The following is a 140,481-nucleotide window of genomic DNA, read 5'->3' as shown; positions in this document are numbered from 1 at the left end:
TATGGTCCCACCCCATGTGCGTCTCCTATATTTGCTTATACAAGATCATCTCATAAGGCAATGGCTCCAATATAATTGACACAAATGAAGATGGCACATTACTTGTTTTAGAGGAGCTGGCGGCAACAAATTTTAAAAATATTAACTGAAATGACTTCAAACTTCAATTTGACCAAAAGAACAAAAACTAAAGACTTCAAACTGCAAAGGCAAGGTGGTTGTATAAAAACCTACATTAATGAGTTTCATACCACGAGAGTCTGACACTCTTCTCTTGAAACAATTTAAACTCTTAATTTTTATGATATGAACAATAAGTTCATTGTCCACCACTAGTATTTGTTTGTACATGAATACTATATAAATAATGAGTTAAATAATGTTATTGTGTTTAATATTCAATAAATTAAATAAATTTTAAATTTATTAAGATTTTAAATTATTAGGAAAGTAGAAATGAAGCCAAAAATGTCATGGGCCATATAAGCACGGCCTATAAGCATGGAAATTTTTAGCCCCTGAGTTGGGCTTAGGCTTACCATACTTAAGATATGGTTGGCCCGTTCAATCCTTAATGCCGAAAAAGCTCGTCACTAGATAGGGCTTGGGCTCACACCTCTTAGGGCCAGACTAGCCTTGCTCGGCCCATTTTACAGCCCTACAAAAGATTAATTAAAAAAATAAAACAAATATATATATCAATAATATTATGTTAATGATGCAATAAGTATGTTTTAGTGTTGACGTCATTTCGAGAAACATTATATGCAATTTTACATGTGGTTATTTTTTATTATGTTTTTAGCAATTTTCATCTACAACCAAAATTAGACATTTGAAACCTCTCCACTTAATTTCATCATTTTTTTTTTTTGTTGTGATTATTGTTTTTCTACGTTACCTAATGAGTAATGACTAGGATCCAACATGCTAGTTACCCAAAGGTGGATATTACCCTCTGTACGAGCTTCTCCCTTTCCTTTGGTAAAGAATGTCCTTCAAGTGGTAATTGGAAACGTTTGTACTGTATTTATGTAAGGAACAACTTGTGTTGCCTATTAAACGACTTGGGTTCATTTATGTGGTAAGATGTCACGTTCTACAGGTACTTACCCATTAAACGTGAATATTACCCTATGAAACGATGTTCCTCCTGTATTTACCCAATGAACAACTTGATTTACCCATTAAACAAAGTTTATATGGTAAAGTACCACATTTTGTAGGTACTTACCCATTAAAGGTGATATTACCCTCTGAACGAGCTTCACTCGTTCCTTGGGTAAAGAACGTCATTCAAGTGTAATTTGAACATTCATATTGTATTTACCCAAGGAACAATTTGCTTTACCCACTAAACAAGGGCAATGGGGCAAAGTACCACGTTATGTGGGTAATTACCCATTAAATGTGGATATTACCCTTTGAACGAGTTTCCTCGTTTCATGAGTAAAGAACGTCGTTCAAGTGGTAATTAGAGCTTTCATCTTGTACTTACCCAAGAAACCACATGTTTTACCCACTAAACGACAAATGGGTCATTCATGTGGTAAACTTCCACATTCTATGTGTAATTACCCATGAAACATTGGTTTGTATTTCAAAACCAAAAATTGTGAAGTCTCAGATAATACAAATGGTGGTCACATAATAAAAACTGTGAAGAACATAACATAAGGGTTTAGAAACCCATATTAACTACCCTAAACCATAATACAATACCGAAATATGAGATGGTGAACAAAGAAAATAACTTCACAAAACAAGCAAGGTGATAACTACTCATGAGTGGATTACTTCACAATAACCATGAGCCCCTCATCCCATCGCCCATCCCCCAACAATTGATAAATGCTCCTTATAGAACAACACTCTTAGCCCACATATTTCACCTTCAAGAGCAACACTTTAAAAAAAAGAATGATGTCTAGCCTAACTGATCTTTAACAAACTAACAACTGCAACTAAGATCCAGATGACATTTAAGTCTCAATCAAATGGCTCAATTGGTTTAATTGATTTTGGAGTTTGATATTATTAGTTAGAAATTATATCCAACATCAATGAACAATTGAGTTTGTAGGATCTTGCGGGGTATGGATGAATGGGTTTTATGGAGAGTGAGGGGAGAGTTGCATATTGCTGGGTCATGGGAGGGTTGGGTTGTTGTCAAACTTTTTTATTAGGAATTTTCAATTTTGTAATGTTAATACATGTAAGAGTTAAAAGGGAGAACAAGTTAGCCGGTCACTCATTTTGAGCCATATGATTGAAATGTTCAAATCTAGCCGTTTAAAAATCTGATGTATCAGTACATCACATGGATATTAAAATTTTAGGAGATTGGATGTCATGCGCACATTACACTACATAGTTCAAAATCCCAAAACTTATGTTAATGGGAAAACTTGTCAATGTGGTAATGTTTCATATTTGTAAGATATTTTGTGTGAATATTACACTTATTGTGTGCAAAGCTTAGAACCTTGGTTGGTGTTGTGCTTAAATGAACAGTTTCAGCAGTATTTGCTTGTTTAACTAACAACCTCCTTCCTTTTCATACTCTTCTTTGCTCTTCAGTGTGATCTTTTATACTCTTCTTTGCTCTTTACTGTGATATTTCATATTCTACTTAGCTCTTAATCTCACTTTTCATCCTAGTTATGGCCCTAGCAACCTCTTCAAAAAGCTATTGTTCTCTATCTCATTTCTATTACATGTATCTAGGCATTCTGATATGTGATAATTGTTAGAAATGTGCCCTAAGAGCCAATACATTTGATGTAATCTCCTTAGAATACATTTCGTATATGATAATAAATGACAAACTTAATTTGTTATCTTTTACATCGATTAAAGGAACAAAGTCCGGGAATACTAAATAGGAGATAAAGTAATCTAAAGAATATTAGATTCAAGAGACCTTTGCTCTCTAACTATAGTATCCCAAAATGTTTCTAATCATAATTTTATCAAATGGGCATTAATAAACCGTCAAGATTAGCACATATTATGTATGCTCAATAAGGAGGATGGTTAGTCTCAAACCATTTGTGTAGTTGACACTAATACAAGTATGTGGGTGCTCATTAGTGAATGAGTACACTGAATGCAATTAACCATAGTTCTCGTATGGAGTTTTATCTACATGTCAAACGAGAACTCATAGCTGTAATAATGCAAATTAGTCATTAGACCTGAGGCATCATGGTTGTCCTGTGATGCATTATTGATCTTTAATAGCTCTCAAAGGCAAGCTGTAAAATATTTGTCTTAAGTGTTGTTGGGGTCTCTTAATTCATCACATGGGCATGTGAATTTACAATAAGGAATCTCTACTTTCGATAAAGAAGGAGAATGTTTCGATATGTGATTCAGCAAATCTTTGGCCAAAGTATTTTGAGCTTGATTTAGAATGTTGTTCTTAATTTTGGTCTTTTGAATCACATGAGGTTATAAATCATATTAGGGGTTTGACATAATCAATACGTACCCTAATAATATGATTTGAAATATTGTATAAGAGAAGGACTGTATTGCATTGCAATTCCAACTAAATAGGTTCTTCATCTATTCTTGTTAGCTTGGGTAGCCTTGATATATTGTTAGATGTCACTCTTGGCTTGTGGAAGTCTTAGGATTGATTGTGATCGATCCATATAAAGGAAGAATTAAAAAGGGGTTTTAATTTCAGTTGATTAGAAAGAGTTCTAATATTTTTTCACTGCCTTGCTAATTAGAACATAATGGATCGCACACCTTAAATGGTTAACTTTAAGTAATACAAATGAGAATGAGGAAATCAATTTGATTGATTTGATGTGGATGATTTACTACGTATAAAAACGTATTTGGGCCTCGGTAAAAATTAACGGGAAGCCCAAATGGTTGGGTATCAAGCCCAAGGGCTTAAGACACCTAAATATTATGATAAGTGACACAAGGCCCAAAATTGGAAGGCCATTGGGGTTTGCCCAAAAATTGTTAAAGGAAAAGCAATTACACCATCTGATTGAGAGTGATTGTAGCTTCTGAAATTGTCAACTCTTGGGATAGAGTAATTATAGGATGTAAATGTAATTAGCTTTATTCTAGGATCTGTTTACTTAGAATAACACATAGGTTATGTATAAAATCTTACCTTGTGTACCAATATTCATATCAATGCAATATACAAATTCTCAATTCAAGTTGGTATCAGAGCACTAATCTTGGTGACTCTATCACGCTTCCGCCACCATAACCACCATAGCCCTCTCATAACCACCACAGATCTCTCACAAACACCATGACAGAACCAACCAAAAACACGAAACTAGATGAGAATACCATGGAATTCTCAGATCCATACGCCATACACCACTCAAATCATACTGGACTTATCCTAGCTGAAGTTGGTTTCAAGAGTTCTCTTCGGCAATACGTACCATCGTTTTCTGCCAATCTAAGGTAAATTACTCTTTGTTCACTCAAGTCAAAGGTACTTCACTCACTATTGTATTGTTATATGTTGACAACATGGTAATTACAGGCAACAATGAGGCAGAAATTAAGAACATAAAGGCTTTCCTTAGCAGTTAATTTCGAATCAAATATCTCAGACCTCTAAAGTATTTCCTTGGAGTCGAGGTAGCACATTTGAAAGCTGGAATCACAATTTGCCAACGAAAATATACACTGGACATATTGGAGGAGGCTGGATTGATGGTGCTAAACCCACGAAGGTTCCAATTGAGGCAAATTTGGTACTAACACCTGTAAGAGGTATAGACGCTTAGTTAGGAAATTGATCTATTTGACCATCACAAGACCAGAAATAGCATATACTGTCAACACTTTGAGTCAGTTCACGCAAGATCCACAACGACATCATCTTGATGCAGCGTATTGACTTCTTCGATACCTCAAAGGAGCTCATGGGCAAGGTTTGATGTTTTCTTCCCAAAGTGAATTACATTTAATTGGTTACTGTGACGCAGATTAGGCTCGTTGTCCTATTACACGTCGATCAGTGATTGGTTATTGTATCTTCCTTGGAAACTCGTTGGTGTCCTAGAAAAGCAAGAAGCAAGTTATAGTAGCTCGTTCATCCGCAGAAGTGGAGTATCGATCTGTGGCCGCAGCTACTTGTGAGTTAAGTTGGTTGCGATATTTATTGGAAGATTTGCGTGTTAAGCATCTCCAACCAGCAAGATTATTTTGTGACAACCAAGCCGCCTTGCACATAGCCGCAAATCATGTGTATCACGAACGTACGAAGCATATTGAGATCGATTGCCACACTATTCGTGAGAGGGTTCAAAAGGAAGAAATCAAAACTTCCTATGTCAGAACAAGGAAGCAAGTCGCAGACTTATTTACTAAGCCACTAAGTGCGCCAACTTTTCATACACATCTAGGCAAGTTGGGCATCGTTGACATCCACACTCCAACTTGAGGGGAAGTATTAAGGGAAAAGCAATTACATGATCTGATTGAAAGTGATTGTAGCTTCTGAAATTGTCAACTCTTGGGATAGAGTAATTATAGGATGTAATTGTAATTAGCTTTATTCTAGGATCTGTTTACTTAGAATAGCACATAGGTTATGTATAAAATCTTACCTTGTGCACTAATATTCATATCAATGCAATATACAAATTTTCAATTCAAGGAAAATGCTTAAGTAAATGTGTATGAGAATTGTTTCCATAAGCTAATTGACACATAAACACAATCCAACATCAACCAAATAGGTTTGGGAGATCAAAGAGAGATAAAAGAGAGTTTCAAGAGTGAAACACTTCCAATTTTATCGAAGGGTTTAGATTGAAATCAATCTTGAGAATCTTGCACTAGCATCCCTGTATTCTCAAGATACTTCCTCTCATCTCAAGGTTTCATTGGTGTGGAGACTTAGAGGACATATACTTTTGTGGCTCACAAGGAGGAGAAAGATCAAGGAGCAAAGATCAAAGAGGGATCAAGAAAGAGGAAATCATCAAGAGAAGACCAAACACAAATTGGTTCATATAATTACTTCAAGGGTAATTAGATATTATCCTTTCTCTTGAACTTTCCATTTATGAAAAACATATCTTTTCTTCTTTGTTCTTCAGCCGTTGTATTCTTGTAGGAATATCAGGTGTTTGAGCATCTTACTTCTCTTCTTTGTCTTCTTCTTGCTTCTTCTATTATTCTTTCTCTTCTTCTTGTTTCTTCTTGTCTTCTTCTTGTTTCTCTTCAACTGGTTATGTTGGTTATGTTGTAGGCACATCCCGCTCTATTTCAAAGATTGTTGGGTTTAAGAACATACTTTCAATTTCTGCCTTGTACTTTTCTTGAATCTTCATTTTCTTAGCACTCGGCTCCGGGTCAATATGAGGTTCTTTGCCTTCCAATTGTGCAATCCTCTTTTTTAGATTTTGTATTTCTTGAAGATGAATTGTAGATTCCACTGTCATAGTGGCAGACACATATTCTTCATCATTTAATTTCTCTTTGTGTGTTGCCAACTCCTCTTCCAGCTTGTTTGATCTCTTTTTTGCTTAGATAAATATATCACACAATTCCATCATTTTCTTCTCACTGTCTTTATTGATTTCATCCTTCCATAGTTTTAAGCTTTTTAGGCAAACAAAGCAAGGATTTTGGTGTTGGCGGTAGTTGATTTGGGCTGTCATAGACTTCACCAAGAGGTCTTGAATTCCAACAAATTCTTTTCCAACCAAAATCTCAAACTTTTTTTTTTTTTTTTCTAATCTCTTTTAATTTTGGACTCTTATCATCATCATCATGTTTTCCTTGTCTTGCTTCTTCATATGCTTCTCCTTATTCTCCTTCATTATCTTTGTTATCCTTTTTCTGCAAATTGAACAGAAACTAATTAGAAATTGCATTGGATAAAACGGAACCTACAATGCAAAAGCCACTGTTTACAGATTCTAATTACCTTGTCAACAGGGTCACCCTCTTCTCTTATAGTTTTTTGCTTTTTAGAAGTTTTGAAAATATCTTGTATAATGAAAATGATTTAGAATAGATTCACATTCAAGATACATTAAAATAGAACGTGCGATAAATTGCATACCTCTGTCATTTCAGTCCTTAATTTGATTGAATCTTGTGTGGAGTTCAACAAGACTCCATTGAAGAATTGCAAGAGTTTCTTTCTCTTTGCCAATGATATGGTTGTATAATATTTGTCCTCTCACACAGTAAAAACTGCACAGCTCCAAAGCAAAATATAGATATTAGGTTAGAAATTGCATTGGATAAAACAAAAACTGTATTGCAAGAAACTGAAATTGCATTGCATAAGCCACTGTTTACTTACTAATATTAGGAGAGTGCAACATGCAACAACTCCTATAGAGGCTTCTCCTTCCTTCTTTGTTTTTGTCTTTGTGAGCAAGGAGGCATTTATGTAGGTTGAAACAGCTCTTGCCCACGAATAGCTTGATAGTGTGTCTAGATTCACACAGTGCTCAGCAATTGTCTAGTGCAAAGTGTATGAAGAGTTGGCGAAGAGCAATGTCATGCAGAGCTGAATCAAGATTAAGCTGACCACATCCTTGTCGTAGTCAACAACCTCCTCTTTCTCTTTCTCTTTCTCTTATTCTTATTCTTTAGCTTCTTTTGTTTTGTGTTGGCCTTTTCTTGCTTTGGTTTGTTTGCCAAGGTAATTGCCTTGTGTAATTCTTCTTCTACAAGGTCTTTTGATGGTTTTGAATTTCCTCCAAAGTGCCTTGTTCTGAAGGTTGATGTGTATCTTTCATTATCAAGTTTGACATATTTTCCTTCGTTTGGCAGTCCTAGAATTTCAATTACTACATTTGCTATGATCTTGAATGATTTGGTGCTGAATTTGAAGGATTTCGTAGCTAGATCAAACTGCTTGAGCAGTTTTACTAAGTCGATGTCCGACTTATTCATGTTCTTCATGTCAACTTTTTTGTTGTAAAACAACTCAATCAAGTTCCAAAAAGGTGTTTTCTGTAATGATGTTGTTAAATATACATGTGGCAACAACAACCAACTTTACCTCCGAATATATTAACATACAAAAGTATATATTTGTGAGGATATGTACACTCTTATTTTCAGGGAACTTGTTATTACCCTTCAAAATTGGGTTTATCATAATCAACTGGTGAATCCATATTATAATTCATTGACTGACACGTTTAGAATAATTTTGAAGTAAGTTATCTTCCATTTAACTATATTTCTACTTTGAAGTAAGCTAGATTTCTTGTTAATCTTTTAATTTTGTTTTCGTAGAAAAAACATGAGATTAATCATTTCATATAATGTATATTATAATATTTCTTTAAGAAACATCTACATCGTAGATGATCATGCAAACTTTTCCAATATGTGCCCAATAACCTTTGATATTCTTGAATTTGTCTCAATAGTCCACTAATTTTTCCTTTCAAAGATGATCCATTGGAAATTGTACATGTTAAGATGTAGAAATGAACTCTCAGAAATCATAAACAAAAGCCTATTTCTTTTTAACTTATTATTATAATAGTTCATATGTGTAACTCTCTTATCTTTTTATATAAAACAACGGAGCACTTCACCAATCAATAAACCACCAAATTGTTAATAGTGCAGAAGAAAGATTGTTGTATTTATTAGATGTTGGAAATTAATAAAAAGTCAACATGTTTTCATCCAAACTCACATTGGAAACACGATTGGTTGTTACAGTTCATAATATCACAAACTAGATAAATCAAGTTACACAATGCACACAAGGTCATCAAAGGTGGAACATACGGATCAATCAAATCTATACTATATGTACAAGGATCCAAATGGGTTTAAGAGGTTTAGGGGAATGATAATGCAACATACGCGTATGTAGGCACATTATCATATGTTCTTAACAAATGAAGAAAATACAACTACTAACTTGTTAAATACAACACGTGGAACCAACATCCAACTATTGTTCCGAATATATGGGCATACCAAAATACAGATTCGTGATGGTATATTCAATGTCACTGGAATTGACGATTTAATCAATGAGGTTAAATTGGTTGAATGTGGACTTTCCTATGTCGTTGTCTCCATTATAGGCTCACAAAATAGTGGTACACATTTATAATATTCATCACCTCAAACATTATTAGTGTTCTGAACCCATGTTTTCATCCAATTCCTTGTGGAAACACAGTTGATGGCTATAGTTCATAATATCGCAAATTGGATAAATCAGGTTGCACAATGCACACAAGGTCATCAAAGGTGGAACATACGGATCAATCAAATCTATATTATACAGACGAGGATCCAATTGGACCTAAGTGTCACTGAAATTGACAATTTAATCAAGGAGGTTAAATTGGTTGAATGCAGACTTTCCTTTGTCTCCATTATAGGCCCACAAAGTAGTGGTACACATTTATAATATTCCCCACCTCAAGCATTATTAATGTTCCGAACTCATGTTTCCACTCAAACTCATGTGGAAACACGATTGGTGGTTACATATCATAATATTTAAAATTGGATAAATCAGGTGCACAACGCGCACAAGGTTATCAAGGGTGGAACATACAGATCAATCAAATCTATACTATACATATGAGGATCCAATTGGCTAGACGGACAAGGCGCCGTTGTGTATTCTCCAAGCTGTTGCGCAAGGAAGAAGAAGAGTTCACTTGATCTTTTTTTTAGGGTTGTAATGAAACGACGTTGTTTTACTTTCAGCATTTTAAAAAATGAGGTTACTTAACCTCAAATGAAACGCACGTTCAATATTTTTTTCATGTCTTTTTTCTAATAAAATTAATATGTTAACACAGACCTATTGATATTAAGTAACAAACTTCCACTGAAACACGCTCACTATTGATATATTAACACAATAGGTCTGCCTTTTTTCAAGTTTGTTTCTTGCCTTTTTTTTCAAAGTTGCGGCATATATATATATTGTATAGTACAACCCTAATTTCTACCCTTACCCGATAATCCCCATCAATTTTAAGAATTCTCTTAATCTTTAGACTGTAAGTAAGCCATTCTATTTTTCTATCTAATTCTTCACAACTGTAATTCGAAGTTCCACATAAGTTGAAGCGTTTCTCTCCTTCGGTATGTAATTCTTCACAGCTATAATTTGAAGTTATGTATAAGTTTAAGCCATAATACATGCATGTTAGATGTTATTTTTTAATTTTTTTTCAATATATTACTTATCTTATTCGTTTATGTGATATAGTTGAAATTTGTCGTATGATGGGCATATTTTATATTATATATTTAGCCCCATTCTTAATATATTTTGGTTAATATTTTGGAAGAATTTTGATACTTTGAATTATATTTTCAATATAGGACTTTTGACTTCCTCTGGAGCAAAACATAATCAAATGGACGAATTTTGGAGTAATTCCAGTTGGAGGACGTTCGTGAGTCACTTGGCTTGATCGTATCAAAATTTCAGACTTTTCTACCAAGCGGTTATTTTCTGGCGATAAAATAAAGGAGCAGTGTGCAGTACTGGAATAGTGACGTTTTGGGCCTTTATTGCGTTTTTGGAGCCCAAGATGACCTCGGATGGGTTCGTGGCCTTCTGGAGAAGTGTTCAGCATGTTTTTATCTTTAAAACGAGCTGTCTTGGGCCGGATTTGGAGCAGATTTGAGGCCAAAACGTGGCTGGGCAGATTGGGGGCAGATTCTCCTAATCCAATTTGGACTTTATATCCTAGTATTATTTTATTTTAACCTAGTTTCCTTGTGGGGATTGGGCAGCTGGTTTTTAGGAGGTATTTAAGTTCTATTTCACAGAATTTTTAGTCAACTTCTATTTTGGCTTTTGAACGCGACTTTGCTAGGGTTTTAGAAAAACTTCTACTTCAAGGTGTTTTCGATCTTTATTATTTTGATGAAGAACTTGATTATTTTTATTATGAACATGCGTAACTAACTTTCTTTTGCTAGGGTGAGGCCACGAGCCTTAGCAAGCATATGTAGTTTCTATCCAATTTGCTTATGATTATATGCATGCAGGTTTTCGAATTATTCATCACTGGGTTAAACTATCTAAGTGTCTTGATGCTTGATCACCATTAGGATGTTTAGAAAAGTAATTTGATGCAGTTTTGGTCGGAGGTCGGTCCCTGAAATTGACGAAGGCTTCTTGTGATTAATAAGTGCAAGTTCACTTAGGATGAATACCACGTCTTAAGGGTTGCATGGTTTTTCAAAAGGTTTCACAAAACTTAATGAGTCATGTATGTTTAGATTTGATCTGAATACCACAGACGGATTGCATGTGTGATATACGCTCTATGTTGGGGGTCCAAGTAGGCATATATTAGGAATACCTAACCTTCGAAATACGCATGTATAGGTCATAAGTAATTGGGAGAATGTTGTGTAGATACAGCTTCACCAAAATGGATTCAGTTGCATCCTCAACTTGTGATACTCGCAAGTGCACGAACCGTTCGGTAGTATAGCGTATGTAAGTGCGAGGTCGATCCCACGAGGATTGGTGATTGAATGATTCAATTCATTTTCCCTACACAAAACAGAAATGAAAAAGAAGGGAAATAAATAAAACAAGGAAGAAAGAAAATAACTAACTCAAGCAGATAAGTTCCCAAGTTCAATTAGATTAACGGATTGATTCTAGCTAATGTATGATTAAGCCATGGTGTGTGGTCATAACCTTGTGTTCCTAATTCCCTAATTTGATCATTTGTTGTCTAACCTAAAATTAAGCATTAGGAACCCATTAAGCGTAGAAGAACAATTTAAACAACCAAGCATGTATCTAATCCCTGTTGTCGAATGTCCATACATACTCTTCCTATTCATAGTTCAATTCGAATTAAAGTATGGTGTCTACTCTTAATTCAAACCAAGATAGCTAACATGCAAGCCTAAATGGTGATCAATCATTCAAACTAGCATATTAACTTATAAGCATAATGAATAAGAACAAAAATCATAATTGAAACTTGGAAACTAATCAAACTTGAAACTAAAGAAAAGAATTTACATAACAATGAAAATTAAAGTAGAACTTGGAAAGACTTAAAGGAAAATTTCAGCACAAAGATCTCATTATAACAATTGAAAACTAGAAAGAGAAACTAAGAGAATTTGAGGGAGAGAAGGGAAGGGAGCTCTAGAGAAGTGTTTGAGAGCTCCCCCCCTTGGGGTGTGTTTACAAGCTTGGGAAACCTCACTATATATAGGCCTAAGGAAGCTGAAAATCTGAATTAAGTATGGCTAATGCATACAACACTTTGTTTTATAAAATCTGAAATGGTTGATGCACTTCACTAATGCATACAACACTTCCATTATAAAATCTGAAATGGTTGATGCACTTCACTAATAAATCCCACCAGCAGCCCTAGCTCATCTTCATGTCACCATGACCAAGCTTCCAACCAGAAATAATAGCTCATCCTGAGGTCAGCATGACCAGCAACTTCAAGGGCTTACGAATTGGGCTTCCCTTAAGCAAATTAAGACTTTAAGCACTCAAACTTGAAGTTCAGAATGTCTTCTTTCCAGCCATATATCATTTGGGCCAATCCAAGGTCGGAGGAGGAAGTTAAGGCCAAAACAAATTGCTAACTCATTTTGCGCGCTGATAAAATCCATCCTGAGCATGGCTCTGTGTTTGCTAGGTAACAGACTCCACAATTATCCAATGGGGCTGAATTTCGGATATGTTATAGTATACACCCATTGGAACAACCTTCATGAAGAATGTGGCCTCATCCGAGCTATGTAGGTTGCTGAAACAAAGCTTGCAATATGACCTACGAAACTGGGCTGGCAGGGGACTGTAGCCAAAATTGAGTTTGTCTTTAAGCTCTTCATCCATTCATCCAAATTAGGCCCTAACATGCATGGATTGCATCATTTACTATCCAAAGCCCTCATTATTACCTAAAGCTCAATGAACTGAAAGATAAACACAAAAAGGATTAAAAGCACAAGTTTAACTCAAAAACATAACCAAATCATAAGCTAGAAGGGTACAAAATGATATACAATTATGAACCGATCAAATACCCCCAAACCTAGATTTTGCTAGTCCTCGAGCAAAACAACACAAAACAAAGTTAAAAACAAAACAAGAAGTTAACTAGACCACTTTCGTAGGTAACTCGATTGCATTGAGCGAATGCAACAAGCCTTTAAACCTCTAGGCATCCCTAGTAGGAGGAGTTGTGTCTCCTGAGGGTTTAACAGTTACGATACCCACAAACGTTTTTCTAACTCTACAAAACAAAATGGTTAGAAAACTTATTAGATTTGTTAGTTCTTAAGCAAAACCAAAACCAAAAACAAACATAAAAATAAAAACAAAACACAAAACACAAAAAACAAAAAAAACAAAATCAAAATCAAAACTCAAAACAATCTTTCCGAACATTTTGTGAAGAGAAATGACTCATGCACATGACTTAAACGTTTTGACAATAAAAGCTCCATTTTAGACATTATTCACAAAGCGGCAAAGTTCAAAACATAATATGCTCAAAGTGTAGTAGTGTGATAGCCAAATGCAACAAATTCCCCAATCTTAGTTTCCACACAATTTCAAAAATCATACCAAGCACAAATGCAACTTCAAATCTCACCAAAGTTGTCCTCTCACAAATGAATCACTCGGAAGAGGGCTACAATGCAATACTCAGTTATAAACATGAGGTTAGAGTTAAACCATAAGGACTTAACTCGAAATAAAAAGATGAAGGACTTGCATTAATATGATCTCAAGAAGGATGCCAAACACTTAAAAGTAGAAAAATGAATGCAATTCAACCACATGACATTTAAGATCAATTTAGGTCTTTAGCATAGGTTGTAATGGGGCCAAGGGTGTAAGTTGAGTAAGAAATGAAGGGTATGGATAAAACAAAGTCCAAGAAACTCAAAATATAAGAGCATAAAACAATTGTTTACAAGACTTCGAATCATCACGATTAGATTTTTTCTTTTACGCGATCAAAACTCCTTATACCTTCATTTACAATGATTCATACTCCTTTCCTTAAACACCAATTTATTTTGAAGGCCCAAAAATGAAACCCAAAAATGAAATTTCATTCAACCACCACTTAATCACAACTTTTCTCTTTTCTTTCACCAATGGTGTGATTTTTTTTTTCCTTCAAAATGTAACACCAATTCCTAAACTTAGTATGAAAAACACATCCCAATTAAAGCTCATGAGTTCCTTAGAAAGGTAAATATTTGTTTTTCAGGCTAAGGCGAGGAAATATAATTGGTAAATGAAAGAAAAGGTTTACATGTAGGCTCAAAATGGTTAACAATGGAAAATCATGCTTAAGCATGCATAAGGTTAGCTTGAAAGGTACAAACGATCCAAAGAGGGCCTAATATCATTTCTTAAATGTCATGAAATCGAATTGCAAAAGAATGAATGACTTTTAAGTATTCAACCAAATCAATGAATAATGAGATCAAACAACAACTTTGATGACAAGAAAATAAGAGTATGTGTATAACACTCATGAAATGAAGCACAAGGCTCAAAAGCTCACATTTATGGTTATATAAGTCTAATTTATGCTTGATACAATTCTTTGGGTTATGCAAATCCTTTAATTGGAGAATTATGAAACAAATGGCAAGTGCAAAGAAGGTTTCGAACATATCATGCTAGAACGATGCCAAATTAATCAATTAATTAAATTTTTTTTTTTTTTACAATAAAAATTTACAAGGAAAAAAAATAAATAATAAATAAAATTCAATTTTCATTTAAGTCATGCAAACATTTATCACAATCTCATCAAATGTGTTCGGAAAGTGAATAAAATCAAAATCAAAATCAAAATCAAAATCAAAATTAAAGCAAGACTTAACAAAATAAAATAAAAATAAAAACAAGCAAATAAAAAAAAATTTAAATTAAATTAAGGAAAAACCAATTTTACATGCTAAACTCCAATACCCCCAAACCTAGAAATGAACATTGTCCTCAATGTTTAAAAATTAGCCACAAACAATGTCATAACAACAAATGAAAGGTATTAAAGCAAATAAAAAAAAATCACAAAATCACAAAAGAAAACAAAAACAAAATAATTATAAAATAAAAATTACAAAACAAACAAACAAACAAACAAAAAAATGAAACAGTAAACCCTAATCACACAATTCCGAAACCCAAAAAAATTTTGAAGCCCAAAGCCCACAATTAAATTAACCCACCTTGAAACCCAAACAAGGTGAAAAACCGACCCAAAATGAAATCTGAAGCCCACACGTTTCAATTTTAATTTTTTAATTTTTTAATTTTTGAAATTTTTTTGAAATTTTATTTGAAACGTGAATTGGGAGCGCAAATGCGGGATTTCTGAAAAGAGAGAATGTGGTCCCTGATGCCTTGGTTCCTGGGAAGTCACGGGTGAAAGGGGTGAGGGACGTGTCGACGCATAGAGGCGCCGCAGATCCACAAGCGAAAATTACGGGCTCATGGAAAGGCGCGACAACTTTGCTGAACGCGTCCGTTCAGACAAAGCAAGTCGTGACAAATGTGTTGGAAACGGTTGGAAAGTGAGAAGGTTGTGGGACTCGAGGAACGCTGGATATTCAGAAAACGCTTAGACGCTGCAACGGCTAGGGTTTGTTTGTCAAAGACTACATCTATAAGAAGGAAAAAGAAGGGAAAAAAAACAAAAAACAAAAAAACACACAAACTCAGAAACACAAAAGAGAAAAGAAGCAAGAAAAAGAAAAAAAAAGTGAGAAATCAAATGGCTTCTTCCTACCCCTTTTCGTTAGATCTCAACCTAGCTCCACCGACTCAGACACGAGGCCAAGCAGTAGCACCAGTATGGATGCCCTACTTTGCCTCCGCACGGGGGCCTGTGACTGTCAATGACTCAATACTCCTGGACAACGATGTTGCCATTGGAGTTTGCAGAAATTTAGTGACTCCCAAAGATATACGTGTGTTCGGGACAAGGGATGACAACCGGGTCACGAGTGATGCCCTGGCACTGAGCGTGCAGAGTACAGCATGTGTCGCAAGTTTGGGTCATCGCCTACTTGCGAAGTCCCATGAGGTAGAGGTGCTTAAAGCTCAGTTGGCGGCGGAGCGAAGTTTGGTTGAAGACTGTCAGAGTGCTATAAAAAGCTTGAAAAGGGAGAGGTCAAGGATTGTGGAGGTGAATCGACACCAGCTAGAAGTATTGCGAGACGAGAATAAAAATCTATCAAAGATGGTAGAGTTGTACTCTCGCGACATGAGAAAGCAACTGGAGGACCTAGACCGACCGGGTAAACGCAAGCAAGCGGATCGCGAGAGTAGTTACGCTCAAGCTAAGATTGCGATCTTTGGGAGCTCAAGTGATGAGCCCCAAGAAGCTGTGCGTGAAGCCCCGGAAGAGGACAGCCAGAGGGCCAAACTCAAAGCTCCAATGGTCGAGACACCAAGCACCGAGAAGAAATGATTTCCTACTGCATTATTGTTGTTTTTATTTTATTTTGTTGTTTTTGTATTTTCGTTATTTTGTTTCGGAAATAAAATAGTAAAGTTGCAGAAGAAAAAAAAAAAAAAAAAAAAAAAAAAAAAAAAAAAAACGGAAAAGAAAGCACACTTCCCAAACTTAAATAAAATAAAGACGACAAACGGAAAAGAAAACACATTTCCCTAACTAAAATAAGATAAAGATGATAGCCGAAAGGGAAAAGCAAAAACACAAAGCTCTAGAAAATGAAAGTAACGGGCAAAAACATTAAACACCAGAAAACACGGAAAAAAGAAAAGTAAAGTAAAAGTAAAGGTGCTCCCCCTTGAAGCGATTAGGTCGAGCATGCCCGGGAAATCCGAAATGGTGTTGGCACCTTCATCAGCATATGTCTATTTAAAGCACGCCTCTACAAGCGGATGATACCCAGCATTTCTTCCTTGATGATCTCGACCTTGAGCTGTCCCTTGCACCTCCGAATGCCCAGATAAGGGCTCCTCCAAACCGTGTCTTCCCAAACTCCACATATCATCATGGTACGGCCTCAAACTTTGCTGAGGCAATACCGAACTTTTCTGAGGCACGGCCGAACAGAGCAGTGCTGCTAGGAGGCATGATTAGCAGCAAGCTCACTCCGACAGATCATCTGCATGTGGCACAGAGGTCTGACAAGGCAGCGGTGGAGGAGTCCCACAATTTAACTGTGCTCCACGCGGTCTCCGCTACCAATTTGGGCATGCGCCTACTAGCGAGGACAAGGGAGTGTGCCGCGATGAGCGAGGAAATAGCTTCCTTGAAGGCTATGGTGGCGGACTTGCAGAAGCGGCTCTACTGTGCCAATCAGCACGTGGAAGCACTGCAGAAGAAAAATGAGGACCATGTCGAGCTGCTGCAGATTCTGCAAGTAAGAGAAAATAGAGGCAAGCCATGATGATGATGAAGATGAAGAAGAAGAAGAAGTTTTTTTTGTTTTTTTTTTGTTTTTTGTTTTTAATGCAGCGTTTGAAATAAAAATGTGTTTTAACACTCAGAAATAAACTAACTAACCATACCACGTAAATAAATAAATAAACTAACTTAACAAAACAAAAACAAAGACTATACAGAAAAGAAAACAAAGAAAATAAATAAATAAATAAAACTTAATTTAAAAACACACGAATATACAAGCAACTCACGGATGACCAGTTAAGGGCCTCAGAAAACACAGCCAGGGGATCCGGGAAGGTTGGAGGGGTCACAATGGTCCCGCTTAAAACCCAAACTTCTTAGACACCGAAGGTGTCGCCTAAAGAACTCCTAGACACTGTATTGACGGAAGTGCTTACTGGAGTTACCAAAAGTTAGCTCATATGAAAAATAATTTTTTTTTTTTAAATAAATTTTTTAAAGATATTCTCGTAAGAAAAAGAAACAAAAACAAATTAAGATAAATGAAACAACAAACCATAAACGAAAATGAACTAAGTACTCTAAACAAACTCAAACAAACGAAATAAATTGTTGTACTAAAAGAAACAAACCAAGAAACCAAAGAAAAAAAAACAAACAGCACTTTCTATCACCTATTTATCACCATTTGGACAGATTCGTTTCTATGTTTTTCAGCTTCGACCTCTGTTCAGTTTTTAGGCTATAACTTTCCAACCGTAAGTCCAAATTTTACGTTCTTTATATGGTTGGATTCAGCATAGAAAAACAAAGAACTCAACGCGAACCAAAAGGTAAAAACAATGACGGAAATAAACATAATTCAAAGAAGAGAAAGGATTGAAATGCTCCCCCTTGAAGCGATTAGGTCGAATGTGATGCACTTGGAGGTCGCGACTTCTCCCACTACTCCACACTTCCCATCTTTGAAATTGCCTTCTTTCTCCCTCTTTATTAACCTGTCATAAATTTCTAAAACAAACACACAAACTTGAAATGGAATTAAAAGGATTAGGAAATAAAAACTAAATTGAAAAGGAATATCAACACACATCCAATTCCATGCTTCAAAGCAACAAGCATCAATGGGTTGTGTAAGCTGGGACTTAAACCCAGTTCTCTTGCTTGTTGGGCAATTGTCCTTTTCTGTTGGACTACAAACACAACTGGTCCATTAACATCATTAACTTTAAAACTTGAAATTGTTTAGAAGAACATGAAAATGAAAAATAAAAATAAAACAAGTAGGGAAAAGAAATAGAACCAAACTATGTTGCCAATCCCCGGCAACGGCGCCAAAAACTTGTTGTGTAGATACAGCTTCACCAAAATGGATTCAGTTGCATCCTCAACTTGTGATACTCGCAAGTGCACGAACCGTTCGGTAGTATAGCGTATGTAAGTGCGAGGTCGATCCCACGAGGATTGGTGATTGAATGATTCAATTCATTTTCCCTACACAAAACAGAAATGAAAAAGAAGGGAAATAAATAAAACAAGGAAGAAAGAAAATAACTAACTCAAGCAGATAATTTCCCAAGTTCAATTAGATTAACGGATTGATTCTAGCTAATGTATGATTAAGCCATGGTGTGTGGTCATAACCTTGTGTTCCTAATTCCCTAATTTGATCATTTGTTGTCTAACCTAAAATTAAGCATTAGGAACCCATTAAGCGTAGAAGAACAATTTAAACAACCAAGCATGTATCTAATCCCTGTTGTCGAATGTCCATACATACTCTTCCTATTCATAGTTCAATTCGAATTAAAGTATGGTGTCTACTCTTAATTCAAACCAAGATAGCTAACATGCAAGCCTAAATGGTGATCAATCATTCAAACTAGCATATTAACTTATAAGCATAATGAATAAGAACAAAAATCATAATTGAAACTTGGAAACTAATCAAACTTGAAACTAAAGAAAAGAATTTACATAACAATGAAAATTAAAGTAGAACTTGGAAAGACTTAAAGGAAAATTTCAGCACAAAGATCTCATTATAACAATTGAAAACTAGAAAGAGAAACTAAGAGAATTTGAGGGAGAGAAGGGAAGGGAGCTCTAGAGAAGTGTTTGAGAGCTCCCCCCCTTGGGGTGTGTTTACAAGCTTGGGAAACCTCACTATATATAGGCCTAAGGAAGCTGAAAATCTGAATTAAGTATGGCTAATGCATACAACACTTTGTTTTATAAAATCTGAAATGGTTGATGCACTTCACTAATGCATACAACACTTCCATTATAAAATCTGAAATGGTTGATGCACTTCACTAATAAATCCCACCAGCAGCCCTAGCTCATCTTCATGTCACCATGACCAAGCTTCCAACCAGAAATAATAGCTCATCCTGAGGTCAGCATGACCAGCAACTTCAAGGGCTTACGAATTGGGCTTCCCTTAAGCAAATTAAGACTTTAAGCACTCAAACTTGAAGTTCAGAATGTCTTCTTTCCAGCCATATATCATTTGGGCCAATCCAAGGTCGGAGGAGGAAGTTAAGGCCAAAACAAATTGCTAACTCATTTTGCGCGCTGATAAAATCCATCCTGAGCATGGCTCTGTGTTTGCTAGGTAACAGACTCCACAATTATCCAATGGGGCTGAATTTCGGATATGTTATAGTATACACCCATTGGAACAACCTTCATGAAGAATGTGGCCTCATCCGAGCTATGTAGGTTGCTGAAACAAAGCTTGCAATATGACCTACGAAACTGGGCTGGCAGGGGACTGTAGCCAAAATTGAGTTTGTCTTTAAGCTCTTCATCCATTCATCCAAATTAGGCCCTAACATGCATGGATTGCATCATTTACTATCCAAAGCCCTCATTATTACCTAAAGCTCAATGAACTGAAAGATAAACACAAAAAGGATTAAAAGCACAAGTTTAACTCAAAAACATAACCAAATCATAAGCTAGAAGGGTACAAAATGATATACAATTATGAACCGATCAGAGAACTATATAGAATTGTTGAGGTGACGGCGGATCCCTAGTGCTTTCTTAATTTGATTTCTAAAAACACAATTGTTTCTCTTGCCCTTAGTTTTAAGCTTGCATATTGCTTTATTTTTATTAGTTAAATTCGTTTTAATTTAAGATCTTCAAATCAAATATCTCAAATTTCTCTTTTACAATAATTAATTAGAATTTGGTTTGATTCGAGTTATTTAATAATCCCTGCGGAGAACGACCTTGCGAGAATCATTTATACTACAATAACCTTGTCATTCTTGCAAGTTTTGTAGGAGTTTTAACCCTGTTTGCGCAGGTACTAAAAAGCCTATCATCGTACATGCATCATACTTGTATCTTAGAAATATTAATGGTGTTGTTTTATAGCTATGAATCGAAAAAATCCTACATGGAAGTATGCAAAAGAAATAGAGGGGTAAAAATACTTAAGATGCGCATTTTGTGATCAAAGATGCAATGGAGGAATTTCTAGACTTAAACATCATTTGGGTCAAACTCATCAAGGTATGCAACAATGTAAGAAAGTTCATGAGCATGTTAAAAAAGAGTGTGCCACAACTTTGAAAAATTTTCAGCTTGAAAAAAGAAAGAAAAATGAAATGCTTAGAGAGATTGGGGATGGTCCAGGAGGAAGGACTCAGAGTATGGAATCTCCATTGGATGAAGAATATGGAATCCCCGATACTAGGAGTGCTCCAATTGATGAGGCTCGTAGAGCTCAACCTAAATCAAAAGGACCAATGGATTAGATTTGTCATTTTAAAAGCTCGACAAAGTACATTAAATTCAGCATACAAGAAGAAAGAAGGGAAGTTTGTCGAAAGATTGGCTGTTTTTTTTTTCTCTAGAGCACTCCCATATAATATTGTAAGTGATCCATTTTGGCTACTTATGGTAGAAGGGATTGCCACATATGGTGTAGGATTTAAGCCTCCATCAATGCATGAACTGAGGACTTGGATCCTTAAGGAAGAAGTTGGCGACATTAATACGATGATAGAAGAACATAAGAAAGAGATAATTCGCCCTGCAATCACACAGTTGGCCACTTCTTATCTTACTTTTCAAAGCATCTATATGAAAAAGCAACCTCTTCAGGCTATGTTTTCTTTTAGAGAATGGCACAATGGACCATTTGTCCAACATAATGCAGGTATTAGGGCTCACTCAACTATACTTTATGATGTTAATTTTTGGTCCAATGTTGCTTTTTGCATCAAAAGTGTTATTCCATTAGTATCTATTTTGAGAGAAGTTGATTTAGAGGAGAGACCCGACATTAGATTTATTTATGAGTTAATGGATGTTGCAAAAGAGAAGATTGCTCTTAATTGTGGAAGAGTTGAAAGAAAGTATAAACCAATTTGGAGAAGAATAGACGAAAGATGGGGCCCACAACTTCATCAACCTTTACATGCTACTGGTTATTATTTGAACCCTTAATTGCGTTATAAAGAAACCTTTTCTAATGTTGATGAAGTGAGGAAGGAATTGGAAGATTACATGACTAGGATGTTGTCTTTTGAAGATCGTATGGCTGCTGATATCCAGTTGGACTTGTATGATGAGGAAGAAGGAGAGTTTGGAGGTTGGCTTGTTGTGAATTCAAGGAAACTATGAACTCCAGGTTATAATCTTTACTTTTTTATTTTAATTTGAGTCTAATGAACACTTGAAAAAAATGTTAAACTTAATTAGATGGATTTGTTTTGTTTTGTTTTTAGCAAATTGGTGGAAGCGTTTTGGAAGGGACACACCTGAGTTGACGAAGTTTGCTATTCGGGTCCTTAGCCTCACTTGTAGTGCATCTGGGTGTGAGAGGAATTGAGCACATTTGAGTAGGTAAAGTTCAAAAGGCTTACACTTCACCGCTTCAAGGCTTACACCTCGCATAGCTTGACTAAAACGTCTCGCATCAATGCCTTACCTTTCAAAACATTTATAAATATATATATAGGCTTTTTATCACAAATGGTCCTTGACGTTTACGAAATTATCACGAATGGTCCTTGAGGTTTTTTTGTGACACTAATAGTCCTCAACGTTTGGACTTTTTATCACAAATGGTCCTTGCCGTCAAAAATTCTGTTAAGTGTATGATGTGGAAGATAAGTGGAGCCCACATGTACAATCACATCGTGACATGTGGATTAAATAAATAAATAAATATATTTTTTTTTATGAAAATCCATTAAAAAAACCATTTAGAGAGTAGAGAGAGAGAGAGAGAGAGAGAGAGAGAGAGAGAGAGAGAGAGGCTAAATGGTTTTTTAATGGATTTTCATTAAAAAAAAATATTTATTTATTTATTTAATCCACATGTCACGATGTGATTGTACATGTGGGCTCCACTTATCTTCCACATCATACACTTAACAGAATTTTTGACGGCAAAGACCATTTGTGATAAAAAGTCCAAACGTTGAGGACTATTAGTGTCACAAAAAAACCTCAAGGACCATTCGTGATAATTTCGTAAATGTCAATGACCATTTATGATAAAAAGCCTATATATATAATAGATGTATTGCACTTCCAGAAATGTCTTATGTAAGTGCAATACACCTTATGTAATGACGTTCCGAATCTCATTTCACTACTATATAATGTTTTAGGTGTTCAGACTTTAGTTCTACAAGATGAATTACTTTGCGCTGCTAGTAAAAGAATTCATTAGCTTTTGGTGGAAAGGGATTCAAAACTCTTGATTGATTGCTTATTAGGGGCTTGTTCCATTCCTTGGCGAGTGTGGATGATCATTCGAGACATCAAGTTCATTTGTTGACGTTATGATGTTGTGCAGTTTCGGTATATTTTCACAAAGGCTAACTTTGTTGCTAATGCTTTCGCCTATTTGGGTCATTTCATTTCTAATTGTCATAATTGGTATTGCATTCTCCCTACCCGTGCAATGCCTGCTTGTTTATTTTAATAAATGGAGTACAGGTTGTCGTAGGGATTATGTATTGTAATTTTTTTAGTAGAAAAAAACACATTAACGGTTGGCTTAGCATATCACTAGATATGGACAGGAGTTATCTAAATACAAATTGGGATGTATTCAATCCATACTTTCATGGAATTTTAAAGACTTTGATGGAATTAAAAAGTCTAGAGGTATCCAATTCGTATTTTTAAAGACTTTAAGTATTCAATTATGAATTTTAAACTCTCTAAAAGTTTGGTGGTATCCAAAAAGTTAATGACTTTAAGATTAAAGTCTTAAAGTTTGAAATTTTGCATGGGTTTGAGTGGAGAATAATTAGTTGGGTTTAAATTTTGTTGATTATTCAAATGAAGTACCATTGGAGGGAAAAAAAAAACACTAGTGGATCGTGGATCTTTCTTGAGCGATTTCTCATTCTGCACTGGGTACCATGGAGTTTTTTTGTGAAGAAATGAGGAGAAAGAACGGAGAACTGATCATGACAACTCTATGAAAATTTGTCATTTTAATTGCATAAAGTCTATGAAAATCGTTAATAATTTGTGAGGTCTGTAAAAGTCACTCGCTTAAAAAAGTATACAAAATTATTTATACTTTTGTATCAATATTATGAAGATATCCCAATTCAACAACTTGTCATTTATTTAATTATATTTTATATATGAATTTTTTATTATCCTTTTGTATGAATTTGAGAGATAGAAAGCCCACATCTACTAGTTGGGTTAATTTTAGAGGAAAAAGCCAACCAACTGGGTTCGATTTAGAAAAAAAAGCCCAACAATGATTTATAAGTATGAATTGAGTAAGAGGATACAATGAGGAGTTTAAAGTGAGGAGGTTATTTGAGGAGGTCAATTCCAGCATCAAAACATTTAAAATATTTAAGTCCCATGAGTTTTTTAACATTTATTGATTATGAGATTGACCTCCTCAAATAGTCTCCTCACTTTAAACTCCTTATTATAGCCTCTTGAATAGGCTCGACTGGTTGGGTGTATTCGTATTTTCCCTAACCACTTTTCTCATTGGTTGTTCAACTAAAATAACTAGTTGGGTGAAGAGTCAAGCAACAATTATTCACGAGGTGACACTGTTCCATGTATGATTAACGTACTTCGCCACTTCACAAAATGGATTCATCTCGGGTCCGTCCAGATTCTGAGGAAAACAATTGGTTATGAAACTGCCATGTCAGCATCACTACCTTCCACGCCAAAATTTCTTCCACCTCAGGATTTTCAAAGATTCCATTAAAAAAAATCCAATTTTTTTTTTTTTACTCTGACTTCCTTTTCCTCTGTTTCATATTAGCCCAAAGCAAAGCTGAGTTGCATTGCATTGCATGTTCAATGGCTCAAATTCAGTTACTGTCCCCTGGGTTCTCTGAAGCTCTCAAATTCCAAAACCCATTACCAAATGGGTGCTCAAGAAGCCCATGGCGCACGTTAGTTAAGACCAGCAGCAGTCTATCTTTGATGGGTCATGGCGGGAGGAGGCGAAGAGGCTTTGGCAGGGTCAGAGTGGCAACCGAGGGCTCACCTTCAACTGACGCAGTGGCTGATGACTATTACTCGGTCTTGGGATTGGTATTTCTCTTAATTTGATCTGGGTTTTGTTTAAACATGCAAAATATTATACTTGGCCAGGCTTATATTATATGTCTGTTTAATTTGATTTTGAAGTTTATGATATTTTTACACTTCACATTATTTTGATTTTTCTGGGAAAATTTTATTTCTTTTATGATTATAATGGTTGTGTTGAATTTTTAAAAATTTGGGTTTTGTGCAATGCTTTGCTTTTGTATTTATCATGTCTGATCATTGATTGGTATGTGTTACTAGCTTCCAGATGCCACACCTGCACAAATAAAAAAGGCCTATTATAATTGTATGAAAGCTTGCCATCCGGATTTGAGTGGTGATGATCCAGAGACCACAAATTTCTGCATGTTCATTAATGAGGTCTACGAGGTGGGTTTCCGTTTGAACTTGAATGCTTCGAACTCTGATCAATTATGTTGTTTTGTTTGGATATTTTGTGTGCTTTCAAAGCATTGCAGTGCAGGTGCTCAGTGACCCCGTGCAACGAATGGTTTACGACGAAATTCATGGTTATGCATTGACGGCAGTCAATCCCTTCCTGGATGACTCAACAACAAGGGATCATGCATTTGTTGATGAGTTCAGCTGCATAGGTAAGTTCAGATGCTGAGATATCATCCCATTCCCATGCATAGAGATAATTGGATCTTTCTTTTCTTGAACATTAATTATATCTGGTAAATGAATGCTTGAACATTATTGCCTACTGTGAAATGGGGCTAGATGTACGACTCCTTGCAATCTTTGAGTACTGATATTGGTAAGAACTTTATAACGTATGTTTCTTTGCAGGCTGCAAAAATTGTGCCAATGTGGCCCCGGATGTCTTTGGAATCGAAGAAGACTTCGGAAGAGCCAGAGTATACAGTCAGTGTGGGAACCCAGACCTAGTTCAACAAGCAATTGATAGTTGGTAAGTCCTCCTTCGTAGGTCCTGCTAATATGATGAACATTTGTGATAAAAACCAGCAAGTTCTACTTCCATTCTTGTCTATTATATTGTGTCTTCAACTTTAATATGCTGTTAATAATTTAAAGAGATATGTGATGTGGTATAAAGAGAATAAACCTTAAACCACATTGCAATATTACAAATCAGGCATCTTTATATTTTAATGGTTCACTTGTTGAAAGGTAGAAACAGGATGAACTTCCAAGATGATTGATAATTAGCTTCAATTCACTTAAGAGAGTTACTTTTCTCTAACTCTTGTGAACAACCAATTGATGTTGCAGCTTTTGTTATGTTCAGTTCCAATGCTGAAAAGTGTTCTCGCAAGTCTTCATAAGCCAATTAGAGTGTCTCTATTTTCTGACAATCAATCAAATCATTATTCTATAATACTTCAAATCTTTCTGTGGCATCAACTCCTTGCCTTTTATGCATGCTTGTACTTCTCTTGTCAACTTGAAGTTTAGAAGTTTCATCTAGTTGGGTAGTTATGAATTGGACTGTGAGATGCCTGGATATTACTAGATTAACAACTTTTAAGTTTAACTGTTAGTTGACAAAATCTTCTTTGTTTCAGTCCTGTTGATTGCATTCATTGGACTTCTGCTGCACAACTATCATTGCTGGAAGATGAAATGCGCAGAGTAGAAAGAGTAAATGTAATCAATTTGAAATCCATAATTCTGAACAGTTTGAAATCCATAATTCTGAACAGTTTTAGTAGCTCCTTGGGCGTACTAATCAATTTGAAGTCTGTCTATCTAGCTATCTAAAACTTCTTTAACCAATAGAACTACATTCTCTACCTTTTGTTTCATTTGGAACTTCAGTGGCTAAAAGTGTTTTGTAAATTTGTCAGGTCGCACTGATGCTTGCGGGTATGGGCTCATCAGCGGATGTTTTCAGAATGGTATGCTACTTTTTCTTTGTAATACAAACTGTCTATTATCTCAATATTAGCAATATTCACTTAATGACTTGCTTCAGTTCACTTAGCTTATGTGCGTTGATTGAACTACACACTTTGTGTGATATAAATATCAAAAAGACTAACAATTGGAGAAGTGTATTCCTTTGAAGCTCTTGAAACACTTTCAGATGTAATCAAGAGTCAAATTGCAACAAGAATGTAGAAATATTTGTTACACTTGGTTCTCAAACTCATCTGCTTAGGTGATCTTAGGATGAAAGTTATTTATAGCCCAGCTTCATTGTCGCCATAACTAGCTTTAGCAGTTTATTCATTTATACTTATTAATGTGGCAGGCAAGTGCTCGGTGGCAAAAGAGGCAATCAAAAGTCTTGGTAGGAACTCATATTTTTCTTCACCCTCAACTAATCTAATCTTTCATGAATAATTTTTCTGTCTACTACTTGTTTTTCTGATATCGTCCTTTCCATCACCTACATTGTAAAGGCACATGAAGTCACGAAATAGAAAAATTCAAATTTCAACAACAAAAGAAAAAATAAATAGATAATTCAAATGTCAACTGGAAAATTTTATTGCTTCTGGGATATTTCCTTCAAGTCATCTTGGCGGTTCAAATATGATAGAAAACAACAATAATATCACATACTTTTGAGATCTATGATTTGAAGATCTTCAGCTAGAAAACTTCAATAATATGACATACTTTTGAGACCTATGATTTACTCTAAGATACCTTTTATTACAGCCTTTTGAGTTCTAAAACTTTTTCGAGACCAAATTTATCATTTTTTATATATATTAAGATTGCAGATATAGAATTGAAACAAACACATGAACTTAACAAATTTGGTGACCTAAGCAACAACTAAGTATATTGCTCCCAAAATACTAATATGAGAAGTAAAAGATACAAGGCTTTACATCTCAATAACATGCCAGGATTGATGAATGTTTTTAAAAAAAAGTCAAATTTGAGTGGGAAGGGAGATGTAGGGAAAAAGGGAAGGGGACTGTAAAGTGTGTCAGTTGTAGAACCAAAGATGCATCCCTTGATATTCTGATATTCTAACATTTCACAAACCCATGGTTTTATTGCAGGAACAAGCTAAAATGAGGATGATGAATCAGAAGGATTCAGATCAAACGGAATCATACTGGGACAACATTTGGGGCAACACCAAGGACTACCAAAATTCAGGTATAAAAAACCTAGCTACCGACGCCCCAATTTTTTATATAAAAAAAACATAATAGAACGTACCTGATGTGAGTCTCATCCATCCTTAATTCATGTCTGACCATTTTACCCTTAATTCATTCATTTCTCACCATTATATTCCTTCTTGAGGGGATTTGAGTTTCTCTCAAAAAGTTCCTCTCTTTCCTTGTTAGCCTCTGCAGTGAATGCTAGTTGAAAACTTTTCCCGAAAAAAGGGAAAATAAAACTACTTCCAAAGCTTCTTAGGGCTCGAATTAGATCTGAACCAGCCTTGATTTCTTTCATTGATTGCTACACTTCTTGAATTTGTAATTGTCTAGGGTTGTGTCTTTTCCTGTCCTTGGTCCAATGAACTAGAATCATCCCCTTTGGATTGCCAGCTGATAACAAAAAGATTACTCTTTTGTTTTTTTTTTGTTTTGCTGCTGTGCTCATATTCCTGCCTGGCTACGTCAGTATCACCGCGTCCAATTAGATGTTTCTTTTTAAAGGGGCAATGCCTCAAACTTAGAAAGGCTTTCAATGTTCATCTCCCGATTCTCTCCATCCCGACATGCTATCTTCCACGAGCATATGTTCTTATCCCCCTTATTTTTTTACGTGCCTACTCGATTGGCATCCTCTGAATCTTCTTCACTAGTGGTTCCCCCCGCCTCAGCTCATAAGAGGCTTTCAGCATAAAATTATGATAATTTGAACTCACTTTGAACTATCTCATCAAAATATCTATAGTAGATGCATGGTTACAATGATCAGGAGCACTTTATAGTTAAAGCCCCTGCACAACATGTCTGCTCCTTCAATAACATTAGTGTAAAACATGTTCGATGCTTCAACTTGTAACATATTTCTCATGGTTTCAGATGTTTTTATAAAAATCAAAGTTTTTAAAATGTGCTTATTTGCAGAGGAGGAAGTGAAAGAAAGAGCAAAGAGAACTGCGGCAGCGGCTCGTAGATGGAGAGAGTACTCAAGGAGGGGTGCTGATAAGCCTCCTAGCTATAAACTTCCGGAGGCAATCTCCAACACGGATAAGTGACCATTAATCTTTTAACACCATTAATATTTTTACCATAAAATACATTAATTTTAAAGCCTATACGTCATGTATGTACAATCATGTAAAATTTGAAGTTACCTTAGATCTGTATAATCAGTATATATATAGATGCTATCATTTACAATAAATTGATCTATAAGTTAAAAAGAAAAAGAAGAGAGAGAGAGAGAGAGAGAGAGAGAAGCATGCAAAGAGTGGTTTTGTTGCATCAAGCTCCATACTTGAGGTTGAGTTCACAGGTTTTCTTTCTTTTTCCTAAGTACTATACTACAACCAAAGTCGAAACTTATTAGTTATATCCTATTCATCAATATGCCATAAGAGTTATATAAAGAGAAACAAGAAAAGTAAAAGGCTTTAATTTTTTTTTTTTTTGGGTGAAAACCAAGGTATCCCCCACGCGATTGCGGGGACTAACCCTCGAGGTACTGTCGGGCGTAAAGCGGGGACCTCTCCCAACAAAGTCTGCTCTATTCACAATAGAGGTCACACGGGGGTTATGTTTTCACCGGAACAATGCTTACAAGATGATCACGTGGTATAATTAATTTAAGTGTTACAATATGGGTCGGTAACGAGTTTATTTATATGTTATAACATGAACGGATTAGTTTTACTTGTGGCAGTACTTCAATACCACACCTTACAAGTTGAAATAAGTAAATCAATCATAATTTGACATCTATCTACTTACCAAGAAAAATAACTTCTTAAAATTGTGATTTTCCATCTCAACTTACAAAGCAATTGTATGTAATTTAATTGTAAGTAGATTAGCAATCATTACAGTTGTGTCACATGTCAAAATGGTTATGCCATGTGGGTGCGCGATATCTTATAATTCCATGGATGTGCAAGAATGGTAGTTTATTCTGAGGATCAATACATTATACATAGTTTAGAAGTCAACCGTTAGACTGTTGGATCTTAAAAGGTTAGACAGTCTAAACTCATACTACAAAACTAAACTCTCATCTGCAAGTCGAGATACTTTTCCACTGGGCTAAAACCCGTGGCTACTATAAAACTAAACTTAAACCAAACCTTTGTTTTCCTTATGTTTTCTGTTGTTTTAAATAGCTAATTAAAGTAGATATTTAAAAAGTTAAGTTTGAAAGTTACTACAAGAATCAAGATCAACATATATTGTGTAGATATTAGAAGGAAAAACTATTGTGCACAAGGGTAATACTTCTTGAATGCCACATAGTGTTATATAAGTCAAAAATTATAACTCGTGCACTGAGTTTATATAAGAGCTTAGATATTAATAAATGTACACGTATCATGATTTAAGTGAACTCGTAATATCATATCGGTATATCACATACTATTACGTACCATCGACGAGGTTTCGACTTTCCATCAAAGTGAGGGTATCTATGAGAGAAGTTTATCAGAGATTAACAATCCTGAAATTGATTCTTCCAGATTCCATAATTAAGAATTAATCAGAAGTATCTATAATTACTTACTTCTCTGTAGGCTCTAGGACAAGTACTGTATATTACTGTTTACCTTTAAATTATTGATATACACATCACATGCATCTGTTTGTTTGGTGAGAAATTTAATCTGTCAAGGCTGAAAGTTGACTAAAAGGACAATATATATTTTGTATTACATTAGACTGACGTAGAATAATAATAAGATACTTGTTGTCTGTGTTACATCAGATCTTTAATAAAAGACGTACACATAAAATAGTTTAATAAGTGATGCTCTGGTCCACCATCTCATAAAATAAGAGTTTATGCAAACCCCGCTATATACGGATTGGGATCAAAATTTAAGAACGTGCATAATTTTAGATTAATCCGACTGAACCACTCAACCCGATAATAAAAGTATTAAGTTGAATTGGATTGACTTAATAATAAGCGAATCTTAGACCCAAAAGATTATATACTTATGAGTTGAGTGACGAATTGAGACCAAAACCGACCCGACCCAACTTATACCCACCCCCTACTTTGCTTCTTTCTTTCATTTTCTTTAACATATGATAGCCGCACAACTAGCCCAAAAAATAAATCTACACGTGCACAAATCACATGTGACTTGATGCAAGAAAAAACTTCCAGTTGGCTAACTTGTGTTCTTCTTTTAAATTTTACAGGTGCATAGATCTATATAAACTGCAGTTGTATTTCGTCAAAACGTGCTTTAGAATTCAGAAAGGAGAAATAGCAGTGAGTACCACGTGACAAGATATACTTTTCTTTTTAAGTGAAAAAAAACCCAAAAAGTTTGAATGATCTCATGATCTCCCACAATTACTTTAAATTTAAAGTAATGGTGCCACTTTCCTGAAGCGACAATTATATCATTCTCCACATCATGTAAGCTAATGGACCAAATTTGAATTAAAAAATAGGACATTTATTGATCCCTTTTTATAAATAGACCCATTTTAACATGATATTAAAGAGCTTATTTAGAAAGAAAAAAAAACCCTCAATTAGTCATTTGTTATTTTGTAATTAGTTCTTAGTGTGTTACAATTTTTTCGCTTCAACGTAAACATGGAGTTTTTATTTTTTATTTTTTATAGAAGTATTGGACTTTTAAGGATTTTTAAAAAAATAAAATGTCATGTTAAAATAGGTCTATTTGTTAAAAACTTTTTTTTTATCGGTCCATGAGCATTAATCCAAATGAATTAGTGGTAGGTAGAATATCCTCACCAAATATAGCACAGCTATGATACATTATCTCTTTATTTCATTTTCAACAAAATTTCCAACAAAACCCACAAACTTAACAAAGAGAAATTTAGAAAGAAAAAATTAGCACAAAGAAGGGGCATCCTACCCACTTATAATTACATATGTAAACCAAAAAAAAAGGAAAACAAAATTTACATTTACAAATTTTGTAATGCTAACGGCAAAATATATCCGATAATAAGTAATTTTTCGGTGTGACAGTAACAAAATACAACCTAGCTAATGAACAAGATTTATTCCAAGGAATCTAAGTAGAAAAAGGCACAAGAAAAGAGTAGTGTTGTTATCTCACAGTTGATGCAACAGTATGAGCCCAAAACCTGAGATTATGCTTCATGTCCTTACCTAAATTAGCTGGTATTCTCCAATTCACCAGTTTGTTCTCTTTCTTTCTTTGATCCAAAGCATCCCAAGCCTCAGAGAGATAGGGCCTTGAAACCACATGATGACTACTTGGATCAGTATTATTATTATTATTATTATTATTTCTCTGATCCTCTTCATCTCTATCTTGTTCCCCAATACTTCCAAGCCTTTGCAAACCAGGAATTATGGAAACCAATTTTGAATCCTTGTCTTCCTCAGTGAACACAAAACCCAAATCCATAAAACCCTTGAGCTCATCAAACTCCAGGTCAGACAAGCTCTTGCTGGGCCCTATTCTTCTTCTTCTTCTTCTGTTTCTTTCACCATGACCATGTACCCTTCTTGTCTGAGCTGCTGGCACTTGTTCTTGTTTCACACTTCGTTTGGAGAACTCTATGACTTGTTTACCAGAGAAAATTGTATGGAGTTTTGGTGTGGTGGTGCTCATGAGGATTGAGTGTGGGGAGAGAGAATCAGAAGAGAAGAGGCTCCCTTTGGTGTTTGAAAATTGGTCATCACTCAGAGACCTTGGCAAGCATGAAAGGCTGGGGAAATCTGGTACTTGTTGTTGGGTTGCTTCTTGGGCTGATTGGTCAACTTGGAGACTTGGGTTTGTGGCTTCTTGGGGTTGTGAAGGGGATTTCTTGCTCAAAATTTCATGTTCAAACCAGTATGAATCAAAGAGGCTGAGAAGCACCTCTTCTTCTTCTTCTTCTTCTTCTGTGGCCATTTTGAGAGCTAGAAGGTTCAAGATGTTTTGCTAATTGTAGGTGTTTTGCCAATTGTAGATAAGTACGGGGTTGACGTACATATATTGGCAACCTTGTTGCCCCTCATTACTGGCTCATATTGAATATTTATTGGCAACGTGTAATATATTATCTACAAGTTGCTCCTTTCTTTTTAATTAAATTAAAATTTTATATACATCTAGTGGGTCACTCCTACCAGAAATCCGGATATATATTCGATTGCAATTCCTAGAGCTGGGGATTTAGATAGCCAAAACAAGAAAACTGGCCGAATTGGACTAACTAATTTGATTTTGTGCGGTTTTTGCTTTAATTTGAAAAAAAAAATTGGTTTGGAAGTCTAATTAGACCGGCTGCAGTGGTCCGGTTCATGGTTTCTAAAATCAAAACTGGTGGTTTACCCAATCGAACTAGTATATTCTAAAAAATTTAATTTTAAATTTTTATAAATCGTTACACGTGGCATAACACATTGGTTGGACACAACATTTACCCTACTACTCTTCACATCATATCAAACCTCACCTAAAACGCTAACATCTCCTTTATTTCTTTCCACTACTCACCAATCTCCACCCAATTTCTCCATGCACAGCAATGCCACCACCTCCACCTCTCTTTCTTGTCGAATTCGGAAGATCGACACACAGGCCTTGATATGGATAGCTCCTTCGATTCGCACAACCATTCTCAACCTTGACCTCTCTTTGTCGTTGGATTTGGCAGATCTATCCTTGATCCTCATCATAGCTCCTTCAATCTACACAACCATCACCACCTCAACCTCAGCCTCTCTTTCTCTCTCTTCTTGCTCTCTCCTATTTCCCTCTATCCATTTTTCGAAACCAGCCCAAGTTACTAAAAACATTACCATACACGCCCTAAGTTATTAATTACCTCATAACAATACTCTCATTAATTCATATAAATTTTTTTTAAAAATCTTAAATGCCTTGTTTTCTAGTGTACTTAAAAATCTGTACAAAAAAAAAAAGAGGGGTATAGGTCACATATCTCCATGTTGATTTCTTTTTTTGATTTCATTGAAATATTAGAGGGAATCGAACCTTAAACCTATTATAATCCTACCTCATTTTCCTACTTCCTCATCTCCATATTGAATTAGCCACAGTAGAAAATAGACATTTTTCAGGAGCTTCAAACCGTGGAAGTGCTGGTAAAAAAAGATTTAGTTTAGGAGGATATAGTATGATAGAGGTTTCAAGAGTGCATGGGAAAAAAAAAAGGTATATCATCGTTTCTATGAGTTGCCACGGTAAAAAGACTAGACAAATTATACTAGGCAAAACCCCAAGGTGGACTTGTCTTCAGAAGTTTAGCTTGTTCGGATTGTATTTCTTGGATACATAAAACTTTGGTTGAATGTGTTCTTTGTATAGAACATTCAACATGTTATCCAGAAATCATTGCAACTGATGGTATAAAAATTAGAGATATTTAGTTACGGGAGATTCACTATTATACTCAATATAGGAGTCCAAATTATTTTAAAAAAATCATATATGAAATGGACTTTAGAAACACACCCAAAGCCCATTTGCAACAAAACAAAAAGGCTTTTAACTTCTTATAAATTACAAAATTGTCATCGATTTCTTAAAATAAGCCCAACCCCAAAACCTCTTTTTTTTTTTTTTTATAATAATTTTAATTTTTTATAAATAAAAACACTCAATAGGGCATTAAAGTAATTTAATAATCAAAATTAAATTCAATAGGGCCAGCTATCATTTTTTTGGGTTTATTTATAGAAATTAAATGGTATAGGATTTATCTATATCCTTAGTGCTAAGAATGGGTATATGACTAAATATCTCTAAATGTCTATAAACAAACCCAAAAAATAACAGCTGGCCCTAATGAATTTAATTTTGATTATTAAATTACTTTAATGTCCTATTGAGTGTTTTTGGTTTTTTTTATGAGGTTTTGAGGTTGGGCCTTGTTTTAAGAAATCAATGAAAGTTTTGTAATTTATAGGAAATTCGAAGTCTCTTTGTTATGTTGTAAATGAGCTTTGGATGTGTTTCTAAAGTTCATTTCATATAAGGTATTTTTATAATTTGGGCTCCTAAATTAGGTATAATAGTGAATCTCCCTAAAAAGTATATATTTTTTTATTTTAGAATTATAGTTAATCTACTTTCTTTTTTAAGGAGAAACAAGTATTTGTCTTTCCAATATTTCTGGAAGATGCTCCAGTAGTCTTGCTTGGTTTTGTTTGTACCATATCTGACCCTCCACTCACACCATGACACGTGGACTCGCTTGCAAGGAGAAGATCAATCTTGCGGCTTGCATTGATAGGTCACCTGAGCAAGAATCGGTGTCCAACGCCGATTCTACCTTCAAAAACCCTAAGAGTGGTATGTTCATCGAGTGGCCTCTATGAAGAACGATCGGCATTACCTACCGATCGATGTTCACAACCCTCAATCGGCACATGCTGACGATTCCACGGATCAACCTCGAAGGCCCCGCCCAAAATATCTACAGACTCGTGTCAACCTTGGAGGACCCTCCCACGAGTCCCACATCGAAATTAAGCACCAAGAGCATAACAAATGCCCTCTATAAATAGGTCACTTTACTACAATACAAGGGGTAAGACTTTTCAGCTTGACTTTTATGCTAAATACATTGTCAGTAGCAAAAGCTCTTAAAAATAAACTTACTTTTGTATCGGAGGGTCTTAGACTGGTTCCACACCGGTTCCATAGACCTCACGGGCCTCAGCTTCTCCTTAGTTCAGGATCGACATCCCAGGACAGGAAGAATCTACATCAAGCACTCAATCGATCTCTAGATCGTCCACATCACTTGTAAGTTGCACTCATCTCTATCTGTTCAGTTTCAGTGCCAACAAGTTTTTTCTTTTTTGTGTATGTATTTTGAGGTTGAATAATAGTTTTTCTTTGGATATAAGTTCATGGTTTAACATAGAGCTTGAGTACTCCTATCATACTTAGTAAAATACTAGATTAGTATAATACAATATAAAATACATATGTGTATTATTCAGAAAATTTATTTAAAACAAACGATGAAAAATTCGGCCATTATATAAAAATTTAAAACTATCTATACAATTTTTATTGTTTGTAGTCTTTTTTTCACTATGTGAAATATACAGATAAAATATGCTAATAATATGTGTATTATTGTAAAAGATTTGAAAAATGTTTATTATTCATGAAAAATATGTATGTGTGTGTATGACAAACGAATAATACGTTTGCATTCAAACACAACATATTTTTTCGCACAATTAAGAAGTGTGTGTGAAAAAAATATTGTTTTAAAATATGTACATATGTGTATAATACATAAATATACTAATTTAGACTTGTATATATATATATAGATACATAAGTGTATTAATACACAAATTTACTAATTCGAGCTCATATATATACATACGTGGAGCGAGGAATAACAAGAAAGAGTAGAGGAGGCACTTAAGAATTTAAGAGGAGTTTTGCAATTACTTGTGCAAGATTCATAAGTTGTTTTGACAATAACAGTGGAGCGACGAATAGCAAGAAAGGGTAGAGGAGGCACTTAAGAATTTAAGAGGAGTTTTGCAATTACTTGTACAAGATTCATAAGTTGTTTTGACAATAACAAAAGAGAGAAGGGGCATGTGCCCCTCTTAGCAGAAAAACTTACTTATAACGGGAATAACACTATTTTACTATTCGCGGCCAATAATAAAATGATATATGGAAAAGTTATCTCACGTGTCATTGCGTTCAATGGCAGACCTAGGAATATTTATAGAGGTGGACTATATTTTTTTTTGTTGGGATCAATTATAAGCCCAATTTTTAAACATATATATATATATCAAAAGCAATATTTCCTTCAGATTAATGAAAATGGTATACTTTTTGACTAAATCAGTATATTTCCTTCATATTAAAAACTATTTTCAGAATTCATTAAAAGAAATTTATTTTCAGAGAGATATCTAAACAAAGAAACCTGCAACAAACAAAGAAAACCTAGAAAAAAAAATTCAGAGGCTTAGACGAAGAACAATTTGAAGCTTGAGGACTTTGGGTCAGCAGTGTGGTTTAGTTAGGGAGAGTCCATATTTTAATATTTCCAAAAGAAGCAACATCAATAAATTCGAAAAAACAAAATTAGAGAGACATATAAACATTATTTGAGCCAAATCAAAAGCTGAATAAACCAAAGAAGAGAGAGAAAAAAAAATTAGTAATTGAAGTATTAAAGTATTTGGCTGTAAATATGGGTTGCTTTCTAGAAAAAAGTGGTGGGCTATTATTTAATTTTTCTAGATTGAGCTTACACAACTAAAGCCTAATTCGTCTCTCTCCAAAGTCAACACTGTGCTAAAGCCCACTCTAACCCAAACATAGATCCATCCTTGATTGTGTTATTGACTGAGGATAGCGAAAAGTGTTATCCTTATTGCATGAGAGTGTTTCCCCCCTCTTAGGTCTATGCTCCCTTTGCCATTGTAACAAAGAATATATACAGTTATATATGTGGAGAATCTACCCTAATCCCACTTTCTCAATGTATCATGCCTTTAAGAAAGATGAGACGTCATAAAGTGCCATTTAATTCAGGGCAATGTATTATATTGTAATAATGTGAACCATCAAATTCGTAGACCTTAAAGATCTTCTACGCTAGCAAGGGGCTTGTTTGTAGATTAAGTGGATAAGAGCAATATTAATGCACCTGAGTTGAGGTCTTGAGTTCAAATATCCCCTTTTCAATATCACTTGTATTTTTTTTTTAAAAAAAAAAACCAAAAGTGAAAAACATGTATTCAATTTATTAAATGGTAGTTATTTTATTGTTTTGCTTTTGGAAACATCGTCGTGTATTCACTTCATCGTAATTAGATGTCTTATTAGTTTATGATTTATCTAATGTTTTAATTTTTTTTTTTTTATATATCAAAACTGGCCCAGGAATCAAGATTTAAAAAATAAACAATTGAGATTATTAAAATATAAAATGATGAAACTAAGATGTCTCTCAAATAAACTTATTTATTTTTTTAGTGGTAATGATTTGGCAATTCCAAGATGCCACTATTGCCACAATCCATTCACATGAAACAAAGTCACTTTATTTATTAAAAACATGTTTTATCCATTTTCTTGAAAGAATCCAAGTATATAAAAATATTAATGTAACTCCCTCTCCACTTGATCATTCTTCCACCTTTTTATTTCTCCTTTCCATATCTCCCCCACTTGATTTTGGGACCGTTTGTTGTCCCATCCCAATCCCATCTAATCCAATCTAACCCAATCATTTCATGATCCCACAGCATCTTACGATGAACTCAGCCTCACCCAATCATCCAACTTTATAGTTTTATACACACATTTTGTGTATTTTAGTGCTTATTTGCTTGCACGTCCCTAATAAACTACTTAGCTGCCCATCTGTCAACATGACGATATTAAACAGCCCCCCAACCCCAACCCCAACCCCATTTTATTTTCCTCTCAACACTCTCTACCCCTTCCCCAACCTCAGCCCCAACTTTCTCTTCTGCCAAACACTTCTTAATTTTCTCTCTATTTTCCGGGAAAATCCATGTTCATCTTTGCCACCCAAAAACCCTAGAATAATATAGCCAACAAAGCTGCTCTTGAGCCTCTTGACCCTATGGACCCTAAATTCTACAGAATTTCCCCATTTGGGACTGACCCAGCAGACCCTGATCAGCCCATGACGTCAGAGAATGGTCCGGGCTCGCCCTCCTCAGGGGAGGAGACAAAGGTGGCCACTGCCCCATCACCCAAGAAAAGGTAATTAATTAAGTAGGCTTTTTTTCTTTCTTTCTTATTTTGGGTTTTTTCTTTTGCAAAAAAAAGAAAAGAAATTTGTAGGGTTGTTTATAATTTTGGAAATTAAATTGACCGTTATAATGGTTGGTTCTGTTGGTTTCTGTTTTAGGAGGGGAGTGCAGAAGAGGGTGGTGACAGTACCGATCGGTGACGTGGAGGGATCCAAGAGCAAAGGGGAGGGCCATCCACCGTCGGATTCTTGGGCTTGGAGGAAGTACGGCCAAAAGCCCATCAAAGGGTCTCCATATCCCAGGTATTTATTCAATTATTCTTCTTTATATTTTCTCAGTACAATTTTTTATAAAATTCAATAACTGTTGTTCATGAGATTTGAATTCGGAATTTTTCGAGATAAAAATATATTACAGATGCAGTAATTTTAATCATTTAGTATGTGAATATAATATATTATATGGTTTAAATTCAAGAGATTATATTTTTATAGTATTTTGAAAATCCTAAAATATCCACTCAATTATTTATTTTTTGTGGAAAATGAAGAAAAATAAAATAATTGATGCATTGAGCTTCTTAAGTTTTCTTGTATTCGCCGCCGGATGTTGTATTGATTATTATTATTATTATTAGTTTTTTTTAAATCAATGATGTATTGATTATTTGTTGTCTTTCATTTGTTACACTGCGTATTTTAGTCCATGAAGGCGGCTCTATTAAAATGCGCCTGCTGTCGTAGTAAGGAACACCATCCACGCTCTCGCATCTCGTGAGAAGCACGCTCTAGGATCCAGTTCAAAAATGACAAAATCTTGAGAAAAGGTTAATTGAACCACAATATATCATCGGCTTTTCATGAATAGATCCATTCTACAAATATCCATATAGAGCCCACTTAAAAGAGAAAAACTTAAAACAAGCCACGTGTTATTTTATAATTGGTTCGTATATAATTTTGGAGTGCTGTTATTTCTACCCACCTGTCCTATTTTCCTACCCACCTTATTTTCAAAATTTTACTGATAAATTTACTTCTTTGCAAAATAACTTTTAAAGACAAATTTAAAACCCTCTTTGTTCATTAATATAAGCTTGACACATCATTAAAATTCAATATAAGGGTTTAAAAAAATGACACATCACCGCTTCTTTCTTCAGAAAGGATGAACATAACTCACCCAAACTTCATTTTTATTGAAATCCAATCCCTTTTCTTTTCCTTGCGCACTAGAATTAGAATCTTTAGTTTTTTCTACATGGCTAATTTGTTTTCAAATCGGACCTAATATACTTCCGTCTTCCAGAAACAATAGAACCTTCAACCATGTCTAGGCGTCAGAAAGAGACAAAAAGGAATTCCTGATTGACATAAATAATTGGAAATAAGATAAAATTATTAGTTTATTTGAATATGAGAGAGAGAGAGAGAGAGAGAGAGAGAGAGAGAGAGAGAGATAAAAGCAAAGGAACCATTCATGATCATGGGAATCAAAATACAATGGGTTCTATTTGGGTTTTGAGGATTTATATTTTTTAACGAAGAGGTTTGGGTTGGGGGTTAAACACATTAAGAACCAATTAAAAAAAGACAAGTGGCTAGTTTTGGATTTTTCTCTTCAAATAGGCTCTATATGGGTATTTGTATAATATGTCATGCAAAAATGGACTTTTTACTAAAATCCTAATATATAATTGTTGTGGACTCTCATTTGGCAATAATTTACAGGAATGTTGCTATCTGTACCACATTTACTGATCACATTACTGACTACCTCTCTAATATAAGTGAGTCCGACATACAATGGTGTTGTCCACCTCTATTAGAGATGAGGTCGTCAATAAATGTGGTACAAATAGTAATATTGAACTCAGAGATGTAAAAAGATATTTTATATGAACAAAAAAGTAGGAATATGAAATTTTACTTTTATGCCAAGGGGATCTAGCCTTTTGGCAAATAGCCTTAATTTGTAGACAAATAGTCTCTGGTTTGAACTCTCATGACAACATGATAATGTGTGTGTGAGAAAATATGAAGTTTGAGAAAGATCAATTGATTTCTGAATACTTTCTAAGTTTTAGAAGAATTTTAGTGACCTATATTGACAAAATTTAGAAGAATTTTCTGAAAATATGAAGTAGAATGCATCTTCCGTATAGCTTTTACATGTTTACATGTAAAGCGACCTCATTTTGAGATTTAAAAGTTAAATTTTCGATTTAGGGTTTAGTATGTATATTGAAAATTTTGTGAACGTAATTTTTGGCACCACCGATATCTTTTGCTACCCACCCACATGAGGGTTTGAGACCAACTTGTAATGATGAACAGATTAAGACCACCTTGCTTACTTGGTTTAGCTCATTATACTAGCAACTTAGTTACAAGCCCACTTTACAAGACCTAGTAAATGACATTATTTTTAACACGAACGCCCTCATTTGAAAATAATATACGCTTCTTTCTTAATAAAAAAAAAATAGTTTGCACTCTTTCAAATGTGTTAAATGTGACACAAATTTTTATATAAGCTTTTGATTTATATATTGATTTATGATATGAATGCAAATTTTTTATTGATGGCGTTTGTTTTAACTACTTGTTTGTTAATAATTTTATTTAATCTACATTTGGTATCTTTTGCAGGGGATATTATCGATGTAGTAGCTCCAAGGGTTGCCCGGCAAGAAAACAAGTGGAGAGAAGTCGTGTGGACCCCACAATGCTCTTGATCACCTATGCTTGTGAACACAACCACCCCAAGCCCACTACCAAACCACACCAACCCTCCACCGCCACGTCACCCAACACCGAACCCGAACTTCCCGCCAAAACTGTCACACCCAATGATGAGGAGCTCACAATTTTTGCGAGCCAAGTCGACCTTGACCTTAGTGACGACTCGGCCACGTTGCTTAGCGACTTCGGTTGGTTCAGTGACGTGGCATCGACAGCTGTTCTAGAAAGTCCGATTTGTGCGGGAAATAGTAGTTGCGCTGATTATGATGTGGCAACGAGGTTGGGAGATGAGGAGGACGAGTATTTGTTCGCCGATCTGGGCGAGTTACCAGAGGGTTCAGTGTTTTTCCGACACAGGATGGTGGAATCGGACGAGCAGAATCGGAGATGTAGTTTAAGTGTAGTTCCTTGTTGCGATAGTAGAGGATAAAAACCGCAGACGTTGAATCAAATGGTTGAGAGTAGGAACCACATTTTCTAATCACAAAGTGGGTAAGACAGTTGTTAGTTTACACATTAACTGTCGTATCCCGTGGTAAAAAAATGTGGTAACTCTAATATTACTAAGTGTTGAATATCATTATTTGTTGATTGAATGAACCCTAAGAAGCTACAAATTTTCTTGTATAAAATATGCTTCATAATATTTTTTTTTTTTGGGGTATTGTTTTGTACAAATTTTTCTTGGACAAACGCAAAGAATAAAGAAGAGGAAAAAAAATCGGGACATCATTTTCCTTCTGCCATGTTTATGATTATTAATTCACCTTGTACTTGTAGTAGTTTTGATATTATTGCCGACCGGATCCAAAGATAACGTTCTTAAAATTTGATTGACATCATATAATAACACGAAAAACCTTGGACATTTGGAGTATGGCCTTTATTATTATTATTATTTTTTTTCAAATATATTTTTTCGTTTCCTCAAGATTTTGCAAGAAAACAAATGGGGTGAATTTGCTAAAATACTATAACAAGCAAACAAATATCACCTGGGGGCTACAATTTACGTATACAGACCCTTGCCTAGTAGGCAATTTTTGCAAACAATATATCTGACATACTAGTTTCAACTTTCACTGCCGGTGATAATATACAAAGAGAAGGGAGAAAAACAAAAAATATAAAAATAAAAAGAGTATAAAAACACCAGCAGAAAGAATTACCAAGTCTAGTTTGAGCAGCATCCAATTCTCTTAAAAACAGAACTATCATCTTTGACATTTATGGTCTGTCCTTTGGACGGAACAGCAGTAGCACTGCCGTTGTTGCCTGCCTCAACTGCCCTCTTGCTTACGACCCGGTATATTTGAGTCAAGACTTCAGTAAATGCACTTTCTACATTGGTTGCTTCCAATGCAGAAGTTTCCATGAAGTAGAGGGACTCTCTTTCAGCAAAAGATTTACCATCCTCTTTTGAGACGGCCACCAGATGGCGAAGATCTGATTTGTTGCCAATGAGCATGACTACAATGTTGGGGTCGGTATGGTCCCTCAGCTCCTTCAACCACCTTGCTACATTCTCAAATGTGGCTCCCCGAGTTACATCATACACTAGCAAAGCACCCACGGCTCCTCGGTAATATGCACTTGTAATGGCTCGATATCTATAAGAATAAGGAAATTAGTGGAAACTACAAAACAGCTGTTAATTTGACACAAATCATTAATGTTAGAATTTTAAATACCAACTTGCAACTATAGCAGTATTCTCTAGCGGGGAATTGACCAGACAATTGATTTGATATAATTTCCAGTTGGACATGACACTCAATTTAGGTAGATTCCAACGGAGACAAAATATGGGCCTTTATGCAGATGAAAATATAGCAGTCCAACTATTTGCAGCTTTGCAGGCAGAATGAGACTGGGGATGAAAATCAAGCATTTATGCCATCTGATAACATTTTAGATACCAATACAACATCATGAATTGGTGAAAATAAAATGCCCTGATAACAGTTAGCTCCACTGAAAATTGAACATTCATGCAACTCATGTTCAAATGCCCTATGGTTTAGTTATTGGCACAACAAATCATGGTAATCAGCATATATTGAACCACGAATTAGACAAAACATGCTAAAGTCCCAGGCAGCATCAACAATAAGGCGGCCAGCTGGTTTATCTGTCCCTCAGTGAACCTGGTGTTACCAAATGCAGATAGTGTTGTTAGCCGTTCATGCTTTTCCTAAAAATTATATTCTCCACCAGGACTCAATAGGAATCAATCGCTTACAGGCAGCTAACAAAAATAACATACATACATATGAAATGAACTAAAGCAGTAACTTGTGTATTTTGAGTACGGATATATGAAAGTCAAAAGCATTTGCGAATGCTAATCAGGTAAACTATTGTTCTAACATGACAATTAACTCATAGGAGAGGAGTGGTGTCACAATGAAAGCTAGAAATACAGTGGGATAAAAAACAAAAAGTTTTCCCAAAGCCAAACATCAAAGTACGGTTTCATACTACAGCAGATGGAAAATACAAGTATTTCCATGAACTAAACAGAAATAAATGGCTGTTAAGAGCACTGCAGAGGTTCATTACACTTTACCAACAAAACTCAAAATTGAAAGTTTTCAAAATTCCTTCTTTTCCTCTGAGGATTGTTTGTAGGTAATGACTGAAAGTGCACTTTAGCATATAACTTCAAATTCATTTCTAAATACATTCAATATAAAGACAACATCAAGCCAGATGGTCATTTTTCTATCAAATCAACAACTTGGATGCAAATGAGGGGACAGAGGAACACACCCCAGAGCACCTCCTCTAAAAAATATCTGGAACCTGAACATATTGCAAAAAATCAAATTCTTCAGGTGCATCTTTCTACAAAGAAGGCTCAAAACGAAACCGTATTGCAATATTTAATCCAAATATAGACCAGGCATGCCTCTTTTGTAGAGAGGTGGTGGAAAACATTGACCACTAGTTGACATAATGTCCTGTTCTGAAAAGTGTCTAGATGCGTGTTGGCATGGTCTGCCAATACCCTAACACAAAATTACCCTTTCTCGATTGGGTTGAAGATACAGAGAACAAACAGATGACAAGCAGGGAATAACACTAGTAATTTGTGGGAAAAACCGTCGGCCTTGTGCTGGGAGCTCCGGGAACATGGTGTGCAATGTTATTCAAGAACCACAAGCCTAACCCTATTCAGGCCATTACTATTGCTACTAAATGTCTCACAAACTTCGCCCTGAGATACAACATCTTACAAAAAGAACCCAAATAATCCCCTCCCACAAAGAGGATCAAATGGAAACCCCCAGAGGAGCACTTCATTAAACACAACTTGGATGCTCCGGTAAAGAATAGCAATCAAGTAAAATCTAGCTTTATCATCAAAAACTCTGATAAAACCCACTCTTTGCAGACAATAGAGACCTAGACTTTGGTACTGTTCCAATGGCAGAATGCAAAGCCCTAAAGTGACTCCAAACTAGTAATTGACAGCACCACGAGCCAAAAAATTAACAAGCCATAGCAGTTGCTGGTCATGAGAGATATACACTCAGCTTCCACATGGAGCACATAGAACTCCAACATGTTATCAAAGAGGCAAATGTGGTGGCAGACGTACTTGCTGAGTCTGCATACATCATGTTTCATGTACTGGACTCCCCTCTTCATCATCAACAGAGCCAGCTTGGATCTTGTAGGCTGTGGGCACTATTCAGGTGAGTCTATTAATAACCCAAAAAAAAAAGTTTTTCTACTACGCTATGAATATTCTTTTTTTAGAACAGGGTAAATTAAGAACAGCCCCTACATTCAAATCTCCTTTCTCTGATCAGTTTTTCTTTTGTCAAGCAATATCTGCCTATTTTCTTTCTCCATTAATAACGATATTGCGATGGTGATCTGATCACCTTATCAAATTTTTACTCACCCTAGGACTTAATACTTTCCAGCCATAAAGTTGGCAAATTAAAGCTTTTAAGACTGGCTTAATAACAAATTACAATTAAGTAGCCATAATGGAGTCAAATAAATGCTTCAATGATTCTTGAAAATTGAGATCAAACAATGAATAATTGAAAAACCTCCCCTCCATACACTGCCAACAAGCCAAGTAATAAAAAAGAACAAAGAATAGTCCATGTTAGGGATACACTTCCAAAGGACCAACTACTCTGAGTCCCAAATTTCCAAGTAATGAAATGAGAAACAAATAAGAAAAGTGTCTTACAGCTTCTCACATCAAGAAAGTTGTATAGTGAACAGACAATCTATGTTTCCTATGTATTACATCCAAAGCATGTTGAGACTTCAGGCCCTATTAAATGCATGCTTCTCTGATCTTTAGTTCTACAATGATCATCTATTACCTATCTACATAATAATTGCCTAAGATTTAGGAAGACAAAGAAAAAAACATCAAAACCCCATGATATTTCAGAAACTATGGAAAAACCCTTTTGACAAAACCGAATGTTGTATTCGTCCTGTTTACCTCTGATTCATTACTAACATATACAAACCAATCTGCCTAAGGCTTCATATGCCTAAATATTTCAGCAGAAAGAAAGAACAGCTATCATAAATCATCAGAAGAATTTGAAAAGCCACAAACCTATGATATCTGATCTTCAGAAAGAATAAGCCTCTAGAGCATACAATCCAACTCGAACCCCAAATAGTAAAAATCAAAGTTTTTCCAATACTCTAGAGAAAACCCATGTCTAATCAGATAAAACGATCAAACCCCACATCACAAAAGCCAAAAAAATTTGGCAATAAACAAAGGAAAAAGAAAATCCACACCTCTCTTGGCCAGCAGTGTCCCAAATCTGAGCCTTAATGGTTTTTCCATCAACGTTCATAGTCTTGGTAGCAAACTCCACCCCAATAGTAGACTTGGACTCCAGATTAAACTCGTTCCTCGTGAACCTGGAAAGCAGGTTTGATTTTCCTACACCAGAATCACCAATCAAAACCAGCTTGAACAAGTAATCATAGTCGTCATCAGCTTTGTACCCAGCCATATATGATATATACTTCTTACTGAGAGAGATAAGAGAAATAGAGAGAAGGAATTAGAGAAAGAAAGAGCAAAGAGCAAAGAGCAACGAGCATAAAGGACACAGCTTTTTTCTTGGTTTGGTCTAAAGTCTAACAAGTGTTGAAATTGGCGTAAGAGCAAATGGGGATATGGTGGTCTTTAAATTTTTCTTTTTTAGAAAAAGGCAAAGATTTGGTTTTTAATATATTGAAGGATTTTGTAGGTAAAGATTTTGAAATGGGAAATGATAGAGACTATTTTACTGGTCTGGCTGAAATCCAGGAAGAGAATAATAGCCGCAGACACGAGAATACGATAATGGTGCCACACAACTTTTCTAGTACAGAGACACACACACACACAAAAACATTCTTAACTTTCTTACGCGGAAGCTACACCAAAAATCCAAAATGTTGCAATTGCAAATGAAAGAAGGCGGGAACATGTGTTACGGTTACTTGTTAAAATCAAATTGGGGTTTTGCAGTGGTGAAATTAGGATTTTATCTGTGGATAGAGGGGGTATCACAAAAGAGGGTTGGGATCACATATCCTTAAAATTGGGGAAATTTAAGTGTTTGGGTTTTTTTTTGGTGAGGAAATTTTAAGTGTTTTAGGATTTCATTTGTTTTGAGTGTTTTGAGTGTTTTTTTTTTTGGGTGAGGTTTTCAGGTTGGGCTTGTTTTAAGAAAACCAGTGTCAGTTTTTTAAATTATAGGAAGTTCAAAGCCTCTTTGTTATGTTGTAAATGAGCTTTAGGTATGTTTTTAAAGTCCATTTCATATAGAATTTTTTTAAAAAAATAATTTGAGCTCTTATCTTGGGCATAATAATAAAACACCCAAATTTTAATGCCTAGCCTCAATTATTGAATAGCCAGCTCCCATATAACAAAATTTGCAGGTAGCTAGCTAGGGTAAATATGTGAGTGAGATCGATAGATTTATCATATTTCTCCATCATATTGATTGCCTTCCCATATAGGTAGCTAGCTAGGGTTCCCAAAATAGCAAAATAGAAAATGAAAGGTGCAAAATCTATAAAAATAAAATGAATTGTAAAAGATAGTTTATGAATAAATGAAAAGAAAAGGGAGAGAGAAGCTTCAAATCAAGAGGATTGAAAAAATGACTCAGAGAGTTGTTTCTCTTCATCTTTCAATCTTGGGCCTTAAAAGGTCCACTGGCTAACTACATGTATGAGAAGGTAATCAATATGATGGAGAAATAGTATGAATCCTTCGCTCTCACTAACATATATATCTCAAGATATAATTACATGGATGAACCAAAATAAAAGTAAGGAGAAAATTAAAAGAGAAAGATAAGGAGCAACATAAATAGAAAGTTTTGTCACTCTAAGGTTATCTTACCAGAATTTTGTTATTGTCAGGTATTCTGATTAGAACTTTAATCACTGTCAGGTTATCTAATTAGAGTCACATACATTCATATCAAGCTAAATATATTGAGCATAACAAAACATTTTGTTCATCAGAATAATTGTATTTTATTTATTTGGATTGAGTTATTAATAAATTGAATTTTGTTATATTTAATTAGGGTATACTAGTGATTTGCCCCTTGAACTTGTACTTTAGTTTCAATTGACCCCTTTTTTTTTTTTTTTTATATTTAGAAAATTAAGGATATGAACTTTTTTTTTTCCGCCAATTTCCCCCTTACCATCTAAATCATCAACATTTCATCCAATTTTCAGTTAAATCATTAAAAATAAATTTATTTATTTTAGATAAAATTAAAGAAAAAGGAACAAAACAAAAACTATCCTACCCACAGACCCCCCTTCTCCTCTCTCTTTTAATTCCCCAACTTGACTACCCATTTCCCACCAACAACTCACCCCAAGACTAATTGGCAACCCATCCCCTCTCCCAACCGTCGTTGCCTCCCCTTTCGCAACACACCCCCAAACCCACGACCACCCCTTTACCATCGCAGCCTCCCTCTCTCTCTCTTTCTCTCTCTCTCTCTCTCTCTCTCTCTCTCTCAACAACTCACCCTCCCACAGCCTCCACCCCACAACCATCACACACTCTCTCTTTCTTCCCCCAAACCCCAAGTCCATCCCCGACACCCACAAAATCACCCACCTCACCACAACCCCTCTACCTCTTGTGTTATTTTTTATCAAGTGGATCTGGGTTTTTTTTTTTTTTTTTTTTTTTTCTGTGTTCAAATAAGTGTATATGGGTTTTTTTGTTCAAATATATGGTGGAGGTTTTGGTGTTGTTGTATGAGATGTGTTCGATTTTGGGGAAGAAGGGGGTTGGTATGAGGCTTATAGGAAGTGTTGGTAAGCAGAAATTCAAAGGCTAATAGGAAGTCTGAGGATGACATTTTCTCTACTCTTTTTTTTTTTAAAATAATAAAAATTTTATTTCTATCATTATTGATTATTATTTCAAATTTCAAATTATTTTATTTCATTTTTATTTATTTTTAACGTACAAAATGACCACTTTGCCCTCATATTTAACGGCAAATTGGATGAAATGTTGTGGATTTAGACTGTAGGGGGGAAATTGGCGAAAAAAAAAAGAGTTCATATCCTTAATTTTCTAAAAAAAAAGGATATGGGGCAAATCGAAAATTAGGTACAAATTTAGGGGGTAAATCACTAGTATACCCTATTTAATTATTATAAATATGTTATTATTCAATAGAGGATAAAAATGAATAGAAGGAAAATAAGATAGACAAAAAAAATTTCTTTGATTTGAACTCACCCAATAAAAAATCCTTCAATTCTCCAAAAAATAAAAAAGGCTTATTTATACTAATGCCCCTTGAAACTATGGTCAAATCTTACATTGCCCCCCTCAAACTTAAAGTGGCCTACTTACCCCACTTAACCGTGGTTTGGTGACTCACTTTGCCCCTTGCCATCAACTTCGTCCAAAAGTATGTTAACTATGATGATGTGGCAAGAGTATTTGTGTAATCTCATATACATGGATCATTATCCACCAATTGAGTAAGTGATATAGCAAGTGGAGCCCACTTCCACATAGATTAAAACAAAATTAAATATTCTAATAATTAAAATTTAAAAAAAACATTAAAAAAACAAAGGAAAATGAATCAAACCCATAAGTTTCTTCAAAAAATAAAAACCAGAAAAGCAAAACCCCCACACCCAGACATTAATCACAACCCAGGCATTTCTTCTTCAATTAAATTTCCAGAAAAACTGACCCACCTCCCAGCCAACCCGACCCACACCCACCCCCTTTCCACCGCCCAACACCTCTCCCATTATCTCTCTCTTTCCCTCTCTCTTCTCCCTTCATGAACCAAATCCGTAGGCCCCCTCCTTAATCTAGAGCCGCTACCCCTCTTCCTCGATCCCAGATTCGCACCAGACCTCCCTAACCCAAAACCACCCTCCCTTCCTCGACCATAGATTGGCAACAGCGAGATTCAACGGGTTGGCTGAGAGGAGAGAGAGTTTTCACACTTCATATATTTGTCATCTCTTCTCATTACAACATTCATCACCCAAATCATCTTCATCACCCATCTCCCCTTAACCCCATTCCCTTAAAAAGCTTTCACCTTTGAGCCTTCTTTCATTCTTTTACAGAGAAAAACCAAAAGGGTTTTCTCCTTCATCTAAACAAAACCCTAAGGGCCTGTCTGGTAACGTTTTCAAAGAATGTTTTCTGAGAATATTTTCAGGAAATGAAAATGCGTCTGGTAGATTAATTAGAAAACATCTTTAGAAAACAAAAACAATGAAAACATGTCTGGTAGTACAATTGTTTTTCAGGTGTATTTTTGTTAATTTCAGTTCTAATTTATTTTAATTATGATATTTTTAGAGGCTAAAATTATTATAAACAATGAAAAAAAAATTAAAGCTCAAAAACTATCTTATCTCCTTTCTTTTTTCTTTCTTTTTTTTCTTCTTCTTCTTTTTCTCCTTTTCTCTCTTTCCTCCTCTTTTCTTCTTCTTTTCCTTCGCACTCTGTTTCTTTTTTCTCTTTTTTCATCCTCTTTCCTTCTTTCTTCCCCTTTTCTTCTTCCTTTACTTCCCAAGGCCGTTTATCTTCTTTCTCCTTTTCTTCCTCTTTTCTTCTTCCTTTCCTTCCCAGGCCGTACCTACTCCTCCTTCCTTCCATGGCATGAATCCCATACACCCTCTCTCTCTCTCTCTCTCTCTCTCTCTCTCTCTCTCTCTCTCTCTCCACTAATTAATGGTTGTGGTGGTGGTTGAGCTGGGTATGTGGGTCGGAGAAGATGGGTGTTGTTCTTTTCTTTTCTCTTCCTTTGTATATGTTTTTCTTTTCTTTTCTTCTTCCTATGTATTTTTTTTTCTGAGTTTGTTGGGTTGGAGAAGATGGGTGTTGTTCATGTTGGTGGGTTTATCGGTTGTCAAGAGAGAGAGCTAGAGTTGTTGATGGGATGCATTCTCGTGTCTTCAGAAAACACTGAAAATGAAATTACTGAAAACAACTTTTTTTCATTTTCAACTTTTGTTCACAAAGTTAGATTTGTTTTCAGAAAACGTTTTGTGAGGGAAAACGAAAACAATGCACCGAACGTACCTTATATGCCTCAAAGCCATGAACTTTTCCAGCGCTAATCACCTCACCCCCATAGCCACCACCATAAAAACCCCAAACACAGACACGAGTTGACTGAGAGGAGAGAATTCTTTTATATAAAAAAAAGTATTTAATTTTTTTAGTTTTTCCAATTTTTTTAATTGTTAATTGATAATTTAATTTGTTATCTTTTATATTTTATTTTTATAGAAATTTAGTGAAATACCCATTCCTAGACATAAAACTATAAATATACCCTATACCATTCATTATATATAAACATACCCAAAATAAACCCAAAAATCAACAATTGTATATTTTTTAATTTAATTAATAAGATGAAATATCTTTATTACCCTTTTTTGCATTAAATTAGTTTTGGATCTCGTTTGAAGCCTCAAGCCCCTTTCCTGCTTCAAACCACCATCTCCCCTCTGTTCTCTCCCTTCTTCCCTCTCTCTGCCTTCAAAGTAAACCAAACAGTCTCAAAGCCATGGACCAACACAAGACTGACGACAATCTCCATTACACCGGTGGCCTCACACATGTTCTCGCCACCGATGTTTCCATTTCCTTTGCAGGTTTGTTCCATCTGCTTCAATTCGTTATTTCCCTTTTGATTTTTGCTTAATTAACTTGAATTTTGACTTGATTTCAGTTTCTTCGTTGAATTTGGTGCTAATTTCTATTTTTTCGATATGAACAGAGCTAATGGTTAAGCTTGCTAAGTTCTGTGGCTACTCTGTAGATTTGAGGTGTCAATTGCCGGATGAAGGTGTTCAGAATGCCGACGCTGATGGTGGTTGCAAGAAGAAAGAAGATGAAGACGATTTCTCTTTCGCATGCTCCAACCCCGACGGATCGCCGATTTCCATCGACGATATATTCCAAAATGGCCAGATCCGTCTTGTGTTCTCGATTTTCAACCCGGATCTCTTGTTTGCAGATGCGACGACGATTTTTCCAGAGCCAGAGGGGTTGCCGCTTCCTCTTCCTCTCTACGGCCGCCATTTCAGAAGCTCATCAGTGACGCCTCTGATGTACGTATTTTCACCGTTTATTCTTATGTTGATTGCTCATTTCAATATTTTCTAGTGTTTATTGTATGAATTGTTGTGTTTTCTGTTTGTGTTTGGCTTGTGAACATTTTAAATTCAACGACTTAGTTTGTATGGCTTAGGTTAGAGATTTGAACACGTTAACTTTTATGTTGTAGTTTATGATCGTTTCAACAACTTATTTTAAACATTAGCTTATTTGACCAAGAAATCTGTTTTAATGAGTTATGTAAGCATGACATGACAAGTTGCTAGTGAGTTTGTTTCTTCACTTCAAGTGCGTATTAATTTGTGTGGAAGGAAGGTTTCAATTTTTCATGTTGAAGAATGACATGACAGAGATCAAAAAGAATTATTTCTGTAATTAATTTGTTGCCTTGCTACTTTTTTAATTCTCACAGCGGAACAAAAAAGGTCCAGACTTTAAACACAAAGAAACTGGTGAAGCACTATGGCTCAGCAGTTCACCGGCATGGGTGCTACCTAAGCTGCCACCTTTAAGAACTAAGCAAGCTGTGACGATTGGCAATACGCCTCCCACATGAAACACGCAAGCATCTGTTAGTTGTGTTTGAGCAAATTTTGGAAAATGGATTTTGGCTGTCCTGATATTCCAATTATTCTGATGTTTTGCTGCTTATTGCGCCTGTTTATAGTAGCGTCGGAGACCACATGGATGATTTATTTAATTCTTCCATCTTGCCCTGCACATGCTTAATATATTTCTGAAATGTACCATACTATATAGAAAATACATCTTCAGGGAATGCATATTTTATTGCATGCTGGCTGGGTTTGTACTGGCTTTAAATCTTGTCAGTCAAGCAAGTCAAGCCTCTACACTATTGAAGTTATGGTATTTTCAAGTATAGCAGGAAGGCTTTTGTTGTTCAGATTTGGTGAACAACCTTGGTACCATTGCAAGGTCTGGCACCAAGGAATTTATGCAAGCCTTGGCTGCTGGTGCTTCTCTTGTTGCAGATAAGGTCATTGTTACTGCCAAGCACAATGATGATGAGCAGTATGTGTGGGAGCCACTCCGATTCAATATTTATGGTATGTGGAGTAATGAAGGATAAATTAATTATGCAAATGAAATGATGTAGTTGATTTTGAGTGGTATGGAGTTGTAAACTTTTATCGTACCTATTATACAAATGAAATGATGTAGTTGTTAACTTCCAGTAAGTGGTATGAACAGTTGTGATACTGTTCATACCCTGCAACTGAGTTGATTTCTATGACATAGTATTAACAGTGTACTTCTATGAGATAGTATTAACAGATTTTCAGTAACAAAGCATGCTCTATATTTTGCTCTATATATAGCTATGCACTTGAAGTTTATGATATGTAGAATGTGATTTTTACTAGGAATATAGTTCTATGACATAGTATTAACAGTGTACTTTTTTTTTCTTGTAGAGGTTTTTCCTTTTGCCTTTACGATTGTATCTGGTGAAACTATAGACAATTGGAGGTGGTTTCTGCAAAGGATATCGGATGTCTTGCTAGGTTTTTTTGGGTTTTTTGTATGAAATAGTATTAACAGTGTTTTTTGTATCAAATGGTATTAACAATGTTTTTCGTATGAAATGGTATTAACAATGTTTTTTGTATGAAATGGTATTAACAATGTTTTTATTTGTATGAAATTGTATTAACAATGTTTTTTTTTGAATGAAATGGTACTAACAATGTTTTTCTATGAAATGGTATTAACAATGTACTTCTATAGCATGATATTAACAATGCACTTCTATAGCATGGTATTAACAATGCACTTTTATGACATGGTATTAACAATGTACATTTATGACATGGTATTAACAATGCACTTCTATGACATGGTTTGTGGAGGTTTGATGGAGAATGAAGGGTCGTGGGGACAAACCCTTGGTTTTGTTATTTTTTAATTTTTTTATATTTTAAGTTTGGGTTTTTGCAAAAAAATTTGATATGGGCTCATTGGGCTTGTTTTGGGTTTTTTTGGGAATTTTGTTTTGGGCTTTTTTTAAGTTAATCAATGGCAGAGATGTAATTTATAGGAACTTCAATACTAATTTCATATGCTCCCTTATTTTTATTAGCTGATGTGGCACAATAAGTCTGAGTTTAGGTGGGCCAGTAATTGATGATGTACGAAATTACCAAAACACTCCTGCCACATCATCAAAGTTAACAGACTTTTGGACGAAGTTAATGGCACGGGGCAAAATAGGTCACCAAATCACGATCAAGTGGGATAAGTGGGCCACTTTAAGTTTGGGAGGGCAATGTGAGATTTGACCGTAGTTTCAGAGGGCATTGGTACATAAGCCAAAAAGGAATAAATCATACTTTCATACAATGTCTTGTCTTTTCCAATGTAGAAGTGAGTCTAAATTATTACATGTGGATGGTTTGAAAAACTGTTGTATAGAGAATTTCTCATTATTGATTAATTTGATTTTATGTTTATCAAAAGGCTGAAACTTTCATTGTGTACCACTCTTATAAAATTAGATTGTCAAGATGTTGCAGACATGGGCTTAGCCAAGTTGGTTAAAACAGATGCTCCCCACTCTGCACCCGAGTTCGAACCCCCCTCCTCGTAGTGTAGATTAAATTAAAGTAGGTTATCGCTTGTATTAAAAGATTGTCAAGATATAATGTTGAATAATAAAGTTTAATAAGAGATTAACATGTCCAAAAAAAAAAATCGTATAAAAGAAATTGTATGGATAAATCTAAAGAGAAAACAAGGATGGTGAGCTAATGCATGATGTTTGTTTGTGCCGAACCTTTGATTCTATGCTCACTCTGAATGTTCATGTGAGTTAACTGCCCGACCATCCCCATCTCGAGTTGGAGCCTCGAGGCCAATAATGCAACCAACTAATTAGTAATTGTAGGGCATGTTTGGTGGGCTGGACTGGATTGGATATATCCAATTAAAATCAACATGGGTCTAGTCCGTTGTTTGATGGATTTAAATGCACCTGGGACTGGTTTGGATGAAAATATTTACGTCGGCTACAAATCCAGCAGACGAGGGATTAGGAAACCCAAGCAAAGACGTGGGTTTACAACGACGCCTCCGCCTCCTTCTTCTCGTCTTCTCTTTATTAGATTTTCTTCTCTGATGCTACAATCTTATCACTTATCCCACGTATTTCAAGCAATCTTATCATTTACTCTCTCTCTCTCTCTCTCTAAAATAGGAACAAGAAAGAAAAAGTACTTTGAATAGAAGGTTGGTGGATTTGAAGAGAAGGATAAATCATAAAAGAAAAGGATCTTTTCACCATAATTCTTTTTTTCATTTTCTAGTTATTCCTTAAACTCGAATTCTTTTTTTCTTTTTTTTTTGTCTCTGTCTCTCTGTTTGTTTTTGTTCTTGGTAAGAATCCCTTATTTTCTCCATTTATCTATCCAATTCCCTTTTTTTGTTGTGAATTTTGTTGATGAGTTGATCTAATTTAGGCCCCGTTGCTTTTTTTTGCCAAAAACCTGCTTCATTTTAAAGTTAAGCAGTTTAAGGTGTTTGGTAAAAAGAAAATATCCCGATTATTTTAAAAGCAATGACCTTTTGACAGCAGCTTTTAAAAGCAGGTTGCTTTCAAAAGAAGCAGAGATGAACATTTAATGAATTTTTTTAATTCCCAAAATACCATCATTCATTTTAAAAAAATGACACCACCTCCACTTTCACATCCAACTCCACCACTTGCACCACCACATTCACTACCTCCACAACCACCGCCACCACATCCTTTGCCTCCTCATCCTCCACCACCACCACCACAACCACCACCTCCTCCTTCACCTCCACCTCCACCTCCACCTCCACAACGACCACCACCACCACCACCACCACAACCACCACCTCCTCCAAAACCTCCAAATCCACCACCACCTCCACAACCAACATCACCACCACCTCCACCACCACCACCACCACATCCTCCTCCTCATCCTCCGCCACTACCACCTCATCCACCACCTCCACCCCCACCTCCTCCTCCACCACCACCACCACCACCACCACCACCACCACCTCCTCCTCCAAAACCTCCAAATCCACCACCACCTCCACAACCAACATCACCACCACCACATCTTCCTCCTCATCCTCCGCCACCACCACCACCAACTCCACCTTCATCACCACCACCACCTCCACTCCATCACCACAACTACCACCACGCTGCCACTACCACCACCACCACCACCTCCACAACCGCCATCCCCACAACCACCAACTCCACCTTCATTACTACCACCACCTCCACTCCATCACTACAACTACCACCACATGATTAGTACATAACACTTTTAACATTATGTCTATTTTAGTCATTATTCACAGTTATAACAATTTTATATTAAAATTTACCAAACGCTTTTACACTGCTTTTTGTACTAACAGCACTTTAAAAATATTGTTTACCAAACATGGAGCTGCTTTACTTTACAGCTAATTATTTTCAAATCACAGTAGAAGCAACTTTTTTTAAAAGTGACAGCAATCCCAAACTAGGCCTTAATCTCAGTTGTTCTGGGTTAATGAATAATATCAAATGTTCGATGTAAGTCCCAATCTAAATAATTGATTCTTTAATTTGATGCTTTTTAATTTTAATTTTGTGTCTATTTTAGTAATTGTTTACGATATCAAATAATGAAATAAACACTAAAATTTAATTAAAAAATCGAAATCCAAGAGTCCTGTCTGGTCTAGCAAATTGATGTACCAAACAACTGATAGGACTTAAAGTCCAAGCCAATCCAAACTAGCCCAATCCAACACTCAAAGTCGAATCCTAACCAATCCAGTCCAGCTCACCAAACGGGCCATAGAGACTCCAGTGAGAGTCTGAGAGACCTTGTCCCTGGTTGAGCTTTCAGGCTTCAGAACTTACCTTCAGAATTTATCAGGGTTTTTATATCTTGGGAATGAAAAAGCACTGGACGATCATGCAAATTCTTGGCCTTTTCACTTTGGTTAATTTTTTCTTTCTGAATTGTAAAGGGTTGTGGGAATTTTGATCAGAGTTGCCATATCAATTACAATGAAGCTTTTGTTTTCCTTCATGCCTGCCTTCCCTTCTGTTGATTCTCTTGCGGCTGCTGGTTTTTATCAGGTTTCTGAATTTCTAAAATGGAATTCGTTTTTAGCTTCCATCTTTGTCTCTAATGTTGGTCTTGGTACATAACTCACTGTTGTCTACATTCAACATGGTAAGGTAAGGCATGACGGAAAAAGTGAAGTGACATCAAGTGTTTACATATAGAATGTCATGTTTGGTGTCGATCATCATGCAGATGATTGGGTGTGAAGATGGTTGGTGGATTGAACTCACGAGACGACATATATATATATATATTTCCTGGAGTGCTCCTCCTCTCGGATGTGAAGGAGGAAACAATTCATTACCAGGAAATTAATAATAAAAATAAATGTATAATGATCGGTACTCAAAACCTCAAAATACAGCATTGACACATGCATGCGTTTTTTGTCCTTTTTGTATGACTAAAAATTTGGATGGACTATTTCATAAGGTACCTCGAGAGTTGATTAGAAAACATGATAAGAGCTACATCAACATCACAAAGAATAGAGAGTTCATAGGCTTTCTTCATAAGTCCGTTTCTTCTTTTGCAGAAAGTGACTAGTCTATTGGTCGTATTCTCAATCCTCTTGATCTGAATTTTCACTCTTCCCATTCATTTAATTTATTCCTAAACTAGCTTTCACAATTCCTTTTAACTCTTGCAGCTTTCCTTTTCTATTTTGCTATTTAATCCTGTGTTACTTGTTGCAGGTAAGGAGATGAGCTTGAACATCTGTTGGAGATGATGACGATGATATGCATGTGGGGGTGTTTGAGATAATTAAGCACCTGTCATGTCAACCAAAGTGTCAAATATTGCCTTTTGTTAGATCGAGAGGCTGTGAAGGCTGGAGATTGGTTGAGAATCTCATGGCACAGAGGTTCTTGATGATATTATCATCAACTAATCCGATGGGCTTAATTGAGTTTTGTAGTTGGTCCTTCCAGTAAAGCCAGCCTTGCTCCTCCATCACTACTTGAAACTTCCTAGTACCGACCTTTCTCTATCTAATACATATAGCACACAAAGCAGTTATAAAGAATCTGAAGAAGAAATTAAGAGGAAGAAGAAATGTAGAAGAATATAGAAGATATCCCTGAAAGAATGTTCTAAAAGCCACCATGGAATTGAAAAAAATAGAGGTCATCCAACTTGAGTTTTTGTCACTATCAAGTGTTAGAGTTTTGTTACTGTCATGGACCAGAGTTTTATGTTTATCACGTATCTGATTGAGGATATAGTTTTTTTTATATATATTATATTATTATAAATATTTTATTATCCATAAAGAGAAAAATGAATATTTAAAAAAAAAAGGCCAAAAAACTTTCTAACATAATAAGGGTATTTGTGGAATTGTGAAAATTTCATTAAATGGAGCGTGCTGCTTCAACTGAAAGCAGCTTTAAAAAGCAACTGTCAAAAGACCATTGCTTTTAAAATAAGCAGGATATTTTTTCTTCACTGACAAGATGGGAAAATGAGGCTAAAAAAATGAGTTTTACAAACACTAGCCCAAAAAGTTCATGCAAAAGGTCAAGCATGTACTTGGAGTCAGCTCAATCAGGGAAAATTTTATGGTAAATTTAGCTTACCCTCTCTAAATTGAATTTTTCTTAACTGCAATTCATCACTTTTTATTCCTATTAATAAAACCCATTTTTTACAAGTAAAAACTCATGACTAGGATCCACCTCATCAAATTACCTTATCAAGCTCAAGATTTGATTTATTGTGCTGATTCCCAAAATACCCCTACATATTTGCAATTGTTTTCTACATATCTGAAGATAAGTACTGCTGACAATTTTAACTCTGCAATTGTCTGATCAAAATGAGAACATCACATTATATGATATAATAATGGTTGAAGAGATGTGTTAAAATATGTGGTTTTTTGTGTGTTCCCTGATCCATATATATATATATTTACGTACTTAGTGCTAGCTTCTTACCTCTTGATTATGCAGACTTTATAATAGTAAAGAAAGAAACCAAGAACAATAAGCATCGAACAAGAGAAGGAAAAGAAAAACCATTAGCACAAACACCATATTGATGATGACAGGTTCAATACATAATCAGATGATGATCTCCTTACTGTCCTCGTTCATGCCTAGGAAGATTAACATTGTAACATCTAGACCCAAATATAAAGAATTCTATACTTTGATTAATTTAATAAATTATGAAATTACAATTTTGCCCCTGAGGTAGGGTAATTTGGTCATTTTTTAAATCTGGAAGGATTTGGGGGAAATGAATGGTACTATTGCGTAGATCGTACCGAGATGAGTCTGTAAGCACGTAGTGGGCTGGAATCGGAGTTGTAATGAAGAAGTTACGATCTACGGAAGTGCAGTGGCACAACCGTAAATATTTCGAAGTCCAAATTTTAACTCAGATTTCCTTCTCTCTCTCTCTCTCTCTCTCTCTCTCTCTCTCTCTCTCGTGCGACCCCCCTTGGTGTTGTACAGCAGCGACGGTTTCACTATCGCCACCGCCACGGCCCTCCATCGGAGCTGGGACCGGTCCCAAAACGACCGGCCAGTTTCCCCTGTCCTACCCCACTCGATCCCAACCACTACCGCCGCCGGTTCTAGCCGGAATTTGCAGAAATCCGGCTGATTTTCTACCCGTATTTCTTTTCGCTGGTTCGGACGTTTTCGGCTACCAAATCTTGCGATCTAAATATGCTTTTTATCCTCTCGATGTGCTCTAACTGCTGGTTGGGTTATTTAGGATTAATTTCTGCGTTTTGGAATGAATTTAAGCGATAGAAGTTTTGGCCAATTTTGGCCCTTGATTCCAGCCACCTCTGACCACTTTTTGGGGTTGGTCCAAGAACAAAAGTTGCTTCACTCAATGTCCTGATCATGTAGGTATAAGTCTTGAGCGGCAATTTGGAGATTTTCATATCGCCAAAATGACTTTGGACACGCACGTGCTACTGGCGTGTGTGGCGGTGCGTGTGCATTGTTTGGGTGTCCCTCTTGGTCCTTAAATGATCCCCATGTCGTACCGAGCATGACGGTATACTCAGATTTGAATTTGGTTATCGTTTGATAGTCGATCGAATATTGCATATTAGGCGTTATCCGGGTTCGATATGTTTGGACCGTTGGATCGACTTCATTTTAATATATGTTGATCTAGACATCCTCAGGATCCTGTAGGAATTCGCGGATCGTGAATCGGAGTCTCGGATGCTCCGATTCAATAACTTAAAGTTTGCGTAAAATGATAACAAGTTTGGTGTAGTGGTTTGTGAATGGGCCCTCCTCCTTTGAGAGTTAAGGTTCAAGTCCCTTCAATGACACAAAATCTTCTATTTTTTTAAGGTGAATAAAGGGCAACAAAGTTAGCAAGTGATGGCTAGCCGACGATGGGCAACGAGTGGTGGGTGGCGGGTGGCAACTGGTCGGCGGTGGTGGATGGCTGGCCGGCGGTGACAGTTGGCCGGAAGGAGATTGCCAGAGGTGGACCTGTGGCATAGTGTACTTGCCTTAGAAGGAGTGGCATTGTGTGTAATTTTGAATTTTTTATATTATATTATTGTAAAATTAGGTACTACTTTTTAGTCTTTGGCCTTATGCTAATTAGATGAAATTGTATTTCTATCTTCCAAATTAGTAAACTATATTGTGTTTTAAAACTAAAATTCCCTATTTTCTATAAGTTTAACTGGTCTCTTTGTGCCTTGTTTTCGTTTACATTCCATCAACTTGGCCTTGGTTTAAGTTTGTAAGTGATAACTATGGGATTTATGGATTTAATTGATCTCGTTTGTTGACTTACTTTGTAAAGTTTAATTGGATGGACCCATAATGAACAATCAATTCAAACTTTACTGCCTTAGAATTCATTGTTCTTATTTTATTTGCATGAATTTCTTGTTTTCTTAGTTACCCTTTGTTAAACTGTGCTTGATTTTTATCATGTTTATATTACATAATGCTACATGATTGTGTTTTTGTCATGGCCCCAAGTAAAAGTTTATCAATTTTGTTTCACTTACTTATATGTATATGTAGATGTCAGTATCTACATTTATATTCTTTTTGGCATTTCACAACATCTTGATCGTCCAAATAATTCAATGCTTACAGATTGACCACATAAGCAAAGACAAATTTTTTTTGTTTATTCCAAATAGTTTAATTTCATTGCTTATAGCAATTTCACTACCTTGGGGGCAGATTGGTGATTGCCATGGTCTATATGCCCTCACATCCGCCACTTGGACTGTTTTAAGGGAAAGATGCTCATGCTTTTGGAGCAGAATAAGTATAGTTTTTTTTCTTTTTTTAATCAATGGGGTTGGGGATTCGAATTTAAGGACGTCTTCTAACATTAAAAAGGGAAGTACCATTAGATAAAGAGATAGTTAGTTTCTATTCCAACATGACTAGATCAATTATTAGTGTTTGGTTGCTTCTGAAAGCAAATTTCCATCATAACTTATTCTCCCACATCGAAAGAGTGCAGAAATAAAAGCTCACATGTGTGTATAAAATGCAGCCAAAACACAATGGGTAACCTATCTTTGCGCTTGGGGCAATGACGCAGCTAATGAGGTTCTAACCGAGGCGCGTCTATTGCTGGTTGAAAACTATTTCCAAACCCCCTCTTAGGCCTTGGCTCAGCCTTGTGCCTTCGAGAATTTCTGCAAGGGCTCCCTTCGGGGTAAAGCCCTACAAATTCTAGTTTGAAGTTTTTATAGCCCTAATTTACCCTCTAATTCCAATTGTTGATGTTTAATTTAATTGGGTTCAATTTCTTTATGGATGATCAAAATTTCCTGGAAGATAATTCTTGTGTGCCTTGGGATATTAAACCTAGAAATCAAATGCAATATGGTAATTGTATATTATCATCCAAAAGGCTTTTTATCACAAAATGTCCCTGACGTTTGCGAAACTATCAGATTGCATCCTTAAAGTTTTTTTCTATTACTTGTGGTCCCTAACGTTAATATGGGTGCTCTTAAATAGTCCATCCGTAAGAAAAAAATCGTTAAATCCCCATTTTATGAGGGATATAATCATCAAAATCAATCCCTTTTGACCTCTTCAACACCTAGACCCATTTGCCACCACTTTGGAACCATTTCCCTCCATTTCTTATTGGAATTGGAGGGCGACTAAAGCTGCAGTTCCATTTTCACATGCTAAAAGAATGTCTTACTTTGGACGAAGAACAAGCGATGAAAATGGAAGGGAAGAACATGACCAAATTGCACTATAAACAACACACGTTGAACAAATTGAATAAACTAAACTACGAACCACTGTGAACAAATTGAACCACTACATACATCAAAAACCACTTCCATACATAAAAAATCACTTTCAATTACATCATCAACCACATTCAGTTCCATCACATTAACCCCTACAAGACTTCCATAAAAAATCACTTCCATGCATACAAAAATCCTAGACCACTTCCATCAAAAACCACTTTCAGTTTCATCACTTTAAAGCCTAGAAAGCTTCCATAAAAAAACAATATCATACATCAAAAACCTTAGACCACTTTCCAATTACAGTTCCATAAAACATCATCTCAAACTCTCCACGGCCTTCCTTTCTTTGCTAGAGACTTTAATTTCCTTCTTTGGACAGTTTGTGATGTTGAGGCTTGCTGGGATGAAGAATTGTGTGCAGTAGGAGGTTGTGATCCCACTTGAGGTGCTGGAGAGGGTTGTGAAAACCTGACAACTGCTAGAGAAGGTGAGAAGGTAAAAGGGAGTTGATCTGACGATTATATCCCTCATAAAATTGGGGATTTAACGATTTTTTTTTATGGAGGGACTATTTGAGAACACCCAAATTAACGTTAAGGACCACGAGTGATAAAAAAAACTTTAAGGATGCAATATGATAGTTTCGCAAACATCAGGAACGTTTTGTGATAAAAAGCCTATCATCCAAATATACCTTGTCACATTTTCTTTTTATCAATACAGTAGGAGGAATTTTGAACTTCGAACTTTGTCAGTAATAAGAAGAAAAATATCAATAAATTAAGACCTAATTGGTTACTCTATCGCGTTTCGACAACTACACTGGATCAATTTTAGCCATATTTAAAGCCGAAAGGCCTACAAATTTAGCATTAAGGGGGACCATGTAGCAAGGTTCTAAGTTATACAAATGGTTGTTAAAGTATCCAAATCAATATTTATTTTTTTATATTTTATGAATATCCTAGTTAATATTACACGTGCCACTAACCATTACTAGTTCTGAAAGGAACCTAGTTAAAATTACATTCTCCAGAAACAAAAATTTGTCAAACTTTCACCTTGAAAATTCCAAGTACTTAAAATGAACCATATTTTGCACTAGTGTTTTCACTAAAGTAAGTATTCACCTGCTGTCCCTTTGGCCTTTTTCCCAAAAATAAAAAATTCACTGCTGTCCCACATCGGTGAAGTCTAAGTTACTCTTTCTACATCAAAGGGTTTTGTTGAACCAAAAAAAACAATTTCACTATTAGAGCACCTATAATGAGCTCTCTAAATTAGATTTTTAGACAAATTTTAGGGTGGATTTGAAAAAATACAACTCCAGGAGCTTCTAAATTTGAGGAAATAGAAAAAAATCCTAGTTGCTCATAATTTAATGCGGCTTTATTTTATGAGTATTTTAAACCTTTAATTAACACTAACTATTTCTATATATATATATATATATATATATATATATATATATATATATTAATAGAAGTGGACTAATTAAAAAAGTTATAGCTTTTAGTACTCGCTAATCTAGAGAGTATGATTGGATTGTGACAAAAAAAAAGGTATGATTAGATTAAAAAATTTATAGAGAGATCTTAAAATAGCTTTTATGTGTTCATTGATAAATTTGAACTTTTTTTTTTTTTACAACCTTTTCTATTGAGTGGGGCGATAGCATACTAAACTCACACACACTACACTGATGCTAGGATTCGAACTCAGAACCTTGCCTGAGAGAGTAAATACTCTAAACCACTACACTAGTGGGTCATTTGCAATAAATTTGAACTTTAAAAATAAAGAACACAATCATTTCAATAATTTCTTTTTTTCTTTTTTTAATTTTTCGGTTTACAACAATCATTTTTAGTTTTCACAGCTCATTTCCAATGACGTCAAGCTGTCCCTGCCAAAAGTCGCCACTTAAAGCAGCGCCATCTACGCAAACCTGTCTTCCACTTGCCACGTGTCGCATCCAAGTGCCAAGCGTCCGATCTGTCAATCCAAGTCAGCACCTAAATTGCGCCCCTGATTGGTCAGTCCGTACGCACCAAAGCCCGAGGCGTTTTCACGCGCTTAGACTCTCCTACTCTCTTCGTCTTACTTGTCCAGTTCTCACAGCTCACGTGTTGAACGTGTGTCTAGTCGCCGCGTGAGGCCAGCTGGCTGACCTTATCCAATTTGTTATAAAGCGCTGATAAACTCACCAGCAGAGCACACCATACCATCACTGGCGTCGTGTTTTATTGGCTCAGTTCAACGCTTTCACGTGCTAGTCTCCACTCTCATTGGCTCTTGGCGTGGGCTGCCGGGTGTCCTTATAATTTCCCTTGGATTTGTTCCACGTTTACATGAAAGGCAAGTTAATTTTTTCATTAAGTTTTTGCCTAATTAATCCCTAACACACCATTCCGTGAATAATGATAGCCCTAATTTGCCCAATTCAATTTGGGAAAGAAAATTGTAGATGTCAAACAATGATATATGTAAATGCATTGAAACCCTAGAGAAAACTTGTGAGTTTGGCTTCCAACATCAAACTGCACCAAAATAAAGCGTCATTTCTTATTGCTTTTTAACACACAGGTCAGTTTCAATCTTCTTCTATAATCATGATCTCTTTATCATTTCTCAAGATTAGGGTTTTTGAAGAATTGGGTTATTGTTTTTGTACCCTTGCAGTATCTGGGTATGGTTTATATTTCATATTTTTCATGGTTGAGTGTCAATAGATACCATTTTGGTTTTTATTTTGGGGGTGTGCTCTGTTTTTTGTGTTCATGAGAATTTTGTACAATGTGGCTCTGGTTGCCGCAGATCTGAATGTGGTATCTAAGTGTACCTGTTTTTGGTTGCTCTGTTACATTTTGTGGAAAAGCTGGGTTCTTGACAACATTCTGTGGTATAAGTTAACCCACTTAGAGGGAAAAAGAATCTTGGGCTTTTTGCATCTGTAAGATTAGAATATGTGTTGGATATGTCAGTAGTTTCTGTTGTTTTCAGAATGAGAATCTTTGTTCTTTCGGTTTCTTTAGTTCTGTGTTTGATTTCACTGCATTGAACCATGTATGGCTCTGGCTGATTCTTGTTTTTATATTATGTTTTTTATGGAACGTTTTACCTTTCGTTTTTCTGTGTGTTATTTATAATATGTAGGAGTGGATTAGGATTGTTGTTTTTTTTGTTACTGATGTGAAATTGATGGGCTATATGCAGATTGTGTGATTTTGCTATTTTGAGTGGAAAAGAGTCTTGTGAGATTATCCATTTATAAAGGTTGTGAAATAATGTCGAAGTCATACGTAAATCTTTTAGATTTGGCATCAGGGAACTTCCCTATAATGGAGGGGAAAAGGAGACGGTTTCCGAGGGTGAATACAGCTCCGGGCAATTTGTCAGATCTTGATGATGATCAAGCACGTAGTGTGTCATCTGATCAGCCATCATCAATTGCTTCAGATCGGATGATTATTGTAGCAAACCAACTTCCTGTGAAAGCAAAGAGGAGAGAGGATAATAAAGGTTGGAGTTTCAGTTGGAATGAGGATGCTTTGCTATTGCACCTTAAGGATGGGCTACCAGAAGACATGGAGGTTCTTTATGTAGGGTCATTGAAGGTCTCTGTTGATCCTAGAGAGCAGGATGATGTGTCCCAGGTCTTATTGGATAAATTTAGATGTGTTCCTACTTTTCTACCTCCTGATATTCTGTCAAAATTCTATGACGGTTTCTGCAAGAGGCATTTGTGGCCACTGTTTCATTACATGTTGCCATTTTCAGCTGATCAAGGAGGCCGATTTGATCGATCTTTGTGGGAAGCTTATATTTCAGCTAATAAGTTGTTTTTTCAAAAGGTAGTTGAGCTTATAAACCCGGATGAAGATTATGTCTGGATTCATGATTACCATTTGATGGTGCTGCCAACCTTTTTAAGGAGGCGTTTTAATCGGATTAGGATGGGATTTTTCCTTCACAGCCCATTTCCCTCATCTGAGATCTATAGAACTCTTCCTGTAAGAGAAGAAATACTTAAGGCTTTACTCAACTCCGATATTATTGGATTCCATACCTTTGACTATGCTCGTCATTTCCTCACTTGTTGCAGTCGGATGTTGGGCTTGGCATATCAGTCAAAGAGAGGTTACTTAGGATTGGAATTTTATGGAAGGACCATTAGGATCAAGATTATGCCAGTTGGGGTTCATATGGGTTGGATAGAGTCGGTGATGAAAGGGGCGGATGAGGAGAGTAAAATGAGGGAGCTTAAACAAAAATTTCAAGGGAAAACAATGTTGCTTGGTGTAGATGATACTGACATTTTTAAAGGTATTAATTTGAAACTTCTAGCAATGGAACAAATGCTGAAGCAGCATCCCAGGTGGCAGGGAAAGGCTGTGCTGGTCCAGATTCTAAACCCTGCTAGAGGTAAGGGGATAGATTTAGAGGAAATACTTGCAGAAATACAAGAAAGCTGCCGGAGGATCAATGAACAATTTGGGAGACCAGGCTACGAGCCAATAATCCTTATTGACAGGGCAGTTTCCATTAACGAGAGGATTTGCTATTACAACATTGCTGAGTGTGTTGTTGTGACAGCTGTTAGAGATGGGATGAACCTTACTCCGTATGAATATGTTGTCTGTAGACAGGGAATAACTGGTTCTAAATCTTGTCTAAATTTCGATGGCCCAAAGAAGAGCATGTTAGTGGTGTCAGAATTTATTGGATGTTCTCCATCACTTAGTGGGGCAATCCGTATCAACCCATGGAATGTTGAAACAACTGGGGAGGCAATGAATGTCGCCATTTCAATGCTTGATTCAGAGAAAGAATTAAGACACGAGAAGCATTATCGGTATGTAAGTACACATGATGTTTCTTATTGGTCCCGCAGTTTCTTGCAAGACATGCAGAGAGCTTGTGCAGACCATTTTAAGAGAAGATGCTGGGGAATTGGTTTTGGCTTCGGATTCAGAGTTGTGGCCCTTGATCCTAATTTCAGAAAGCTGTCACTTGATGCTATTGTATCGGCTTATAGGAGGGCACAAACTAGGGCCATTCTGTTGGACTACGATGGTACTGTAATGCCCCAGAACTCAATTGACAAGTACCCTAGTCAGAAGGTAATCTCAATTATGAACACACTTTGTATGGACCCAAAAAATACAGTTTTCATTGTCACTGGAAGAGGGAGGGAGAGCTTAAGCAAGTGGTTTTCTCCCTGTCAGAGGCTTGGAATTGCAGCAGAACATGGGTACTTCTTGAGGTGTGCTTCTCTCTCTCTCTCTCTCTCTCTCTCTCTCAGCTCACTTGTATTTCAAATGTCAGAATTTATGGTACAATTTTCTTGATAGCATAGCTTGTGCTTTTGCCAAGGATGGGAAAATATGAAAGAAAAGATGTGGGAGCTATAGTAAACTTATTGTTTGCAGTTTATTGATCTTAATTTATTTTCAAGAAGTGTTGAATAAGTTGTGCTAGGAGAGTGCTTAAAAAAGAACTTTTACTTTCACGAAATTTTAACACCAATTTATGAAACTTCTCAGATGGTCGCAAAATCAGGAGTGGGAAATCTGTCGTCAGGGTTTTGAGTTTGGCTGGATGAAAATTGTTGAACCAGTGATGCAATTGTATACTGAGTCTACTGATGGTTCTTCTATTGAAACTAAGGAAAGTGCTTTGGTTTGGCAATATCGTGATGCAGACCCAGGTTTTGGGTCCTCCCAGGCAAAGGAGATGTTAGACCATCTAGAGAGTGTCTTAGCAAATGAACCTGTTGCTGTCAAGAGGGGTCAGTTCATTGTAGAAGTAAAGCCTCAGGTATATATCCATGAATCTCAACTTCTGCAATTCCAATAAACTTCTTCTACGCTTCCCCTCATTTTTCTTTTCTTTTGTGGTAATTCAGAGATATCTCTGTTCTTTTTGACACGATACATTTTCCCCCTATATGGTCCTTGTTACTTCCTCGTTTTTCTTTTCTTGTTTCAATTCAAATATACATTTAGGACATGTATTTGTTTGTTACTCTGACTTTTAACTGCCAGATAAGGGTCTCATTATTGATAGAAAACTTTGCTTTGATCTACTACCCTGCTGTCATTTCCATTGCTGGCACGGACCATCATTAGTGTGTCTCATAAATTTTTCTTTGTAGACTTTGTTTTATTTCATGTATAAAGTTGAACAGTTATATCAATCTAGAGTCCAGAGAAAGATTTTTTTTTTTTCACTTCTATTTGTTTGTTGATGGTTCTAGGAAGTTAGTAAAGGGCACGTAGCAGAGAAGATTTTCTCATCAATGGCTGAGAATGGAAAACATGCAGACTTTGTGCTCTGTATTGGTGATGACAGATCTGATGAGGACATGTTTGAGATATTTGATAATGCTATGCTGAGAAGTATTCTCTCTCCCAATCCTTCAGTTTTCGCTTGCACGGTTGGACAAAAGCCTAGCAAGGCTACTTATTATTTGGACGATACAACGGAAGTGATAAACATGCTTGAATGTCTTCCTGAAGCCTTTGATTCTTTGCCACCCGTTGAAGAAGGATATGAAAGCTCTCCATGAAAAACTGAGTCAAATTTTGTTGTTTTTTCAATAACAGAGTTAGTATTTTTGAGACAGAAGTACAGATTAGGCAGGAGGCATCTTTACCATATTTAGGGTATGGATAGTGTATAAAGTTGGTAGTTTTTCCTATATTGCTTCCCCTTGTTTGTTTGTATATAGTTTTCTCAGCAGACGGATAACAGCAAATGATTGTTTGATCATTAAGTTGGAATGAAAATGGAAGCAAGAGGTAGCAATCTTGGGAGATTCTACTATTCAGAGTCTCATCATGGTAATCATCTTCATAAAACTATCACATTAAGCTTTGCAATCTTGAAGAAGAATCCAATCTTTTACTTTTTTATTTGTGCACTCTGGCAACTGGAAAGTTCAGAGTTTTGAAAGTGTTATACTATAGAGTATGCTTAGACTTGTCAGGAACTTAGGACATGCATCAAATTTTTGAAAGTGTTATACTATAGCATAACATCCCCAATTTAATAACTATATCATAAAATGACTTAGATTTGGAGGGTATAACACAACAAACAGACCAAAATTAGTTATTCTAAACTAAAACGTTTTAGTAAATATAAGTATGGTCACAACAACTCCGTAAACAAATAATATCCTTCGACCAAAAAAAAAAAGAAAAAGCAAACAAATAATATCCCTGTTCTCAAACAATAGAATAAAGTAGCAAATAAACTTTTTTGAGAGAACATAAGTCTGTTTCTCTAGAACTAGCCTCTCCGCACGCGCTTCAGCGCCTGCGAGAGGCTTTTTTTAGAAAATTTTAAATTTATTTTAGAATTAAAAAAGATAATGGGTAGTTGTGTTTCATAAAAATAGGATCCATTATCTAATTTTTGTTTTAATTTTAAATTTTTTAATATGAAAAAGTGTGAATTTACCATATTATCCTCATTTAATTAATAATTTCAATTCTTAATGTTTGCATTAACCAAGGGCATTTTTTGGTATTTTGAATGTTTCACCATTCTCTGCCTTTTGCTTTATATATATAGATAGATTAAACCATTTATATATTCCAGAGAATTAAAAGTTACGAACAAATATATAAATAAAAACAACAAATTCAAAAAATTTTGATCCTCTAATTCTATTATTGGTAACAGAATTCTGTTATGGTATCAGAGCCAGGTTATCAATATGAGCAACACATAAGTATAAATAAAAACAACAAATTCAAAAAATTTTGATCCTCTAATTCTATTATTGGTAACAGAATTCTGTTATGGTATCAGAGCCAGGTTATCAATATGAGCAACACATAAGTGGTGGCAACATGCAAATAACATGACTCTGATACCACGATAGAATTGAAGGAAGCCACAATTAGTTGACCATAGGCAAAAAAGTTATATCTTTTAAACTCTTATGCAAAACATCAATTTTTCCAATGTGGGACAAAAACATCACAACTACAAATCCTCAAGAGGCCAGCACAGGTATAAGACGGTGGATGATATGCAAATAAAAACAATCATCAAAATCCACCAGAACCTACTATCAAAACGTCTACTTAATTTGGTTAAAAGTTTGAGGGTTCGATCTTTTGGCCTTAGCTAATGGTTTGATCAGAGGTTCTAGTTATTTTTTCAAGAAGAATTTCATGAGCTATAGCTGCCATGTTTAGAACAACACCTTGTTGTTGCGCAAAGTGTATTTTCAGATTGCAGTCAAATTCCAATTGCTGGGCAGGCTCATCAACCTTCTAAATTCAACTCAAGCTTGGTCCACATAATAACTGAAATGAAAAAAAAAAAAAAAAAATTCCCCTTTACTTCTTGCTCGTCAAGATTATTGCCTTCCTCTTCCTTCAATTGGTTTTTCTCAACCCCACAAAGTATATAATATATAATTTCAAAAGTAATATTAAAATAAAATAAAATAAATAAATAAAGGTTTCATATCCCACATCGGCTGCAGAGGAGAAGTGCGTTGGGGAAGTGGTGTATAAAACGGGAAACCAAGCAAGAGAAAAAGCATACCTTTCTCGGCCTTTTGGCTAAGATCAAGTGTAGTATCTGTTCTTATCAGTTTAATATCTGATACGTGAGTCAATGACTCACACGATATTAAATTAATTTCTTTAAGGGGAGGGCCCACTACAGTAGCTTGCTATTGGGGCTCTCGAGCGTCGCCCAAGTGTTGCACTATTGCTTGGGCCTGGCGCACCCTATCAAATCTAGTTCCAACTTTTTATTATTTTTACACTCAAATTTGTGTGCTACACTGCCGGGAGCTTCTATAATGAGGATGCTATTTGAGGAGTTTATTTGAGGAGGCCCATCTCACCATCAAAAGGGGTGTGGATCCCCCAATGCACCCCTCCCATGTGCTTTGTTTTTTGTTGTTGGTGAGATTTCACCTCCTCACTCAACCTCCTCATTCTAGCATTTTCGCTACACTGCCTAAGAAATTAGAAGGCCAAGTTCTCCAAGGGAGAACGAAGAGCATGAAAGGGACCATCTGTTCTTGATGGAGAGCGATGGGTCTGGAGGAGGAAACGAGTTGGAGAAGAAGGAAGAAGAACAAGAGGTTGATGGTCAGTCTGGCAAGGAGAAAGTTTCTATGGTTACCACACAACATTATATGTTTTACGTAGAAAAGCGACTTGCATTGCTTTCAAGAGGATTCGACATTGCACCTCTAAGCAGAAAGAGGACTTGAATTGCGTTCAAGAGGATTCGATATTGCAAGCAGAAGGGGGATGCGAATTTAAGTGCAACTATGGTCAGAACTTCATTGGACAATAAAGTATTTAACATATTAAAGATAATGACGTATTTACAAAACACCGTCTCAATTCATCCTAACCGGCCTACATTATGGAAACATTTGTCAACTGATTACATTACTTTGTGACCCATTTACATTAAAAACTATAACCAACTTTAAAAGAGTTCACAATATTTTTCCTAGTTTAGTTCAACTGATACTATATATATTCTCTCTCATCCTTTGCAAGAGAGAACAGCAATAAGCTTCATTGATTCGTGAAACTATACTTTTCCAACTGCTTCCTCTATATATCACATGACAAACAGAAAATTAAAACTCACAACTGTTAGAGCATCCACAGTTTGGGGGGGGGGGGGGGTTTTGTAAATTCGGGGGTGTAGCCGTGAGTCCCAGCCTTTTATGTTGACTTTTCTTCATTTTTCTTCTCTTTTTTCGGATGGGTCCCGCCTGCAAGGGATGTAAAAATGGATGTAAATATACATTTTATTTTACATCCCCATGGTGGTGATGTATACTTACATCCATTTACATCTCACCATTGGAGACGATTCCGGTGACTCGGGGTGTATATTTAACATACACCCCCATATACACCCCCCACTGTGGATGCTCTTAAGAAAAGAAGAAAAGCACATGTCTGTTTTCCTGGCCAACAACATAAATGATTCAAAAGCAAATAAATAACTAAGGCTGCAAGGCAAGCTATCTAAAAGCCTTAAGGACATCCAGTTAGTGGCACAAAGTTGCATCTGCGATGTCTGGTATGGATCCATTAAAGAAGCAGAAACATAACGAACAATAGCATTCACCCTTCATCTTCTTCCTCAACTCATCCTCCAGTCGAGTTCAGATAAGTCACAAATTCACAATGTTAGTAATAGTACATTCTTAGGGAGTTGAAGGTAGCATGGTCATCCATCTATCCACAACACCCAAATTTCAACATATTTCATCAGAGATATGTAGAAAGCAAAATAGTCTGAACAAAGAATATTCTACTTTAACATCCAGAGAAAAGTAACCAAAAAATAACTTAGACAGAAGCCAATAAGAAGTACATATTGAAACTGAAAATACGGGAGCAGAATAGAGCTAAAGCATATTTCCATACCCATTTGCTTAGGTATTCAAATATACGTAGCTGATTTATGTGCTCAACGAATAGAAGAAAACTATACAGATCTGAACAAAGAAACAACTATTAGGCATATCACCTTGATTAATAAATGAAGATCATAGAAAGTTTAGAAACCAACAATGACAGCTAAAGAACCAATTTGTGATATCTTACTTAGAGTTAGGGTATTCATAACTTTCATTCAAGTCTTTAAGCTCTCCGAATAAGTTCGTACTTTCAAATATCTTGCCCTCCTTACAGAAACTTCGGATTACAGTGTTGTATGTTATCAAATCACAAACAAAACCGTTCTGGTGCATTTCTTGGACCAATTTATATGCCACGTCGGTTCTTCCATGTAAACACAGCCCTGTCAGTCATCCTTGCGTTGTAACTGACTGGTTTCTTTATGACCTTTATGTATTGTATGTATACTCATTTGGATGATATCCCTTCTCAATCATCTCAAACCACAGCTTCGTAGCTTCCCCAATCCAACTCATTGTACAACCTCTATCCTTAAGATCATTAAAAACCCGTAAACCCTCGAACCCCTTTCCTTTCTTATACAGCCAATTGATTATACCTCATGACACATATAATTATCTGGGACACGGTTCTTTGCAATCAGGGTGTGGAGGAGTTTGGATACTCTAGTATACTGCTTCTCTTTACAAAACGCAGAAATCAATTTATTGAATGCAGCATTTTCAGGGACCAATCCATCTATCAAAGCCTGTCGAAGAAGTTCGTAACCTTCCAAAACCCTGTTATCAGCACAAAAAGCTTGAATGAGATACCCAAGAGTCTCAACTCAACATCAGCTACAACACCACATTCTATCATTTCTTGATACAATTTCCAAATAATCAGTCCTCCCAACCTTAAGGCAACCCAACAAAGCCACCTTCCAAGTCATTATAGCCGGGCACACTCCAGCCTCTTTCAACCTATAAAACACATCAATCGCATACCCTCACAAAGACACCGAATATAACTTTCTAATGAGGCAAGCTCTGGGCTAAAACTGGTATGTTCAAGAAAAGATTTTGCAGGATTGCAGACCTTAGTCTCCATGAAGGCACTGACAAGTGTTTTACACGAAATGGGGTCCGGTGAAAACCCATTATGAGAGCTCAACCAGAAGAAACATCCCAGCGATAAAAACACATTCTTTTAGAGCTTCAGAAGCTCGGTGACAAACTGGGGATCAGAGAAATTGAAGAAGGGTACTCAGAGGGCAGAGTCTGCTCCCATGGGTTTTGTTCAAATGATCTCACAAATGAGTTGGGCAACTTCAGTAAAGTCACATTCTTTGGTTTCTGTTGTATGGTATCATTTTTTTTTCAGAGGTATTCAAATATACATAGCTGCCTTATGTGCCCAAGGAAAAGAAGAAAACTATACAGATCTGACCAAAGAAACATCCATTAGGCTTACCAACTTGATTAATAAACGAATATCGTGGAAAGTTTAGAAACCAACGACGACAGCTAAAGAATTTAGAGAGAGCACGAAAGCGTTTGACAATGGCTGGTGAGAGGGGAGTGGAGTGGATTCCAGGTTGATAACCGCATCAGGAATAAACTGCATTCGGCTTACCATCTATTCAACTTAAATTGGTTAAAAAAGAATTAAAAACCCTTTAATCCCTATAAGCATAGTTAATATTAACTCAACAAACCTGCAACATTGCATATCAAAGACAGACCATACCATCATGTACTAAATAATCCAACACCAAAAGCCTCACTTTCAAACAGATATTTGCAATCAGAATCCAATACATACATACATAATTGCATACATACATACATATATATTAATAAAACTATGCATTTAAATAAAAAATTTCAGTGCATACCGCATGCTTCCACAGTATTTAAGAGTATCGGGACCACTGTGGAACCTCTTCATAAAATGGCTATGCACTGTGCCATTGTTTCTATCTCTGATCCCAAAACAAAGCCCTAAAGTCCGTGCCCTCCCTCGCCAGAGTTATGAAGAAAGACACGGATGGGGCATTGGCCTCGACGCTCTTGCCATCTGGGTAGAAATATGTAGCCCGTGTATAGCCACCGGCCACAAATGAATAGGACCCAATGTACTTGACGATTCCCATACCCTTGACGAGTGAGTACCCACTGATCTTAAACTTGTGGCACCCATTTGTGATATCTTACTCAGACTTAGGGTTTTTGTAACTTTCATGGGATTGGACCTTTACTCATAACAAATTTCATAGGATTGGACCTTTACTCATAACACAATAAATAATCATACAAAGCACGCTGAAAAATGATCACTAGCTGTAAAATAATTGAAAGGAAGCGAAAAATCATTTATGCATTTCTAATTATTAGTAACTTACAGAAGTTTCCTGTAAAAAAGAAGTAACTTACACAAGTTACAAGGAACATCTCAAAAACAGTTGAAACATCACTTTCCTTCTAAGATCTCCCACAGACATTTTTCAACAAAATGGTTATCCTCCCAGCAAAGCTTATTGACCAGGGAATGACATATGCCTTTTTCCAGGGCATAACCTGTCCTAAACATAAATTCTAAAACAAGTAAAGAATCATCCAACCTATCTCTTTGTGTGAGGCATTCAACCAGTCTTCCCAATGTTTCCTGCTTTGGTTTAAGTTTACTATTTAACATTTCTATGAACCATTCCATTCCCTCTGCAGCATCTCCTTGATCACACAACCCAATGATGATATAATCATGAGTACCGACAATTGGTTCCAAACCTATATTCTTCATATCATTCCACAAACCTTTTGCTTCTTGTACAGCTCCAACCTGACAAAGCTTTTCAATAAGTGGGGTGTATGAGTAAGCTGATGGCTGTAAACCTTGAGCCAGGAGCTCTCGGAATAAGTTCATACTTTCTACTATCTTGCCCTCCTTACAGAAACCTTGGATTACAGTGTTGTATGTTATCAAATCACGAACAATACCCTTCTGGTGCATTTCTTGGAACAATCTATATGCCTCGTCGGTTCTTCCATGTAAACACAGCCCTGTCATCATTGCGTTGTAACTGACTGTGGTTTCTTTATGACCTTTATTACACATCTCCTTGTACAAGGTCTTGGCCTCTTCAAAATTATCAATCTTACAAAACCCATGAATCATTGTATTGTATGTGTACTCATTTGGACGATATCCCTTCTCAATCATCTCAAACCACAGCTTCCTAGCTTCCCCAAGCCAACCCATTGTACAAAGACCATGAATCATAGTCGTATACATGGCAATATCTGGAGCATAGCCTCTATCCTTGAGATCATTAAAAACACGTAAACCCTCAAGCCCCTTTCCTTTCTTACACAGCCAATTGATTACCTCCTGATACGTATAATTATCTGGGACACGGTTCTTTGCAATCATGGTATGGAGGAGTTCAGATACTCTAGTATATTGCTTCTCCTTACAAAACCCAGATATCAATGTATTGAAAGCAGCATTTTCAGGGACTAGTCCGTTTACCAAAACCTGTCTAAGAAGTTCATAACCTTCTGAAACCCTATTATCAGCACAAAAAGCTTGAATGAGATACCCAACAGTCTCAACGTCAACATCTGCTACAACACCACATTCTATCATTTCTTGATACAATTTCCAAATAATATCAGTCCTCCTAACCTTAAGGCAACCCGACAAAGCCGCATTCCAAGTCATTATAGCCGGGCACACTCCAGCCTCTTTCAACCTATAAAACACATCAATCGCATCCTGAATATATCCACCCTCACAAAGACACTGAATATAACTTTCTAATGAGGCAGGCTCAGGGCTAAAACTGGTATGTTCAAGAAAAGATTTTGCAGCATTGCATGCCTTAGCCTCTACGAGGGCACTGAAAAGTGCTTTACACGAAATGGGGTCGGGTGAAAACCCATTATGAGACCTCAACCAGAAGAAAAATCGAAGCGATAAAAGCACGTTCTTTTGGAGCTTCAAAAGCTCGGTGAAAAACTGGGGATCAGAGAAATTGAAAGAAGGGTACTCAGAGGGCAGAGTCTGCTCCCATCTGGGTTTTGTTCTAATAATCTTACAAATATGTTGGGCAACTTCTGTAAAGTCACATTCTTTGGTTTCTGTTGTATGGTATCTGATTTGGGTATTTGGGTTTTGGCGGGCACGAGGGTTTTGGCGGAGGAAGATTAAGATTGAAAATGGAGCTCTGGCCATGAACCTTTTGCTCTTTCTAGCTATGAATTGAATATTCTGTGTCGATGTTGAAAATGATGCTCAAAATCACTGAACAAATGTTGGGAAAAAAAAGGTTCAAGTAGGAACTTTTACATACAATTAGATGGGCTTTGCTTTGAAGCAGAGCTGTGCAGACTGTGGAGGGAATCCATGGCGTCAATAAGCGAACCAACCAGTTGGAGCAGGATTTTTCGGAATCTATCGTCTCTGTCTACTACCCAGGACAGCGGCAGGCAGACGGCAGTATACGCCAAACCCTTTTAGCAAAAACGACACGTAGTATATCAAGAGATGGAGCGGGGGAGGATGACAGGACCCAATCATTATCATTTTCAATGGTTCAAGTTTCAATTTTCGGATTAAGGAAAATTCATGGCGATTTTGACAATTTAGCCATAAAAGTAAGTAATGCTAATCATATGTAACAACAAATGCTTAAAACATACAAAGAAATCAGATAAAAAGTGAGAACCAACCAACTGAGCTCAACAACAAAGCGAAGATGCCAGAGGACCAAATAAAATGCAAAAGAACCAACAAGTTAAAAGCTCATAAGGCATTAAGCCCACACAAGCCCAAACCAAAGCCAAGAAAGCTAACAAACCTTAACCAAAATTCAACTAAGCCGCCGCCGCCGGCTGAGACAACATCACCGAGACAAGTTGAGGGGAAGAGCTGCCACACCCAAGGGGCACAAAATGAAAAAATCGCACTACCCACATATCCACCCAAATACCTTAAAATCCCACATATTGCAAAGGCACAGACAAGAAAAAAGAAGCCAGCCACAAGATGATCATCACCTCCCAAATCAAACTTGACAAAGCATAAGAACAAACACAAAAATCAAACAAACATCAACATAGTAGAAGGAGGTGGTGTAGGCACCCGAGAAAGATAAAAAGCTCGAACTCTACACATCTTCAGAGTTGTGCGCGAGAAATTGCATTTTCGGCTAGCCGAAGCAGCCAGAAGGTGAAGCCAGATCAATAAGGAGGAGAAAATTTCGGTGGGAAGGGACGATACCAAGACCATAGAGAAGGGATTTGAATGGAGTGTGTTAGGGAGATAAGAGGAAATGGATGGAGGAGGGGACATCTGAATACAAGGGATGAGACATAAAGGGGGATTTGAGTAAATGAAGGAAGCCGAAGGCATAAAGCCTCAGAGTTCAAGCATAGCTTGAGCAAAACACCCACAAAGGGGAGAACAAAACACCCACAAAAGGGAAAAGTAGAACACCCACAAAAGGGGAGAGCAGAAACACCGACAAAGAAGGGGAGAAAAGGGGCCGACAGGTCTCCACAAGGAGATCCACAAGCAGCAGGGAGTAGGCTAGAGAAGAGAAACCAAAGGAAAGGGGAGGAGGAGAGGACCTCCTTCCCCCTAGGTCGTGTGGTGCAGAAGGTTTTTTTCTCACAGAGCATAGGGTTTTCAAAGCTTCTTAACTTTTTAGTCGAAAAGTTGAAGTAGTAATGGGTTTACTTAAGTTTCATACTTAGTCAAATTTTGAGAGAAATCGTTAATATAATTAAAATCGTGTTCGATGCCCTCTAGGTTGGCACAACTAAATATATGTACATCCCAACTAGATTGGCACCTACACACTTATCAATCACTCTTGCACTTTACAACCTCAATGTACAAAAATAATGTTAGCCTTACGTAACTCGTAACACAATCATACTTGAAAACTAGTTTTCTCTCAAAATTTGACTAAGTATGAAAAATGAACTTTCGAAATACTAATGTGTTCAATGATATTTTTTGCGGTTTATATTCCTTACATCTTAAATAATTAAACACGGTTTTATGATATTTTAGTATAAAGTATACATTGACTTATTGAGGTATCATTATTGGTATAACATTATCTTATACTAAAATTGAATTTTCATATTTTGATTTGTTGGGAATTTGATTTTCTAGTATTTTAATTGAATCCAAATGGGGGGTACTTCCTTATTTACATTGTAAACTTAAGTAAATTGAGTAATATAAAAATTAGTTAAAGTAAAAAAGACAAGACTTTTACTTAAATGTTTGGGATGGAAATAAGGCAATGGACGGTCCTACTCGGGACGAATTAATTGGGCCATGGGTGCCTCCTTAAGAACCTATCTGTTTTCAAATTGCATCCCAAGCCGAAACTCAGGATTCTTTAAGTCCACCGCCCTTCTATACTGCTTAAACCGAGGCAGTTTTTTTTTCCTTCTCACCTTACTTGTCCCTTCATTATTGTTGTTAATATTATGTTAACTCGCAATTGTACGGGACAATTAGTAGTATAGCAAGACAAGTACGAGGTCGTACCCACGAAGACTAAGAAGTTAAAACTAGTTATGTACTTAGATTACCAAATTCAAGAAAGTAGGAGGTTATGTCTAAAACAGAATTTAAAACAAGAGTGGTTGTGATTGTTGAACAAAAGAAGCAAAATGAAATTGCAAACAAAAACAAGTAAATAAATGTAACAAAGAGTGGTTTTAAGAGTTGGAAAACAGATTTTGAGACTAGGGCATTCGAATCACCATAACAATTCAATTCTGGGTTATAAAGATTCAAGTAACAAGTCTAATTCAGATTCAAAGATTGATTCTAGCTAAAGTATGATTAGGCCATGGTGTTTGGTCCTAACCTTGTGTTCCTAATTCCCTAATTTGATCATTTGTTGTCTAACCTAAAATTAAGCATTAGGAACCCATTAAGCATAGAAGAACATTTTAAACAACCAAGTATGTATCTAATCCCTGTTGTCGAATGTCCATACATACTCTTCCTATTCATAGTTCAATTCGAATTAAAGCATGGTGTATACTCTTAATTCAAACCAAGATAGTTAACAAACAAGTTCTAATGGTGATCAATCATTCAAACAAGCATGTTAACTTATAAGCATAATGAATAAGAACATGAATCATGAATCAAACTTGAAACTCCAAACTTATAAACCCAGAATATTCATGTTAGGTTACATCGAAGCCCTAGTTATGGATTTAGCTACTCATAATGGAAAAAGAGACTTGAACAGAAATGAGAAAACATAATGAATGCAATAAGAGTAGAAAAACCCTTTTTCTGAAGTTCTTGTGGTGTCCAAGGCTTCTCCAAGTGCTTCTCCACTTCTAATGCTTCTCCAAGAGCTTCCCCACTTCTAGAAAGATGTATGAAGGATATGGAGGTGATTTGGGATGAGTTTGAGTGAGTGGTGATGGCTAAGGAAGATGAAATTCGTAGGGAAATGGAAGAGAGGTTTGCTGGAGTTGTTTTGGTGATTGTTGGAGTGTTTGGGATTTTGAGAGTGTTTGAGGATGGCTGGAGTGAATTGTGGGGTTGTGAATCCCAGGATTTGTTGTGTCTTGAATGTGGAATGGATGTGGTATTTATAGGGAGAGGGGAGTGATAAATCTGAATTCAATATGGCTAATGCATACAACACTTGCATTATAAAAGATGAATTGGTTGATGCACTTCACTAATGCATACAACACTTGCATTATAAAATCTGAATTGGTTGATGCACTTCACCAATAAATCCCACCAGCAGCCCTAGCTCATCTTCATGTCACCATGACCAAGCTTCCAACCAGCTACAATAGCTCATGCCTAGCTCACCATGACCAAGCTTCCAACCAGAAATAATAGCTCATCCTGAGGTCAGCATGACCAGCAACCTCAAGGGCTTACTAATTGGGCTTCCCTTAAGCAAATTAAGACTTTAAGCACTCAAACTTGAATTTCAGAATGTCTTCTTTCCAGCCATATATCATTTGGGCCAATCCAAGGTCGGAGGAGGAAGTTAAGGCCAAAACAAATTGCTAACTCATTTTGCGCGCTGATAAAATCTATCCTGAGCATGGCTCTGTGTTTGCTAGGTAACAGACTCCATATTTATCCAATGGGGCTGAATTTTGGATATGTTATAGTACACACCCATTGGAACAACGTTCATGAAGAATGCTGCCTCATCCGAGCTGTGTAGGTTGCTGAAACAAAGCTTGCAATGTGACCTACGGAACTGGACTGGCAGGGGGCTGTGGCCAAAATGAGTTTGTCATTAAGCTCTTCTTCCCTTCATCCAAATTAGGCCTTAACATGCTTGAATTGCATGAATTATGCTCTCTTCCTCTATTGGCCTACAAAACACACAAATAGAGGCAAATAACTCAGAATTATAGGAAACTAAGCAAAAGAAGTAAGTAAATTGGGCATGTATATGTATGAAATTATGAGCTTAACAATTATCCCCTTCCATATCATCCCCATAACCCTCACTTTCAGTATCAAAATCTGAGGTGTGCTCACCATCTGATGACACCTCTCCAGGAGCTTCAAAACCAGGCCTCATATTGCTATCGCCTCCTTTGTCCTCTGCCCCTTCATGAACAGGCACTTCAACTGTCTTAAACCCAAATTCTTCTTCACTGAACTCGTAAACTATCAACAAATTCTCTATCATCTTCTTCACTGTCTACAACCTCAGCTTCATCTTTATCTTCAACAGTTTCATCTTCCACCCCAGTTTCATCTTCCACCTGAACATTGTGTTGCTCTGCATAATTGTCTGCACCATCCAAACCTTGACTCCAAACTATATTAGAATTGCCCACTTCAGTATAGTACAACCCCACAATCCTATTACATGGCATTTGGCCCAGCATGTCAACCAGTTTAGCATCAGAGCTGATAAGTTCAAGCCCATCTACACCATGGGTTCCACCCTTCCTATACCATATTTCCAGAGTTGGTTTGGGGTTGGAAATGTCTACATTGTAACCAAGCCCTTTCCCTATCTTTCTTAAGTCCACCAATGACAGAAAATCCTGTACAACATTATCCAAGTAACAAAATTTTCCATTTTTATACTCCCCACTTTGCAACACACCCCCATGGTGAAGTTCTAAACTACAGTTTTCATGGTTACCTGCACAGTAAACAAGGGTCAAAACAATGCTAAAACACACACACCTAAAATCAGACAAAACCATGTTTTAATTCAATGTTCTGCACCAAAACCAAAATATACAGTACACATTTCGTTCAGTTTTTAAATTGCTATGGAATAACTTCAGTCCATTTGGTGTGACGCATAGATAGAAGACAAGAAGGGATAAAAAAACCCTAAGTGTTGCAGTCAATGACAGTATAAAGCAACAAAGCGTGTAAGGAATCTTTAAAAGCTATGGACCACACAGATGAAAACAAAACCAACTCATACGTATTCAAACAGGCAGAATCACTTACTGTATTTAGGCGCAACACCACCCCAACGGAAGTCAAACTCTTCCATCACTATCAGCCAAAAGGACCAAAAACCCAACTACCCCCAAAATGAAACCCTAACCTTTAACTGTACCCCCGATGAACCCCAAATTTCGAAGCTTACACAGAAAATTTCTCACTCACTCAGTCACTGCTGCAGGAATTTTAACTCCAATGGCTGCATCAGAAGGGATCGCTCACCGTATGCAACTCCAATGGCCGCCTTAGAAGGGATAGTTCACGTCCTTTCCCCTTTCTTCAGCGCTATATTCGATTTGTTTCATTCGAAACGACGAAAAGTCACTTATACCCTGACCAACAAGACCACGTGACACTCACATGGTCAATTTCGACGGATTCAATTACGGCAGGACCTAATTGCACCCTATTGTCAAATTAAAGTATGAAATTGCCACAAAATTTAGTTCACGGACCCAATTGCAACTGGGGCCATAGTTGACGGACGTCTACAGTAATTAACCCTTGAAACAATGTTAATTGCCAACAGCGCCCCCCCCCCCAACAAAAAAAAAGAGTTTCATTTGTTGTAAAACAAGTGGATGCTATCTTGACCCATAAAGAAATAATGGTGCATAAGTTGAAGGGCAAAAACCAAAGTGAACCCAATTGTTGATGTTCAAAAATGAAAACTTAAAGGCCCCATTTGGTTCACAGAATGGATTTGAGGGGAAATCATTTTCCATGTCACTTTTCAAGGGATGGGAAATGGAAGATTCCTTTCCCATGTTTGGTAACGCTAAAAAGTAACCGAGAGATATCACTTTATTTCATTTCCCATGTTTGTTTGAGTAGGAATGGAAAATAAAGTTCGTATAATTTTCCAATTATACCCATATTACATCAAATAAAAAAGGGAGTTTCACTAAAATACCCAAAATGGGGGCTGAAATTATAAAAATACCCAACACCCAAAACACTTTATAAACATACCCAAAACTCATCATTACACACACTCAAAACCCATTTATAAACATACCCAAAACCCATCATTACACACATACCCAAAACCCATTTTGGGTATGTTTCTATGTTTAAATAGTGCTTGGGTATTTTTATAAATACATGTCTAGGATTGGGTATTTTTATAAATATCTAAATAAAAAAAGAATGCATTTAATGATATATTGTAATTCAAATTGTTAATAAGGACAAAATGGTCATGAAAAATGTGCATTTAATATTGGCTCATTTTCCCAAACTTTCCCATGAGGCGGGAAAACAAAACCCAAGTTGGGAGGATGGTTTCACTTTCCCCCTACTTTCCCATGTGCGAGTCAACCATTTCCCATGCTAAAGTCAATTAAGTATGAAGTGACAATTTTTGCAGAGTAACACCGTGGTTAAAAGATTGATTACCTGGTAGAGATCAATGTAGAGATCTTCATAGATTGGAAGGACTTGGCATCTTATATATGTATGTTTATAAATATGTAGATAGGTTTTTTGCATTTGATAAGTTTTATTGAAAGAGTGAGCATAAAAAAGGGGGCAGAGCACGGGCAATGCTTGGCTCCTGACATATCAGGAGCCATTCCTCCTCATACAAGATGTGGCCTTTTAAAAAAATGACACCTGTGTTTTTTTTTTTTTTCACTGACCCTCCCTCTCTCTTCTCACCCACTCTCCTTTCCTCCCCAAGCTCTCTCTTCTTCTCTCATCTCCCCATCTCTGTCTCTTCCCATGTCTCTTTTTTTTTCCTTTTTTTTTTGTCTCACCCACTCGCCCCAGCTCTCTCTTCTCTTCCCATGTTTCTTTTTTGTTCTTTTTTTTTTCACCGATTCTACCTCTCTCTCTTCTCACCCACTCTCCTCTCCTCCCCCAGCTCTCTCTTCTCTCTTCTCCCCACCTCTGTCTCTTCCCCTGCAACTCTCTAGAAGAAATTTTCAGCCCCTTTCTCTTCCCATCGCTGCTCCTCCATCATCATCACCCAAACACTATGTATTGATTTCTCTCCTTTTTAATTTTATTGAGTTATTTATTTGGGAGTTTTGGAAATTTTGGGAATGGTGGAAGAAAGAGATGGAGAGAAGAGAGAAGAGAGAACACGGGAGGAGAGGAGAGAGAAAGAGAGTCTGTGAAAAAAAAAAGAAAAAAAAGACAGGTGTCATTTTTTTAGAATGCCACATCTTGTATGAGGAGGAATGGCTCCTGACATTGTCCGCAGAGCACGGGTGAAAATCCCCGTGAAATATAGAAACTCAAAGATAAGAAATAAAGAACCTACTCTCTTATTTTGTTATTTCACATCACCACCTTTATGATTTTCTAATTTTGTTTGCCAACAAAGATAAAACTTGGCTCTCATCTCTTGCAAATAGCTTGGACAACCCAAGATCAGAAACTCTTTGGCATTTTATATAAAAATGTATTATTTTCTGCCTACAATCTTCATGGAGATAAGCCAACACTCGGGCTATATATGTCTAAGTTTAATCTTCTTTCGGGTTTCCCAATCTAATTCTATACCATTGGTATGCTCTGATCTCTTGAAAATCCAATTGCCTAAAGACCCAGTAATCATATATTAATTCATATAGTATAGGCTCCCTCCCAACTCTTCCAAAACCTTTCCAAGTTTTTCCATTGAAATCCTCTGTGGCAACTTGCAATTTCATCATGTGATCAAAACCTCATGATTATTGCCATTTCAAGAACTTGCTCAACAAGATTATTGCCTTCCCCTTCCTCCAATTTGGTCCTTCTCAACATCACAAAGTATATAATATATAATTTCAAAAGTAATATGAAAAAACATTATGACGTTTCATATCCCACATCGGCTGCAGGAGAGAAGTGCGTTGGTGAAGTGGTGTATAAAAGCAGAAACAAAACCAGAAAGAAAGCATACCTTTCTCGGCCTTTTGGCTAAGATCAAGTGTAGTATCTGTTCTTATCAGTTTAATATCTGATACGTGGGCCAATGGCCCACACGATATTAAATTAATTTCTTTAGGGGGAGGGCCCACTACGGTAGCTTGCTACCGGGGCTCTCGAGCGTCGCCCAAGTGTTGCACTATTGCATGGGCCTGGCGCACCCCAACAAATCTAGTTCAAAGTTGACATAAAATGAAATCTGTTGGGAGGGTACTCTTGAGCTCTTTTCTGCAACATTTGAAGTAAAAGGCTTGACCTTGAGCGATCCCCATTTCTCCCTCTTGTGATTATCTCAAGAAGAACAATTCCAAAGCTATAAACATCCCACTTTAACAGTGACTATTAGCAGCGGCAAGGCACCCTGGAGTTCCTAGCACCTGATTGCCATCTCTTACAATTAGCTTCGACAGCCCAAAATCTGGAACTTTGGCATTGAAAGTTTCATCCAAGAGAATATCATGCGGTTTTATATCAGGGTGTATTATTTTCTGCCTTCAATCTTCATGAAGATAAGCCCCTTTGGCTATGTCAAGTATAATCTTCTTTCGAGTTTCCAAATCTAATTCTAGACCATTTGCTGCTCTAATGTCTCGAAAATCCAATTTTCTAAAGACCCCTCAAGTGATATTATATAGTGGATGAAATTTATGCACAAAATCTAATCAACCTTACGAGGTTAAAATGGTGAAGTCTCCCAATCGTATCAACTTCAACTAGGAACGCCCTCATCCCCTGGCCCCTGTTATCCAACCGCTTTACTGCAATCATTGTGCTATCTGCCATAACTCCTTTGATCACAGAACCAAAGCCTCCACTTCCAAGTTCTTCCTTGAAATCCTCTGTTGCAACTTGCAAGTCAACATATGGAAATTTCATGATGGGAATTCCAAGAACTTTGTCAATGGCGTCTTCACCATCCTTCGATTTGGTCTTCCTTACCATTATGCTGTATACAAAAGATTAGAAAAAAGAATGGCACCAGCTATGGCAAGAATTGAGACAGTATCCATAAAATACCCAATTACAAAGAACGTTACAGCCTAACCATACATTATCTATTTTCATCATCCTGAAAACCCCACAGCATACTACTTGGAAACCAAGTTTAAATGAAACGAGTATCATGTTACTGTTAATGTTGACAGAAGTTTCTAATTTATTTGTATAAAATAGAGTTCTCCCCAATTCGGGAATGGTGTGGTTACAGACATAAAAAATGAAAGTAATCTCAAAACATTTCTAAATCAGATGAAGAACACCTACCAGTATGACCTCCCTTACCAGTAATCTCCACAAGAACACTTCCCATTTTTAAAGTGATGAAATCTACTAGCATCACGGACAATAATTTCTCGGTTTTTTATTAGAGATATGTACTTAATAGCAACATGACAATCAATGCAAACACGCAAATTCTTCATCACCCTTACCGGTACACCCTCAGGTGTGTTCATTAATGCAAAAGCAATTGCCAACTTCTCACTATGGTGAGCCAAGTTGTATTCTTTCTCCTCGTTATCCATGTCATGCAAAACAGAGCCAGTATCAGGCACATAACCATGCAACTTCAACTCGGATGTTAGTTCTTGAAGATACATATCAAGCTCCTTAGATTGTGGATGTGATTTATCACCAATACAGAACTGGTGAACTTGATTTTTAATTTCCAGCCAGCTTATGCCTGGCTCCTTCTTGACCTTTCTATCTCTCATGGCTTTTCTCACCTCAGAAACATCCTGCCACCTTCTAGCTGAAGCATGAATGTTTGAAAGTAGCACGTAAGAAGCTGAGTCCTGTGGATCTTGCCTAATCACTTCTTCAGAGATCCTTTTTGCTATATTTGCGTTCTTGTGGATTTTACATGCAGATAACAAAGTTTTCCATATGATAGCATCTGCTTTAACAGGCATTGATCTTATCATTAACTCAGCTTCGTCCAAACGGCCAGACCGGCCAAGCAGGTCAACCACACATGTATAGTGTTCTAGTCTAGGCTTCAACCCATACTTTTCTACCATTGAGTTGAAGAACTCAATCCCTTTTTCCTTCAATCCACAATGACTGCAGGCATAAAGCAAACTTAAGAAAGTAACATCGTTTGCCTCCAATTCTTCCTGCTCCATCTCCTCAAACAGCTGAATGGCTTCCTCTCCTCGTCCATGAAACCCATAAGCAGAAATCATAGAACTCCATAGTACAACATCTCGACCTACACTTTCCTTGAAGGCTTTTAGAGAATCTTCAAGACACCCACATCTTGAATACATGCTAATTAAGGAACTAATGACCGCATCAACTGTGCTAGCCCCAGCTTTAATTGCTTCAGCATGAATCTGCTGACCCTGTCCGAGTGTTGCCAATTCCGAACACGAACTAATAACACTCACAAATGTGACCTTATCAGGTCGAAAACCTGCGATTTTCATTATATTATACTGATCCAACACTGCCTCAGAATGCCCATTTTGAGCTTTTCCCGCAATAAGAGTATTCCAAGCAATCACATTTCGAATTGGCAGTGATTTAATTACTCTTTCCCCTTCTTCCAAGCTACCAGACTTCATATACATATGAGCCAAAGAGCTGCCAACAACCAAATTGAACTCAAACCTGCATTTCATCACATAAGCGTGAACCTGTCGCCCGGCATGTAATGCTCTCAAACCTGCACATCCCCTAAGAACACTACCCAAAGTGAACTCATCAGGCAAAAACCCCAACTCGTGCATTTCCGAAAGCAAACCCAATCCCTCCTCATTAAATTGAAACTGGGTCAAACCCGTGACCATGGCATTCCACGTAGCCACATTTCTCTCAGGCATTTCGTTAAACACCTTCTGGGCACTTTCCAAATCACCCTTTTGCACATACCCATTGATCAAAATGTTGCAAGACATAATATTTCTCCTTGGCAGATGATCAAATAGAGTTAACGCTGCTCCCAAGTCTCCAACTTTGGAGTAAAAGTTGAGGAGGTGATTGGATACGAACTTGTCCGCGGAACACCCAGATGTGATAATCAAAGAATGGAGCTGCTTTCCTAATGAAAGTGACTTTCTGGGTATGGATGCTTGGAGGAGGTGTGAGAAGAGAGATGGGTTTGACCATATCTCAGATTTAAAGCTCTCAAAGGCTTCTTTGATATGTCCTTTGGAGCAGAGGCTGCTCAACTGTTCTGCGGCGGAGTCTCCAAGCTTAGATACAACTCTGGAGGTGTTTGTGGACAGAAAGCGTGGCGTGGGAATGCGTATAATGTTGAAGACGGAATTGCAAGACTTGTCCCCATACATCTGGCTGGCTAGTTGTATTCAAAACATGCAAGGACTGGAACTTTATCAAGGTGGTGCTGTGGCGGGAAGTTCCTAGCATTACCCTTTTCTTTTGGAAAATGCTAGGCTTACCATATTTTTCATACCACATTCATACCACCTCTCTAATAGAGGTGGGCCCCATTGTATTGGTGGGCTCCACCTGTATTAGAGAGGTGGTATGAATGTGGTATAAAAAATGTGGTAAGCCTAGCATTACCCCTTTCTTTTTTACTCGATCTTAAGATGTTACAGGGGTTTGTGTACAATAAAATTTATGAATGGAGCTCCCTTTTTTATTTTATTAAAAAAAACAGAAGTATTAAAGAATTTATGCAATATGTCAATCCTTTTGGATTTTATTTTTCAAATGAAGTATAATATATAGATACTTTAAACTTTTTTCATACTAAAAAAAGGGCGTTGTTAAACGAACCCTAAAATTAACTGAATACACCTTATTACCAAACTATTTATTGAATTACTAATTTACCCTAATATAAAGTAACAAAAAAATGATATATTGAATTGCAAAACAAATGTAAGTTTAATAAGTACACCTTACTCACCATATTCAACCGTGAGCATGAAAGTGATCCCAAAAGGCATTTGTTTTCGTTGTGACAAGTCTAATGAATCTCTTATCCATGCTTTATGGGAGTGCAAACTAAGCAAGAAAGTATGGAGGCTTTCTATGTTGGGATTTGCTGTTGAGCAGTGGCATATGTTGAGCTTCATTGATTTCTTTGAGAAAGCTAAAATAGTTTTTTCTTCTATTGAGTTGGAGCAATTTGCTTACATTTGTTGGATGTTGTGGAAAGCTAGAAATGATAATCTTCATAGTCAAGGTGTGCATAATCCTACCCATCTTCTTGAGAGGAGTTTTGAGCTTTATGAAGAATCTCATAAATCTCAAGAAGAACCACGTGCTTGTAGGGTTAATCAGAATGAGATTTGGAGTTGTCCCTCTGAAGGTTTCTATAAGCTTAATGTTGATGGAGCCACTGACAACGCAACATGCTTGAGTAGTATAGGTACAGTTGTTCATAATGATTTTGGAGTTTTTATGGGTGCCCTAGCCATGCAAAGCCCTCGCAGGGTTTCCATTCTAGCTATAGAATTTCAAGCAATCCATAGAGAAGTTTTATTTGCTGCAGGTGCTGATTTTTTCCCTCACATAATAGAAACTAACTCTTATGAGAATGTTATGATGATTAATTCAAAGGAGACTATTTGGGCTACTATCAGCAACATTATGGATGATGTGAGAGACTCGCTCATGCAGTTTTCTTCAAAGGAAGTTCAATTTCGACCTAGGGAGTGTAACAAAGTGGCTCATGCTATTGCCCGTTTTGCTTTACATGAACAAGGTCCTTATTATTGGTTAGAAGAAGGCCATGTGTGGGTAATGAATTATATTCTTGATGACCATATTGTAACCAATGCTTCCGGTTAATGAAATTTACTTCTTTTGTTTTGAATTTTTATTTCTTGAGTAATAATCATTTTCAGCCTGTTAGAGCTTCAAGCTATAAAGATTTAAGTTAGTTGCTGCTTTATCTGAATATGGTTGGTCCAAATTTTGAAGTAGAAGGAACAAATTAAATTTATCTTCGTTGGATCTTTGTGTTTTGCACTTCTTATTGAATTGGGTATTTCTTGATAACACAAAGGTTTAAAGACTGAATCTTTATATTTTCGTTTTTAAAATTTTATTTTTAGGAAGTATCTTGCTAAACAGTGAGAGAGTAAGAGTCAGGTTTTTTTTTTTTGGTCAAAGAGAGAAATTCAGATAATTTCTTAATGTGAATGACATTCTTGCATAAAATATAAGTTAGATATAACATAATGACTGTCGGTTTTCTTCCATTGATCCATGTAGAAGAGGGTTGGATTACCCCCTAAGATATGATTTTGTGGTGTAGAAAACTATGATGATTAAGTTTTGCTTATGGCCATGGAGTGGTTTTATAACGATGTTGAGTATATTAATCGAGAAAAAAATTCCGTTTAATGTGTTCCTCCTGTTGTGGAATTTGCAAGTCTGGAAACCATTTGTTCTTACTTTTTCTGAATAAATTACTTTTGTAAAATAATAGAACATTGGACATTTATGGAGGAATGGTGTAAATGTATTTTTTTTAAAGCTTTTGATAGAGTGTATTAGAGTGTATCAGGGGTATGTTTAGTAGTTAAATATGGTGTACTTAGTTACTTAGATCATAGGGTGTACTCAGTTAATTTTAGAGTTCGTTTAACAACACTAAAAAAATATCATACTTGTTATGTCTTTTTATTTTCTTTTATAAAACAGAGAGAGAAGATTCAAACTTGGGACCTTTTCTAACATTGGGAACCAGTGGCGGAGCCAAAAGTTCTAGTATTGGGTGTCAAGAAATATACCGTCGAGTGTCCAAATTTTACTATGTATATGATACGTTTTGAATAAAGGATCTTTTTTACAAAATCTAATGTATTTCGTAATTACTTGCATTTTTCACTTTTTTTTATTTTAAAATTATAATATTTCTCCATCATCGTATGCTAATCTTATATATGAGCATCAAAATTACTATAAGTTACTAGTGAGGAATTTTCTTTTGTCAAGGATTCACGCATCAAATGGGTAAAAAACCATGGCCAAAACATAATGTTACTGGAGGATTAACATTGGTAGACGGAAAGAGAAGTACCAATATACCCAGAGCTTATCTGTTTAAGCATAGCTTCAATCTCGAATCGAATTTTGAAACGAATGATAGTTTGGTAAATTGCTGGAGGGCTAGTACATTCATCCAGATCCTAAATTACCAATTTACCACCTATAATTCTCAAGAGAGAAACCATTCAATGCAACTTATGATGTAGTGCAAAACTAGAACTTACTGATTTGACCTAAATGTACAGTGAAACCATGGCTACTATTCAGCTCATTATAGCTTGAGCAACGTGTGCACAGAGAGCGAACAAAAACCTACCAGTTTAGGTCTGCACAGTCACAAGGATTTTCAAACAGACCAAAGGCCCAAGTATATTTGGTCATTCCAACTTACAGTACTTTACATAAGATCAAAAAATTACAGCTTTATACATTTAATCAATTACAGACGTTTAGCTAAGTGTCGATGACAGTATGAGTTCAGTACCTAAACAGCGACTGGTGATGGAACTGAAGCAGGGACCCGGTTTTCAACTGGGATTTCAACGAATTCAGCGAGAAGTGCCCGGAATTCATCCCCAGTCATTGTTTCCTTCTCAAGGAGGACCTCCACGATCTTGTCAATTGCTTCACGGTTGTTTCTTATGTGGGTCAATGCTATCTCATATGCTTCATCGGATAATCTCTTGATAGCCATATCAATGTCTTCAGCAAGTTTTTCTGACATTGAGTTCCTTGCCATCATTCTCATTATGACATCACCACTCTGGGATGCGTCCATCAACGACCATGGTCCAATGTCAGACATTCCAAAGGTTGTGACCATCTGCAACAACGCCAATTAAGTCTCAGTACAGTTGATTTAATATGGTAAATGAGCTAACGAGAGGGTGCTCTTAAAGCAGTTAACTTCGGAGCCACACTAGGAATTCAACAAACAGGACTGGAAACCACTATTTAAACTGGCAATTTCAAATGTCTGCCTTAAGCGGTCTATAAGGAAGCTAACATGAGTAACAGTATAATAAAGCTCTTATTCTTCTAAAGTACGAAAGAACTAAGAGTTTCAAGCCACATTTCATAAGACCAAGGATCACTGAAATTCGACAGTTATTTATAACCAGATAATGAATATGTTCAGTTACCTGTTTGGCCAAACCAGTGATCTGCTGCAAATCACCAGCTGCACCTGTTGTCACCTCAGGCTCACCAAAGATCACTTCCTCTGCAGCTCGACCACCAAGCCCACCAACAATTCTTGCAAATAGTTGCTGCTTGGAGATCAAGGTAGGATCATCTGCAGGAATAAACCAGGTAAGACCCCGTGCCTGACCTCGAGGGACCAGGGTCACTTTCTGGACAGCATCATGCCCTGGAGTCAATGTCCTGCATTGAAGAAAAAATGAAAACATTGTGTGGGTTATTTAAGTTCCATTTTTCTACAATTTTCCTTACAAGTTATTTGAGCTTCATAAGCACAAGTAATAACAAGCTAAGTAAGATATCTTTGGATATATCAAATAATAGGATGGGTGCAAGGGAGTAGAAATGAGTGAGAGAAAAGCATACAGCAAAAAGGTGAGCATCGGTGCGAACCTATAACATTCAAAGCTATACCATCCGATGTTAAAACGCATTTTTATAAAATTTAGTCGATGAACTTGGATCACGAATGAATTAATGAACACTCTTGTAGAAAACCTAAACAAGTTTCTATGGTCTTAAGATATTGGATGGGTTTCTTTGCCGCTGATGATATTAATATACTACAAATACAAACCTTCAAACCTAATTTTATATCTATAAAATAACATAACTAAAAACAAATAAGTAAGATTCATATCGTAGAATATTCATGGGTGTAATGCAAAGAGGAAACCAGTGTAAAGAATGAACCTTGGCCTGATGAAAACTATCATAAGGAGAATTTGTAGAACAAAAAGAACCAGAGACTAAATTATCACTTACCCACAGATGGCGTGACCAACTTCGTGATATGCCACCAGACTTTTACTCTTTCCATCTGTCATTACTGTTCCTTCCATTCCAGCCACTATTCTATCAATTGAATCATCAATCTCTTTCGGTGAAATTGCCGTCTTCCCACGCCGACCAGCCAATATAGCTGCTTCATTTAGAAGGTTTGCGAGATCTGCTCCACTAAAACCAGGTGTCCTCATGGCTACAACATCTAGGGAAACATTTCCATCGAACTTCTTATTGCTAGCATGAACCTTTAAGATCTCTGTTCTGCCCCGTATGTCAGGGACATCAACAGACACCTGCCTGTCAAATCGGCCAGGCCTCAATAAGGCAGAGTCAAGAATGTCTGCCCTGTTAGTCGCTGCAACCACAATGATACCAGTGTTGCCCTCAAAACCATCCATTTCTGTCAAAAGCTGATTAAGGGTTTGTTCTCTTTCATCATTTCCTCCACCAATTCCAGTTCCTCTTTGCCGTCCAACAGCATCAATTTCATCAACAAATACAATGCAAGGTGCATTCTCTTTGGCCTTCTTAAAAAGATCACGAACTCGGGAAGCACCAACACCAACAAACATTTCAACAAACTCAGAACCTGAGATGGAGAAAAATGGAACACCAGCTTCACCAGCAATTGCCTTTGCTAACAGAGTCTTTCCAGTTCCTGGAGGACCAACAAGAAGAACCCCTTTAGGAATTCGAGCCCCAACAGCAGTGAACCTCTCGGGCTTCTTCAAGAATTCCACGACCTCCACAAAATCCTGCTTGGCTTCATCTACCCCAGCAACATCATCAAATGTCACTCCAGTGTTCGGTTCCATTTGGAACTTGGCTTTAGATTGACCAAATTGTAGAGGAAATCCAGGCCCACCAGGACCACCCATGCCTCCAGATGAACGCCTTGAGAGCAGGAACAAACCCCCAATTAAGATTAGTGGGAAAGCCAGATTTCCAATCAGGTTAAATAAAAGAGAGCCTGAATCTTCTTGGGCATTATGTGCTGCAAAGTCAATGTTCTTTTCCCTGAACTTCGCGAGGAGTTCTTGGCTTAGTCCAGGAAGTTGAACGCGAACTCGCTGCAATCGGTTCCCTAACTCAGGAGAAACAGCCTCAACAATAGCTATGGTTCCATTCTCAAATAAATCAACTTTTGTCACCCTGCCCTTGTCCAGATACTCCAAGAATCTAGAATAAGACATCCTTGAAGAAGAGACCCCTTGATCATCGGCTGCCATAGCATTCCCTGCTCCAAGTAAAGCAGGAGCTCCTACTCCCACATTTCCAAGCAACAACTTCAGAAAGTCTCTTCTTCCCTCATGCTGCCTTTGGTCCAGCGATGCCCTTGTGATAGATGTTTTGGTCACCTTACCCAATGATGGCAGAGCTGAAGGGTGCAAGAGATGTCTCCCAGAAAAGTCCTTGCTCAAAGTTTGTTTAGTACTGTGGGTAGATAACCCATTCCCCACAAGGCATGCTGACGATGCTGCCATCTGTGAGTACAACAAGAAAGGTGCTTGTAAGTTAATGAATTAATGAAAAATCCAAAAACAAATGCATAAGTATTGCAATGTCAAGAATGACTGTCAGATTATGGAAATTAAATCAAGTAGTTCCACAGCCATGCAAGACAAAAAATATCACAGTAAGGGGCAGATGAAATCAGCTTTATTTCAAGACATAGCATTATAATAATGACCTTAAGACAAAAGGTGACATGAATAAACAATACTGAAGTAGAAATTAGAGCAATTCAACATTTTATAGAACAACACGAATGAATTCCAAGATCTTCACCATATCACAATATTTAAGCAATTTCTCATAAATGGAAAGAGGGAATAGCCACAAGATAAACTTTTAAAACGGATAACCCAATACATGCAACACATTCAAGTTCAACTAAACCTTTAATGTAGTTGTTACCCAACAAATGATTTTTTTTCAGTTACTTTTTTTTTTCTTCAGAAGAAAATGAATTTAATCAAAAGCAAACACAATAGCATAAATTTTATGTGGACGAGGAGAAAATGAAAGAAGCCATCACGAGACAAATTGAAGGACTGGCAACAAAGATGGTACTTTCTGATTCAAAAAACCCACAAAAACATGCAAAATAAAGCTTAATTATGAATAATATTTAGCTACCCCAAGAAAGAAGCATCCCATCCCATTGACAGCAACAAAAAATTAAAAAAGTTCATAATCAGGCCAAGCCCACCAAACCCCTCTCCAGATTTTTTGTTTCCGAAGTACCAATATCAATACATAGGCATAGAATTACACAAACCCATATGGGTATAAGGCAAGTTATGGACTAAAATGCACTGAAACTGAACAATTGAAAACAAACCCATCACAGATACAAGCTAATTCAAGCTAAGTCACAGTAGAAGAAGTTTGTACCTTGCAAAAGGAAGGATTTTTGAGAGGGAAAGAATGTTAATTTTAGAAGGGCGAGCGAGATAAATAGCTCTGGACCCTTTGGTGCAGAGAGAGCTGAGAGGTGAAGGAAGGATGAAGAAGCAAAAGGGTATTTTAGAAGGAGTGGATGTGGTTTCAGAACAGCGTACGTGGCTTGATGCTAGTGGCTAGTTCCTGTCTTTTTCACCTGTTTGGATTTTTATCGGACGTTTTTGAAGAAAATTCATTTTCGGTTAGAGGACTTGGAAATCGTTTAAGATTTTTGTTTTTAATTTTTAATTTTTCTGTTCTTATGCTGGGGATCTTAAAAGGGCACGTCACATATTTAAGCCAGGAATTGGGAAAAAAAGAGTACACGTCACACACTTTGCACCGTGTGGACACAATCAAAACTTTTAAAAACTTTGTTTTTTTCTCTTTTCCAATAAGTTAAGGGAGCATTTTTGCTCACTACTTTAACCATAGGTGTACTCTTACCGCCATCCTCAATGCTTGACACGTGTTCATAGGTGTAATCATGATTCCATAAATACAAAGCAAAAGTTAATTATGGTTATGTCTATGGACACGTGTCAAGCATTGAAGATGGTGGTGAGGGTACACTTATAGTTAAAGTGGTGAGCAAAAATGCACCCAGAAGGGTTAAAATAGTCGGTAAACATTTTGTCAGTGGAACTGACACCTAATTTTCATTTTTTCAAAGAAAGTTTCGAGTTCAAATTTCATGAACGATTATTTTATAATTACAGAACTCTCAAGAATATAATATATTCAAGCACGTGACGCAAAGAACCTTAAATTTTGTTTGAATTACAAAATCATTTGTTGTTATAGAGGTATAGATTATAATTTGATTTTTCTCATCCTATAGTTGTGAGTTGTGACATTAAACAAGAGTCAATGCAAGTGTACGGTCACTGAAATTATAAGTCCAGTATTTAGTTTTGCTCGTGAACATGAAGATAGTTGAAAGACATGTATCAATACCGACATCTAATGAGAAATAATTCTATGATATTTTTTCTCAATTTGGTTTCTTTTGGGGATCAATAGGGTTGCGTGTACGCTTTTGCTGACCACAACATGAAAGTGAAATGTTGAAAATACAGGTGTACATTCATCAATAGGCTAATCTGATGTAAATATAGAGGCCAGAGCCCCACTTATCAGGAACTATCTTCATTTGAGGAGCGCTTTTAAAAGGGCTAAAAGCGCTTTGTGGCAAACGAGAACCTTCTGATTGGGTTTAACAGAAAAACTTAAAAATGATCATGAGCAATAAAAGCGCTTTCTGAAGAAGCGGCTGGTAGGAGATAGTTCATGATATGTGGAGTATTAGCAAGCATTTTGGCATTCTAATTAAAGGCACAAACATTTTGGCATTTTTTAAGTACAAACTTCATTTGATATACAACTTTGAGTGATAGTCTCAACATAAGCATTGGCCTCAACATAAGATATTTTGATTGTTTTTGTTGTTAAGGAAGCAAAGCAGCCTCCCTTGCTTTACTCACATATTGCAAACCTACAGACAGGGCAGCGGCCATTGCTCTTCACCCATGGCACAATGCATTCCTCATGAAACATGTGTTTACAAGGTGTGAGCATAACCTCTTCACTGGGCTCAAAGTCTTCCAAGCAAACGGCGCACCTCTTGCCATTTTCATCCTTCTCCATTTCATTCGCATTCACAACCGTGTCCCTGTAATACAAGTTGACCTTCTGTGATAGTCTCCTAAAAGGTTTGTATATTTCTTTTTTGAGCTTCTGCAATCCCCGCTTTTGCTCAGTGTTGCTCAATCTTGAGTCCAGTTCCAGCCTAGACGGGGCGGCTGCGTTCCATTGGTTGCCGATGATCTGTCCCCAGGGGTTTGCCTGTCCTGCCATTTCGTCGCCAAGGACCAGAATATGAATTCGGGAACCTGGCGGTGCTGCTGATCTGCAATTTCATATATATAGATGGTGATCCCAAATTAATAAGAGATGGATAGAAAATAAATAACAATGCACAAGTAATGGATGCTACGGTTGAGATGTGATGCACTTCACTTTTCGCCCATTATACGATATATAATTTGTCAAGTTACGTCGGTATTAGTAATAGAAAGTAAGTATATAGTATGGTTAAAGGCTTAGAGCTTTACTAATTCTTGTATACTTGTGGCATCAAATGTGCAAACATTGGCAGAAAAGGAGGTTCCCCTCAGAAGACTTGGGAATGAAGTTATTCCAAAAATTAGCAACTTTAGTTTACTGTAGTTGATTAAAATTTTCCATATGGAACTGGAAACTTTGCAGCTTTTCTATGCACATAAATTGAAAATTATTGATGTTAAACCTCATACATGTGTATACTAATCATTTAATTGATTGTGATTACCCTGCTAAGCCAAGAGGTTGTGCTCGTGCTCGTGCCAGCGTTCCCTCAAATGGTCGCCTTGAATCCGATGCACCTGTTCTGGTAGCCTGTTGATGCAACCAAAACAATTCATGTCACAATCTCATCATCTTCGAATAGCACGATAAAGAAACGGAGGACGAGACTATACTTACTTGGGTGGCTTGAAAATTATCAGACGGGGGCCATTCACCAATATCGTCATTGATTCCAAAGAAGTAGTCGTACGGATCATGATAGGTAAGAAGAGGAGGAGAATAGGCTGGAATGTTACTGTTGGTGCTTCTTCTCATGGTGTAGGTTAGATGCAATGTTGATGGTTTTGGGATTTTATGAGCTTTTATTCTTTCCTGTGCTTGAAGGTCTTTCAGGCACTAGGGAATACTTATATCTTCTCAATGTTTTCATCTTTTGCTTTTATGCTGCACACTTTCGTATTGCAATGTCAAGTGGTGAAGTACGTGATGGTTTCTTCATTCTATAGATGCCTTTTTTCTGGTGGCTTATGTGAAAAAGCTACAACAGATTCGACGGAAAGTAAGGTAGGAATCGATTCTTACCCCATCTCACATGGGATCTTTTTCCTGTTTCTGTGATTATGTGATTGAGGTGACAATGTATTCTACGGTAGAGATTTCCCAGCATCGGCACGCATGTGTTTTCACACACGCTTAAGCAATAGTTGATGTATACAGTCGCTCATGCGCACATAGACGATTGTATTTGATTGGTGAAGTTCTTGATTTCTTTAGAATACTTTAATCCTTTCTCTGGTAAAGGGTGACGATTGTCTCTGTTCAGAAATGACAGAATTTTCTACCCCTTGATATTGCAGTTCTGAAATTCTCTAATGATATGTGAACTCTGCATTTGCCTGTGCTTAAAAGTTTATTCCTCTGAGCTTTCAGTTGTCACTTTTTGGCCCCATTAACTTTGTCAATGCATCAATGCATGTAAAAAAGCAATTTAAAATTTAATTTAGTCTAATGATATCTAATTTCCACATTAGGGGAAGAATCATTCGTCTTTAAATTTGAAGCATATGAATTTCAATTAAAAAAGGGGCTTCTGGTCCTCATTTTCTTCTCGAATGTACCAGATGCTGGACCTGCAAATTAACCTGGAACAAGCGAGAAATAACATAAACCAGAAAGAATTAAGAAGCTCAAAACCATGTAAGAGATTGGATATGCAAAAGATACCTCGTGCTCACAAGTCTGCTTGCTGATATAAAATAACCTAAAATGCGCAGATTTTACTTGCTCATAGTTGAAGACAAACAGAAGTTCCAGAATATCGAGCCCACAGACATGAAAGCTACACGGGCTTGAAGAGGTATCACCCTGTATAGAGAGGCACTGAGGTTAAACTATCACACAAAAGTACTACTTAATTTTGACATTAAAAATTGAAATCTATGCTAAAGTATGATGCTCTTGGAAAAGATTTGCCACATTCAGGGGGTCATACAGAAACTAACGTTTACAAACAGTTTTCAATGCTGTGTCTAACAAAATGTATAAACAGAAGCTCTGGATTACCCATACCAATGAGGGGGAAAAAGGAGAAAAAAGGAGGAGAAGAGAAAAAGGTGTACCAAAAATTCAATACACTGACAGGTATCCAGAACTTAAATCCTGCACAAATAATAATAATCAAATGAAAAGTTATCAGTTATTGAAATCTGAAATGGAGTATCAAGTGAACACATATATCAATCAGAAGAGGTATATATCAATCAGAAGAGGTTTTTACCATAAAGTAAAGTGGGAAAAGCATCTCTCCGGTACTTGTCCGGGAGCTGTGAGAGTTTCCTTTGCCATAAATTGTTCCATGCAAAAACAACAGCAATCACAGTTGGACCAAGCACAACTTGGTTTAATAAAACCTGTAAGAAATGAAAGCTATGAGGTACATTTTAAAGGCTTGCGTTGCTTTTAATTTTTTTTTTGTTGGGGTTTCCAAGTTCCATAAGATGATACTACCTCAATATTTATAAAAAAAAGGTCGTACCTTCAGTAGTAGGTTCCCTACCGTTTTCGCAGGTAAAGAATGATCAAGAAACTGGTACCATGCATAGGAACCGGGGCCGTATAAAAGAAACCCATAGGAAGTCATCCGAAGTGCACGAAGCCAATCATGATCTGAGAGGAGAGCATGTTTTCCATCCTAAGAAAGAGGCTTTGGTCAAACACTAAACTCAAAGGACCACAATGTAACAAAGCATCCTCACAAGAAATAAACTATAACAAAGTGATTTGAAGTGCCCTAAGTTAAGATTGGACATGACAAGGCCAATTGACTGAGCTACAAAAGAGTCAACAGGCCTGGAGGATGGACCACCAAAATCAACTAGGAAGCACGCCATGAAAGCCCTAATATGTCTCCAACCTAGAACTGAATTTTCTGCAAGCAAAACAACAAGGAGAGCCAAATTTTTCAAAGAACAGAGTCTTGATCCATCATGCCACCCTCCACAACCTTAGAATCACAATCTTTTGACTAAGCATTGGCTTAGCAGACAACAACCTATAGCTGGAAGGTCTAACGAGGCCATCCAACATGATATAGACTCCACTTATGCTGGCATACTCGGCACATATTTTAGTAATATTAATAAAAACAAGCTTTCCTGAAATTCACACAGTATATACAACCAAAAAGAGCATACGTATGAGCATTTGCACTAACTTTGGGGCACCGAAGAAAAACAGCATCCGCCTGCAAATTTATAAGCCGGTGCTCCCCTCAGAATTACAGAAAAAAACCTCTCAAGTCTCAAGTACCTGTTACTTACAAAACTTTGAACAACCAAAGAGAAAACTGAAACTTCATTTTCCTAATACCCAAACCATAGAAACCAAAAATGTCTCCTTCTTTCAGTCCAGCTATAAAAAATGATTAGAAGTGTCAAGCTTGCATTTCCCACATTTTCTGAGCACCCAAACAGGGAAAAAGGAGAAATTTTCCCCATCCCATCCCAACAGTGAAACCATTCAAGTTCCTCTTTCCCTCATTTTCTCAGCAACCAACCACGGCATATAATCCCAACATTTTTCTTCACAAGGAGTATGTCCCAAAAGAAACTGACCGAACACCTTTTATATTATTACCTTAACCTTTTCCTACATGTTCTCAGCAACCAAACAAAACCCAATAAACAAAAATGAGAAAAAGTTCACCAAACCTGTTGGTTAAGAGCCTTGGCTTTTGTCCACCGCTGGCTGAGCTGAGCAATTGTGTCTCCTGTTAGAGCCAGTGAGCCAGCTGTGGCGGCTTGCTTTAAGGGGAACCAGTGACCGGCTCCTCCGGTTGCCTCCACAGAATTGGAGGACTGGGATTTGGAATCAAATCGCCTTTTTCTTTGTTGTTTCGGTTTTCTCGGTGAAGGGTTCCAACCCCAAAGCTCGCCATGGCCTCCACCGCCAAGAACATTCATATTCTCAAAGCAAGGAAGACAGAAGCACAATTCCTTTTTTATTATTTTTCTCTTGAGAATGGTTTCGATTTTGTATTGAGAGCGAAATGGAGTGTTGGGTTTCTAACAGTGGACACGGGTAGGGTTCGGGCCGGGTTTGGGTCCAACCCGAAGATCAAAACAAATTAAAAAAATTAATTTTCTTTTATTTTTTTTGGTCTAAACTATGAGGTGGTCCTGGATGGGCCCCAACTATGGGTGGCACCTTTAAGCCTTAACCACAACCCAGACTAATCCCCACTCACACCGGGTCGGCCCGTAAGGGGTAAAGTGTTGGCCAAAGTGGTGACTCCGTACGAGAGCAGGAATCGAACCCCTGACCTCTCTTAAGGAATGAGAGTGCCGAACCACTCACACCAACGACCTTGGTTAATTTTCTTTTATTTCTACTGCATGACATATTAATCTATATATATAAAGCAAAAGGCAGAAAAGGATAAAACATTCAAAATACCAGAAAATGCCCTTGGTTAATGCAAATATTAAGAATTGAAATTATTAATTAAATGAGGATAATATGGTAAATTCACACTTTTTCATATTAAAAAAAATTAAAATTAAAAGAAAAATCAGATAATGGATCCTATTTTTATGGAACACAACTACCCATTATCTTTTTTAATTCTAAAATAGATTTAATTTTTTTTTTAAAAAGCCTCTTGCAATAAAACACGTTTCTAACCCCCAAATCTCTGAATGTGTTCTTCTTCCTCCCATCACCCGCCGCTGCAGCACCTCCGACTCCGGCATCACGAGCGAAACCATGTTAAATTTTAGAAAGATAGGCTAGAAGCCCACTACTAACAACACAAATATTGTTCCCAACTTAACCATCTATAAAACCTAGTATGTATGAGGTTTTATCACAAAAAGGCTTCGATATTATTAATAGTAAAAAAATTCATTATATTTTGTATATTATTTAGTCAAGTTTCCGATGTTTCAACAAGGTAGGGGTATATACAAGCACTGAGACTTTGGTTGTTTCTTTCAATCATTGCAAAAAGCTCCAAAATCCCCACCCACTATCACCAAAACAAGACCTCTAGTTTCTCTAAGGCAACTTGCACTCTGCACACCAGTATTACCTTGAAATTTATTTCAGCACTGAAGCGTCATCCCCCACCAGATGTCCTTGAGCGAAATGAAGCTTGGAACATGACTTATTGCTTCAAATTGTGGATTATCCAAGATTTTTGTGCACCATAATCTTCCATCAATCTAAAAGAACAATTTACGTTCTCTCTCTCTCTCTGTGACTGTATTCTACATATATTTTTAGAATAAAATGAGATGCACTAATCATACCATAACTATTTGGTAAATCATCGATCCGATTGAATATTCATGTCATCCATCTTGGTAAGCAAATTCATTTTTCGAAATAAAACTTGCTCTTGATCTCCTTCAACAAAAATCTTGTAAGATTACTGCAATCAAACAAAAGTAAATGTGTGTCTATTCTTGCACTGAGTAGAGTAAAAAGGAGAGAGGGAGTACAAAGAATCTCAATCCTTAATGCATTTCTTAATGATAGAACTGGCAAACTTGTGCAGGGGACATCAAGGAGGCATACTCACATGTATAAAAAAGCATCAAACATCACGATATTATCACTATCTTAAGAATGCGAAAAACGTTTGCTCTGTAGGATTCGCATGGTACCAATAAAGAAGATTTTCAATCAGTGGCGGAGCCACCAAAGGACTAAAATGGGCCCATATGCCCCCTCTCATATTTTTAATTTTTAATTTTTTAAAAATGGTTACTTATATATATGAGTGTGATATTTTTTCTGAATTTTTCTTTTATAGGAGTTAATAAAAATCTAAACATTCACATCACTCACCAACCAAAATAAGTCTAAACTAAACTAACCAAGGTATCACGATATTATAATATCGTGATACCTTGGTTAAGATTGCGAAAAAGGTTTGTCCTATGATAATCACGTGATACCAATTAAAAAGATTCAAATCCCTAGAAAATAAATGTAACTCACCTGAAAAAGAGAGAATATGTAACAAATTAGTAGTCAAAGTAGTCTCCGCATGAAACCCTTAATAATTGTTGAAATAGAAAGATGAAAAAAAAAACTTAACTGCATTAAGAAATCATAATTGAAAAAGAATACACCTAGAAAGCCTAATTGACCAAGAAAATGTAAAATTATTAAATTATTGTAAATAATACGAACTGCAAGAAAGTAATAAAAATATGAAAATTATCCCGGTTAAATTAGGGCACATCGCGCGTCTGCCAGAACAAGTTGTGGGATTGCCATGCCTGTGTTTAAGTCAAGCTTGAAAGATCTTTGAGAATACTTCCAAGCACCTTCTTATCTTCTAGCAGCATACACACTAGAAAAAAAGGCTAAAGAGATGTACGCAATTCACCTCATATCCCTTCCTTTATTGATAACAGACTTACACAAATTAAAACAACACTAGAGTCCCACATCGGAAGCTTATTGAAATATAGGAAGACTTATAAGGCCTTATACTGAGGTTTATAATTGCCAAGTCTAGTAGTGTGGGCTTGTAACTAGGCCTCATCATTTGGCCCACGGGCTCATGGGCCGATGGGGGCCCGCCCGGCCCATCGAAAAAAAGCCCGGCCCGGCCCATTATGGGCTTTGAGATGGCCCGGCCCGTTTTGGGCCGGATCGGGCTTGGGCTTGAGTGTTTGAAGCCCGGCCCGACCCATAGGCCCGGCCCGACCCATAGGCCCGGCCCGACCCATAGGCCCGGCCCGATTAGGCCCAAGAAAGCCCGGCCCAGCCCTCCCACAAAAGCCCGGCCTGTTAGGCCCGCATACATATATAATTATGTATAAATAAGAGTTTAGGATTAGGATTATATCACTTAAATCACATATATAATTTGTTTCATTTCATTTACTTTTCTTTACTCATTCCTAGTTTTATAATTGGATGATTAGCACATTAATTTAATTTGTGTCAATTATTAATACAACAATTATATATATATAAATAAGATGAACAACATATCATATCACCAAATATAATCATATCACGAAACATAATCGTACCACCAAATATAATCATGCTTTTTGAACACATCACCAAACATTTGCATATTTATTCATACCATCCTTTAAAAAAAAAATAAAAATTTATACTTATTATTTTTAAAAATTATTTCTTAAAACGTATTACGGTCTAATTATGTAATAACCTCAAAAACAATACTTGGTTTTATTATTTTTGTAGAAAATCTTATTAAGTTGTGTGACTTTATTAGGTGTTTTATGAATTTGGTTTGATGTGAAAATATTGGAATTAAGTGAGTTTAATCTCAAATTTGGACTAAAATGCCCTTATGATTAAGTTTATGACTTTTTTCGATTAAAGTAGGCCCGTTTTGGCCCGGCCCGGCCCGATGGGCTTTCTCAAGCCCGACTCATGGGTCGGGCTTAGGCTTTGAATTTTCTAAAAAAAACCGGCCCGGCCCGCTATTTTCTCTCTCCTCTTTAAAGCCCGATCCGGCCCGGCCCGAGCCCATTAAATTTGGCGAGCCCTACTTGTAACTAAACAGGGCATTAAAGTGATTGGTTACATGTGGATCTTGGGTCAAGCCCTAGGCCGACAGGGCACTCCCTACCCACCATGGGTAGTTAGCAATTAACAAATGCTTGAAATATCATGCTAGGAGCGAAAGGCCCTATGCCCTGAGGGTGGGAAGGTCTTGGTGGCTTGCTCAACTCCACACGCACAATCAACTTTTTGTTCTCTATTTGTAAATTCCGAAATGCTTCGAATAATTTAGGGCCCAAGCCCTTTAATTCAAATTTTTTATTTCCGACCTGTTAAGTAGTTGATTGATTTTTTTTAAAAACGTGGTACATACATTCATATAATTCCAAAGATGAGAATGCTTAGGCACAAATAAATTCTGTAGTTGGTTCTAAAAAATAAAAAGTTTGTGGTTGTGCAGAGGCCTAAATATTTTTGTATATAAATCTATAAATATCTTGATGGGTAAATTTCACTTTACTACTTGGAAGTTGCTCAAAATTCTCACTTTGCTATCTAATTTTTTCGTATAAATTTCGTACCCGATATTTGATTTTTTCTACCACTTTTATACCTCCGTTTGTCAAACGGTTAAGTTATCCATTAGTCACACCCAACCCCAAAAACCACCCCTACCACCTCACTGCACGGGCAGCAACCCAACCTACTCCTCGTCGTTGGCCAAGGATCGATCGCCTCATTTCTCTCTCTGTGTCTCACCCTCTCCCTCTTTCTCTTTGTTGAAGCCAGATCTAGAATCCAAGATTATATCTCTACAATTACCAACACCAAAGAAGTAAAAATCCAACTTAAACCCAAGTTTTAAAACACTGGAGAATAAATTTCCACAGATAGAAAAAACCCATTCTTGCACGGACAAATATTGATTAATGTCTTGTATATATTCAAGAACAAACCATCTTTCACGTTCTGCTAGAAAACCAAGAATGACAAAACCCATATCCAAACTAGCTACAGAGATCAAGTTGGATGGTGATTGTTGGAATTTTTGTGAGTATTTCAAAATACAAAATTATTATTAAATTTATATTTGTTATTATCACTATTTGGACGTGTTCTATTGATATTAATATTGATTTGATCTCTTTTGGCAGTTTTGTTTTGGATTTTAATGTCTTAAATTTTGAGAAAACGTGTAGGCCAAATGTAACTGGCTATGATTTGATTGTGTATTAATTTGATATATTTACACTTCAGACTACACTGCTCAAAGAAGAAGACAGATAAATGATAGATGTGTAGAGAGAGAGAGAGAGAGAAGGAGAGAAAACAACTTTCTATAACAAAATCAAACTTGATATCAAATTCAAGATTCTTTTTAAATATTTCATGAGAAAGAAAATTTTATTAAGAATCACAGTACATAAAACACAGCCAGTATATATTGTGGACAAAAAGTCCACCACTGGCACCAATACATTCACGACGTAGGAAACAAAGCTTACAATACCCAATCAAGCAATGTGCAAAAACCAATACATTGTAAACAACTTCAAATTTTGAACAGCCTTAAAGATGAAGGGGATGACGATGATGATTCAAACCGCACAGGACCGAATTTCTCTGACCATCTCATTTGCTTGATTATATGTCATACAACAACTTGGAAAATGATTTCATGTGCTCTGATTGTAGAGAAATGATCACTGATAAACTCCCATCATTAGTTGCACTTGGTAAAAATAAAGACATGCCGTCAAACACAAACGTAAGACGGCCAGGGCCCATGAAAATGGGTCGACCCCAACCAAAATCAGCGTCATGAATCGGCAACCTAAGCCAACTGTTTATCCGAAGATTTGGGCAACACATTGGCAGAGATCCGTTAACCGGTATGGAAATACTAGGAAGATGAAGCTCAAGATAATCAAGGGCTGATCTAAGATACTCATCGTCCATCCGCACCAAAGCATTGCGAACACAGCTTGCAGCATACGATGTTGGTTTCGATTGGATATCCCCAGCTGTGGCAGTTGGTATGGTTCTGAAAAGGGGATTGCCAAAGAAACGAGCTGGGAGTGGAGGTTGCAGTCTGGACCGTCCATCAATGGAAATTCGTAGGCTGGTGTCTTGATCATCAGGAAGTTTACGTGCCTTGCAAGCACATCTCCAAATATGACCCGTCAAAATCTCAAATGAGGTATACTTGATTGTATTATTATTAATATTCCCGCCGCCACCTTCCTCCTTCGAATTGACTTTCAATTTCAACATGTTGAGCTGCTCCGGCGTCAATCTAAAAAGGGACGTAGTAATATTACTTTTGCTTTGCAGATGTTCATCAGAAGCTAATTTCATTTGTGGTAAAGCTTGGTATTCAATGTGGGGAAATGCAGGTTGAGGTGGGTCTCGAGCACGAAGTAATGTCCTGTCCATGAAGGGTGCTTCAATATTTGTGAGATCACCGCGAGCGATATCAGACCATGTATTTATGAAGTAAACACCAGAAATTCCATCTGCCATGCGGTGGTCCATGCCAACACCAAGTGACACTCCACCACATTTGAAGTACGTGACCTGCATTTTTGAATATATGTGCAGAACCATGTATAAGTATATACTTTTTAAACCCAATTAATTAAATTTGCATGTATTTATAACAATTCCATCCTCTCTCCAGTTGAGAAATTGTGCATGTGAACTATTTTTTTTCTTACCTCAGATCAAGTGTTCCCTTTTCTGTCTTACCAAAAACAAAAAAAAACAAAAATAGAAAGTCGGGCTGGATAGGAGATGGAATTGTTTACCAGTTTTTAGCCGGTAAGAAAAAATTAGTTTAAAGGAGAACTGCTAAATTTACTGGAATATTAAATACCTGCAACACCAAAATGGGATATGAGGATACCCCAGCAGAGTAATCAACGGCGGGGATGAGCTTAAGGAAATCGGGAGTGGGCGCAAAATCCCCGAAATCATTAACAGCTGAGCTGCTCTCCGCTACAACAAAGAGCACTCCCTCCGCATTGCAATTAATCTCCATACGGCCATTCTGGTCATTGAGCTTGAAGCGACCGGCCATGGGGTAGAAGAGCACAAGAGCCTTGCTGAGTGCCTGCTTGAGCACTACCGGGTCAAAGAAGTTTTTCTCACCGCCGCTTGGTTTGTAAAAGTAAACACTTGACGTGTGATAGGGCGGGTACGATAGGTCCGTGTTGGAAAGCCACAGAGAGCCTCGAGGCCTCGATTCCTCTGGTTTCACCATCGTTGACTCACTTATGCTCACTATCACCTTCTCGGCCATTATCTTGTCTTTTTCTATTTCTTTTTCTTATTATGAGAGGAGAAAAATATTACGACCTCTTTCTTGTGATTACAACTTATAACACAAATCCACGGCTACAACAAAAACTAAATCGATCAAACGTGAACAAGGAAATCGAAACTAAGGAAGAGAGTATTAAATCCAAATCTAAGAAGAATTAATTCTTAGAGAGAAACCCAAAGGATACATTTCTAAAGTTGATTACACCCGCCATTTATACATGGTTCTTTGCAAAAGGACTATGACAGCTTTAAGTGTGGATCAGTCTGTAGGTCCACAGGTAGATTGTATTATAGTGTTAGCTGGAAAAAGATTAAGTGCTGTGCAAGTCTGTTTTTCTGCATGGGATCGAGTGATAGCCAATCAAATTGGGAGTTTTAATCTTACCATAATTTAATCACCATCCTACCCATCTCCCTCGCAAGTTGAGCAAACTTGAAGGGATGAATGACTTCCTTTTTTATTATACCCAGAGAAAAAGGGGTTAACAGGATTAATTGCAGCCCCTACAACTCTTTTTCCATTCTGTGACTTTTAACCCTCAACGGGAAACAGTGTTTAAAACACAACCAAATTAGTCCACCAATATAATTACAAAACTTATTTACAACACAAAGTGCCCACCACGTCCAAAACCCAAAAATTTGAAACGAGGGAGAGAGTCTGGATATTAAAAGCATTTTGAGGGGACCAGAAATGATACATATACCTGCCTTGTGGGCCAAGTTTTCTAAGATATTTGTTGGACGTATATATCTTTCCACTACCAAATACTTTGGCTGTCCAACGAACAACCACATACCATTTATATGATATGTACTACTAGGACTTTAATTTCTAACAAAATTTCAATAAAACCTAGCGAACAGCGTGCAATTTTCCTTTGTTTGCGGTTTGAAGAAATATAGATGATATTTTATTATAAAAATCATGTGATATCTAATCCCTACTTGACTACTTTGAGAGAATAGTCACGTACGGCCTGAGATATTTTGTTTTGATTTTGTCTGCTAGGATCTACTTAACTTTTTATATAGACTTGCCACATCAATATAATAAAATCCAAGAAGTCGAGATTTTGAAACTACAACCCAAGAATCAGAAGATAGTATATACTAAGTGTTATTTGTTAGTAGGGGTGGGCGTGGTCAGGTTCGGCCCGATGCCCGATTCTCACTTAAAACCAAAATATAAATCAGTATTATTCACCTAATGTGATATGGTCTAATACGAGTCATGCAAGTGTTGGATACGCTTTCATTGTTGGAATTGACATGTCTTCCAATCAGGTTGCAAAGTCGAGCGAACAAACATGTTCTTATTGATACCGTATCCACTATGCAATTAATACCCGCTAACCCGCTAAAATACCTATATAACCTGCCAATCCTCTAAAATACCTATGTAGCCCGCCAACCCATTTCTTTGTTTTTTCTTCATTTTCTTTAATTTTTTTATTTCTCATTCTCAATCTTTATATATAGAGGCAAAATGCAATAATTATTTTATATAAAAAATAAAAAAATGCAATTACTTGATTAATTTATCAAAATTTAGATTTTTTAATTTATTTTTTATTGCATTTATAAAAAATGCAATCTTTATATATACAATGTTGGAAGACAATATTTTTAGAATAAAATGAGATGCACTAATCATACCATAACTATTTGGTAAATCATCTATCCGATTGAATATTCATGTCATCCATCTTGGTAAGCAAATTCATTTTTCGAAATAAAACTTGCTCTTGATCTCCTTCAACAAAAATCTTGTAAGATTACTGCAATCAAACAAAAGTAAATGCGTGTATATTCTTGCACTGAGTAAAAAGGAGACAGGGAGTACAAAGAATCTCAAGCTTGTATGACATAAAGATCCTTAAAGGGACATCAAGGAGGCATACTCACATGTATAAAAAAGCTTCGAACATTAGTAAATCACGATATTATCACTATCTTAAGAATGTGAAAAACGTTTGCTTTGCACGATTCACACGGTACAAATAATTTAGGCTTTTTATCACAAAACATCCCTGACGTTTGCGAAACTATCAGATTGCATCCTTAAAGGTTTTTTGTCTCACTTATGGTCCCTAACGTTAATATAGATGTTCTTAAATAGTCCCTCTGTCAAAAAAACTGTTAAATCTAGGGATATAATCGTCAAATCAATCCAAAATTATAAAAAATATATATTTTTTATTTCTTTCCCTTCTCTCTTTCTTTCTTCTTCTTCTTTCTCCCTTTCTTTTCTTCTTCTTCTTTCTCTCCGCCACCGCCAGATTCTTCTTCTTTCTTCTTATTCTTTCTCTCCGCCTGATAGGTTATATATATGAGAAAAAACATATCCGTGGTTGTGGTTTGGTTTATATCTCTCAATATTCTTCTTGCTCTCTGCCTGATAGCATGTTCAGACCCTAGTGGTTGTGGTTTGGTTTATATCTCTCAGTGCTTCTTCTTTCTTTGTTTCTTCTTCCTCACAACAATCAAACTAAAATAAAAATAAAAATGAAGAGAGATCACCGCGATACCTACACGGATCAAAATAGTTCCAAGGGCGAATACTCGTCGTCCACATCCTCAGTGCTGAATGGCAAGGCCAAAATTTGGGAACAAGACCAAGATGGCGGCGGCGGCATTGATGAGTTGCTTGCCGTTTTGGGTTACAAGGTTTGGGCCTCAGACATGGCAGAGGTGGCGGAATAGCTCGAGCAGCTGGAGATGGTCATGGGCTCTGCTCAGGAAGATGGGATTTCTCAGCTTTCTGATGCAGTCCACTACAACCCATCTGATCTCTCTGGCTGGGTTCAGAGCATGCTCTCTGAGTTCAATACGGTTGATGGGTCAGCAATCGACGACCCACTTTTTGTTGCAGCTGATTCTTCCTCAATCACCTCCATACATTTCTCCAATTCCCACCAGAGGCGCCAAGGGCAATGCGCTCACCAGGCTTAAAGAAGAAGAATCTAGCGAAGAGAGAAGAAGAAGAAAAGAAAGGGAGAAAGAAGAAGAAAGAAAGAGAGAAGGGAAAGAAATAAAAATATATATATATATTTTATAATTTTGGATTGATATGACAATTATATCCCTGGATTTAACAGTTTTTTTGACAGGGGGACTATATAAGAGCACCTATATTAACGTTATGGATCATAAGTGATACAAAAAAACTTTAAGGATGCAATCTGATAGTTTCGCAAACGTCAGAGACGTTTTGTGATAAAAAGCCAATAATTTATACAGAAGATTCCAATCAGAGGACTAAAGTGGGTGTTGCGTAGATACAGCTGCACCAAAATGGATTCAGTTGCATCCTCAACTTGTGATACTCGCAAGTGCACGAACCGTTTGGTAGTATAGCATATGTAAGTGCGAGGTCGATCCCACGAGGATTGGTGATTGAATGATCCAATTCATTTTCCCTACACAAAACAGAAATGAAAAAGAAAGGAAATAAATAAAACAAGGAAGAAAGAAAATAACTAACTCAAGTAGATAAGTTCCCAAGTTCAATTAGATTAATGGATTGATTCTAGCTAAAGTATGATTAAGCCATGGTGTGTGGTCATAACCTTGTGTTCCTAATTCCCTAATTTGATCATTTGTTGTCTAACCTAAAATTAAGCATTAGGAACCCATTAAGCATAGAAGAACAATTTAAACAACCAAGCATGTATCTAATCCCTGTTGTCGAATGTCCATACATACTCTTCCTATTCATAGTTCAATTCGAATTAAAGCATGGTGTATACTCTTAATTCAAACCAAGATAGCTAACATGCAAGCCTAAATGGTGATCAATCATTCAAACTAGCATATTAACTTATAAGCATAATGAATAAGAACATGAACCATAATTGAAACTTGGAAACTAATCAAACTTGAAACTAAAGAAAAGAATTTACATAATGAAAAGTTAAGTGGAACTAAGAAAACTTAAGAAGAATTTCAGCACAAATATTTCATTACAACAATTGAAAACTAGAAAATGAAACTAAGAGAATTTGAGGGAGAGAAGGGAAGGGAGCTCTAGAGAAGTGTTTGAGAGCTCCCCCCCTTGGGGTGTGTTTACAAGCTTGGGAAACCTCACTATATATAGGCCTAAGGAAGCTGAAAATCTGAATTAAGTATGGCTAATGCATACAACACTTGTTTTATAAAATCTGAAATGGTTGATGCACTTCACTAATAAATCCCACCAGCAGCCCTAGCTCATCTTCATGTCACCATGACCAAGCTTCCAACCAGAAATAATAGCTCATCCTGAGGTCAGCATGACCAGCAACTTCAAGGGCTTACGAATTGGGCTTCCCTTAAGCAAATTAAGACTTTAAGCACTCAAACTTGAAGTTCAGAATGTCTTCTTTCCAGCCATATATCATTTGGGCCAATCCAAGGTCGGAGGAGGAAGTTAAGGCCAAAACAAATTGCTAACTCATTTTCCGCGCTGATAAGATCCATCCTGAGCATGGTTCTGTGTTTGCTAGGTAACAGACTCCATATTTATCCAATGGGGCTGAATTTTGGATATGTTATAGTATACACCCATTGGAACAACCTTCATGAAGAATGTGGCCTCATCCGAGCTATGTAGGTTGCTGAAACAAAGCTTGCAATATGACCTACGGAACTGGACTGGCAGGGGGCTGTAGCCATAATGAATTTGTCTTTAAGCTCTTCATCAATTCATCCAAATTAGGCCTTAACATGCTTGAATTGCATGAATTATGTTCTCCAAAGCCATCATTGTTACCTAAAGCTCAATTAACTGAAAGATAAACACAAAAAGGATTAAAAGCACAAGTTTAACTCAAAAACATAACCAAATCATAAGCTAGAAGGGTAAGAAATAATATACAATTATGAACCGATCAAATACCCCCAAACCTAGATTTTGCTAGTCCTCGAGCAAAACAACACAAAACAAAGTTAAAAACAAAACTAGAAGTTAACTAAACCACTTTCGTAGGTAACTCGATTGCATTTAGCATATGCAACAAGCCTTTAAACCTCTAGGCATCCCTAGTAGGAGGAGTTGTGTCTCCTGAGGGTTTAACAGATACGATACCCACAAACGTTTTACTGACTCTGTAAAACAAAGTAATTAGAAAACTTAAAGATTGTTAGTCCTTAAGCAAAACCAAAAACAAAAACAAACACAAAAACACAAAGAACTTAAAACAATTTTTCTGAACATTTTCTGAAGAGAAATGACTCATGCACATGACTTAAACGTTTTAACAATAAAAGCTCAATTTTTAGACATTATTTACAAAGCGGCAAAGTTCTAAACACAATATGCTCAAAGTGTAGTAGTGTGATAGCCAAATGCAACAAATTCCCCAATCTTAGTTTCCACACAATTTCAAAAATCATACCAAGCACAAATGCAACTTCAAATCTCACCAAAGTTGTCCTCTCACAAATGAATCACTCGGAAGAGGGCTACAATGCAATACTCAGTTATAAACATGAGGTTAGAGTTAAACCATAAGGACTTAACTCGAAATAAAAAGATGAAGGACTTGCATTAATATGATCTCAAGAAGGATGCCAAACACTTAAAAGTAGAAAAAATGAATGCAATTCAACCACATGACATTTAAGATCAATTTAGGTCTTTAGCATAGGTTGTAATGGGGCCAAGGGTGTAAGGTGAGTAAGAAATGAAGGGTATGGATAAAACAAAGTCCAAGAAACTCAAAATATAAGAGCATAAAACAATTGTTTACAAGACTTCGAATCATCACGATTAGATTTTTTCTTTTACGCGATCAAAACTCCTTATACCTTCATTTACAATGATTCATACTCCTTTCCTTAAACACCAATTTATTTTGAAGGCCCAAAAATGAATTTTCAAACAACCGCCACTTAATCACAATTTTCTCTTTTCTTTCACCAAGTGTGTGATTTTTTTATTTTTTTTTTGATGTAATATCCCTTCCCAAACTTAGCTTGAAAAACACATCCGAATTAGAGCTCATGAATTCCTTAGAAAGGTAAATATTTGTTTTTCGGGCTAAGGCGAGGAAATATAATTGGTAAAATGAAAGAAAATGTTTACATGTAGGCTCAAAATGGTAAACAATGGAAAATCATGCTTAAGCATGCATAAGGTTAGCTTGAAAGGCACAAACGATCCAAAGAGGGCCTTAATATCACTTCTTAAATGTCATGAAATCAAATTGCATAAGAATGAATGACTTTTAAGTGATCAACCAAATCAATGAATAATGAGATCAAACAACAACTTTGATGACAAGAAAATAAGAGTATGTGTATAACATTCATGAAATGAAGCACAAGGCTCAAAAGCTCACATTATATGGTTATATAAGTCTAATTTATGCTTGATACAATTCTTTAGATCATGCAAATCCTTTAATTGGAAAATTATGAAACAAATGGCAAGTGCAAAGAAGGTTTCGAACATGTCATGCTAGAACGATGCCAAATTAATTAATTAATTATTATTTTTTTACAATAAAAATTTACAAGGAAAACAAAATAAATAATAAATAAAATTCAATTTTCATTTAAGTCATGCAATGGTTGATGCACTTCACTAATGCATACAACACTTGCATTATAAAATCTGAAATGGTTGATGCACTTCACTAATAAATCCCACCAGCAGCCCTAGCTCATCTTCATGTCACCATGACCAAGCTTCCAACCAGAAATAATAGCTCATCCTGAGGTCAGCATGACCAGCAACTTCAAGGGCTTACGAATTGGGCTTCCCTTAAGCAAATTAAGACTTTAAGCACTCAAACTTGAAGTTTAGAATGTCTTCTTTCCAGCGATATATCATTTGGGCCAATCCAAGGTCGGAGGAGGAAGTTAAGGCCAAAACAAATTGCTAACTCATTTTGCGCGCTGATAAAATCCATCCTGAGCATGGCTCTGTGTTTGCTAGGTAACAGACTCCATATTTATCCAATGGGGCTGAATTTTGGATATGTTATATTACACACCCATTGGAACAACTTTCATGAAGAATGTGGCCTCATCCGAGCTATGTAGCTTGCTGAAACAAAGCTTGCAATATGACCTACGAAACTGGGCTGGCAGGGGACTGTAGCCAAAATTGAGTTTGTCTTTAAGCTCTTCATCCATTCATCCAAATTAGGCCCTAACATGCATGGATTGCATCATTTACTATCCAAAGCCATCATTATTACCTAAAGCTCAATGAACTGAAAGATAAACACAAAAAGGATTAAAAGCACAAGTTTAACTAAAAAACATAACCAAATCATAAGCTAGAAGGGTACAAAATGATATACAATTATGAACCGATCAAATACCCCCAAACCTAGATTTTGCTAGTCCTCGAGCAAAACAACACAAAACAAAGTTAAAAACAAAACAAGAAGTTAACTAGACCACTTTCGTAGGTAACTCGATTGCATTGAGCGAATGCAACAAGCCTTTAAACCTCTAGGCATCCCTAGTAGGAGGAGTTGTGTCTCTTGAGGGTTTAACAGAAACGATACCCACAAACGTTTTACTAACTCTACAAAACAAAGTGGTTAGAAAACTTATTAGATTTGTTAGTCCTTAAGCAAAAATAAAAGAAACACAAAAACAAAAATAATTACAAAAACAAAACAAAAATAAAAATAAAAATAAATAAAAACTCAAAACAATCTTTCCGAACATTTTATGAAGAGAAATGACTCATGCACATGACTCAAAAGTTTAAAAGCTCAATTTTAGACATTATTTACATGGCGGCAAAGTTCAAAACATAACATGTTCAAAGTGTATTAGTGTGATAGCCAAATGCAACAAATTCCCCAATCTTAGTTTTCACACAATTTCAAAAATCATACCAAGCACAAATGCAACTTCAAATCTCACCGAAGTTGTCCTCTCACAAATGAATCACTCGGAAGAGGGCTACAATGCAACACTCAGTTATAAACATGAGATTAGAGTTAAACCATAAGGGACTTAACTCGCAATAGAAAGATGAAGAACTTGCATTAATATGATCTCAAGAAGGATGTCAAACACTTAAAAGTAGAAAAATAAATGCAATTCAACCACATGACATTTAAGATCAATTTAGGTCTTTAGCATAGGTTGTAATGGGGCCAAGGGTGTAAGGTGAGTAAGAAATGAAAGGTATGGATAATACAAAGTCCAAGGAACTCGCAATGTAAGAGCATAAAACAATTGTTTACAAGACTTCGAATCATCACGATTAGATTTTTTTTTCTTTTACATGATCAAAACTCCTTATACCTTCATTTACATTGATTCAAACTCCTTTCCAAACACCAAATTATTTTGAAGGCCCAAAAATGAATTTTCAAACAACCGCCACTTAATCACAATTTTCTCTTTTCTTTCACCAAGTGTGTGATTTTTTTATTTTTTTTTTGATGTAATATCCCTTCCCAAACTTAGCTTGAAAAACACATCCGAATTAGAGCTCATGAATTCCTTAGAAAGGTAAATATTTGTTTTTCGGGCTAAGGCGAGGAAATATAATTGGTAAAATGAAAGAAAATGTTTACATGTAGGCTCAAAATGGTAAACAATGGAAAATCATGCTTAAGCATGCATAAGGTTAGCTTGAAAGGCACAAACGATCCAAAGAGGGCCTTAATATCACTTCTTAAATGTCATGAAATCAAATTGCATAAGAATGAATGACTTTTAAGTGATCAACCAAATCAATGAATAATGAGATCAAACAACAACTTTGATGACAAGAAAATAAGAGTATGTGTATAACATTCATGAAATGAAGCACAAGGCTCAAAAGCTCACATTATATGGTTATATAAGTCTAATTTATGCTTGATACAATTCTTTAGATCATGCAAATCCTTTAATTGGAAAATTATGAAACAAATGGCAAGTGCAAAGAAGGTTTCGAACATGTCATGCTAGAACGATGCCAAATTAATTAATTAATTATTATTTTTTTACAATAAAAATTTACAAGGAAAACAAAATAAATAATAAATAAAATTCAATTTTCATTTAAGTCATGCAAACATTTATCACAATCTCATCAAATGTGTTCGGAAAGTGACTAAACAAGATTCAAAACAAGAAAGAAATTTAAATTTTTTTTTTTTTTTAAATTTTAAGAAAAACCAAGTTTACTTGCTAATCTCCAATACCCCCAAACCTAGAAATGAGCATTGTCCTCAATGTTTAAAAATTAGCCACAAACAATGTCATAACAACAAATGAAAGGTATTAAAGCAAATAAAAAAAAAATCACAAAATCACAAAAGAAAACAAAAACAAAATAATTATAAAATAAAAATTACAACACAAACAAACAAACAAAAAAAAAAAAGAAACAGTAAACCCTAATCACACAATTCTGAAACCCAAAAAAAATTTTGAAGCCCAAAGCCCACAATTTCGAAACACAAACCACAGTGAATTTAACCCACTTTGAAACCCAAACTAAAGTGAAACCCGACCCACAATTAGTTTTCATTTCCGGCTTTTTATTATTATTTAGTTTTGTAAAAACAAACTATCGAACCGTGATTAGCAACACAAAGAGCGGGATTTTAACATGGGTCATGATGTCTCGGTTCAGTGTAAGGGACCAACAGACAGGGCGAGACACGTGTCGACGGATAGAGGCGTCGCAGACTCCACAAGCAAAAATTACGGGCTCATGGAAAGGCGCAAAGACTTTACTGAACGCGTTCGTTCAGAAAAGACACGTCGTGATAAATGAGTTGGGTATGGTTGGAAGGCGAGAAGGTTGTGGGACTCAAGGAATGCTGGAGATTCAGAAAATGCTCAGATGCTGCAATGGCTAGGGTTTGTCAAAGACTAAGTCTATAAGAAAGGGTGAAAAAAAAAACGCAAACTCAAAAACACACAAAAGAGAAAAGAAAGAAAGAAGAAAAGAGAGTGAGAAATCAAATGGCCTCTAACTACCCATTTTCGTTGGATCTCAACCTAGCTCCACCGACTCAGACACGAGGCCAAGCAGCGGCACCAGTATGGATGCCCTACTTTGCTTCCGCACGGGGGCCTGTGACAGTAACTGACTCAATACTCCTGGACAACGATGTTGCCATTGGAGTGGCTAGAAATTTAGTGACTCCTAAAGATATACGTGTGCTGGGAACAAGGGATGACAACCGGGTCGTGAGCGATGCCCTGGCACTGAGCGTGCAGAGTACGGCAACAGTCGCAAGTTTGGGTCATCGCCTACTTGCGAAGTCCCATGAGGTAGAGGTGCTGAAAGGTCAGTTGGCGGCGGAGCGAAGTATGGTTGAGGAGTGTCAGACTGCTATAAAAAGCTTGAAAAGGGAGAGGTCAAGGATAGTGGAGGTGAATCGACACCAGCTAGAAGTATTGCGGGACGAGAATAGAAACCTATCAAAGATGGTAGAGTTGTACTCTCGCGACATGCGAAAACCGCTGGAAGACCTAGACCGACCGGGTAAACGCAAGCAAGCAGATCGTGAGAGTAGTTACGCTCAAGCTAAGATTGCGATCTTTGGGAGCTCAAGTGGTGAGCCCCAAGAGGCTGTGCATGAAGCCCAGGAAGAGGACAGCCAGAGGGCCAAACTCAAAGCTCCAATGGTCGAGACACCGAGCACTGTGAAGAAATGACTTCTACTGCATTATTGATGTTTTTATTTTAATTTATTTTATTTTTTTTGGTTGTTTTTGTCTTTATTTTGTTTTGGAAATAAAAGAGTAAATTTGCAGAAGGAAAAAGAAAACGGAAAAGAAAGCACACTTTCCAAACTTAAATCAAACGAAGACGACAAACGGAAATGGAAGCACAGTTCCCTAACTAAAATAAAATAAAGATGATAGCCGAAAGGGAAAGGCAAAAACACAAAGCTCTAGAAAATGAAAGTAACGGGCAAAGCAATAAAACACCAGAAAACACGGAAAAAAGAAAAGTAAAGTGAAAGTAAAGGTGCTCCCCCTTGAAGCGATTAGGTCGAGCATGCCCGGGAAATCCGAAATGGTGTTGGCACCTTCATCAGCATATGTCTATTTAAAGCACGCCTCTACAAGCGGATGATACCCAGCATTTCTTCCTGCAAACTCAAGGGAAAACATCAAAAATTTCAGAAGCAAAACAAATGGCATCCTCATGCACTCACCTTGATGATCTCAACCTTGAGCTCTCACTTGCACCACCGAATGCCCAGACAAGGGCTCCTCCAAACACTGTCTTTCCAAACTCTTCATATCATCACGGCACGGCCTCAAACTTTGCTGAGATAATACCGAACTTTTCTGAGGCAATGCCGAACAGAGCAGCGCTGCTGGGAGGCATGATTGGAAGCAAGCTCACACCGACAGATCATCTGCATGTGGCGCAGAGGTCTGACAAGGCAGCAGTGGAGGAGTCTCACAATTTAACTGTGCTCCACGCGGTCTCGGCTACCAATTTGGGCATGCGATTGCTGGCGAGAACACGGGAGTGTGCCGCGATGAGCGAGGAAATAGCTTCCTTGAAGGCTATGGTGGCGGACTTGCAGAAGCAGCTCTACTGTGCCAATCAGCACGTGGAAGCACTGCAGAGAAAAAATGAGGACCATGTGGAGCTGCTGCAGATTCTACAAGTGCGAGAAAATAGAGGCAAGCCATGATGATGATGGAGATGAAGAAGATGAAGAAGATGATGATGATGTTGTTTTTTTATTTTTATTGTTTTTATTTTTGTTTTGTTTTTGTTTTGTTTTTGTTTTTTTTGTTTTTTTTTGTTTTTTTTGTTTTTATGCAATGTTTGAAATAAATAAAAAAAAGTGTTTTAACACTCAGAAATAAACTAACTAACCATACCACGTAAATAAATAAATAAACTAACATAACAAAACAAAAACATAAACAAAACAAAAACAAAGACTCAACAGAAAAGAAAACAAAGAAAATAAAGAAAACTTAATTTAAAAACACACGAATATACAAGCAACTCACGGATGACCAGTTAAGGGCCTCAGAAAACACAGCCAGGGGATCCGGGAAGGTTGGAGGGGTCACAATGGTCCCGCTTAAAACCCAAACTTCTTAGACACCGAAGGTGTCGCCTAAAGAACTCCTAGACACTGTATTGACGAAGGTGCTCACTGGAGTTACCATAAGTCAGCTCATATGAAAAATAATTTTTTAAAAAAATATATATATATATATTCTAGTAAGAAAAAGAAACAAAAACAAATTAAGATAACATGAAACAACAAACCATAAACGAAAATGAACTAAGTACTCTAAACAAACTCAAACAAACGATATAAATTATTGTACTAAAAGAAACAAACCAAGAAACCAAAGAAAAAAAACAAACAGCACTTTCTATCACCTATTTATCACCATTTGGACAGATTCGTTTCTATGTTTTTCAGCTTCGACCTCTGTTCGGATTTTAGGCTATAACTTTCCAACCGTAAGTCCAAATTTTACGTTCTTTATATGGTTGGATTCAGCATAGAAAAACAAAGAACTCAACGTGGACCAAAAGGCAAAAACAACTACGGAAATAAACAGAATTCAAAGAAGAGAAAGGATTGAAATGCTCCCCCTTGAAGCGATTAGGTCGAGCATGGATGCACTTGGAGGTCGCGACTTCTCCCAATGCTCCACACTTCCTATCTTTGAAGTTGCCATCTCTCTCCATTTTTATTGAGCTATTTACATTGCTAAAACAAACACATACAAAAACTTGAAACGGAATTAAAGGATTACGAAATATAAAAAAAACTAAAAATGAAAGGGAAAAATCAACACAAGTCCAATTCCATGCTTCAAAGCAACAAGCACCAATGGGTTGTGTAAGCTGGGACTTAAACCCAGTTCTCTTGCTTGTTGGGCAATTGTCCTTTTCTGTTGGACTACAAACACAACTTGTCCATTAACGTCATTAACTTTAAAACTTGAAATTGTCTAGTTAAGAAAAAAAAAAAAAAAAGTAGGAAAGCCAAATAGAATCAAACAATGTTACCGATCCCCGGCAACGGCGCCAAAAACTTGTTGTGTAGATACAGCTGCACCAAAATGAATTCAGTTGCATCCTCAACTTGTGATACTCGCAAGTGCACGAGCCGTTTGGTAGTATAGCATATGTAAGTGCGAGGTCGATCCCACGAGGATTGGTGATTGAATGATCCAATTCATTTTCCCTACACAAAACAGAAACGAAAAAAGAAAGGAAATAAATAAAACAAGAAAGAAAGAAAATAACTAACTCAAGTAGATAAGTTCCCAAGTTCAATTAGATTAACGGATTGATTCTAGCTAATGTATGATTAAGCCATGGTGTGTGGTCATAACCTTGTGTTCCTAATTCCCTAATTTGATCATTTGTTGTCTAACCTAAAATTAAGCATTAGGAACCCATTGAGCATAGAAGAACAATTTAAACAACCAAGCATGTATCTAATCCCTGTTGTCGAATGTCCATACATACTCTTCCTATTCATAGTTCAATTCGAATTAAAGCATGGTGTATACTCTTAATTCAAACCAAGATAGCTAACATGCAAGCCTAAATGGTGATCAATCATTCAAACTAGCATATTAACTTATAAGCATAATGAATAAGAACATGAACCATAATTGAAACTTGGAAACTAATCAAACTTGAAACTAAAGAAAAGAATTTACATAATGAAAAGTTAAGTGGAACTAAGAAAACTTAAGAAGAATTTCAGCACAAATATTTCATTACAACAATTGAAAACTAGAAAATGAAACTAAGAGAATTTGAGGGAGAGAAGGGAAGGGAGCTCTAGAGAAGTGTTTGAGAGCTCCCCCCCTTGGGGTGTGTTTACAAGCTTGGGAAACCTCACTATATATAGGCCTAAGGAAGCTGAAAATCTGAATTAAGTATGGCTAATGCATACAACACTTGTTTTATAAAATCTGAAATGGTTGATGCACTTCACTAATGCATACAACACTTGCATTATAAAATCTGAAATGGTTGATGCACTTCACTAATAAATCCCACCAGCAGCCCTAGCTCATCTTCATGTCACCATGACCAAGCTTCCAACCAGAAATAATAGCTCATCCTGAGGTCAGCATGACCAGCAACTTCAAGGGCTTACGAATTGGGCTTCCCTTAAGCAAATTAAGACTTTAAGCACTCAAACTTGAAGTTCCGAATGTCTTCTTTCCAGCCATATATCATTTGGGCCAATCCAAGGTCGGAGGAGGAAGTTAAGGCCAAAACAAATTGCTAACTCATTTTGCGCGCTGATAAAATCCATCCTGAGCATGGCTCTGTGTTTGCTAGGTAATAGACTCCATATTTATCCAATGGGGCTGAATTTTGGATATGTTATATTACACACCCATTGGAACAACTTTCATGAAGAATGTGGCCTCATCCGAGCTATGTAGGTTGCTGAAACAAAGCTTGCAATATGACCTACGAAACTGGGCTGGCAGGGGACTGTAGCCAAAATTGAGTTTGTCTTTAAGCTCTTCATCCATTCATCCAAATTAGGCCCTAACATGCATGGATTGCATCATTTACTATCCAAAGCCATCATTATTACCTAAAGCTCAATGAACTGAAAGATAAACACAAAAAGGATTAAAAGCACAAGTTTAACTAAAAAACATAACCAAATCATAAGCTAGAAGGGTACAAAATGATATACAATTATGAACCGATCAAATACCCCCAAACCTAGATTTTGCTAGTCCTCGAGCAAAACAACACAAAACAAAGTTAAAAACAAAACAAGAAGTTAACTAGACCACTTTCGTAGGTAACTCGATTGCATTGAGCGAATGCAACAAGCCTTTAAACCTCTAGGCATCCCTAGTAGGAGGAGTTGTGTCTCTTGAGGGTTTAACAGAAACGATACCCACAAACGTTTTACTAACTCTACAAAACAAAGTGGTTAGAAAACTTATTAGATTTGTTAGTCCTTAAGCAAAAATAAAAGAAACACAAAAACAAAAATAATTACAAAAACAAAACAAAAATAAAAATAAAAATAAATAAAAACTCAAAACAATCTTTCCGAACATTTTATGAAGAGAAATGACTCATGCACATGACTCAAAAGTTTAAAAGCTCAATTTTAGACATTATTTACATGGCGGCAAAGTTCAAAACATAACATGTTCAAAGTGTATTAGTGTGATAGCCAAATGCAACAAATTCCCCAATCTTAGTTTTCACACAATTTCAAAAATCATACCAAGCACAAATGCAACTTCAAATCTCACCGAAGTTGTCCTCTCACAAATGAATCACTCGGAAGAGGGCTACAATGCAACACTCAGTTATAAACATGAGATTAGAGTTAAACCATAAGGGACTTAACTCGCAATAGAAAGATGAAGAACTTGCATTAATATGATCTCAAGAAGGATGCCAAACAACCAAGTATGTATCTAATCCCTGTTGTCGAATGTCCATACATACTCTTCCTATTCATAGTTCAATTTGAATTAATATGTATCTAATCCCTGTCTACTCTTAATTCAAACCAAGATAGTTAACAAACAAGTTCTAATGGTGATCAATCATTCAAACAAGCATGTTAACTTATAAGCATAATGAATAAGAACATGAATCATGAATCAAACTTGAAACTCCAAACTTATAAACCCAGAATATTCATGTTAGGTTACATCGAAGCCCTAGTTATGGATTTAGCTACTCATAATGGAAAAGAGACTTGAACAGAAATGAGAAAACATAATGAATGCAATAAGAGTAGAAAAACCCTTTTTCTGAAGTTCTTGTGGTGTCCAAGGCTTCTCCAAGTGCTTCTCCACTTCTAATGCTTCTCCAAGAGCTTCCCCACTTCTAGAAAGATGTATGAAGGATATGGAGGTGATTTGGGATGAGTTTGAGTGAGTGGTGATGGCTAAGGAAGATGAAATTCGTAGGGAAATGGAAGAGAGGTTTGCTGGAGTTGTTTTGGTGATTGTTGGAGTGTTTGGGATTTTGAGAGTGTTTGAGGATGGTTGGAGTGAATTGTGGGGGTTGTGAATCTCAGGATTTGTTGTGTCTTGAATGTGGAATGGATGTGGTATTTATAGGGAGAGGGGAGTGAAAAATCTGAATTCAATATGGCTAATGCATACAACACTTGCATTATAAAAGATGAATTGGTTGATGCACTTCACTAATGCATACAACACTTGCATTATAAAATCTGAATTGGTTGATGCACTTCACCAATAGATCCCACCAGCAGCCCTAGCTCATCTTCATGTCACCATGACCAAGCTTCCAACCAGAAATGATAGCTCATACCTAGCTCACCATGACCAAGCATCCAACCAGCACATGCTGAGGTCAGCATAACCAGCAACTTCAAGGGCTTACAACTTGGGCTTCTATTAATCAAATTAGGACTTTAAGCACTCGAAATTGAAGTTCAGAATGTCTTCTTTCCAGCCATATGTCATTTGGGCCAATCCAAGGTCTGAGGAGGAAGTTAAGGCCAAAACAAATTGCTAACTCATTTTGCGCGCTGATAAAATCCATCCTGAGCATGGCTCTGTGTTTGCTAGGTAACAGACTCCATATTTATCCAATGGGGCTGAATTTTGTATATGTTATAGTACACACCCATTGGAACAACTTTCATGAAGAATGCTGCCTCATCCGAGCTGTGTAGGTTGCTGAAACAAAGCTTGCAATATGACCTACGGAACTGGACTGGCAGGGGGCTGTAGCCAAAATGAGTTTGTCTTTTAAGCTCTTCTTCCATTCATCCAAATTAGGCCTTAACATGCTTGAATTGCATGAATTATGCTCTCTTGCTCTATTGGCCTACAAAACACACAAAGGGAGGGAAATAATTTAGAATTATAGGAACTAAGCAAAAGAAGTAAGTAAATTGGGCATGTATATGTATGAAATTATGAGCTTAACACACCCCCAAACTTAGATTTTGCTAGTCCTCGAGCAAAACAAAAGAGAAACAAAGATAAAAACAAAACAAGAAGTTAACTAGACCACTTTCGTAGGTAACTCGATTGCATTGAGCGTATGCAACAAGCCTTTAAACCTCTAGGCATCCCTAGTAGGAGGAGTTGTGTCTCCTGAGGGTTTAACAGATATGATACCCACAAACGTTTTTCTAACTCTACAAAACAAAATGGTTAGAAAAACAACTTTGAAATCAACTAATGAAAATGAAAGAAAGTTTTAGTCATACCTTCAACACCATAGAGTTGCCAAGATAGGTCATCAATCAGTGTGTACAAGTGGAAGCTATAGCTCAAAGGCACACAGTTTCAAAGCAAGCACACTCAAACCTTGAATAGAGAACATGCTTCGACTCTAATTCTCACAGATAACACTCAATCACTCAGAACCTATGTTTTAATTCTCTCAAGAAAGCATAAGTGAGTGTATGAAATAGAAGCACAAATTTGGTTAGATCTCATGAAAGGAATTAAATACTAAGAATAGAGATACACACATACTTACCAGCACCCATGAATACATCCTCAAAGATCAGCTAGGTCTTTCACAATGTTGTAATGAAAGGCTAAGGTTTAGGGGAAATGGAAGAATTGGAAGGAAAAACAAATAACTTAAGAACATACCAAGGTTGCATGCTTCATTAATCTGCAAGGCATCATTGATTTAGATTGGCATGGCAGCAAACTTCATGGTATCACCTGGCATGGACTTTATTTTTCACACTTAGATCAAATCGAAACACTTTCATCTTCGTTGATTTGATCTGCATCTTCATTAACTTCATTGCACAGATTCACACCAAATTTCATTTAGGTACACGGCAGCAACTTCCTTGCATCAAACTTTATCTTGGCACACCTTGGTATATTTCTAAGTTATAGGGTATGGCTACAAGAGGTTAAGTATCTCAGATTGAGATACAAAGGTAGGGAAAATGATGAGGGTGATAAAAGAAAAGGCTTTGAGTGTTTGGCTTCAAGAGGGCTAATGGAACACACATATGGGTAGGGTGAAAAGAAAGCATATAGAATGGTTATACACACATAGCCTAGCACCACTTCAATGAGTTCATTCATGAATGAGAGCAAGCATATGATATCTGCAAAAGAGAATCATCCTTAGTATTCGATCAAAATGAAATGATGAGATCAATTAGAGTGAATTGAAGAAAATAAGTATGGATGAGAAATAGAACACTTTAAACCCTCTCAAGAAAGCAATTAGGCTCGATATAGCTCACTAGGGTAGTCTCCACTATTTTCCTTCAAGAATTTGAGCATGGTACTTTAGCCACCAGAATTCTAAGAGCAAAAGCTTTGTGAAGTGCGAAATTCTGATATGAAAACCTCAAATAGCAGCTCCATAGCATTGATTGTATGACATTCTTTAAAAAAAATAAAAAATAAAAAAAAGTGACAAGAGAACGAAAATTGAAAACACAAATGGATAAGAAAATTGAAATTGAAAACCTTCCCCCCAGACCTGAATTGAACATTGTCCTCAATGTGAAAGCATACAAAAGATGATTGAGAACAAACAAATGATAAAGGGAAAAGTTTAGAAGAAGGTTTAGGAAAAATAAAAAATAAAAAATAAAAAAAAAGAATATATAAGCAACTCACGGATGACCAGTTAAGGCGAGGAAATATAATTGGTAAAATGAAAGAAAATGTTTACATGTAGGCTCAAAATGGTAAACAATGGAAAATCATGCTTAAGCATGCATAAGGTTAGCTTGAAAGGCACAAACGATCCAAAGAGGGCCTTAATATCACTTCTTAAATGTCATGAAATCAAATTGCATAAGAATGAATGACTTTTAAGTGATCAACCAAATCAATGAATAATGAGATCAAACAACAACTTTGATGACAAGAAAATAAGAGTATGTGTATAACACTCATGAAATGAAGCACAAGGCTCAAAAGCTCACATTTATGGTTATATAAGTCTAATTTATGCTTGATACAATTCTTTGGGTCATGCAAATCCTTTAATTGGAGAATTATGAAACAAATGGCAAGTGCAAAGAAGGTTTCGAACATATCATGCTAGAACGATGCCAAATTAATCAATTAATTAATTTTATTTTTTTTTTACAATAAAAATTTACAAGGAAAAAAAATAAATAATAAATAAAATTCAATTTTCATTTAAGTCATGCAAACATTTATCACAATCTCATCAAATGTGTTCGGAAAGTGAATAAAATCAAAATCAAAATTAAAGCAAGACTTAACAAAATAAAATAAAAATAAAAACAAGCAAATAAAAAAAAAATTTATTAAATTAAGGAAAAACCAATTTTACATGCTAAACTCCAATACCCCCAAACCTAGAAATGAACATTGTCCTCAATGTTTAAAAATTAGGAACAAGCAATGTCATAACAAGAAATGAAAGGTACTAAAGTAAATATAAACCACAAAAAAAAAAAAAAAACAAAACAAAACAAAAAACACAACAAAAAAAAAAAAAATTACAAAAAAAAAAATTACAAAACAAACAAACAAATAAACAAAAAAGAAAAAAAATGAAACAGTAAAACACTCGAAACAGAAAGCCCTAAACAGACAAAACAGTAAGCCCTAAACAGACAGTCTTACGCAAACCAAAACCCAAACAATTAAAAGCCCAACCCAAAAGAAAGTTAACCCACCTTGAAACCTAAACAACGGTGAAAACCCGACCCACAATAAAATCCGAAGCCCAGACGTTTATTTTTTATTTTTTATTTTTATTTTTTTTCATTTTAAAAAAAAGATGTGCATTGGGAGCGCAAAGAGTGTGATTTCTGAAAGGGAAGAGCGTGGTCCCTGATGCCTTGGTTCCTGGGGAGTCACGGGTGAAAGGGGTGAGGGACGTGTCGGCGTGCAGAGGCAGCAGTCACATCCCCCAAGCCAGAATTATTGGCTTCTTGGGTGAAGCGGGACGACTTTTTCACTAGAAGGTGGTGAAAGGTGAAAATGCAATTAAGGGGGTTGGGAAACGGGTGCGGCGACATATAGAGATAAGCCGTAAGGGCCGCACAGAACTCAGAACCGCAATGGCTAGGGTTAGCAAAAACTAAGTCTATAAAAGGTAAAAAAAAGAAAGGGTAAAAAACACAAACTCAGAAACACACAAAAGAAAAAAGAAAGAAAGAAGATAAGAAGTGAGAAATCAAATGGCCTCTTCCTACCCCTTTTCGTTGGATCTCAACCTAGCTCCACCGACTCAGACACGAGGCCAAGCAGCGGCACCAGTATGGATGCCCTACTTTGCTTCCGCACGGGGGCCTGTGACAGTAACTGACTCAATACTCTTGGACAACGATGTTGCCATTGGAGTGGCTAGAAATTTAGTGACTCCTAAAGATATACGTGTTCTGGGGACAAGGGATGACAACCGGGTCGTGAGCGATGCCCTAGCACTGAGCGTGCAGAGTACGGCAACAGTCGCAAGTTTGGGTCATCGCCTACTTGCGAAGTCCCATGAGGTAGAGGTGCTGAAAGGTCAGTTGGCGGCGGAGCGAAGTATGGTTGAGGAGTGTCAGACTGCTATAAAAAGCTTGAAAAGGGAGAGGTCAAGGATAGTGGAGGTGAATCGACACCAGCTAGAAGTATTGCGGGACGAGAATAGAAACCTATCAAAGATGGTAGAGTTGTACTCTCGCGACATGCGAAAACAGCTGGAGGACCTAGACCGACCGGGTAAACGCAAACAAGCAGATCGCGAGAGTAGTTACGCTCAAGCTAAGATTGCGATCTTTGGGAGCTCAAGTGATGAGCCCCAAGAAGCTGTGCGTGAAGCCCCGGAAGAGGACAGCCAGAGGGCCAAACTCAAAGCTCCAATGGTCGAGACACCAAGCACCGAGAAGAAATGATTTCCTACTGCATTATTGTTGTTTTTATTTTATTTTGTTGTTTTTGTATTTTCGTTATTTTGTTTCGGAAATAAAAGAGTAAGGTTGCAGAAAGAAAAAGAAAAAGAAAACACACTTCCCAACTAAAATAAAACAAAGACGACAAACGGAAAAGAAAACACATTTCCCTAACTATAATAAACTAAAGATGATAGCCGAAAGGGAAAAGCAAAAACACAAAGCTCTAGAAAATGAAAGTAACGGGCAAAAACATTAAACACCAGAAAACACGGAGGAAAAAAAAAGAAAAGTAAAGTAAAGGTGCTCCCCCTTGAAGCGATTAGGTCGAGCATGCCCGGGAAATCCGAAATGGTGTTGGCTCTCTCTCATCAGCATATGTCTATTTAAACTACACCTCTGCAAGCGGATGATACCCAGCATTTCTTCCTGCAAACTCAAGGAAAAACATCAAAAAATTCAGAAGCAAAACAAATGGCATCCTCTAGAGAAGTGTTTGAGAGCTCCCCCCCTTGGGGTGTGTTTACAAGCTTGGGAAACCTCACTATATATAGGCCTAAGGAAGCTGAAAATCTGAATTAAGTATGGCTAATGCATACAACACTTGTTTTATAAAATCTGAAATGGTTGATGCACTTCACTAATAAATCCCACCAGCAGCCCTAGCTCATCTTCATGTCACCATGACCAAGCTTCCAACCAGAAATAATAGCTCATCCTGAGGTCAGCATGACCAGCAACTTCAAGGGCTTACGAATTGGGCTTCCCTTAAGCAAATTAAGACTTTAAGCACTCAAACTTGAAGTTCAGAATGTCTTCTTTCCAGCCATATATCATTTGGGCCAATCCAAGGTCGGAGGAGGAAGTTAAGGCCAAAACAAATTGCTAACTCATTTTCCGCGCTGATAAGATCCATCCTGAGCATGGTTCTGTGTTTGCTAGGTAACAGACTCCATATTTATCCAATGGGGCTGAATTTTGGATATGTTATAGTATACACCCATTGGAACAACTTTCATGAAGAATGTGGCCTCATCCGAGCTATGTAGGTTGCTGAAACAAAGCTTGCAATATGACCTACGGAACTGGACTGGCAGGGGGCTGTAGCCATAATGAATTTGTCTTTAAGCTCTTCATCAATTCATCCAAATTAGGCCTTAACATGCTTGAATTGCATGAATTATGTTCTCCAAAGCCATCATTGTTACCTAAAGCTCAATTAACTGAAAGATAAACACAAAAAGGATTAAAAGCACAAGTTTAACTCAAAAACATAACCAAATCATAAGCTAGAAGGGTAAGAAATAATATACAATTATGAACCGATCAGTGGGCCCAAATGACCCCTCTCATATTTTTAATTTTTTAACAACTAATTCGAATATCTAGAAAATATACGAAAACCCACCCCAAAGAGAGAAAAAATATCTAAAACATTATGAATGAGTAGTCAAATCAATCTCCACATGAAACCTCTAATGATTGTTGAAAATAGAAAAATGTAATTATGTTGTATTTACTAATGAGATATTTTTCACACCAATTTATAAATTTGTTTTAACATTGAAGTCATTAATAAAAATCTAAACATTCACAAACTCACCAACCAAAATAAGTCTAAACTAAACTAACCAAGGTATCACGATATTATCACATGATACCTTGGTTAAGAATGCGAAAAAGGTTTGCCTTATGAAAATCACGTGATACCAATTAAAAAGATTCAAATCCCTAGAAAATAAATGTAACTCACCTAAAAAAGAGAGAATATGTAACAAATCAGTAGTCAAAGTAGTCTCCGCAAGAAACCCTTAATAGTTGTTGAAATAGAAAGATGAAAAAAAAAAACTTAACTGCATTAAGAAATCATAATTGAAAAAGAAAACACCTAGAAAGCCTAATTGACCAAGAAAATGTAAAATTATTAAATTATTGTAAATAATACGAACTGCAAGAAAGTAATAAAAATATGAAAATTATCCCGGTTAAATTAGGGCACATCCCGCGTCTGCCATGACAAGTCGTGGGATTGCCATGCCTGTGTTTAAGTCAAGCTTGAAAGATCTTTGAGAATACTTCCAAGCACCTTCTTATCTTCTAGCAGCATACACACTAGAAACAAAGGCTAGAGAGATGTCCGCAATTCACCTCAGATCCCTTGCTTTATTGATAACAGACTTACAATACAAGTTATCTGTAGCTCTTACACAAATTAAAACAACACTAGAGTCCCACATCCGAAGCTTATTGAAATATAGTAAGACTTATAAGGCCTTACACTCAGATTTATAATTGCCGAATCTAGTAGTGTGGGCTTGTAACTAAACAGGGCATTAAAGTGATTGGTTACATGTGAATCTTGGGTCAAGCCCTAGGCCAACAGGGCACTCCCTACCCACCATGGGTAGTTAGCAATTAACAAATGCTTGAAATATCATGCTAGGAGCGAAAGGCCCTATGCCCTGAGGGTGGGAAGGTCTTGGTGGCTTGCTCAACTCCACACGCACAATCAACTTTTTGTTCTTTATTTGTAAATTCCGAAATGCTTCAAATAATTTAGGGCCCAAGCCCTTTAATTCAAATTTTTTTATTTCCGACCTGTTTAAGTAGTTGATTGATTTTTTTATTTATTTAAAAACGTGGTACATACATTCATATAATTCCAAAGATGAGAACGCTTAGACACAAATAAATTCTGTAGTTGGTTCAAAAAAAATAAAAAATTTGTGGTTGTGTAGAGGCCTAAATATTTTTTTATATAAATCTATAAATATCTTGATGGGTAAATTTCACTTTACTAATCAGAAGTTGCCCAATATTCTAACTTTGCTATCTAAAGTTTTTTTTGTATCAACTTCGTACCCAACATTTGATTTTTTTACCACTTTCATACTTCCGTTAGTCAAACTGTTAAGTTATCCATTAAATGATGATGTGGTAATCAATGACCCATAAAATATCAAACATATTGTGCCATATCAGCTGATAAAAATAAAATATAAAAATTAAAAATTAAAAATTAGAAAAAAAAAACTCTCTCTCCTCTCCATGCAACTAACGACACAGGGTTGCAGTACGAGGGATTATAGAGTAGTACGGTATTACCACATCAGCATATGATACTCCCGTTCAAAATTTGCCATGTGTCCCATTTAAAAGAAAATTAAAAATACTTGTACAGCTGGAAACCTCCAATTTTATCCTTTAAAATAACATTAGAAATAAAATAAAATAAAAGAATACTCCAGCCAATCTCGGCAGTAACCCTACCCTGCCTCCTCCACCGTCTCTTTCCCTTATCTCCGCCAATTGAAGTCTTCTTCTTTTTTTTTTTGTTTTTTTTTTCTCGACAGTATCATTGAATCCATCTTCCTTTTATACAGTCTACCCTCCATCTCTCTCCCTCTCCCTCATCAACTACCACTTTATTTTATAGTTAGTTTTAAATTCACATCCCAAAAGAACTTCTTAGGGTTTTTTACTTCAATTTGCTTTTCTGTCGAGTTTTTCCCTCATGGTAATCCTTAGAGTGTGATGGTTAGAATACAAAGTAATAAGAAATTGGAACATGAGGTTTTGAGGCGAGGAAGACGACTCCATCCATGGAGAAACTGAAGGAAGTTGAGAAACGATACACATACGAAGAGTTGGGTGCCTTGGTGGGGATCTTGGACTTGTAAAGAGCTCGGCCGATGGAGAAATTTATGCTGTTTGTAGAGATGGAATTGCAGGTAGTAAAATTGCAGGAGGAGAGGTTTGAGATGTGGGTTTGTTTCCTTCATTGTAGAAAAGTAGAGGAAGCTGAAAAGGAAAAGGGAGGAATAAACGGAGATTGGGGGTGGAGGAGGACTCCCAGTTGAAGGATTTTTTATTTTCTTCATTTTTAATTTTATTCCAAAGGGTAAAATTGGAAGTCAAACTCCAGTTGTATAAATAGTTTTAATTTTCTTTTAAATATGACACATGGCAAATTTTGAATGGGAGTATCATATGCTGACGTGGTAATACCGTACTATTATATAATTTCTCCAGGGTTGGGTGGTTTTGGGTATGGGGTGGGGATCTGGGCCGGGGATCTAGGGGAGGGGAGGGTGATTCTGGGTCAGGGTCCTCAGGGAGGTGGGGTGGGGATCTGGGGTTGGGGAGGGGGATCTGAGTTGAAGAGGAGGTAGCTGCTACTTTCGCCATATTTGAAATATGGCGACGGCGACAAAATCCGACCTGCGTTTGTTCGAAGAGAGAGAAAGGAAATAGATACAAAGGAGGGGATGGGTTGTGGACGGGAGAGTGTTTGTTTCGTTGCCGGGGTGGGTGTTTTTTTGGACAAATTGCTGGGTGGACAAATTGCCCATAATCCCATAAATCATCTCCAGAAAACAAATGCAGTATTTGTTTTTGCCGTGAGCATTATTGTTTTAATTCTTTCTTGATGTTGTAGTTTTGATCTTGTTGATGAAGTAATAGTTTACCAAATGAGTTGAAAGAGAGGGGGTGGGTCTTCGTGGTTGGTATGGTGGTGGGGTAAAAGGGGTGGTAGCTGGTCGCGGATGGTGTAGGAGGGGGCTGGTTATGTTTTTTTCAATGCTTTTTAATTGATGTTTTGGTAATTGAGAGAGAGGGGATGAGAGAGAAAGAGGTGGAGAGAGTTTTTTTTTTTTTTTTTCAATTTTAATTTTTTTGAAAAAATATTTATCATGTTTTACAAATGTATTTATTATTTTTAAATAATTTGTGTCTCTTTGTTGCCACGTCATTTACCACGTAATGAGTTAATAGATTCTTTTACGGCTAATTGACGGTGGGTATGAAAATGGAAGGAAATTGAACTTTATGTACAAAGTTTATACGAGAAAAACTTTATGTAGCAAAGTCAAAATTTTGGGAAACTTCCAAGTAGTAAAGTGAAATTTATCATATCTTGATTGATAACTTATTCTACAAATATAACATAAAACATTAAAGTAAATATAATCTTGACAAAATTCATAATTACCTCAAACTCCTCAATCAATCTGAAAACAATGCTACACTTACCAATTTCAAACTCTTAAGTTTTGGGTTATATGCATATGTATAATTAGATGACATATATTAAAGAGTGCTGCTATTTACATCTCCCAGTCCTATTTCCCCATCCAAACCTTAGATGACATATGGTAAAGCCCTACAATACTCAAACCTTAGGCTTAAGCCCATTTTGACTTTTCCAAGGGACCAAATATACTACACAAGCCTTAAAAAACCTAAAAATTACAACACTACTATTAGAGCTTTTGTTTGTTTGTTTGGGAAAATCACAATGCAAGGGTTATAGTGCTACTTTACATATCAGTTGGTCATTTTTTTGGGTTTTTTTTCTTCAATTTATAGGTTTTAGTGTTTATATATATAATCAATGCAAGAAATGAGTTATATTATAAATTTTTCTATTTTTTTAAATAAAAAAACAAGTTCTTTAAATAAAATAAAGTTCAAGAATACAAACTAAGATATCGAAATGACGCTAATGGAGTTTAGCATAGTGGAAAAGAGCTTTGACTTGCAAAATAGTGGTCTCAAGTTGAACTCCTATGGCACTGTGGTAGTGCTTCTGTGTGTGTGTGTGTGTGACAAACCTCCCCTCTCTCTCTAGTTTAGACCATCGCTTGTACCATCTAAAGAACCAAGCCCAAGAGGACAAGAAAACTAACATGCTAAAAACCAAAACTAAAGCAGACTAAAGTTGTACGAACAATTACTAGCCCACATTACTACAATTAAACTAAATCTCAATGACAACCCACAAAACCCAAGATAACCGAAACACTAAACCAACCGAAGAGTCGCAGTCCCACCCACTAGGGCATAGTCTTTAGGCGAACACAAAACATGTGATAAATCTGGAGAAAACTTGGTTTCCAGTGATCTAATTGCGAATAACAGCGAACAAATATGTTAATCATGACAAAAACCAATTGGGTAACAAACTCTTCAAATACGAGGTAGAACTAAATTTAGAGAAGATGAGAAGTGTTAGATAAAGGGTTTTTGGAGCAGGATCTAATTGAGTGCATAGCCCAATAGAAGTCATGATGAACTTCGATATGAGCATGCCTCAAAAGAAATCACAACAAAAGGCTTCTGATTCAAAAACACTTAATGAACTTCTTCACTAACCCAAAAGAAAACAGAAGAGGAGATGAGAATTGAGGGGTTGCTCTTCCTCCCATATGGAGGCATTTCTTTGGGACCTTTCCAATTCATAGTGCAGTTAAGTGTCAATGAGTGTCTACTGATTGTGGGTTCGTCGTGCAACGGACCTGTCCTCCTCTCATATGTTTTCCATACAGACAAATCTCACAATTTCATTCATATGTGATCATGGAGAGAAGTTGGAAAGACTTGTTGCTTGATTGTGGCTTCACTTCCCCAACTTCAAGATTCTTTTGTTTGTTGAGAGAGACAATTTCGATTCATCTGATTCTGATTGCTCAGCTCCAAATCCTCCGTGGTGGCCACAGTTAAGTTAACAAGTCACGACTTTTATTTTTTCAGTTACAACAAGTTCTAGCTTTTGACAATAAAACAAACCTCAGCCTCATCAACCATCAGTCCATCAAGAGAACCTAAGCTCATGGGTAAAAACACCATAAGGAGTTGTAAGTGCGTCAATAATTATTTTTGTGTACTGAAGACATACTTCATTCACCAAATCAACCAAAGTTGATATAAGCAAAGCCTTTAACATCACCATTAGCCTTTAACATCACTGTACTTCCTTAAACATAACAAGAAATTTAACTTCTAATCCAAAAATATTTGAAGTATCATCAAACAAAACACTAGCTGGTCGCTAAGTTAGAGGCCAATTAAGGTTCTGGTGTCCAACTATATAATATTAATCAAGGGCGCTCACAGCCCTTTATCAAAATGGTGTTTTAGCTCATTGTTAGACTGCATCACCTCCTCCAGTGTGGTGTGTGGGTGCTTGGTTCAATCTTCGCAATCTTCGCAACTGTCAGTCGAATAAAAATCTGATCCCAACTCCGCAATATCTTCCTCCAGAAAAAGGGCTTTGGTCTCTCCTAGCAGCTTCAACCCTGCACACCTGTATCAGCAGTTGTGACATTAAAAAAGTAAAATACTTGAACAGATACTGGTCATTTCCAAGGAATTTAAAAAAAATACTTGAACAAATGTGTTAGGTTAATGTTCTCTTAATGGCTTACTGAGTACCATTTTAAAACAGATAAGCAAACAGAATAACAAAACAGAATAAATAGAAGTTCTCAATTGCTTTGCCCCAGTCCCTCAAAAAAGGTATGGCTAATGGAAATTTTGAAAAAAGTGGCTTCCACATAAGGCTATTCCAAAATGAGAAATGTATTTATTGTTTTCCAACATTAGAAATTCAAATAAGCTCTTCATCTACCCAAAAGATAAAACTCAACCATGTACAATCGAAGACTGAATCAAAACATAGACGACAGTTCAAATTGATTGGGAACCAATGCATGAACATGTTGAGTTATTTATGGATCTTTAGATGACAGTCATGCATAAATGTTGGTCCATATATAAAGCCTTCTGACGTAGAGGCATATTCTATAAAGCAACTCCACACACGAGTTAACTTCCCAATAGCAAAACAAAAAGCATGACTACAACAACCAATTCATATTAAGTCTTAGAAGGTAAAAGAATAATGCAAAAAGGTTAAATCTTTACCTTGAATTTACATTCAGTACTTCTACATCCTTCCCCACCAGAATATCCTTCAGTGAAATAAAGCTTGGAACATGACTAAATACCTCAAAATCTGACTTGAACCCACGAAGCTTAAGAAAAATGAACGGACTGTGGTTTCTTGGGTGATAGTAAAAGAAGGCATTAGTATGAGAATTAAACATCAACAGACATCCATTCTGCAAGTATTTCATGGGTTTGAATGATCCATATGGCCACCTTCCAGCATCTTCGGTATCAATCGAAATATTCTTCCTCCAAAGTTTTTGTGCACCAGAATCATTCAGTGTCCAAAATTTAATTTCAAGACCATCAGTATGACACACACAAATGCTATCTCCCAAAACTCCCAAGACCGCATTACGACATTCCTCCCGTCCAAAAGGCGGGGATGGAACTGATTGCAACTTTTCAGTATCCAAGTCAAAAGAAATTATGGTAAAACCTGACCATTCATCGCAAAACCAATAAAGCACTCCTTTCACATAGGTGGGGAATGCTAGTTTACTAGCTAAGTAGGGAGCACTACCAACAGATTTCCATGAACCTGCTCCAAGTGTGTGTATCTCAGCCACCCTATTGGGACGAGGGGTCCCTTGCTTAAACATTCTTATCACCTTATATTCGTTAGTCCTTGGACTGAATCCGAATCCACAATCGATTGAAATCTTTTCATTCTCAGGTTTAGAACCTTCGGGAAGGTTTATAAATTCTCCGGTTATTGGATTGCACACAACAGCAGGGTCATTGGAGAATGGCTCAGACAGGCAAAGCAAGCCGTTACACGAGTTCACCACATTGTACTTGTGATCATTTCGCCTTATCTTGATGCAAGGCTTTCTTGTAGTGCCATGTTTCCTATCAAGCATCACATTGGCATTACCGTGGTTACTGATAACTTGCTCAGCATTGCGCAATGGGATTTTACATTTGGAAAGAATCATGTGGAAATCAGATCGCTCACGATAACGGTCATATGCACCGCAGTCCCTCAAAAACGAACCAGAGCTATCTTCAGGCTCAACCAAGTAAAGGGTTCTTGACACGCGTGGTGGACCCAAGGGCCGGACCATAGGAAAGACCTCTGCTTGTGCAAAATGCAGCTGAGCAAATTCAGGGTCCGAAATTAGACCATGCCAAGTCTTGCACACACACTTGCACATGAGAATGCTCCTTGTTGGGATCTTAAGTAGAACCATGTGAATGGTAGACTTTGGAAGATCTGTTATAAAAGGACCCATTTCTTGAATGTGGTCATCCTTGTTCCCTATTTGGGTGGCACAAGATGTAGACTTTCTTTTCCTCTTCATGAATCTATTGATAAGAAAACACTAAAATAATATAAATAAGGGGTTAAGCCAGTTGTGGTTAAGTGCCACAGAGAAAAGAACACCAAAATCACCACATTAGCACAACATCCACAACTGACCCACCTAATTAAAAACGGATTGAAGTGGAAAAAGAATCACTTATATGCTTTTCCTATTACTGATATAAAAATCATAGTAAATCAGTGATGTAATATCCAAGAGAAGGAAAAATGAGAATTTTAGGGTAACATATGATCAAAACGAAAAGCTAAATTACAAAATTTGTAACAAAAATAGGGTTTAAAACACTAAAATGGTAAGAACTGAAATTATTACCTGGACAAAATGGTAAGAACTATGAAATAGTAGCCCCTTGCAGAGAGATGGAAGTCTTTTTGCTTTTTTGGGTCAAAAGAGATAGAAGTGTTTTACCTAATGGCAGAGGGCGAAAAGGCAATTGCTAATTTGTACGTGAGGGTTCAACTTGGCGGGAAGAGGGTTCAGCTTGGCGGGAAAAGATGATGCACTGACTGGCCCAATGGGCCTTTCAACTTTTGGACTAAACACTAAACATCCCCTTGGGTTCATTTCTCCACCTTCCCTCACCACTGAAAGAGCACCAGAGGGCTTGGAATTTTTATTTTTATTTTTATATTTATTTTTCTTCACACTGCATTACAAATTGTCCACACTGGAGTTAAAGGATATTTGAATCCAAGCAGGGGGCTTTGAGATTTTAGAGGTGTAAATGAGCAACGGGACTTCCTAAAACAAAGTTTTCAACAAAAATACTAAAATTGGACAATACATATTGAGAGTAAATTTATAACTAAATCTCACCCCAAAAGATATAATTAAAAAAAATATATCATCTAACATGAATCTTCCCAATATCAGATTTATCTAGTGTTAATATAACATTTATAGGGTGGCATTATTTCTGTCAAATGAGTTGTACATTCCTAATTAGTCTAAATCGACTATTTGATTCTGCAAGATTATAAGATCATAATTACATTCCCCGAATAGTTTCCTAGGCTTAGTATATAACCTTCCTATTGTTGTACATTCTAATATCAATGAAATATAATTCTCACCTAATTTGAGATGGTAGAAGAGCAATCAATCATGACTAGCTCTTGACCTAACCACAACATATTTCTGCAGTTGCAACAACCATACAAACCCAATCGCAGCAGCCGCCACTCGCATCACCATCAGTCGCGTTCCACCACCACTCACGTTGCTCAAAATCCAAACTCACGCAGACGTCATTCACGACTCACATTGCTCAAAAACCATACCAACAACATACATCATCCATGACTCACATCGCTAAAAAACCAGACTAGCAGGATGTGGGAGCAAATAATTTGGCTTCCAATTACAAGGCGCCACATGGACAAGAAAAGTATCTCATAGGTCAATTAATTGAGCCCATTTATTTGGCCAATTAATTGATACTAAAAATAGGGATACTATCTTAAATATGGGATATTATATAATTGTTGAGGCCCAAAAATCCAGGGGGTTAGGCCCAAGCTTATTGTCAGCCCGGTGCAAATAATTAATTACAAAAGAAACTCGACCGGGGCATAATAGGGAATTGTAGAACGCCTACGCGAGCCACGGGTCACGCTAAGCAAGCATGCCAAAAACGCAACGGCTATGTAAGTTCACGCTCATGAATCTATCCGGTGTTATTTAATTTGAGCTCGGCTTATTATAGCACAATTAAACTCAAGCACAAGCACAACGAATAAACATGCGATGCCATCACGCCATGCTACAAGCTCAAGTGGGCCCAAGCCACGTAATCACTCGGGGCTTGCTGAGAAGGTTGTGGCATGGATGGGTACGGGCACTCACAGGGCCCATTGAGGGAACGAGGGATGAAAGCTTTAGGCTACTTGGGAGCACTAAAGCTCAGGCCCATTCCTCGGGCCCAAATACATGGGTTAGCATGAGAGAGAAGAATGGGGTCCAAAGCCTTAGGAGAACATCCCATAGGCTACTGTAGCATTTAGGGAAGTCCATTATAGTTAGAATGCCCAAGAACGAGCAAAACCACTTCCAGCAGCTGGACGAAAGCGTGCGGGCCGCTGGAAGGGAAAATACCAATAACCTCAAAACTGTACTCGAAGCCCAGCCCAGCCTCTCTTAGAAAATCCAAACATCGAGCTCCACCCATACCAGAGCTCCCATGTAGTCAACCCAAAATCACAGCAAGGACCATAGGAAATCCATAAGTGTAGGAGAA

The 140,481-nt window shown here is 36.7% G+C and overlaps 13 protein-coding genes, 3 non-coding genes and 2 pseudogenes across 17 annotated transcripts; 7 read left to right on the top strand and 11 right to left on the bottom strand.

The window, feature by feature from the left end:
- Positions 1–6,062: 6,062 nt before the first annotated feature.
- Positions 6,063–6,662, bottom strand: LOC148295625 (uncharacterized; annotated as a pseudogene).
- Positions 6,663–24,624: 17,962 nt separating this feature from the next.
- On the top strand, positions 24,625–29,237 carry LOC110748726 (DNAJ heat shock N-terminal domain-containing protein). Its single transcript, XM_088249858.1, has 9 exons — positions 24,625–24,926; positions 25,185–25,313; positions 25,408–25,537; positions 25,737–25,857; positions 26,474–26,555; positions 26,756–26,806; positions 27,163–27,201; positions 27,929–28,028; positions 28,958–29,237. The coding sequence occupies exons 1-9, from the start codon at positions 24,690–24,692 to the stop codon at positions 29,086–29,088; spliced, it is 1,020 nt and encodes a 339-aa protein (XP_088105984.1). The 5' UTR covers positions 24,625–24,689; the 3' UTR covers positions 29,089–29,237.
- Positions 29,238–31,951: 2,714 nt separating this feature from the next.
- Positions 31,952–33,022, bottom strand: LOC110769728 (uncharacterized). The gene has a single exon (XM_021973757.2). It carries the CDS (start codon positions 32,932–32,934, stop codon positions 32,122–32,124), a length of 813 nt encoding a protein of 270 aa, XP_021829449.2. The 5' UTR covers positions 32,935–33,022; the 3' UTR covers positions 31,952–32,121.
- Positions 33,023–38,418: 5,396 nt separating this feature from the next.
- On the top strand, positions 38,419–42,247 carry LOC110769738 (putative WRKY transcription factor 69). Its single transcript, XM_021973765.2, has 3 exons — positions 38,419–38,778; positions 38,927–39,070; positions 41,420–42,247. Exons 1-3 carry the CDS (start codon positions 38,636–38,638, stop codon positions 41,940–41,942), a joined length of 810 nt encoding a protein of 269 aa, XP_021829457.2. The 5' UTR covers positions 38,419–38,635; the 3' UTR covers positions 41,943–42,247.
- A 215-nt stretch (positions 42,248–42,462) lies between these two features.
- On the bottom strand, positions 42,463–46,764 carry LOC110769739 (ras-related protein Rab11D). The gene is made up of 2 exons (XM_021973766.2): positions 46,301–46,764; positions 42,463–43,122 (listed from the first exon to the last, which is right to left on the bottom strand). Exons 1-2 carry the CDS (start codon positions 46,519–46,521, stop codon positions 42,687–42,689), a joined length of 657 nt encoding a protein of 218 aa, XP_021829458.2. The 5' UTR covers positions 46,522–46,764; the 3' UTR covers positions 42,463–42,686.
- A 15,043-nt stretch (positions 46,765–61,807) lies between these two features.
- LOC148295624 (U4 spliceosomal RNA) lies at positions 61,808–61,959 on the top strand. The gene has a single exon (XR_015834954.1). It is a non-coding gene; the product is annotated as a U4 spliceosomal RNA (small nuclear RNA).
- Positions 61,960–64,897: 2,938 nt separating this feature from the next.
- Positions 64,898–69,353, top strand: LOC110744250 (putative alpha,alpha-trehalose-phosphate synthase [UDP-forming] 7). Of its 2 annotated transcripts, none has more exons than XM_088250733.1 (4): positions 64,898–65,099; positions 65,730–67,779; positions 68,060–68,333; positions 68,773–69,353. In XM_088250733.1, the coding sequence occupies exons 2-4, from the start codon at positions 65,801–65,803 to the stop codon at positions 69,082–69,084; spliced, it is 2,565 nt and encodes an 854-aa protein (XP_088106859.1). In that variant the 5' UTR covers positions 64,898–65,099; positions 65,730–65,800; the 3' UTR covers positions 69,085–69,353. The 2 variants fall into 2 exon arrangements, with proteins under 2 accessions (XP_088106859.1, XP_088106860.1); XM_088250734.1 differs by lacking the exon at positions 64,898–65,099 and adding an exon at positions 65,103–65,202.
- A 1,724-nt stretch (positions 69,354–71,077) lies between these two features.
- On the top strand, positions 71,078–71,273 carry LOC148295623 (U2 spliceosomal RNA). Its single transcript, XR_015834902.1, has one exon. It is a non-coding gene; the product is annotated as a U2 spliceosomal RNA (small nuclear RNA).
- Positions 71,274–72,479: 1,206 nt separating this feature from the next.
- On the bottom strand, positions 72,480–74,281 carry LOC110744253 (pentatricopeptide repeat-containing protein At5g18950-like; annotated as a pseudogene).
- A 991-nt stretch (positions 74,282–75,272) lies between these two features.
- LOC110744248 (uncharacterized) lies at positions 75,273–77,500 on the bottom strand. Its single transcript, XM_021944213.2, has one exon. It carries the CDS (start codon positions 77,153–77,155, stop codon positions 75,392–75,394), a length of 1,764 nt encoding a protein of 587 aa, XP_021799905.2. The 5' UTR covers positions 77,156–77,500; the 3' UTR covers positions 75,273–75,391.
- Positions 77,501–85,303: 7,803 nt separating this feature from the next.
- On the top strand, positions 85,304–85,499 carry LOC148295622 (U2 spliceosomal RNA). The gene has a single exon (XR_015834913.1). It is a non-coding gene; the product is annotated as a U2 spliceosomal RNA (small nuclear RNA).
- A 972-nt stretch (positions 85,500–86,471) lies between these two features.
- On the bottom strand, positions 86,472–88,691 carry LOC110744251 (pentatricopeptide (PPR) repeat protein). Its single transcript, XM_021944218.2, has one exon. The coding sequence runs from the start codon at positions 88,621–88,623 to the stop codon at positions 86,611–86,613; it is 2,013 nt and encodes a 670-aa protein (XP_021799910.2). The 5' UTR covers positions 88,624–88,691; the 3' UTR covers positions 86,472–86,610.
- A 536-nt stretch (positions 88,692–89,227) lies between these two features.
- On the top strand, positions 89,228–90,097 carry LOC148295621 (uncharacterized). The gene has a single exon (XM_088250546.1). It carries the CDS (start codon positions 89,228–89,230, stop codon positions 90,095–90,097), a length of 870 nt encoding a protein of 289 aa, XP_088106672.1.
- Positions 90,098–91,646: 1,549 nt separating this feature from the next.
- Positions 91,647–95,846, bottom strand: LOC110744252 (ATP-dependent zinc metalloprotease FTSH 2, chloroplastic). Its single transcript, XM_021944219.2, has 4 exons — positions 95,687–95,846; positions 93,269–94,773; positions 92,446–92,686; positions 91,647–92,126 (listed from the first exon to the last, which is right to left on the bottom strand). Exons 2-4 carry the CDS (start codon positions 94,771–94,773, stop codon positions 91,788–91,790), a joined length of 2,085 nt encoding a protein of 694 aa, XP_021799911.1. The 5' UTR covers positions 95,687–95,846; the 3' UTR covers positions 91,647–91,787.
- Positions 95,847–97,063: 1,217 nt separating this feature from the next.
- Positions 97,064–98,555, bottom strand: LOC110744247 (uncharacterized). The gene is made up of 3 exons (XM_021944212.2): positions 98,258–98,555; positions 98,085–98,170; positions 97,064–97,643 (listed from the first exon to the last, which is right to left on the bottom strand). Exons 1-3 carry the CDS (start codon positions 98,393–98,395, stop codon positions 97,211–97,213), a joined length of 657 nt encoding a protein of 218 aa, XP_021799904.2. The 5' UTR covers positions 98,396–98,555; the 3' UTR covers positions 97,064–97,210.
- Positions 98,556–99,034: 479 nt separating this feature from the next.
- Positions 99,035–101,606, bottom strand: LOC110744246 (Peroxisomal membrane 22 kDa (Mpv17/PMP22) family protein). The gene is made up of 6 exons (XM_021944211.2): positions 101,290–101,606; positions 100,116–100,271; positions 99,858–99,990; positions 99,700–99,739; positions 99,305–99,445; positions 99,035–99,222 (listed from the first exon to the last, which is right to left on the bottom strand). The coding sequence occupies exons 1-5, from the start codon at positions 101,539–101,541 to the stop codon at positions 99,358–99,360; spliced, it is 669 nt and encodes a 222-aa protein (XP_021799903.1). The 5' UTR covers positions 101,542–101,606; the 3' UTR covers positions 99,035–99,222; positions 99,305–99,357.
- A 4,927-nt stretch (positions 101,607–106,533) lies between these two features.
- LOC110744254 (shikimate O-hydroxycinnamoyltransferase-like) lies at positions 106,534–108,555 on the bottom strand. The gene is made up of 2 exons (XM_021944220.2): positions 107,952–108,555; positions 106,534–107,653 (listed from the first exon to the last, which is right to left on the bottom strand). The coding sequence occupies exons 1-2, from the start codon at positions 108,375–108,377 to the stop codon at positions 106,721–106,723; spliced, it is 1,359 nt and encodes a 452-aa protein (XP_021799912.1). The 5' UTR covers positions 108,378–108,555; the 3' UTR covers positions 106,534–106,720.
- A 27,364-nt stretch (positions 108,556–135,919) lies between these two features.
- Positions 135,920–138,639, bottom strand: LOC110773044 (F-box/kelch-repeat protein At3g06240-like). The gene is made up of 3 exons (XM_021977530.2): positions 138,558–138,639; positions 136,894–138,225; positions 135,920–136,273 (listed from the first exon to the last, which is right to left on the bottom strand). Exons 2-3 carry the CDS (start codon positions 138,219–138,221, stop codon positions 136,159–136,161), a joined length of 1,443 nt encoding a protein of 480 aa, XP_021833222.2. The 5' UTR covers positions 138,222–138,225; positions 138,558–138,639; the 3' UTR covers positions 135,920–136,158.
- Between the last annotated feature and the right edge of the window lie 1,842 nt (positions 138,640–140,481).

The sequence above is a fragment of the Prunus avium genome, chromosome 3, assembly GCF_965620075.1.
Source record: "Prunus avium chromosome 3, drPruAviu1.hap1.1, whole genome shotgun sequence".
NCBI classification, from domain to species: Eukaryota; Viridiplantae; Streptophyta; class Magnoliopsida; order Rosales; family Rosaceae; genus Prunus; species Prunus avium.
This window is presented reverse-complemented; position numbering and strand designations above follow the sequence as displayed.

Excerpts from the sequence above, each read along its gene's own strand:
- LOC110769739 (XM_021973766.2), bottom strand. The coding sequence starts at position 46,521 with ATGGCTGGGTACAAAGCTGATGACGACTATGATTACTTGTTCAAGCTG. Across the intron at positions 43,123-46,300 it reads GACACTGCTGGCCAAGAGAG|ATATCGAGCCATTACAAGTG; the intron begins GTGTGGATTTTC and ends TTATTCTTATAG.
- LOC110744246 (XM_021944211.2), bottom strand. The coding sequence starts at position 101,541 with ATGAATGTTCTTGGCGGTGGAGGCCATGGCGAGCTTTGGGGTTGGAAC. Across the intron at positions 100,272-101,289 it reads CCAAGGCTCTTAACCAACAG|GATGGAAAACATGCTCTCCT; the intron begins GTTTGGTGAACT and ends CCTCTTTCTTAG. Across the intron at positions 99,740-99,857 it reads TTTTCCCACTTTACTTTATG|GATTTAAGTTCTGGATACCT; the intron begins GTAAAAACCTCT and ends TTATTTGTGCAG.
- LOC110769728 (XM_021973757.2), bottom strand. The coding sequence starts at position 32,934 with ATGGCCACAGAAGAAGAAGAAGAAGAAGAAGAGGTGCTTCTCAGCCTC.
- LOC148295621 (XM_088250546.1), top strand. The coding sequence starts at position 89,228 with ATGAAAGTGATCCCAAAAGGCATTTGTTTTCGTTGTGACAAGTCTAAT.
- LOC110748726 (XM_088249858.1), top strand. The coding sequence starts at position 24,690 with ATGGCTCAAATTCAGTTACTGTCCCCTGGGTTCTCTGAAGCTCTCAAA. Across the intron at positions 25,858-26,473 it reads CAACAAGCAATTGATAGTTG|TCCTGTTGATTGCATTCATT; the intron begins GTAAGTCCTCCT and ends TCTTTGTTTCAG. Across the intron at positions 26,556-26,755 it reads GCAGAGTAGAAAGAGTAAAT|GTCGCACTGATGCTTGCGGG; the intron begins GTAATCAATTTG and ends TAAATTTGTCAG.
- LOC110744254 (XM_021944220.2), bottom strand. The coding sequence starts at position 108,377 with ATGGCCGAGAAGGTGATAGTGAGCATAAGTGAGTCAACGATGGTGAAA. Across the intron at positions 107,654-107,951 it reads ATCCCATTTTGGTGTTGCAG|GTCACGTACTTCAAATGTGG; the intron begins GTATTTAATATT and ends TCAAAAATGCAG.
- LOC110769738 (XM_021973765.2), top strand. The coding sequence starts at position 38,636 with ATGGACCCTAAATTCTACAGAATTTCCCCATTTGGGACTGACCCAGCA. Across the intron at positions 38,779-38,926 it reads GCCCCATCACCCAAGAAAAG|GAGGGGAGTGCAGAAGAGGG; the intron begins GTAATTAATTAA and ends TTTCTGTTTTAG. Across the intron at positions 39,071-41,419 it reads AAAGGGTCTCCATATCCCAG|GGGATATTATCGATGTAGTA; the intron begins GTATTTATTCAA and ends TATCTTTTGCAG.
- LOC110744248 (XM_021944213.2), bottom strand. The coding sequence starts at position 77,155 with ATGGCCAGAGCTCCATTTTCAATCTTAATCTTCCTCCGCCAAAACCCT.
- LOC110744252 (XM_021944219.2), bottom strand. The coding sequence starts at position 94,773 with ATGGCAGCATCGTCAGCATGCCTTGTGGGGAATGGGTTATCTACCCAC. Across the intron at positions 92,687-93,268 it reads GTTGGTCACGCCATCTGTGG|GACATTGACTCCAGGGCATG; the intron begins GTAAGTGATAAT and ends TCTTCAATGCAG. Across the intron at positions 92,127-92,445 it reads TCACTGGTTTGGCCAAACAG|ATGGTCACAACCTTTGGAAT; the intron begins GTAACTGAACAT and ends GCGTTGTTGCAG.
- LOC110744250 (XM_088250733.1), top strand. The coding sequence starts at position 65,801 with ATGTCGAAGTCATACGTAAATCTTTTAGATTTGGCATCAGGGAACTTC. Across the intron at positions 67,780-68,059 it reads GAACATGGGTACTTCTTGAG|ATGGTCGCAAAATCAGGAGT; the intron begins GTGTGCTTCTCT and ends GAAACTTCTCAG. Across the intron at positions 68,334-68,772 it reads TTGTAGAAGTAAAGCCTCAG|GAAGTTAGTAAAGGGCACGT; the intron begins GTATATATCCAT and ends TGATGGTTCTAG.
- LOC110744247 (XM_021944212.2), bottom strand. The coding sequence starts at position 98,395 with ATGAGAAGAAGCACCAACAGTAACATTCCAGCCTATTCTCCTCCTCTT. Across the intron at positions 98,171-98,257 it reads ATAATTTTCAAGCCACCCAA|GCTACCAGAACAGGTGCATC; the intron begins GTAAGTATAGTC and ends TTGCATCAACAG. Across the intron at positions 97,644-98,084 it reads CAACCTCTTGGCTTAGCAGG|ATCAGCAGCACCGCCAGGTT; the intron begins GTAATCACAATC and ends ATGAAATTGCAG.
- LOC110744251 (XM_021944218.2), bottom strand. The coding sequence starts at position 88,623 with ATGTATGGGGACAAGTCTTGCAATTCCGTCTTCAACATTATACGCATT.
- LOC110773044 (XM_021977530.2), bottom strand. The coding sequence starts at position 138,221 with ATGAAGAGGAAAAGAAAGTCTACATCTTGTGCCACCCAAATAGGGAAC. Across the intron at positions 136,274-136,893 it reads GTACTGAATGTAAATTCAAG|GTGTGCAGGGTTGAAGCTGC; the intron begins GTAAAGATTTAA and ends CTGCTGATACAG.